The 144,179-nt window shown below is 38.5% G+C and overlaps 1 protein-coding gene across 1 annotated transcript; it reads right to left on the reverse strand.

Moving 5' to 3' along the window:
- Nucleotides 1-22,255: 22,255 nt before the first annotated feature.
- LOC307174970 (uncharacterized protein) lies at nucleotides 22,256-106,307 on the reverse strand. The gene is made up of 5 exons (XM_079899646.1): nucleotides 105,218-106,307; nucleotides 65,632-65,743; nucleotides 27,209-27,406; nucleotides 24,815-24,976; nucleotides 22,256-22,663 (listed from the first exon to the last, which is right to left on the reverse strand). The coding sequence occupies exons 3-5, from the start codon at nucleotides 27,365-27,367 to the stop codon at nucleotides 22,649-22,651; spliced, it is 336 nt and encodes a 111-aa protein (XP_079755772.1). The 5' UTR covers nucleotides 27,368-27,406; nucleotides 65,632-65,743; nucleotides 105,218-106,307; the 3' UTR covers nucleotides 22,256-22,648.
- Nucleotides 106,308-144,179: the final 37,872 nt, after the last annotated feature.

Raw genomic sequence — 144,179 nt, forward strand, 5'->3', positions numbered from 1 at the left:
CCTTGTTTTTAAGCTTTATGAAATATTTTTAGTCTCTACAACTTGCTTTTTCACCAATAATTACGCTTGGGAGGTAAATTCATGTTTTTCTATTTCATTCATTTCCACTACTTTTCAGTATCCTTTTTATGATCATACAACAAATTGTTTTTTCTATTCTTATGTTAGTGAAAACTAGAAATAACCCTAATTCCAGTATTACTACAATGAACATCTGTATACATCTGATGTCTGATAAGCAGTTTGCTCTAGGTCATGTCTAGGAGGGGAAATGCTGTGTCTTAGCCTGTATAGATCTTCAGTTTTAAGTTTTTCCAGAGGGCTCTCCAAAATGGTTTTACAATTTATACCCTTATGAATCCTTTTATAAAACTGCAGTCTTCCAACACTAACTTAGCCATTTAGGCACTGATATTTATATGATACTGTTTGCTGTCAATTTTGTTGAAGGAACTGTTCTGAAAATTCCTAATTCACTCTGGTGTCTGTTCAAGATCAAGGATTCAAGATCACCATCTTTCAATGGATCCCCAACTCTTATTTCATAGCTCAGAGCCACCAGAGTTCCATGTCCAAAACTTAGGAGTTACTTCTTCCTGACCCTCAACTATTTTGAACACTCTCATTTTAAACACAGCTTCTATTATAATTGAAAGTTTGGTTTAATGACAAATAAAGGGCTACATTTATCTAAATGTGATCTGTTTTAACAGGACGGATTACACTCTGATTCATATGCTCTAGTCTCCCTATGTCCTGACAAGTTTAATAACCTGTTTCATGGTGATGTGAAATAATAGATCCACAGAGCAATAATATGGCTGCTAAGATTCTAAGGTCTCGATAACTATCTATAGGCTTCTGCTAACGCCTCAAATTTATTATATAATGCCTCAGCACAATTTAACAAAACAATGAAGTATTCAGATCTTATCTCCAAAAAAAGTCCATGTTAAGTCATTTAAATAAGGATTCATGATCTAGAATGGCCCATTCTGGTTTAACACTGAGGTTACTACTGTTATTTTTCTACTAACAGTTACTTTTCACCTCCGATTTTCTTTGGAAACCGGTAACCCCTACTATTATGATCATGAAGCAGGATAGAAAGAAACATACTTTTATTTGACCTTTTGTTCAATAAGGATTTGAGATGGCTACTAGAGTTCTGTAGTATGTTTTTTCTTTCCTTTAAGCACAAGATATAGAAAACTACAAGTATACAACTTGATGAATTTCCCACCCAAGTGAATACACCTATGTAATTGCCGTTCAGATGAAGTGAACTTTACCAAACTCTAGAAGCGTTCTTGAGCCCTCTTCCAAACATCCCTACAAAGATAACTACTACCGCTTAAGAGATAACTTTATAGATCAAATACTTGTCTAAACAGAAGTAGTTTCTTATGAAATCAAGTGAGAAATGGTTTAACATAGGAGCATAAAAGACAGAATAAGAATTAAGCACCAAATTAGACCTCCTGATGCCTTTCTAGTGTCTGTTCTATTACATTATACAGCCACTCAGCTCACTTTCACTTCCATTTAAAAGAAGTGAGAAAATTCAGTAATATCTGAATGATGTTATATTATCTTTGCATTATAGAAAATGATATTCTCCACTCTGGTTGGGAGACTTCTACCCCAAGCAACTCTCCACTACTAAAGCTTTTTGCCCTTTGGACACTTACGTTTCAAGATCCTATACACTCCGGCCAGTGGCGAGCCCATGCTCCCACAGAAAGATTTGAAACAAGCATCCCATCTTTTCAGACCCTTGTCTCTGCCCTGGAGATGCAGCTGTGGCCAGGGCACCTGAGAATCTGCAGACTGCCACCACTAGCTGTATCCTCTGGGGCCTCTGGTTAGTTGTACTATAGTATATTTCACTGCAGAAAATGTCACATTTAGTCACTTGGAGCCCATTCACCTGGTGACATTGTTTACTCCCAACCCCTTTCCTGAGCATCCTTTTATTTCTCTTGTCTGAGAACAGTACTCCTATTAGTCTATTGTAGAGCAGCCCTCCTGACTCAATACCATAGCATGATGTCATTGTTCAAAATTAAGTATTTTTGTGCTAAATAGCAGTCTCTTGCATCTTCCTGTACATAGAAAAGCACTAAATTCTTCAACTCGAGATGTCTGGTTTTCCTTAATGAACAGTAATCTTTTGATGTTCTGATTACCTGGTCTTTGTTGCAAAAGCTGCTATATATCTTGGCTCCCCACCCTTCCCTCTTCAGAGCAATTTCTCAGTTATCTGAGTTGCTGTGTCCCAGGCTTAAGTCCTCAGTTTTGTCAACTGAATAAAACATAACTCTCAACTTTTAGGTTGTGCATTTTTTAATCAGTTGACAACACTTACCATGTGACTAAGCAATTCTACTCCCAGATTATTACTTAAGAGGAATGAAAGTATGTCCATATAGAGACTTATATATGAACTTCAGCATTACATATTGTAGTCCCAAAGTGATGACCAAAATGCCAAATTCTACTCAATAAAAAATGAACAATAGATATAATCAACATGGATAAATCTAAAAAATAAGTATGTTGAGTTAAAGAAGCCTAACCAAAAAGACATTGCATTTTAGGTAAAATTCCATAAAATGTATATTAATCCATTATGACAAAAAAAATTAGTTGTTTCCTGGGAAATAGGAAGAGGGAGTAGAGAGGGTCAAGACTGAGGAACTACAAATGGGTACAAATCAACTTTTGAAATAATAGCTGTGTGCATTATAATAACTGTGATGGTTTCATAGGTACATGCATGTCAAAGTTAAATTTTACATGTAATTATGTACCATGTGTGTCATAGCTCAGTTGTTAGCAGTTTATCATAAAGTAAATAAGAATATTGCTAGAAAGGAAATTTCCTCTTAAAAATTGCAGTGCTCTCATAAACATTTCCAATATTCTTTTAGCTCTCTGGCTTTCAAGTCTTGGTAAGTGTCACTGTATTAACCATGCCTTCCGTTTTCTCTGTTTTCATGCTTTGACATCTGGGGTTTTGCTGACCCAGGAGGAACTGCTCCTCCCAGAGGCAGCAAAATTCCTGGAGATGGTAAACAACTTACCCAGTGAGAGTGCTTTTCAAATGCAAACAAACTCTTCCAGAGCCCACACCCCCAGCTACCTGCTTTATAAGGCTCTCACACTGAGCCACTATCCACCTGCCCTGATCACCCCAGGGCCAGGTATCAGACAACTAGGGACAGCTCCTCTGCCCCAGAGCTCTCTGAAGCTATGCAGATTTGTCATTTCTAAACCTGTTTACCCTGTTTCACCATTCTTTCCCAAAGAAACTACAAGGAAGGCTCTTGTCCACAGGCACCTCCCCTTCTCTCCCCCCAGGTCATGGCCTGTTCCCTCCTCTTTGCAACTGTGAATAGCAAGCAGTCTTTACAGTGGCAGTCACCTCCTGGTCTGTGGGTCTTACCATACTCATGTAGTAAAATCTACCAAAGACAATCATCTTAATTTTGTAGTCTCCCGTTTGTGACAGAAATATTTATACCTGTTTTCAGTATGGATAACTTGCCTGGTTAATGGTATCTCATGAATTAAATTTAAAAATGGCATATTAACTAAGTTTCTAATTAACTAATGTCATCAAATGATACTTGGTAGTAAAAGCAATGTATTTATGCAATGTTAAGTTTTTTTGAAACAGGTCCCCAAAATCTACAGTATAGTAATTATCCTATCAAAGACTGCATAGATTTTTCTCTCGGAGCCATTTATAGCCCTTGATTTGGGTTTCACAGGCTGTCATCCAGAGTGTAAGATTCGTGCCTCCTCTAACTACAGCAAGGCAGTCAGTTTTATAGAAAACATTTATGAGAACCACTTTTCAGGAGATTAGTGAATTAAATGCACAATTATTGGAATAGCTTAAATGCTTGGGGGGGGCGCACACAAAGGAATCAACTTTCTGGAGCGCTGCAGTGTGGTCAGCTGTTTTAGAACATATATCTTCTCACTAATTAAAAAGTCACCAGTAGTTAAAGTGTGTTCCTTCCAAAATAATTTTGTCCCTATTTGGAGCTCAAAGGAACTATTCTGAATATGTGGAATTTGACCTTTTCTGTACCAATTTCCAGGGTTTGCATTTTCATGAATTAAATATAGAGCACACATTATTCAACCTTAATAGCTCTTTAAATGTCTGAGTGGCCTCCTCTCAACCACAGGTATTTCATACATAAATGATTAGACACACATGGTGATCTAGTGCTTAGGACCAGGGCGTAAAATCCTCACTGACTTCTCTTCCTGTTTCTATTATTTGTGTTTCTATAGGGTGATTTGGCTGGTCTACATTTTCTCTAGTTCCTCAGATGTTCACTTCTGGTCAATATTGCCTATTTGATGGAATTCGGGAGCACACAGAATTTGTTTTGTGCTAGACCCTGGGGGAATATGCAAAGAGCATATGACCTATCCCAGGTCTCAGAGTGCTTAGACTAACACTAGAGAATTAAACTTGTGTTAGAGAACAAAATACAACTTTATAATTATATGCTATTTTGAATATAGTTACATGTGTTAGTGAATCCTTTGGTAAAAGCGTAAGAACAGGGCAGTGTTCGGAATCAGGGTTCCTGCATCTGAAATCTGATTTTACCACCAACAAGCTATGTGGCCATGGGCAGCCTGACTACTATTTCCCTGTCAAATTTGGTTTTGCTAGCAACTGCATAAGCTTTGTGAAGATGAAATGCAATAATCTATATAAAATGCTCAACATAGAACCTGGTCAAGTATCTAAGTCTTACTCAAAAACAGGAGCTCCACACACAGAGTCTCCCTTTTTCAATGACAACCCTATCAGGAAAGGACGTCCTTCTGTATGAAATGAGGTTGGCCAATAGAAGCAGAAGCCAGATATCTGGGAGAAGACTCAAAGTTGTCATCATGGTCAAAGAGTGTTGACTTCCATGGGATAGGGAAAAAAAAGAACCAAAATATCAAAAAATTTATGTCTTTGTAAAACTTGGAGGTAGGGTAGCTTATCAGAATAGGAAGGTAAAACTAAGACCATGAACCATATTCATGGACCTCGATACTGGACCTCGATATTGGAATATCAAGGGACAAGCTTACCTGGAGATGGCAGCATAGTATAGGGGTTAACAGTCCCTAACTTTAGGGAGTCATGCTAAATTAAATGAGTTTAAGACATTATTTTGTTTCAGGGAAGTAAAAGCTACATTGTATGTATTGTTTAGATTAATAGCAACAGGGTCAATTCTAGGCCTAACATTCTAAGAAAGAAACTAAAGTGTATATATAAAATGTTAGTGAAAGTTATAGAAACCTGATCACATGAGAAACAACTGAGAAACCTAGAGACACTATGCAGACCATTTACAGGGAACAAATGAGGCCTAGCCTCAAGTATAATACTTGCATGAAATAGATGCTTAATTATAAAATTTAAATAGTAATATTAACAGCTGCTAACACATATATAGTATTTACTATGTGCCAGGCTCCCTAACAGATGCTTTCTATATTTTAAGTAAATGTTTTTAAGCTAGAACATACATCTTCAGCATGGGTACACAACAATAACTATAGAAGTGTAGCATTATTTGCAAGAGGAGTTCAGAGGAAAGAAGGCTAAAGAGGTGCAGATGTTGGCCCACAGATATGTGCTTAATCTGAACAGACAGATGGAGGGCTTGGAGCTATATTCCTAAATTACTTGTCAGTAACATTGCCACCACCACCACCGGCATCATCGCCATCCTCACCACCACTGTTAATATTTTCTGAGCACCTATTTTGTGCTGGACACATTTAATACACACCACAACTCTGGTTAGAAAAATTATCCTTCCCTCTATATGAATGTCATAAATGAGGCTCAGACTGTATACGTAGTTTTCCTAAATTCACAAAAGTAAGTAGAAAATCAGGATTTGAATCCATATTGGCTGACTTAAAATTCTACCTATTTCCCCTATACTTTACATGATTTTTAAAGCAAGTATAAAGATGGAACTACCACCACAGGATTTGCTATCCCACTTGTAATTGTCCTTTTCTTTAGAGACACCAGGAGTTACTAGAAATAAACAAGATTAGTATACACGAATTTAAGTAAAAGACATTTGTTATAAGGACTCAACTCTCCAATAAGAGAATACTGTCTCTCCATCTATGTCACCAGGATCTCAGGTCTGTTATTCATAGCTGCAGCAAAATGGTGAAGCCAGAGCTGCTCTGCTTTCACTTAGGCTATAGAAAGCTGCAGAGAAATGTTATCCCCAGTCTAACAACAAGCACAAGCTCAAGGGTCAAGAAAATCATACATATAAGGGGCATAAGAGAGCTGAATTCACAAGGCAACATAATAAAGTGATATCCAGAGGGTAATTGGCACTCCAACTCCCCACCCAGAAAAGAAATGTAAGGTGCAAATCGCATCACCTTTGGCAGCAAAGCAGGGCTAAATTATAGCCAACATATATAAGTGGGTAAAAATAAGATATACAAATTAATAAACGGAAACCTCAATAGAGTTGGGAGACCAGAAGGGAAAGTACACACACCTTGTGAGGGTAGCAGAGCCCAATGGGAAGAAGAAAGACTTCCTTTCTGGTAAGTACTCATCCAGTGAAAGGCCATGGACACTGTTTACTCGACCCCTCCCAACGTCCTTTTCCTCTCTGTAAATGGGTTCTCCTTTCCTTGCCCTGACCGACTAGCCATAATTGCAAACCACAGATTACAGGTCTCTACTGATCCCAAATAAACCAATCTTTGCTAGAGAAATAGCTGGCAGTCTGTTTCAGGTCAACACCAACTTCCAAATTCTTCTCCTTTTCTAGTTGGCTTTCCCCAAACAATTATGAACATAGACCATAAACTAGCATTTGTTTTCTTTTCAGTTATTTAATGGTTTATGCCACATTTCAAAATGGGTTCTAGTCTGAGGGCAAAAAAACCAAAACCAAAACCAAACAAACAGTCTTCTTTTACATCCTATTTTTAACAATGTTCAGACTAGATACTCTAAACTGTTGGGGAATACCTTCAAGAACACTGATCATTGAATATTTGGTTTTTCCCCTAAGACAGATACGGACTCCAGAGTTAAATGGACACAGGTTTACATGGTTTCTGCCATTTACTGTGTCCTTATATCAAGATTTAATGAGCAAATTCATTGTTCATTACATAGTTTTAAGGTTAAAATTAAACATCATGGGTCTAACTCAGCACAAGGGTATAACACACCAACTATTTTCAAACAGTTCAGTGACTGCAAAAGCAGGCATTCAACTTCTCCCTTTCATTCTTTTCCTTTGCAGACTTTCAATTATTCATAGCATATCCCACCCCCACACCCTCGTCCCACCTCACTGAGCCAGGCAAAGCCTCAGATTCCTCTCACAGATTCATGCAAAGACTACCAACTAATAGGAGCTGGCAAGTGGCTTTTAACATCTTTGAGTCTAATTAGAATAACAGTGAAGCAAAGAGTATAGTGGGCTGAAAAGCATGAAAATATGGAGTACATGTTGGAAACAGGTTAAACAGGTCAGGAATGGCTTCTCAAATGAGTTGATATGACAGGAGACACAGGATTATGTCAAAGTTCAATGAAATGAAAATTCTGTTTACAGAAGTGAAGTGTACATGGGTAATAAAGAGATAAAGAGTCAAGGAAGCCAGATAATACCTTTTCAAACTGGAATAAAGTTCAAATTACTTGGCACAGAGGATTTTCAGCAGGGGGATGGGTCAAATGCGTTCTCAGAAAAATGTTTAATGTGTAGAATTAATTGGCTGGGAGGTAAACTTGACAGAGTAAGATCAGTTCAGAACTACTGTAAAAACATAGTTAAGAGGTAAATGATGGCTTCCACAGTGGGAATCAGAACTAAGGTAATCATTAGTTCTGGGGATTAGTTCTGGGGATGTCAAGTAGGTAATGTTTAGAAATACTAAAACGTATTTCTAAATACTAAGAAGTATTTCTAAATATTTTGTTATCTATATTCCCAGCTACTTCTCACCCCGCCATGAGATTCTTGAAACAAACCAGGCTTATCTTTTTCATCTATAAATATTTAAGCATTATCTCTAAAAGAAATTTTTTCAAACATAACCATTATCACACCTTAAAATATTGACAATTTCTTAATATCATTTATATCCAGTCAGCATTCAGTCTTCTATATTGTCTTTTTTAAACAGTTGTTTCTTCATAGTTTAACTAGGAGCCAAACAAGGTTATATGTGGTTAAAATGTCTCAAGTCTTGCTGACAGGTTACTTCTCCTAGTTAAGATACTAAGAAGAGAGTAGAGGTGGTCCAGGGGATGAGGTCATCTAGAAGTTGTGCCCTTCAGTTGATCTAAGCTGGACCCAGGCAATTGGAGGCTCATCATCCTCTCCCTGTCCCTGGAATGTACATTCTGCCTACACTATGCCATACTAGCAGCCATTTCAGTAACACAGCTTTGAGAGAATAAGGTGCTGTCAAGAGCACCTGCACTAAGTATGTGGGTGAACCCAATTAAGGCCTCTGTATGAGCTTTTAAGATTCTGGTGGGCGGGTGAAGAGATCTACTCATCTTGTGGCCACCCAGGGCAAGCCACGTAAATTCCTTTGTTTAAACCTTCCACCTAACAATCTTCCGTAGCCTGCCACTTTCTCTGGTACGGCAGATTTCAGATGGAAAACACCCAAGGCTGTATCTTATTAGCTTTGGATAATAGGGGGAGGGAAGTGTCGATGAAAATAATCAATGAACAATCCATAATGGAACTAGAAAAGAATTTTATTTGAGCCAAACTGAGACTATAGCCTGGGAGACAGATTCAAGAAGCACTTGAATTGTGTTCCGCAGGACTACGAAATGGGGGAGGCTTATACACCACAAAGGTAAAGTTCGTTATAGGAGTTGTTTATCAATTATAATTGGAGCTGGCAAGAACTGAGCGTGCTTGTTAAGCAAGTGTTGGCTGTGGTCTGAAATGGTTGCATAGTTATAAGGTTAACTTGAGACCATAAGGTTATGGCAGCTGCTAGCAGACTTTGAGAATGGCTGGTCATGCCCTCAAGTCTGATACAATTCAGAAAATTCGAGTTTTTAGAGATGCAGGAATGTGTCTGATATCACATTCACAATGGCCATCCAGCTCCATTTTGAATGCCTGAACCACACATTACTCCATTTTGATTTTTAAACGCATTCTTTTGATTGTTAAAGCAGATGTACAGAGTTTGTTTGATGGGCCATAAGACAGGCAATTCTAGTTAAAGTTCAAGCCAAATCAGACATAAGCCAGAATGACTTCCCCATACCTCAATATGTGAACATTTCTTCCATCAGAACAATGTTTGGATTTATGGATCTTACCAGGTTAGAGGATAATGTCTTTTGTTGAGATAGAAATCACTGGAGAAGTGGAAACTTTGTTAGAATAGAAACAAATGCTGTTGATGTTTTCTGAACATGCCTGTGTGATTTTCTGGTGAATAAGCACCATAGTTGGGTTAGTGTCACCAGTGTGTAGCTCACAAGGTAGACAGCAGTTTTTAGTTTTGTAATCCTCCAGTCATGGCTTATGATTAAAATGAGTGTTTATGAATTTGCTCATGGTAAGTGTCTAAAGGGAGAAAAGTTGAAGATGCAATAAACATATTTTTAGGGGTATTAGAGAAAGTCTTGCTTGAAATATTTTAAGACTATGGACCCATGATATTCAGCCATATAAACAGAATGCTGTAAGAGGAAGAGAAATAATTGATTTTTATTAATGAGGTCTGACAAGGATTATTAAGAGGTTAGAAGCTGTACCCTAAAAACAGTTAGGGAACTGATATATGGATACAGGGGAAGCCATCCAGGCCTATGTGGAAGCACTTGTGCAAATGCAGAGAAAAAAAAGAATAGAATGTGTTTTATGGTTCCCCCAAGCAGTTAACAAAAATAGGAATTTGATGTAATGATTAAAAATGTGTTTACATCTCAAATAGGAATCTCCTCAGTATATTATAGTCACCATCTGCCACCATATGCAAGAATGCCTCTTGATTCTTATTGACTGAGTTCATTCACCTACAAGATTGAAGGCCTGCTGCTGTAAAGGCCATTCTGTGTTGCCTCCCATCAACTTAAACCCAAACTTGTCAAACGTGCCCTAGAGAATAGCAGTGAGTTGTTACAAATAATTTTTATACCATTAATTTGTCTAAAACTTGATGATAGTATCTCAAGGATTATATTAGGAGGGAAGTGTTACTATTTTAACCATCACTTAAATATAATTAAGAATATCCTTCTAATTCTACACTTCCTAATTCATCCTATGACATCAGCATTAAACAAAACCAGATAAAGATATAGCAGGAAAGGGAAACTGTAGACCAAGACAATGATCAGGACAAAGGAGGTTATGTAGACCCACTTTAGTTTTTTTTTAAATTCAAGATTTCATCTGACCAATTCCTGAATATAATGAATCATTATAGTCAAGTTGCACAAAAATGTTTTATGAAAATACTTTGTCCTTCTTTAACGCAGTTCTTCTAGACACAAAAGTTATAGGTGAGAGTAGAGGATGACTGAAGAAAATGTAATAATATGATTGCTCAATGGAGCACACTGATTTTGTATCAGTGGAGAAAAATTAAACCTTGGCACCTGGGCGGTGCATGTAACTGGGGTGGGGGAAGGGCATTAATGTTTTTTTGTTTTGTTTTTTAGAAATGGTCTGGGGAGCTTTTCCTCTTTCTTCAAGGAATACACCCCATGCTGCTGCGTGTCTAAGCTTTGTGAGTATTTTGAATTAAAACTGCTGGAAAAAAAAAAAAAGAATATCCTAATTCTAAATTCCTAAAATTTCTCAGCAGGGATTCTTACAGTGTTATACTTTCCTAAGTTGTTACAGAAATAGAGAGCACTCATTCAGTAATAGATCTTTTTGAAATCATGATTAGTGATCAATTGCTTCTATAAATAACTGAGTCTCTCCTCCTGATTAGAGGGCCTTTTTCTTCCTCTTCTGTTACTAATATGAATACCATATCATATGCATTCAGACCAGGCTGTCAGTCAAGGTTTGGGATTCTCTAAAATAAAAGTTGCCAAATAACTCTCAGGGGGCCAAATCTGGTTCAGAGGAGAGGTTCGCATGTCCACAGAGGTAGACTTCTTAGTATTTAACTTTAAAAAAAAAGAAAAAAGAGAGTGACCAATATTTAAAGATTAGGAGATTCAAATAAGAATTTCTGGCTGCTTGTTAAAAAAAAGATCCAGAAATACCGAGCCTATGTTTCCCATATTAGTCAGTCAGCTGCAGCTAATAAGAGGCCTACTACTGTAATATGGAAGGACAAATCTGACTCCATATTAGATCTGTTCCTTTTTACTTTCAACTCTGTGCTTTATTGCCTGTGCTTAGTCATGCTGGCTCTGCATCTTTTGTAAAATAATGTTGCCTATAGCCAGAAATATACAGGACAGCCTATTCTCAGGGCTCTAACCTTTAAGAGTACATTCATATAGAGATAAAAAGGTGCACAATAGAGAACATTTGGCTTGTTGGAGGTTTACAGGAACATCATGACCTGACCTATGTGGACAGCTGCAAGAATAAAGGATTTCCACACCAAGTTTGCAACAGCTAACCACAGCCCTCCTTCACCCTACCTTTAAAAGTGCTTTGCTGAAACCCTTCAAGGAATTCAGAGTTTTCTGGGCATGAGACACCCATGTCCTTGCATGGCCCTGCATAAACTTTCTCTGCTCCAAATCTGATGTTTCGGTTTGTTTGGCCTGTTTGTTGGGCACTTAAACTTGCGTTCCATAACACCACCCCTTCTTAAGGTTCAGTACAAAATGGAGACCAAACTTAAATTCTGAGCAGATGAGACCATTTAAGCCATGTAAGCAAATCTAGTTCTAGTTTATGTCATGAACATAAGTGCAATTTAGGCTATTTCTTGTGAATGCCTCTGATAATCATGAAAGACATCTAATTAATCTTTCTAAAATGGTATAAGATAAATCATTTTTAACCATTCCTCTGCTGTCTAGAAACCCCAATTGTAATTACCAATCACTGTAAACGTTAAAGGACTTTCTCATTTTCACCTAAGCCATCGTGTAACATTATGCCTCTGAGCTTCATATCAGTTTGAAATTTGAAGACTTCCAGTTCAAACTGTTCTATGTGTAAACTATAAGTAAATGCTATTTTAACAATCTGGTTTTAACTTTTACTATTTCTGGATTTGACACCCTTTAGAGTGCACTTTCCAGTTTTCACAATTGCTACTACTCCTAATTACTTCTCAACTTTGAACCCAAGAGATGGTTTTCCTTTTATATAGCTGTTACACTTAAATTCAAGTACATGCATACCCGGGAGATATTGTGGGTTTGGTTCCAGACAACTTCAATGAAGCAGGTATTGCAACAAAGTGAATAGCGTGAATTTTTGGTTTCCCACTGCTTAAAAAATTTGTTTACATTATACTGTAGTTAACTAAGTGTACAACACCATTATGTCTAAAACAATGTATTTACCTACATTAAAAAATACGATATTGATAAAAAATGCCAAAATATTAACAAAGACCAATGATCACAGATCACCTAATTGTGAGATATGACAATACTCACAAAAACACATGACACAGACACCAAGTGAACGAATGCTGTTGGAAAAATGGCACCAACAGACTTGCTTGATGCAGGGTTGCCACAAACCTTTAATTTGTAAGAAACACCGTATCTTTAAAGTGTGGTAAAATGAGGTATGTCTGTAGTTTTAAAAGCAAAGGAAAATATTTGATTCATGTCTCTAGCAGAAGTGTGACCACTAAGTTAGACCGAGAGAATAAGATGTTTATAATGATGAATAACCAAGACACCAACTTTTCCATAGCAGTTAAGACTATGCCTATGTGTTGAAATGTGCAAACCAAATGCGAGTATGTTGGGGAACAGGGAGGAGGGAAGCAATCCCGGTTTACAAGTTTACTCTATCAGTAAGGGTCGAAGAAAAAAACGCATGCCATTTAGGCACAAGTGTTATTATTTAGGTACTGAAGAACTGAAAAGATAGGAAGAACACTAATGCGTCATGACAAGATCTGAGATCCAACAGAAAACAGCTACCAAAACCACCTACTGACCCAAAGGTTGAGAAACAATAGGAAGAGACTGGCATTAATTAAACCTAGAAATTCAGATTCCTGCAGAAAAGAACTTCAGATCTGTGAGAAGAAGGGGTGGTGGTGTTGTCTTCTCTATCTGTGAGAAGAAGGGGTGGTGGTGTTGTCTTCTCTAAGATGAAGTGCCCCATTTGGCTAGGACCTAGAACTCTGAAGAGGTACTGGCGGGAGGGTGCTGGAGTCTGAGGGAGGCAATGAAGGTAGTTTTGCAACCATTGGGAAAGCTCTGTGGAATCAACTGCTGACACTGGGATCTGCTACCAAAAGGGTGAAGAAATTTTGCTGGGGTGTTGCTAACAGGATAGAAGTTGAAAAAGACAAGAAGCAAAAGGATAATAAGAGGCAAACAGAGAAAACCCTTTTTACTTTCTTCAGCTTTCCAGTCCTTCATTACTGTGTCCTATCAGAATTTAACAGGAAGCAGCTGGCAAACCAGAAATGCAGGATAAGTCCCAGCTCCAGCTGGAAGACAATACTCTAATTGGCAGTTGCCTAAGTAGTTATCACTAACTGGTGTTTTGATCTACAAAGTTCTTGCAAATATGTACGTCATTTAGTGTTTTTGATCTTCACATAGCAGCCATGACAACATCAATTTTCCACATGAAGGAACTGGGTTAGGGCATATGACATTGACATATCCAACATCATATGGGTTGAAGAGTCAGCATTAGAACCTAGGAACTTTGCCTACCCTTCAGTTCTAGTAATCACAAGATGAAAATCCAACAGGCAACTGGACTCAAAGCTAATTGATCCCGTGAATCTCACTCCCCTGCAACAATAGAAAGCTGGATGTTTGGAATGCCCTAAAGCACAGATGGTAGCCATTTGCTGACTTTTTAAATTAAAAAAAAAAATCTCAGCTGAAGATACGGGATATCCATGAGCGATTGATTAATGTTCACTGAAACATCTGTATGCCTTTCAAAAATGCCTGAAGAATACAATTCAGTTTAGCACCTCAAAATATCTCTAGGAGAGGCACCACCCTTCCCCATTAAGGGTATAGATTCTAGTTGGTTTAAAATATTTTTGTCACCCTGCCACTACCCTACAGGGTAAATTACTGTGACTTCAGTAAAAAAATAATAATAATAAAATAAAAACACATTTCTCCTTCAACTGATGGTATTCCTTTTTGCCATCTGCCAAAAAACAAACAATAGTTTAAAAGATACATATGTTTCCGATAACTACAAGGTTAATGGCAACCAGGAGCATTTTTCAGTTGTGCACTCTAGAGCTTAAACAATTCTAACTGGCAGCCTGTTTTCCACGGAACACTAGTTATGTAGGTCCCCTGACAATTTTTTTTTGGGGGGGTGCATTTTTATAATTAAGTTTAGCAAGCATTTACTTTAACTGCAGGACTTACCAGTATCTTTACTATTTTAATGTGCACTATGGAGTTTCACTTATTCTCCAAATTTTTGTGCCAAAATACAAGCAAAGACTTTTGAAGAACATCTGCAGAGATTTATGCTAATGGTCCAGGAAACAGATTTGGAGAAACGCTTATTTAAGGAAATAACACCCCTGGTCCTATCTCCAATACCCTTGTCTAACCCTTACTGAAGATTTGCTTGGGAAGAAAAATTCCACTTATTTTCAAGTTTTCTTTCTTTTTCTTAATTCCCCTTTTACACACACACACTTAGGTTGCTTTTACTGTTCAGTACACAACTGTAGTTTTCCTACAAAAAACAAACAAAAACGCCCACACAAAATTATAGACCGAAAATACGCCAGAGACCTCCTCAAAAACTAGTATTTTTCAGCAGGGTTGTTTCAGGGTAAAGGTAATTTCAAACTTCCACAACAGACTCTCTCAGCTCTTCAAATATTCATCTCTCTCTTTTCTTCCTACAAGCCCAGTCCATTTCTTCCACTTTCTAAAGACATGCTTGTCATTTGTGACATGAATGTACAGAGGAAACCTATCAAAACTGGTATTTTCATCCCTTGATTTGCAGCCTTCCTTGGCCTAGGCATCCCTCAGAGGCAGAAGACATTTCGGGGTGACTATGGGCTTTGCTTTCTGGATGGCAAAGAAGATGGAAACAGAAAAGGAGACATAGAATTCGCCAAGATAACTACATCTTTTCATTCCAAGCTGCTTTCTCCTATCACAGGGTATTACAGCTAGAAAGGTCACCCAACTCTTACCTTGATACAGTGAAGGAATGGGGCGGTGAGGCGACTTATCCAAAACCCACCAGTCAGTGACTAAAGCAAAAGTAAAACTGAGCTCTCCAACACGCTCTCCCCTGGTCAGTGCTATTTATTCAATGAAGAACCTCCTTCAGGTGAGCTGGGTTTGGCTAGGATGATTTGAACAGGGCTTAAATCAATGCTCTCCGAGACTAGTTAATCATAAAATTCACCTGGATTTCTCTTAGGTCTATAGATTTCCAGGTCCCATCCCAAACTTTGTAATATCTAAATCATGGAGTCTATACTTCTCTAATCTAAATGCTGCCCCAATGAGTCTGAGATCATAAATGTTGGATAACTCTGGAAAAGACCATGGAGTTTGAGAATTATAAGATATAGCTTCATTTGTCCTAGACTTGCCTTTATTCTGTAAGTAAGTCAGTATAAGAGATGGACCTTCCTAGGTGGAGTTAAGGGTATGGTTGCTACTTTAACATGCCTAACTAGACCTTGCTATGTGACCTATGGTAAGTTGGTCATTTTTTTTCAAGTCATATCCATTATGAAAGCTGGTTCACAGTAACCTGTCTCTGGGTTCCTATCAAAGCCCAATTAATTATTAGGAGAAAAGATCTTTAACCTTCCAATAAAAAGTATCAAAAATTTAATGCCTCTCTCTTTCTTTTTTTAAACAGCATTTTAAATTCCAAATATGCTGAGATGAAAGAGCAACTTCTATGTAATTAAAAACAAGCAAACAAACAAAAATGTAAACAAAACAAACAAAAAGCCTGATCTACACATAGGCCCCCAAATTGGAAGCTCCATTTGAAACATTTGTTTGGAGAAGAAACAGGTGCTATGCATTCTAAAAGCATATATCACCCTAAGTAGAATCATCTCTCCTATTTCTTTCTCTGTCTCTCTCTTTAAAGTTGGGCCATCTTACCTGTTTTTTATGAGAATAAAAGGACAAATGGTATTTCTATTACAGATAAGAAATATATATTTTTAGGCATACTCTGGGACATTTACCAGCTGGCCAATTATGATTAGAAATGAACTGCCATGGAAAATGAAATTCCACTGAGGTCCCTTAAGTATATGCATGTTTCAAAAGATGCTAGTGTTTATACTGATGGAAAATGGTTTTCAGATCCTGCAGACCAAAAGATCCAATTTAAACAGAAGAACAAACCAATAGCTGAAATCTGACTTCTGTCATAAGTCTCTTGTGATTTTTTTTCTCTTTCATTGTAGGTCTGTAGAATCTAAACTGTGTTAGGAATTCTTCATTTAGCAATAATTCACTTTCCTGGAACTTGAGGTGAGAACAGCTTTCCTTCTGGCATTTTGCATGTCAATATTGTTAGCAGCCGTCATTATTATCAAGAACAAAACACCCTTACTGTGTACCTGCTTTACGTGAGAGGATTACAGAATCAACCAAACACTAAGAAATAGTATAAAGTGGTGGTAAGAATATGGGTTCTGACACGAGACGTCCTGGAACCAAAGTCTGATTCCATCATTTTATCAAGTGTGTACACCTGGGCAAGTTACTTAACCTTTCTATGCCTTAGTTTAGTCATTTGAAAAATGACAGAGGATGTGGTATCTCCAACTTGGAAATTTTTTCAAGTGTCCGATCATATACTGCAGTGGTCCCCAATCTTTTTGGCGCCAGGGACCGGTTTCGTGGAAGATAATTTTTCCACGGGAGTGGGGGATTGGGGTGGGGGGAGGGGGATGGTTCAGGACGTAATGTGAGCAATGGGGAGCAGCAGATGTATCATCGCTCGCTAGATTGCCGCTCACCTCCTGTTGTGTGGCCTGGTTGCTAAAGGGCCGCGGACCTCTACCGGTCTGCGGCCTGGGGGTTGGGGACCCCTAATACACTGTATGAGGAATACTCAGCAAACTATATGTTTGAGTAGTGGGCATCCAATAAGTGGAAACTATTGATAATGAAGAAAATAGAAACATAATTCTTGAGTAAATTATTAGTAATTCCAGGGAATATAATATTCTAATTTAACCAAATCACTTAACAAGTATTTATTGAGCTTTTTACTATGTGCCAAGCATTGGGCTATAAGGTAAAGAGGATATAAAAATGAAGATGCACTTTCTTGTCTCAGAGAGAACCTAATATATGTAAGGCGTACATATCTCAATGAGGCCACAAAGCTGTCTGGGTGAACAATTGCAAACAAGCAGTCAGACAGTAGATGATTTAACTCAAAGGAGGAAGGGAGAATTCATGGACGAGGAAACACTAAAGTTTGACCTTAGAGGAGGTATAATTTGGCCAGGAAGAGAATGAGGGAAATGATATTCTAGATCCAGGAAACAGATCGAACAAGAGTATGGCATTTAGAACAGGCAGGTGTACTTAAGCAACAATGAGCAGATCCTTTTGAATGTAGCAGATTCCTCTTATTCTGAAAAACAAAGGGAAACAAAATTAGCATCCTGGCTTCATGTACATTGAGAGGCAAGCTTGAGCATACTGTAGACAGGAATTGCCTAGTAAAGGAAATGTCCAGTGTAGGGTTTCAGGGAGCTCCCCAGTGCCAAAATTGTCCTAGGGAAGTCTTAACCTTGAGTGGGAGATGGGTGGGTGTCCTCTGATGTCTTTCTGATGTTCATATTTGTGGCACTTGCCATGGAAGGCAAGGACAAGCCACCAGAATAGGAATAACAAGATGAAAGAGGTGATTTCTGGCCTCTGCCCTGCCAGATATTCAAAGTGTAACCATGGGCAAGTCCCTCTCCCTCCCTTAGACCCCTACAGCCTTCACAGCATCTCTCTCACAGACTGGCTGTGAGGATTCAATGAGCTAAGTCCTAGGACAAGTGCCTTGTGACTTGTCAGGGGCTGTGTCAATGAAAGAGTAAGGAAAATAAGATAAATTTGGTAATACCCACTGAGAATCAATTTTGAGAAAAAGGCAGAACAAAAATCCAACACTCAGCACCGCTTGTCTCTTCTTTCCCTCCTAGCCCCAAACCTGTCAACACCTCTAATCTCCCTCTCAGTTTATGCTGTACACTGTGCTAAGTGCCTTCTAATCGTTATTTCTGTTAGCCAGCACAGCTGCCCTGTGAATTGGACGTTATTGGTATCTCAGTTTACAGATCAGAAAACTGATGCCCAAGGCCATCTAGTCCACAGTGGACCAAGCCATGCCTAGAAACCAACCCAGGTTTCTCTGCTGCCAAAACCTGTGTCATAAACTATTTTTGCACTGAGCCTCCAAGTTTACACCACAAGGACCCTGAAGCCATCTGTTCCTTAGGACCTGGGCTTCAGGGTGACCAGGGCTGCCCACTGCTGCCCTCTTCCCCCGCGTTACCCTCTTGGACTCCAAGTGCCTCCAGTTTGCCTTTTTGGTTGTCAATATGTTCATATAAAAATACTAGACTAGAGCAACTCCCTGCCATTGAGAGAACAGAAGCACTTATTAAATGGGCCTTTGGTTAGATGGCCACTCCTGATGCAGTGGAAGGAGCCATCCTGAAACGTCCCACAGAGAAACTTCTGACTCTTGACTCAGCCACCAACTTTCCATGTTCCCTCAGGCAAATAGTTTAACTGCTTTGAGCCTCAGCTTCTTCATCTGTAAAAGAGAACACTGCCTGCCATTCCTACTTGCCCGAGTTCCTTTAAGGATAAAATTAGATGATGCATATGGAACAGATTTATGAGCTCTAAAGCACTACCATGCTAGGGCTTCCCTGGTGGTGCAGTGGTTGAGAGTCCGTCTGACGATGCAGGGGACACGGGTTCATGCCCCAGTCCGGGAAGATCCCACATGCCGCGGAGTGGCTGGGCCCGTGAGCCATGGCTGCTGGGCCTGCGCATCCGGAGCCTGTGCTCCGCAACGGGAGAGGCCACAACAGTGAGAGGCCCGCGTACCGCAAAAACAAAAACAAAAACAGTAAAGCACTACCATGCTAATCATTGTTGTTCAACAGTGGTTATGGTGTGATGGAATTGTATAGATAAACTGAACTTGAATTCAAGTCCAAGGATGAGACTTAAAACTCTGGGATATTGTTCAGGTGAATTCTAGTCTCTGAACCTCAGTTTTGTAATCTGATAACAAGGGTTATAAAACCTACTTTTTACTGTGGGGCTGTAAAGAGAAAAACAGGAAAATTGCTCAAAACTGAACTCTACACATCCTTTTAATATATGCCATAATTGATTACTGTTAGCAGTTAATATACACTAATTTTTCTCTAATTATTTAAAAAATCTAAAACACATGAGTTGGGTTTATTATGACTTGTCAAATGGACTCAAGGTCTATTTTTTGGGAGGCTGTTAAAACACAAATAACCTATCTTAAGGGGTGAGGGGAGGGCTGGAGATGACACAGCAGCCTAAGGTGTAAAACCTCCTTTTAAGGATGGAGGGTTAACAAGACTTAAAGAATGGACACTATTAATGACACAGTCTGCTCTGGGCAAGTGTTAGGCCACCTCCTGATATTTCTCTTGGCAGGGATTTCTAGGTGTGCTTGCATCAGTCCTGGCCTTTTCACCCTTGGAAGAGCAGCTACAGCAGCCTTTTGCTATGAGGGGCCCTGGTAACCAAGTTCTTGGAGTGACATCAAGACTTTCTTGCAATCTGCGTTGTCCGCTCCTTTGATATTTTCCTGGGCCTGAGCTTGCTCAGGGTTGGGACCTGGAGGCCCCTACCCTGCATGGAATGAAGTGAAGGTGGCCCTTCACATGCCTGCGGTGCCCAGTACCTCCAGACGCCTGACTCCAGAAAAATGATGAGGAAAGTTGTGTGTTCTGAAAGGGAAGAAGTAGCCTAAGAGAAAGCAGGTGGTCCCACTTAAGAAAGCAATGGTTTCCAGGTCTTACATGGATTTGGGGGTCGGCCCCATCATTGTCTAGATTTGTATCTTTAGGACCTTATATGATCTCTCTGGGTTTCAGTTTCCTCATCTGGTCAAAGAGGAATATAATGGATAAAGAATTTAACCTACCAATGAACTCATTTTGAGTATTCAAAAACAGTTGCTTTTACTATTGTTTCTTTCCCTTTACAGATCATAGACGTATGCGGGGACTTTAAAGCAAGCTTCTGCTGCTTTGTGTCTGAAGAGTTTTCTTTAGCACTGATCTCAGGCAAGAGGATTTACTAGAAGCTGTGGGGAATACAAAGATGTTTACCTTGTGGCTGTGTCTTTAAGTAGCTTCCAAGTCAGCTGGTAAGATGGAGCATACGCAGAGAATGAGATCTAATAGAAGGAGATACACATGGGCGCCTAACAAGTGGCCCAGCTGGCAAATGCTGCAGGAACTGGGAGGTGGGAAAGTCACTTACTATGGGATGGAATGGTTGGAAAAAGTTTTTTGCAGAAATTAATTCTTTTAGTCAGTGAGTCAAGTAGCTGCTATCATTGAATGTCCATATGGTTCCATCAACTGTGCTCAGAGTTGGGTTTGAGTTGAGTCTTGAAGGTTAAGTAGGAATCTAACTATTATACGTTGTCTTCATTTCCTCGGCTGCAATTACTTTTGACTTTTATTCATCTCTCTCCATTCCCCAGCCCTTCCTACTACCTCTAAGCAATGTCCATTTATCACTATGTTCTGCAGGAATTTCAAATTTAATATACTCCAAGCTGAGAATATGATCTTTCTTTCTTACAGGGCCTGACCTAGAATTTCTATTTCATTTCCCATCCCTGTACATCCAATGTCCCGAGTTATGAACCTTAAAGTCAGTTCTAATTCCTTTTTCATTCTATGTTTTGCAAACAACTGCTCAGACAATGGAGATATCAAAACTCTAAGGCAAGTAAGATGTCTTCTGAATTTTGTCTCCTATCCTTATTGCCACATCCATTTTCTTAATTCAGGCATCATTCATTTGGGGAGACAGTAGTACGTAGCGACTAATTCTTCAGACGTGAAGTCAGACTAAGTGTGAATCCCAGAAACACTATTTGCTGGCTGTTTGGCCTTAAGTAATTACTTGATATCTTTCTGCTTTAGTGTTTTTCTCTGAAAAATGGCAAGCAATTGTCGTTAGCTTAGGAAGTCGTGGTGATACATATGAATTTAAAATAGGAAAAGCACTTGTAACAGTACCCAGCCCTCAGTAATTGTTCAGAAAGTCCTATAGCTGCCTTGTTACTTCTATCCTAAACTCTTCCACATGATTGCCCTGCACCATATGGTCTTCAGAACTGTTTTCTTAAAAGGTAAATCTGATCATATGATTCTGAGTTTGACAATATCTCTCCTGATTCACACTCAAGTGCAAATGAGGTGACCAAATCTCACACTCCTGGCTTTTCAAGATCTGGACCCAACCACCCTTCTCCTTCAAAATACCCCTCCATCTTCACCTCACTTAAGCCAAAATGAACAGTGAATCTCTTCCTCTCCTACTAATGTGTCAGATACTTTCTCAGCCCTTTCAAAGAACTCCTCCCTGGTTCTTCCTCCTTTTTCACCCAAAGTCCTTTATATACTTCTGTTACGACCACAATTTGTATGTGTCCTAGTACTGTGGCTGGTATATATTAAGTGCTCAATAAATATTTACTAGGTAAGTAGATGAATGAATGAATGAATGAATATATTTAATAACTGAGTAGTTTCTAGAAGAATCCCATGATAGTAGATATTTCCCATTATTATAGAGTACATAAAAGTCCAATGTCTTAAATAAGCTTGTGGATTATTTTCATACTCAGGAGAAAAAAAAACAAAATAATTAGTGACTTGTTTTTACGTACTTATATTTTATTTTCTGGAGAACAGAAATAAGTATAAGTTCATCTTTCCTGGAACTTGAGCAAGTTGGTTTCCATAACATGTTGTCACCACATCTCATTATAAGTAAGGGAAGCTCATATCCTGGCTTCCCAGGAGAGTCCCAATTTATGCTTGTTATTCTGTATTAATTTTAAAAAGCACCTTCATTCCCTTTCAAAATATTCTGATTTGGGTGATAAATTACAGTGTCACCCTAACTGTAAAGAAGGTTTACTTTTAAGATTATAGGCATATTAAAGGTTTGTGTAGAAGGGGGTCCAAAGGTAATTAACCCTGTCTACAGACAATATCCCAAGAGCATGCTAGCATAATTTACATCATACACAATATACAGCTTATCTTTCAAAAATGTTTATTGGGTGTCTTCTGTGAACTTCTGTGTTTTATACTTTCTAGATGATGGTCTGCTTATTTCCTGCCCCATATGTATTCTCTTTCTTCTTCCTGCAGCTCGACCCATGACCACTTTCTACAGACACAGGTTCTGCAAGATTTAAGGAGCACAAGTTAAAAATTCAGAACAACTCTTCACCATTTAAGTGATAAAAATTCAAATCACATTGACTATGGTGAGCTGAATAATGTGACCCCCCTCTAGCCCCCAAGGATATCCATCTCCTATTTCCCAGAAGGTATGAACATGTTACCTTATATGGCAAAAGTGACTTTGCAGATATGATTAAGTTAAGGATGAAGAGATTATTCTGGATTATCTGTGTGGCCTAACATAACCACAAGTTCCGTATAAGAGGGAGTGAGGATGGTCAGATTCAAAGAGGTATAAGGATGGAAGCAGAGGTCAGAGAAGAGAGAGATGCTACGCTGTTTATTTTCAGCATGAAAGAAGGGGCAGTGAGCCAGGGAATGTAAGCAGCCTACTAAAGCAAGACCAAACCAGGAAACCAATTCTTCCTTAGAGCTTCCTGAAGGAAGCAGCCCTGCCAACTCTTAGACTTTAGCCCAATGAACCTGGTTTCAGACTTCTGACCTCTAGAGCTATATGAGAATAAATTTGTGGGTTTTAAGCCACTAAGTTCTTGATAATTTGTTATAGCAATCATGGAAAACCAATATACTGACTAATTGGAAAAGGGGAGGTTATATGCTAGTATAAGTCAAAATTTCATGGACACCTTGCTTCAAATACGGCTGGATTCAGGTGTTCAAATAATGCCAGCAAAAAGCTTTCTCTGCATCTCATTTATGCTTTCCTGGCTGGCATTTCCCGCCTAGAAGCCTAGAACCTCCACAATGATACTCTTATAACTGTAAACCTTATAAAATATAATCTTTATTTCCTTGTAACATAGACAAAAACCTAATAATAAAAATTGGCCTAATTTGGGTTAGGGGTCCATTTATCACTGTGGAGGAGAGGAATTTGTTGTGGTAGTTGTGATTCCTGGGTCATATGCTCACCTCTGAATTTGGAGGGAGATGGGGGTCAACCCAATGAAACCACATGAACTAAAGACAGAGGTTTCCCAGGAATACTGGGGTGGTGCTATTAGGGGAATGGAGTTTGATAATACTGGGAAGACAAAAATACACACAAGGCATGGCTATTAGCCTGTGAGCAGCCTTGTGTTTGACTAGTAGACTAATTGTTCTAACACTGGGAAATGTCCATGTCTTATTACAGTAAAATGTACTTCTCTCTAACACAACAGTGTGAGACAGGTGTTCCTGGTTGGGTAGGTTTTGTTTGTATGGGGGAACATCCTGGAAAATTCTGACAACTAGCAAGTGTGTGCACACTCTTACAAAAAATATCATTTGTTTATGAACCTTTAGGTAACAATAACTCACTCTGAACAGGTACTCTGAAATTCCTTTGTGTACTATTCTTGTTACTATACAATCACACACTTGTACATGGCTTAGCTCCCTGCTTTCAGGTGATTAATCAGAAATAGGGTGTTTCCAGCCAGAGAAGACATCACAACCTCCAACTATGGGGAACTGAAGGATCAAGAAAAAGTAAATGAAAAACAAGTGATAACTGAGAGAAAATGGGGAAATGCAAGAAATAGAAGAGAGACTGTAAAGAAGGCCTTTATAAAAGTATGTATTTTCACCAATAGCCATTGATTTATTCACAGGCTTTTATTGAGCATCTAGTATTTCCTGCATATGTGTTTTACTAGGGATACCATGCAGGATTTTTCTGTGAAAAAATTAAAGACAGTAACCACTGAGTGACAAAGGGTAGGTACAGATTCTCAAAGGCTGAAACTTTCTAGAAGGAGAAGTCTGTTCCAAACTAGAAAACTCAGAGAAAGTTTCCTGGGGAAATGAAATCTAACTTGGGCTTCAAAGGCTAGGAAGAACCTGATAAACATAGATAAGGGCTGGAGACTTATTAAAAAAGGAAAAAGATAAAAATAGAAATAAAAGGAGATCTAAATCACAGAACCTATAGTGTATGAGCTTGGAATGATTGAGAGGACAAAGAGTGGTAAAGAGAATGAAAAAGAAACATAAAAGCAGATGTGACAGTAAAAAAAAAAAAAGAAGAAAACAGTAACTTGATAAAGAATGAGGAGAAAAATATGGGGGGTGGGAGAGAAGAGTGAGAGAGAGAAAACAACAAACACAATTTTAGATGTTCACAAGTTGCTGCATTTGAACCCACCATGTTGGTGTCAGAAAGGCTGGTACTACCAAAGAGTTGAACCCTTGTCACTCTTCTCTTCTTCCGGTTTTCCAGATGGCTTGTGGGCAGAGAGTTCCAAGCTGACTTGGTTCTGATGTCTTGAATCACAGTTCCAAGTATAACAGAAGATATTTTGTAAGCCTAAACAAACAAACAAGTGAAATGAGAGAATTGAAACAGTAATATGTAAATTCATTCAGTGATGAGTGGGAGAGTTTCTATATTATATTAAATTTCCTTTTAAATATTCTACTCTTTTTTAAATGGTAAAACTCCTGATAGTTAAATATACACTATGATGGTGTAATTTCCTTCCAGTCCAAAATTAAATAAATAGGAGAGGGTTTGTTTCAATCTGTTTTGCATACTGGTTACTAATGCATTTAACAAATTAGTTATTGAGACTCATTTGTGATCTCAACTGTCAACATTTACATGTTGAAGAAAAACAAGACAAAACTGAAGATGTATCTATTATACATATCTTTCATAATACCCAAAAACTTTAACATGGCCTTGTTGGTAGTTTTGCACCGTGACAATTTAGCTAAAATGGAAGTATGTTTCCTAGAATTCTCTCCCTCTAGGCTCTGTGTTAGGATTATTCACAAAAGAAACTTGAGTAAGATTTAGAAGGCAGATGTGAAAGTAACAGTGATACTTGCACTTGGAAAGTTGGTGTGGAATCAGGTGCTGTTGCAGTTTGTGTATATTGTTGCTGATCTTCTGGCTCTGTGAAGAAGAAAAGACTGGCAAATGGTATAAAGAACGTGGGATTATAGCCATATAGGTGGATTATAGCCATATCGGAATTCCTTTATTTCTTTATATACTATTTCATTTAAACAATTTGTATTGAGTACCTACTCAGTGAAAGATACTGTGTAAGGTTCTAGTGAGGAGAAGGGGGAGAGCACTAAGATGTCCTTAATAGTCACAAGGCTTTGCAAGAGAAGGAAAAAAAAATATATGGCCCTGGGATAAAATAACGTGAGGTCTGAGTCTTACGGGATATACAGACCACGAAGTACAACATTTGTTCATTGGTCTCTTCCTGCAATTAATTTCAATTAAGAACTTCTCACATGCCCTGTTGCTGTGATGGCACCAAAGCTGACAATCTGGGGAAGACAGGACTGTTGCTTTCAAATTGTAGAGACCTTATGAAGTGATCAAGCAAAGCTTTTCTCTAAGCAAAGCTTCTTGAAAAGGTAGTATCTGGATTGAGGTAGGATTTTAATAGGCAAATGGGGAGGGGAGAGTACCCAAGAGCTGAAGATGGAGATCCAGGAGAGGGCAGTGTCTGGTACAACCTGAATTCAGAAGATTTAGGAGAAGGTGGCAAGGAAAGGAGGTTGAGGTAACACAGACATGGGGGCCAGTCTTTGTCTTTAAAGATTTAGAGAGTGAGTTCATTTGAGGTCAGTCTATGTGTTTGATAATGAGATTTGAGAGTCTTAGATCTTCCCTGTGGTTTGATCCATTAATGGCTTACAGTAAGGTCTCCACCTCCATGAACCCAGACAGGAGAGTGGAAACAGTTCCAGGTTGACTTTAGAACCTGGAAGCCAGAATGTCTTCTCCCAGAACAGGAGGGTTTTCTCTGGGAGACAGTTGTTCCGAATGTCACATTGATTCCATTGATTCCAGGCCATACTGACAGGGGAACAGACAGAAAGAACAATTTCTGCAATAAGCACAAGGCTTTACTATTTCCCACAAAGGATGAGGAAAAATGTCCTGCTGCAGCTCCTTCCCAAAGAATACGATTCTGTCAATTTTGCCAGCTTATAGATGAGCACATGCCCCTGTCAGAGAAGGCTGTCCCTGAAAGAGTTTAAAATTCTCCCATCCAATCGCATTTTAATCCCTAAAGCTAGTTAATTTGGCTAATTGACTCTTCGTGGTGAAATACACAAAATCTAAAATTTAATTTTCACATGTGAATTCCTGATAATAATCACTAATCTCGGGGGAAAAAAAACTCAAGTAAAAACAGTGTTGTCATAAAGAGAGAAGCTTCAAAAACAAGTTTTTCTTCAAATAGTTGTATTGAATATTTAGTATGAATTTGTTGAAAGAAAATCTAAACATGAAAATCAATGAGAAAATGAACATAAAAACCAATCATACTCCCTCCACCTAAAAAGAACTTCTGTAGACATTTTGGATAAATAAACACAGTATCACCTATCTACATACATATTTCCCATTAAAAATACTCTTGTGCTCTGCTGTAATGCTTTTAACTTTGTTTTAAAAGCAGATTAAAATGGACATTTTCATATTAATGATTATACTGCTGTAACATCATATGTTTAAAATAAGTAAATTTTAAAATAAACTGTTTGGATGCACACGTTCATAATTTACCCCTTTGAAAGCTGTGGCAGGAGGGATGGCAACAGGGCCCCATTCATTTTGATGTATTTCTTCAAATCTTTCTGGGCCAGCAGAATCAAGATGTCTTCCCTCAGGTATAAAAGCCCCATTTGAATGACACAATCTCTGATGCGCAATGGCTTCCATCATGTTTAGGAAAAGACAGCCTAAAACACACACATGAATAAACTAACAAACAAAAAGAAAGAAAGTTCAAGTAGCTTCAAAGAGCATCCTCCTGGGGCAACGTGGGGGCCCTGAACTCCCCTATTATCACTCGACTGTATTTGAACTGCCCAAGAATTTTCTCTCTATCTGGAGCCATCAGAGGAAAAACTACAGCTCTAAAAGGCTGACTTGCAGGGAGGTGACTAGAGGGAAACTTTCCAGGGCTACACATTAACTTCACACAGAATAGTTCATGATTAAAAATAACCTTTGTTTGTATGGGAGTTCTTCTTTTGTAGCAGGTACCATACTGGGCTACAGATTTTGATGTCATTTGGGTCTTTCTTTATATGAGGGTAAAAAGTGCATTCCTGCAAGGTTGGGGGTGATTTAGATTTTTAAAAATTGAATTATACTTAAAATGAGATTTGAGAGTCTTAGATTTCTTTAAGATCTTAGATCTTAAAATTATACTACCATAGCTCAATCTTTAAAGAAACCCTGCAGTGTATCCCTTGGAAACTCAAAGAATCCTTGATTCTGTGAATAACCATGGTTCTCAAAACTTTACTGCATTGTTTGTGTCAGTTCAGATTTTCATACTGAAGAAGGGGAGTCCATGGTTTTATCTCTGGTCAGTTTTTGTTCATTAATGTTTATGAGATTCTTGATTTTAAAAGGCGAGTCTTTGTTTCTGTTTGTAGCCACTATGATTATTTCCTGAAATGTGATTATTTTCAGTTGGCATCATTGTTAATACCATGCTAAATATTTCCTATATTCATATTGTAGATTATATCTGGGAAAATAGAGTGAAAATGGAGCCAATTAGCACACATATTTATCATGGTTTGAGAGCAACACAGAAGCACTGTTATTATCATATCAACAAAGATACCCTGTTCCCAACTGTGAGAGGAAGAGAAGATGCTCATACCAAGGAAATGCATCACAGACACTAGTGGAGGATTAAGAACTAACCATGCAAAGCCAGTTACTAAATTTACTGACTTTTACATTATTTGCTTCTGGTGGAAAAAAATAGACAAAAGATTAGCAGAAAAGGATGACAAAAAAGACACAACTTTTATAAAGTTTTCATTTATAAATTGTTTAACAAATAGTTGGCATCTAGATTTATTTATGGAACAAACTTCAAAACAGAGAAAACCATTGTAGATTTTTTCTTGTTATTATTTTAGAATTGTGCTGCCATAAATATACAAATTTCCACTGAAATTGGTCACATTTCCACCAGCCCATTATGAAGAACGCAAAGTATCCTTAACAGCGTGAGGGTTCAAGAAATATGCCTAGGATACTGTGGCCACCATCTGTCATTGCAGGCTGAACAAAAAAGAAAATACTTTATACCATAGATTATAATATCATATTAGCAAAAAAATATGTGAAACAGGGCTTCCCTGGTGGCGCAGTGGTTGAGAGTCCGCCTGCCGATGCAGGGGACACGGGTTCGTGCCCCGGTCCGGGAAGATCCCACATGTCGCGGAGCGGCCAGGCCTGTGAGCCATTGCCGCTGAGCCTGCGCGTCCGGAGCCTGTGCTCCGCAACGGGAGAGGCCACAACAGTGAGAGGCCCGCGTACCGCAAAAAAAAGAAAAGTGAAACAGTACATTCTTTGGTATAAATACACATAATAAATTCACCCCCACCCCCACCCCAAGCTACGTTAAGAAGAGAAATCAGATTTTAGCTGGCAGTTGGCTGCAGATGTGCCCGAGATCACGTGTCCTTCCTCCCCTCCTGCATTGTTTCATCATCCTGCCAGAGCAGGATGATACCTCATAGCAAGGGCCTTTCTTCTAATCACTGTGGGCTTCAGGCAGTCACGAAGCAGCACCTGCATCTAGAAAGACCGTGAGGCATCTTCCTAGCATATGTGAAATCCATTTATGCTATGTACATTCCTTTAACAAACATACAGCAGTTACAAATATACATTCAATGTTAGGAATATTCAATTATTCCTGATTCTGTTACATAAACTCTGTGAGTTTAGGGACCCTGTGCTTTGTTCACCTTTGTGAATTCTGTCAACCAGGCTGGCAACTGTGAAGGTAGGTGCTGGCAATCAGCAGCTGCTTTAAATTAAGAGAGAACATTTATTTACTCTGGAAGCCCACAACAAAGATGGGGAAGCAGAGCAGAGGGTCCACTCCAGGTCCTCAGGCAGGACAACTGACTGAACATTTCAGCCTAGGGGCCTGGCAGAGCTGACCTTGGGAAGAAAACAATGCCCAGCTTTTGGGGCCATGGGCTGCCTAGAGCCTAAGATTACTGCACAACTTGAGGATGGTTTGATTTAAGGCTAATTCCATTTCAAATGTTTGATTCCATTCCTGACAGGTTCTTATGGCAACTCCTTGAGGTCCTGGGCTGTATATTTGATGTTCCTTACTGATGCATCAATGCCCAATACATGGATGGACCCCAAGTACAGAGGCTGGTAGACTGATGGGGACTTGAAAAGCTTTTATTACAGAAGGACTATCCAGGGTAATACAATTTCTGCTTCACTCTTAGCCTCAACCAGATGTGTCCAGTTAAATGAATTGGAGGTCCTGGAAGCTGCTCAGGGCAGCTGAATTTTACCAGGAATTTTTTTCTAAGTTGAATGGCTGGGACAAGGAGGTAGGGCAGAAAAATAATTTTATATCTGCTTACATGGTAAATCATCCTATGTGTATCACATATAAGTATTCTGAGCAAGTTGCCCAGTGACATTAAAGAGACATTCCCACATCGTGTTATGAAAAAGAGAAAAGCACATAGGAAAAAAGTGAAAAGCAAAGGGCTTCTCCCTCTGGGACATGCAAATAATGAGAATGTAAAGGAGGGAACCTCACATTCAACCTGCACATGCCTACCCACAATATTCTCACTAAGTGAAGAGTATCAGAGAAAGAAAATGGGCAAAATACATGAAAAAAGTCTCATCAAAACATCTATTAATAGCCAATAAGCACGTGAAAAGACGCTCAACATCATAACTCATTAGAAAAATGCAGTTTAAATCACAACAAGATATTATTTCATACCTACTGGAATAGTTAAAATAAAAAGTGACATGTTTGAGAGGATGTGGAGAAACTGAAACCCTCTGGTAAGAATGTAAAGAGCACAGTTACTTTGGTAGCTTCTTAAACAGTCAACTATAAACTTATCATATTAACCAGCAATGTCCCTCCTAGATGTCATTCCCAGAGAAAGAAAAACTTATGTTCACACAAAAACTTCTGTACAAATTTTCATAGCAGCATTATTCCAAATAGCCTAAAAGTGGAAACAACTCAGACGACCATCAATTGATGAATGAATAAACAAAGTGTGATATATCTATAAGGCAGAACACTATTCAGCAAGAATAAGGACAAAGGATTGATAACAAGCTACAACAGATCAAAAAGCAGAATGCTGGCTGAATGAAGCCAGGTGTAAAAGACCGCTTATGGTGATGATTGCATTTATATGACATGTCCTGAAAAGGAATATCTACGGAGACAAAATGTACACAGTGTTTGCCTGGGGCTAGCTGTGGCAATGGGAAGTGAATGCAAATGTGGACTAAGGATCTTTTTGGGGAGATGGAAATGTTCTAAAATTGGATTGTGGTAAAAGCTGCATAACTGTAAATTTTCTGAAAATCTTTGAATTGTACATTTAAAATTGGAGTATTTTATGGTATGCAAACTATACTTTAAAAAGCGTAAGATTAAAGAAAATAGCTGTCTTGTAATCCAAAAGTTTGTAAAACAAGAAATGAATTATTTCTCTATCTACACAAAACCAAAACTGAGCCAAAAATTATATGTTCTAAATGTAGTTAAATGTATAATAATACACACAAACTACACATTCATATAACTACACAGATATTTAAAATTACAAATTTTTGCAATATTTTTGATGGGTTTTGCTTTGAAAAGTTTAGAGCAATGTATCAAAATAAATTTAATATGAAAAAAGTGACTACTATTCTTCTCCATGCAATTCCATCATAATCATTGTTATCAGATTTAATAATAATTGTATGTACTAACCTAACAAACACATTCAGCGACACTTGTGGATACAACCAAACCATTCATCTGACATCCTCATCAAGGATATCTCTTCAAAGATTAGGAATGTATTACTTCCTGAGGCAACACATTTCATGGCACTCTGAATCCCAGAAAAACATAATCAAGTTTCTAACAAATATATTTACTTGCGTAATCTAGAGCAATGTTGTCCCATAGAACTTTCTGTGATGATATGTTTTATAATCTGTGGTCCAACGTAGTGATCACCCACTAGCAACTTATTGCTATTAAGAACCTGAAAAGTGGCTAGTGAGAATGAGGTCCTAAGATTTAATTTTACTTAATTCTAATGAATTTAAATTTAAATAACCATGTATGGCTAATGGCTACCCTATTGACAGCACAGGGCTAGAGGCTCATCCAATTTAACTGAATAAGGAAAACTGAAGTCATAATCTTTCTTCAAAACTCTACTTCTCCTCTTGTTGTATTCCCCATCTCAATGAAAGTTACAATCATTCATCCATTCCAGAAATCTTGGCGTCATTCCAGGGTTATTCTCTGCTTGCCATCTGTTATCCAACCCTAGAAATTCTACCTTCACAATGACTCGTTATTCTTGCTTGGCCTCTGTATTTCACTGCTTCTTTTTCATGCCTCTATATTTCTTACCTCATCCTGTATCAGTCTGCTTTGTCTCCCTGTCACTTAGTTCACTAGCCTACAACCTCTGTCTCTGCATGACTGCCACAGTAAGCTTTCTACAAGCCATGTCTGAAAATGCCTCTCTACTCTTGAAATCTTGCAGTGTCCTCCATTGTATTCTAGATATAATGTAGATTTTATTTGAGATGCTTAGTGACCTGGCCCCTTCCTGCACTTGTTATTACTCAGCTTTGCTCCCTCACATCATTTGCACAGTTTGTCCCCTGATATCATATTAGAGACTTTCTTCTATGTTATTACAGGGAAGGCAGGACCCACAGACAAGAACAGATGCTCCAGACCCAGACTGCCTGGGTTAAAATGTTGGGTCCACCACTTAGCTTCTCTCAGGTGACGCTTCCTTACCTGTCCAAGTGGGATAATAAAAGCAACCACCTCTTAGAGTTAATGACATAATACTCATAAAGCATAAACATCGTGTTTGAGACTAAGCATTCCACAAATGTTTGCTATTGTTATTAATATTCCTGACTTGTCCAACTTACAGATCCCTACTTATATGTCAAGATTCAGATACCACATTGTCAAAGTTATCATTTGTAATGGCCTTCGTCCTCCCAATCAATTCTTCACCCTAAGCTATAATTCTATAATTAAATTGGCATGCAGTTTTCTGGCTCTTAATGTATAGAAGATAATTATTATTTTTTATATTTATCTCCTCTATGAAGCCTGTAAACATCGGACAGTAAGAACTATGGCTCATTCAGGTATGACTCACTTGTACCAGCATCAAATCTACTATACACATTCAGTGAATATTCTAACTTCCCGTGTGAGGTTAGAAAAAGAGTGCAGTTTTTCAGGGATGAGTATGGGTCTCCCCAAATGTGGAGGCTGCTATGATATTGAAATTTCTAGGATTGATGGAGGTTAATTATGCAATAAGCTTCCAGATCAGCTGTTGAAATGTATAATCGACTAGTACTGCTTTGATTACAATGGAGAACCTGTAACTCAAGCATTCCACATGGGCCTTGGATCAAAAAACTGGGATGCAGCCAGGCTCGGGTCAGACTAGGGACAGCTGATTTTATTCCAGGCTGTTCATTTAATTCTAAACCAAGTCTTCATCAGAATCCTACTGGGGATAAAAGTGCTAACTATGAATTTCCTCTGATATATCTTGCCCCTAAGAAGTCAACACATGGGCAAATATGAGAGGCTACCCTCATTAAAGTCAAGATGGAAATATGATCGCCTCACTTTTGTTGAAGCTGTTATCTTGTCTACCTGTTCATAGTGGCTCTAAACTCAGCCCCTCACCAGTTTTTCAAACTTTCTCTTCTACCATGATTATTCTGCCATAGTTAAGGATACTATATTGAAACCTATGATGGTTAGTTTTCTTTGTTAACATGTCTAAGCTATAGTTCCCAGTTATTTCATCAAACACTAACCTAGGTGTTGCTATGAAGGTATTTTATAGATGTGATTAACATCTTCAATCATTAATATTAAGTAAAGGAGATTACTCTCGATAGCGTGGGGCCTCTGATCCCAACTGAAAGACCTTAACAGCAAAGAAATATTTCCTAGAAGAAATTCTGCATCAAGATGGCAACATAGTTTCTTTCTGCTTCCTGAGCCTGCTGTCTTGTCCTATAGATTTCAGACCTGCCAGGCCCCGAAATCTTGTGAGACAATTTCTTCAAAATCCCCCCCCTCTCCACTGATAGATAGATGATAGATAGATAGCTATAGATAGAGCTATATATCACATAGATATATATTTATAGATAGAAGACACCTATGTGTATGTATTATATATCCCACTGTTTGTTTCTCTGGATTAACTTGCTCATGAATAAGGAAAAGTACCAAGGGGATGAATCTTTAAAGTATGATTAGCTTCCAATCTGTCTAGGAGGATTTATCAATGCTTCAAGGCTCATTTTCAGAAAACTTGCTTTTGCATCCCAACAACCTTACATCCAACCTTTCTGATGATTCGAGATCACCTGGCAAAAACTTTCTGAAGGCACAAGAACTTGAAAGACCCAGTATGTGTGCATGAGTGTTTGTGGTTTTGGCTCTAAAATCTTAGCTCTACCTCACTTCCCATCTTATTCATCCTCTTCAAACCGTTTCCTGAACTACCCTGTTTCCATCTTAATTTCTGAGGACATGGGTGATATATAATACTTAACTCTTGCAAAAATGCATCTAATCCTTTCTACTTCTGTAAACGGATACTTTTACTACGGTTTGTGTAACAGTATATCACTAGCAGCAGCATATTTTTGATGGCCGTTTACGTTAAACACAATGAAATACCCAAGTGAGAAATCAAAATGGCTTTACTCTATTCTTCATGTACATACTAATCAAATAGCTTATTGCAGGTGGGTAACAATACACCATTTTATTATAAATAAGAAATGCTTTTAGAAAAGAAAAAGCTGTTAAAAACAAACAATACATTCTTATTACCTCGCAGTTTTACATCTAGGTTTATGTTTGATGACATTTTGTATAATGATTTATTATATTGCACTCATGTTTATATCCTTGAAGCAATTTTATAGAAATTGAGAATCAATATGATTTAGGGAAAATGTGAATGCGAATTTAACTTTCTGTTTAAATAACAGCAATGCCATGCAGAGATAAGTATCCAAAACACATAGCATGATAGGTTTTCCTCATTTATGTTCTAAGAAGACTAACAATTTTATGAAACATGGCTTTTTTTGCTACACATTTTTATATAACTACAGCATATAAAATACTTAGGTTCATTCCTTCTCTGTTCCTGTAGCTCCACTGTTGGATGAGTCCTGAGATGCTTTCTTATGCTTATATTTAATGTCCCTCTCCAATTTGTGGACAAATATGGTTAAAAGACTCATTCTTTTTTCAAAGAAAAAGATGTGGGAACCAAAAGAACACCTAATGTGTCAATAATTAAGTTGTTATATCTCATCTACTAATGCACAGGCTGCTACTCTGACTGTCCTCTGATTTTAAAACTGTGATTGTATGAAGAATGGATCTAGGAACTGCAGCATCCAAGGTAAGATACTGGGAATGATCTGGTAATGGCTTTGGCTCTGAACACAGTGTTAAGCTTCTTTCTAATAGGAAATTGGATACTGAAAATCCAAATTATGCAACAGACTCATGATGAATTAAATCACTGCTTTTGATGAATTGTGATTAAGTGTCTACCTAAATAAGAGTATGAGAGAAGCAAATAACCATTAAGTATGTGTGTGGGGGGAGGGGGAGGTTAATAACATATGGGTCTTATATACTACAGGGCTGACAGAAGCAAAGTAACAAACTCGGCTTAAAATTTCAACATGTTACATTAAAAAAAAAAGGACTTAATGATTCTGGCAAGATGGAGTATTCTCATCACTTCCAGGTCAATTCTCTTACAACCAGAAAGCTCTGAGAATAGCACAACAACCATGGAAAGATTCAAAAAGGTGAAAATAAGAAGGCATACTGGGTTCTCTGGGTTTCCTAATTGCCTCCCAGATATTAGGACAGGACACTTCACAAGTCTTCAATCCAGAACTGCCAACAGGCACAAACAACAAAATCTTTAAGAAAAGCCTTCTCATATCGAAAAAGACAGACAAATGGAGAGGCATACTGTGTTCATGAATTGGAAGACTCGACATAGTAAACATATCAATTCTCCTCAAAATTGATCTCTAGGCTCAATGTGATTCCTATAAAAATCCCAGCATGTTTTAGTGGATAAGGACAAGCTAATGCTAAAGTTATATGGAAAGGCAGAGGTCTAAGGATAGTTAAAACAATCTTGGATAGTTAAAACAATCTTTAAAAAAAAAGAATAAAGTGGGAGAAATTACTCTACCCAATATTAAAGTCTGCTAGACAGCTACAATAAGCAGGAGAGTGTCATAATAGCAGAGGTATAGACACACAGATCAATAGAATGGAATAGAGAAGCCACATATAGACCCACGCACATAGGCCCAAGTGGATTTTGATAAAAGTCCAAAAGCAATTCAATAGAAGAAGGATAGTCTCTTCAACAGGTGGTAATGGAGCAACTGGATATCAATAGACTAAAAATAAAAACGTGACTTAAAGCTCAGACCTTGTACAAGCATAACTCAAAATAGATCCCAGATTTAAATGAAATCTATAACACTTTTAGAAATCAACATGGGAGAAATTGTGCAGGATCTAGACTAAGGAAGGCATTCTTAAAATTGACATCAAAAGCACAATCAATAAAAGGAAAAAGTAATACATTATACCTCATCAAAATAAAATCACTCAAATCTCTCAAACAGAAAAATTCTAATTAATTTATATAGGTACTCTGTCTTCCGAGAGGTTGTTTATAACTCCCTAGTCCTTAAGTGACTTCCTTTGGTGGGGAGGTTAACTTCACAGGAGAGGAAAACTAATAAACATCACCTCAGTCAGATGATCAAGGTTCATAACAACTGTGACAAGTCATGTTAATAGCATTTACTCTTGACATGATGTCATGAAAATGGTACATTATGTCTATGGTCTTCCTCCCCCAAACACACAAATCCAACTTAAAACTGAGAAAAACAACAGACAAATCCCAATTGAGAGACATTCTTCAAAATTCCTGGCTAGTACCCCTCAAAACTGTCAAGGCCACCAAAAAACAAGGAATGGCTGAGAAACTGTCAAAGCCAAGGAGATCCTAAGGAGATATGAGTGCTGAATATAATGTATCCAGAATGGGATTCTGGAACAGAAGAAAGGATATAAGGTAAATAGTAAGGACATATGAATAAAGTTTAAACTTTAGTTAATAGTAATGTATAAATATTAGTTCATTAATTGTAACAAACACACTATAGTAAAGCAAGGTGTTAATATTCAGAGAAAACTAGGTGCAGAGAAAATGTACTTTCTTCACAATTTTTTCCTAAATCCAAAACTGTTCTATAATAAACAGTTATTAAATAAAAAAAATAAAATGTTTTAATCTGTAAAAAAATGTTCACAGATATACTACTCACTGCAAATCACACTTAATGTTTAATTGTGCTGGTTTCAGTACTACATAAATGAATTTACAGATTCAGCTATGTTTACTTGCATTCCACATCCTAAATACTACATTCATGTAAGTTTCAGAATTAACCTCTTCCTCAACCAATTAGCTGCCAGATTCTACTAATGATTAGCTATTTAATCAGTTTCTTCTATTTTCCTAACATATGCCTGGCCCAAATACAGCTTCTGAAGCATGCGTCACTGTTAGCTTTTTCCTACTCCATTTTAATTGTCCCCTAAATTATTCTCCTATTTCCTTCCTTCCCTTTCACTTCAGAGTATAGTTATTAACAGAAATCTATCCAATCTCTCTAGAGAGCCTATACACTTTGGGTCATAAAAAGGGTATCAACACAGACAAATACCTAGTTAAGGAGGAAAGTACTATAGCATGTCATAGGGGCTGTGTGACTTTTAACACTTTTGTATCTGGGAGAACCAAAGCCACTGAGTAAGCAGAATTGTACAATACAAGTGCCTCATTGTTTTCTGCAGAAAGTCATTATCTCTAAAGTTAATAGTATGGTATTAAGTCTAATGAGTATATTTACAGCATTTTTATGCATATCGAATAAATATATGCTGAAGTAAATAATAATTCCCTCTTGCCTCTGCTGTTGATAATTCTGGATATATATTCTATGCTTCACTAGCCCATACTGATGGCATCTGCAAGCATCTTCACTTAGTAAAAGAGCCAGGAGCAAAGACAGCTAGATGTCGGTTTACTGTTAATGAAGAAAGTGTCAAAGCTGGACTGACCTTTACTTATCCAGATCCCATTTTAATTTAGAAAAATTCACTCGGCTTGGAATGGAAAAAAAGAGAAAACGTTATTTTCTTATTTCCCTTTCCTATCCTAGGGGAAGGAATAAAGAAGTAAACAGCTGCCTGTTAATTATAAAGTGCCACTCTGCCTTACTTTGATGTGGAGACATGGGAAATTGAAATTTACAGCACTGAGGGCACTGCTCCCTTCTCTGGATTTGGTCATCCTGATTGTGTTTGCATTATTGGGTCGCTTTACGTGTTCATCACATTTCTGCCCAACACGCTCATTTTGAGAAAGTTCTGTATTGCATTGAAGACAGGGCTGCATTACACATGGGCAGGCAGCCCAGGACATTAATTGGATGAATATCATTACATTTTGAAAATAAATTTTTCTCAGATTTTCTTTTGCCTCCTCACCCTTGTCCCTTTGTCCCTGACTTTTGAATTAATTTTACTCATAAACTCACAGAAGCCAGCTGAGATCACAGGGCCAAGTTGGGAACCTGGCAATCTCAAATGTTCCCTTTGAGTGTTCTGCTCACAAACCTGTCAAAGATATTGTTATTTTCCCGGGGGTGCACGTTTTACCCATTCTCCAAGAGCACCCCATGTTTTCTAGGCAAAAAAAGATACTGTATGCAGTATGTGCAGCGATCGAGAGGCTTTGAAGTCAAAATCGTCTAAAATAAAATTTCTGCTACATCACACACCAGCTAAATAATCTTTCAAAGCCTCCCTTTTCTCATCTGTAAATTCCAACATACTGCAGAAAGATGGGATAAAGGTAAGATAATATAATTAATATAAAGAGAAATATCACAATAACTAGACCAGATGGAATATTTTAAAGGGAATCTCTGGGTTAGAATAGGCTTTAAGAAGAACCTACTTACTACATTATTCCAATGGGCACTCAGACTTGAAATGGGGACATCTGGATGGACTGCAAAAAGCTAAGAAGCTTTAACCTCTAGTTTCTCATTACCTATTCCTCACTCACTATGTCTAATGCTAAAAGCCCTTTTGGAATATCCCTAACTTTGATCATCATTTACATATCCCTACTTAGAGAAACTCACCACTTCTTAGAGGAGCAGCCTTGTCCATTTTGAACTGGTTCCTTCATTTTAATTCACAATCAGCACACTTAAGTCAAAATTATCTTATAAGGTTGTCCTGCCTACTGACAATCACTCCCCTTTACCTCTGGGATAAAAATTCAACAACATCCAACCAAAATCAAAGTCTTCCTCATCTGGCATAACCATGCTGGCCACTCTTATTTCCCTCTACATCCCAAGATGAAGACTCTGAAGCAGCCAAACCGATCCCTCCCGGTCCATCTTTCAAGATTCTGAATCAGTAGAGATATTTTCCAGGTTTACAGATTCTTATCTCATTTCCCTATCCATCTAAATCACTTGTTTAAAAGATTCCACTGAAATGTCATGTCTTTTGAGAGCATGTCCGTTAGAAACACAGCCTATGCTTATCTCTATACACCTAGTTTCTACAACTCATTTGACTCAATATATTGTTAGATATCTTTCTGAATGTATATTATTATTAGGAGGGTAAGAAGGTCTTCACGGTAAAACTTCTGCTTTATTTGTGTTTGATCTATTGTCAAATTAAAAAAAAACTAAACGCATTGAACTAGAACAATGACAGAATTGAATACAGTGTAAGTTCCATGAGTAATTAAGACAGTCAGTGTTTATTAATGATTTGGCTGTGAGATATCACAGTTAGACTCTCAGGTTTAAGCACTGGGGCATTTTAGTTTCAATCCAAGAATCTCTTGACAGAGCAAATATTTCTGAGCCTTAGCTTCCTATTATCCATAAAATGCAAATAAGGTCACTTCTTCCTAGTTACGGGAGAAATCGAGCAAGTAAAATAACTGAAGCTAAACTGCATAGGACCTTCTTGAATGACATCCTGTTTGAGCCCAGAAACCTTGAGGCAGTTACAGAGTGTATTCTCTTGAGATATTCCATACTGTATCCGAGGCTTTGAGAAGCCTCTAATCTTGACAAACACTTATTAAGGCCTGGAGACCCTGGAGAAGATCTCTATCAGGAAGCCAATTAGCTTAGGTCCGCCCTTGACTCTGTCTGCTCAGTAGTTGCTCTAAGACTACTTCCTTATTCCCTTTTCATTTTTATAACCTGTAATTAGTTACTGCGTCATATAATTTCCATGACCACAGGAAGCATTTAACTGCAGCATCAGGGCACCTGGGAGAAAGATACATTCTAGGGAGATTATATGTTGAGTGATTAGAGCACCTCAGGCAGAATATCCCAATTGTCTGAGATACGTCCCTAATTTGAAGATCAAAGAAAGACTCTCTGTTTTCATGTCATAACAAATACCCTCCATTACGGCTGTGTCATCCAGCTGAGAATAGCATGGGCTCCTGAAAGAAGGGTCATTATCACATCTGGTTTCTAAGGTTGTAACCAGATGCTGGATTTGGTTCTACAAGAAATATGATCATTTTCCCTTCACCAAACAACAGAAGAAGGCAGTTCAGAATCTCATTTCAAATTATGACAGAATTGTACTTTAGTAAAATAGTGAAAGCTGGTTTAGTTTGACATCTAAGTTGCATCATCCGTCTCTCCCTCCCTCCCTCTCTCCCCCACTTCCTTTCTCTCCCTCTTTCTCTCTCTCTCTTTCTCTCTGTCACACTCACACACACACACACACACACACACACACACACATTGCTATCTCATAATCCCCCACCTGCTTTCAACTTTTCCATATATTTGGAAATTTCAATAACTAAGTTACTTTTCACAGGGGTATATTCCTTGCTATTCATCCTTTCACTTTTATTGAATCCTTACTATTTGCTTAGCACTCAGCCAGGAGTTTTGAAAGATATTTAGATCAAACCACAAAAGGCTGTTGCCCTTAAGGAATATTCTATTCAAGTTAGCAGGAGGAAGGTAAAGCCAATAACTGTAGCTCACTCCTCTGTAAGGGGCATGGCAGTTTATGTGCATTATTTTGTTTAATATCTACCATAAAGTATCATTACTCCCATTTTTAAAGTAAGGGAACTAATATTTGAAGAGGTTCAATGAATACTTAAAGTTCACAGATGTATCAAAGTTAGAGCTCTGATTTGAACTCAGGACTGCTTGTCTCCAAAATCCCTGTTCATTTTACCACAGCATTGTTTATAATAATTATAATACAATATTTTTAAAGGATATAGCTCAGTTAAGAGAGGAATTATCAAAGCGGAAATTATGCAGATGTTGTCTTTGTTTGAAACTGTATCTGTTCCAAGTATGAAACCTAGAATAAAAAATTAATAGAAATTTGTTGAAAAAATATGACAGAGGAAGAAATGCTTTGTGGCCAGGACATATATCAACTGAAATCATGCATTCCAGGAGTCCCAGGTAAGGCTGGCCCTGAAGAGTTCCTCCTCTCAAACACATAGAGTTTCTCTCCTTAAGGAAACTTCTTCATGTACAGACATTTTTGTGTATTAAAAAAAAACACACATTTGTGAAACACACAAATCATAATTGTGGGTCAGGCACAGATAGGAAGAAATTACCTACCCATATCTCTGTACAGGATGTCACCGCAAAGGGTTTTAACAAGGGAAAAGATATAGAATAGAAGTGGTGGAGGGCATTTTACACACATACAAGAGGGCATTCTAAGCAAAATTTATGTAAGTAAGAACGCATGTCTTTCTTTACTTACTAAGAATGTGGATCCATCTGCCTGGTAGTAGATTCTATTCAACACCATCACTCTTTATAATTCTATTCCATTCTAGTTCCTTAAATTGGCATATTATTCAAAGATTCTAGCTCTCCTTCCTTAGAAGTTAGAGCTCCCATTATCTGCATTACTTATTTGCAGTTGCCATCACAACTCTCTTTTGCAGATAAGAGATGTGGATTTAAAAATAAATTCAAGCAAATTATGTGAAGCCCTGCAACCTCACAAATCATGAGGCCCTTGCTCTGTATTTGTGGCTCCAGCCATTTTTAATTTTGTTCTACCTCCAAAACCTTGAATCTCTTCTATGAGTTCACAATATATTTCACATGCTCTTTCCTTTCTATGGTGTGCTCTATCTGCATTATTTTTCTAGCTAACTCAGACCCTCACTCCTGGAAAGCTTCTGTGGTTCCCTGAATCTGGGTTGGTTTAGATCCTCCTCTTTTGGCCCCTATAGCATCCCCTCTGAGTGTGTGTGTGTGTGTGTGTGTGTGTGTGTGTGTGTGTGTGTGTGTGTGTGTGTGTGTGTGTGTGTGTTTTATACCTATTTCTGTGTCATATTCCTTCTTGAATAAAATTCTATCATATGGTGGCCCCTGCCTAATCATCTCTGAAGAAATATAATTTATTTCTTGTTGTTTCAAATAAGATATTCTTGAAATTTGTCATTGTTCAAGCTTGGGAATATGTCTAACACTAGAACCATAACTGGAATCTAATCCACCTGAACCATTTGGGCAAAAAGGAGAAAGGTGTATGGGTAGGGAAATGTTTTCTAAAGGGACATTTATTTTCTGCTATCAAGGAAAGATGAGAGGCAAACAATAGAGGGGATAAAATAAGTTGATTGTCTGTCGCTTTGAAAAAATAAGAAATTTGACAACACTTCTACTATACCCTAAGATGGACATCGACATCCTTCACCAAAGAATTGGACACCCCTCCTGTACAGGGAAGTTCCATTTTTGTTTTGTGTCTTCGTTTTAAAAAGCAAAGAGATTTTCCTGAAATGATAAGAGAAAAAAATAAATCCCATATTTCTTTTTGAGGGATGGCCAGTGCCAGGAAAGAATTAGTCTTTACTGACCTAGTAAAGATTACATTTTATATATCTCACTGGTTTGTATGATTCATTATGTATCTCATTTCTCTTTTGACAGTTTTTTATAAGCTAGATGCTTTGTGCACTTTTAATCATTTAATGAACACTATAACCCTAGGTTGTCAGGTCTCAGTTTCACAGATGAATAAACAGTTTCAGCAATACTGTGAAATACACCCAGAGTCACTTAGTTGGCTAGAAGTGGCCACAGGATTTGAACCTGAGTCTGTGGAAGCCCAAAGTCTTGCTTCCTTGACTATAGCATGGTGCTTGCTTCCCTTGTCCTTTTCATCATTTACAGTTGCCGTTATAACTAGATATTTTTGGTGCTTTCCATTTGGTACATCAGCCTTATGCTCTTTCCTGCCACTTTTTCGTTATACGACATTTTCTTTCTAGAAATGTGGTACAGAAATGATTAGATTTCTGCCAATAGAGCCTTCTTCCCAGAATGCTCACTGTCTCTTAGATGAAACAGCAGAATAATTACAGGAACTAATAAGAGTAGTTCCTGCCTTTCCAAAGAGTATATCTGTGAAAAACAGTGGGAACAGTCAGACTTTACCCTGTTAAGAATAATAATGTCTGAATTTGAAGGATTATTGATGTGGTCCGTTGCTTACTTGTACGAGTTACGGACCCCATGTATGGAGTTTTCTAGGAAAAGGACTGAGGATGAGCATAGTGTGATTTTTGACCTCACTCATCAAAAACAGAAATGGTACTTTAAAGTTCTAATGAAAATAAATCAACCTAAACTAGTTTTTAAAGAGATAGTATGTGAGGGAGTGGAAACACAGCTGACAGAAGAGCTTCCTCCTTCTCTCTGGTAACGTTTTAATTTTCATTACTGGTTTTGGCTCTTAACATAAAGCATACAAAGCTAGCAAAAGAGAAATGAGGTACATGATGAATTATAAAAACCAGTGAGATTTTAAAGTATTTACTTGAATTATAAAAACCAGTGAGATTTTAAAGTATTTACTTGAATTATAAAAACCAGTGAGATTTTAAAATATTTACTTGCATCAAATCTGTGTTTGATATTAAAACAAAGACATAACTATAGCATTCCACTACTTCCCTATCTCCCCTATGTGGGTACTTCACCACACTCTTATTGAAAGATTCCATTATAGAGAACAAACATGGACCTCCAATGAGTTGCCCACTTGTTCTGTTCTCCAAAATGTAATTTAAATGTAGTCACGAAAGACAATTGAGGCTACAGTTGTTTCTTACTGTGTGCATAAATTCCGTTTTGTTTGCCATTGACGCCGCCAGTTACTGTTTAGGAATATTCAGTTACCCAATAGAATCATTGTGGAGATGGAATGAGACAGTGCATGTAAACTGCCTAGCCAGAATTTGAATGAGTTGGTACAGAGGCTGGGAGGAAAGATCAATTTATGAGTTGCTGACTGTCCCTACCCGACTATCCTGCATCTTTATCTCAATTAGTGCTATCACCTAACAGCAGAGTAGTTAAATAAGCTTTGTAACCATGAGAAATTATTTCACTTCCCTAAGCCAGTTTCCTCATTTATAAAAGCACCTAGTTCACTCACAATGCTGTTCTCAAGTTGAAAAAAGAGAATACATACAAAGAACTTAGAACAGTGTCTGACACACAGCAATGATTAGGTAAATGTTAAGGACTGTTAAAAAGATTGAGGATTTGCAAAGGTGTCTGAATGGATTTCCTAAAGGATGGCTAGGGCCAACGTCTCTCTTCGACCTCATGTCCATAGCAGTCATCACTATTTAATCCTAGCACACTTTCTGAGCCCAGGCCAGATCTTAGAATCCCTTTCAATACATATGATAATTGAATTAGAGCACATGAGAGGTAACCTATTTGACACTACTTTCATGGAAAGTCAGTCTGATGCCATTACTCTGAATCACAGCTGAGAGGGAGTTGAATTGGAGAAGGGGGATGGAGTAAAGGTGGACAGAAAAATAATTTTAAAATGACTATTATTCCTTTGAACATCCTCTAAGTCCTTCCCCTATCATGAATATAGATATATTCAGAGTCATAATATGGCTCTCTCAAAATGGCAGAAAATCTCATTTGTGCAACTGGGGAGAGAACAGAGAATAATTCAAAGAATTCCAAATGATGCTTTTATTTAATGTGGCTAAATTTGCCCTTTCTTAAACATTTGCCCCTTAGACTCTACTGACCACCCTTTTATCCTACATAATAGTCCTTCATTAGATGAAGTCATCTCTCCCACGTCTTCTCTTCATTGGACTCTTGGTCCAAATCTCCCAGACTGAAGTCTTTCTGGAGATCAAGTCTGCATACGTTTTAATAAGTCAGTAGCTCCCTTCAAACCTGTTCTACATTTGTGAGGATACTTGAGGGAAGAGTTGCCCCTTGAAAGGGACACTAGTATTGTTCTTCCAATCTCCTCCCCACTTGAGTAATTTCTGTAAAAGTTCTGGGACAGGAAACTTACATGGGCATTCTGGGGTTAATCCCAGCAAAGTTACAATAAAGTTGTTACTAGGAAGCTTATTTATGCTTTTATAAGTCCTGAGGCTCTTATTTCATTACTGCCTACTCAGAGCACAGAATCCATCTGGAATGATAAAGGATCATTCTAATTATAAACCCAAATTTATCTCCCTTCCACTCATTACATCAACCTTTATTAGAGTAAGATATGACCATCAGAAACCACAGCTTACCTTCATTTAACATGTGATGCCAAGCAAATCACTGTAGCTTTATGTGTAGAATAAAGGTTTATGTGTAGAAAAAAGAATGGAAACTGTGCCATTCAGTGGACACATAGCACAGACATCATGATACTCCCTTAATAAAATAATTTGCAGTTTACCTATAAATCATTGCTCAGTTCTTATTCCCTCTCTCTCTCTGTCTCACTGTCTTTCTCTCTGTCTCATAGAAATAAGACAAAAGGGAAGAAAGAGAAAAGAGAAAGACTGACTGATGAATGGACAGAGGAGATGAGGGGATGCAGATAAGGGAAGTGATGTCTATTTTGAAAGCAGCAGTTTGTGGATTGACTAATAAAGTAAATCATATTGCAGGTAGTAAGTTAAATAAATGATGCTTGGTTATTGAAAAATGCATTTCTTCCCAATATCTACCAAACTTTAATATCTTTAAAAAAATAAAGTGAACCAATACTGATCTCGGGTGCTAAATAATAAATACTCACCTTCTCCTGTATTATCTTTCACCTAGAGATCCAAAGTTTGCTTGGCTAGGCTAGAATTTTGCAGGGTCTCATTAATGGAGATAAATCAAAATACTTACTGAGTGGGTTCTTAAAGTCAAATGAGTTTCTTCTCTGTAAATGTGAACAAATTAGGGATATCCCTTCTCAATAATTTCCCCAACTCTTCTGCTGGAGAGTCCCTGCCCTTCAATCAATTCTTGTTCCTTCCATTCTTTTGTACTTTGTCAGCCAATCTTAATTTTGTTACTAGTAACAAAATACGATCTAAGTCTTCTTTTATTTTTAAAATTAAAAATAAATAAATAAAAGGAAATCTAAAGGATGTTTCTGGAAGCAGGTATTCAAAACCATACTTGGATCTCTCTGCCTGTTTATGACCCTTGCTCCTCTGGTGGTAGCAAGCTAACGCCCGAGAGCTTCAGCTAACGCCTCAATGATCCTTACCATCTATGATCCCATATAAGAAAAGTCCATTTCAATCTCCAGACAGGACGCTACAGTTTTTCCACAATAACTGACATAGTTCCAATCCATCCTCCTAACATTAGTATGTACTTTATAACTCTAATTGGAAAAGTTACCATGGGGTTGGCTGCTTTCCCCACATTAATGTTTTCCTCATGCTTTTGTTTTTCCTGTAAACCAGCCTATCCCCTAATGAGTGTCCTCTGACAGATCTCTGTATCTGTTTAACCTCATAAAACAATCGGCATCATGCAACTTTTTGCTTAATAATAGAATTAAGTTCCTGACATTTTATGTGAGTTTGTTCCTCTGCTTCTCCTTTGTTTCTCAGCCAGACTGTAAATCCGTGCACTACCACAACTCCACTCAGCTTGTTCATACAGTGCATACTGTTTACAATAACTGGACGCTTAAGGATCATAAATATTTTGTATTTAGTGCCTAGTTTATTCACTTGGAGCAATAATTAAGGTAATATCTACAAAGGCTTATCTAGAGTAAGTATGCAATTATATGTACATATATATTAACAACATTCCTAAGGGCAGAGCTCATATCTGTTGCCTCTTTTTCTTATCATCCTAAGGATTATAATGCCAGAGGTGGCATACAGCAAGCATCTAATAGGTGCATATCACTGTCCAATTGTCACACTGAGCTTTTTCTCTTGCTACTTTCCTCATGGTTACACATCAGGTAGAGTGACTGCCAACATAAATATATCCTTTCAGAACTGAATTTCTTTCTTTAAACTGAGAGACATTTGAATATTTTATTATTTATTTTAGAATGTATAACCCAAGGTCATAGAGAAAAGTTTGGAAGCACACTGTATAAACATATGCTAGTTGAAGACCACATGAAAAGTCCCTCCAACATTTCTTCTGAAATCTGTGTGTTAGCAAAAACTAGGGGTTTGGGAAGGAGAAAGGGAGTGACCAGGATTTCAGGATGCCAAGGAAATTGCATGTTTTTATTATATGCTTTTATGAGTCTTTGAAATTTTGGCTGCCCTGAAAAAATCCAAGGATTAAATTTAATGAAAATCATTTTCGAGAATAGAAACAGAGGAGAGATCCAATAGCGTCTTTAAAAAATAAAGATTTAAAATATTCAAGGAAAACATTTTAAGGTGAAACCATGGAAGTGGGAACCTTTACACTGACAATTCTCTGAGTCTATTTTCATTGGGTGGAGGTTATCATGATGGTACATATTGAGAATGGGGATCTGAGGATGAAAATCCATTCTCCCTGAAAGGTTAATTATATTGTAAAAAGCACCCAAAATTGCCCAGCATTTTATTACTCCCATCATGCCCCATAGGAGCAAATGTAGCACAAGGATATAAATCATGGCCTTGGAAATAGACAAACTTGAGTTCAGGACTTGAGTCTAGTACTTTCTAACTGATTATGGGCAAATTCTTTTTGTGTTTCTCATCTCTAAAATTGAGATAATAATAGTACTCCTTATATCAAAATAATCGAAGATTAAACTGATTAAACAAGATAATATATGTAAAGCATTTGGCAAAGCATAAGGTACACAGTAAGCCCCTAGTAAATGCTGGCAATGTCAATGATATCAGATTTCACACATAAAGTATGGCCTTAAGACATTTTTTTAAGGGAAATGCAAATTTCACAAATGGTTCTTCAGACCTGGAAATCTTTAGAATGGAATAAAATGCTCAGGAATCTATGAACAAGTTTTTGGAAAAAGTATATAGTGGGGAAAGGCTTAAAAGGTCAGAGTAAAAGGACCTTGAACTTACCTCCCGTCATAAGCGCACCAAAATCACAACTAATTGCTGAACAAATATTGATACAGAGAAAAAAAACTGGAGCCACAAAAAGATACCACAAAAGATATTCTACATCCAAAGACATATAGTAGAAACTCACTGAGACAGTAGGAGGGGTGCACTCGCAATGTAATCAAATCCCATACCCCCCGGGTGGGCGACCCATGAATTGCAGAACAATTATATAACAGAAGTTCTCCCACAGGAGTGAGCATTCTGAGCCCCGTGTCAGGATAGCCAATCTGGAGGTCCGGCATCAGGAGGAGGAGTCCCCAGAGCATTTGGCTTTGAAAGCCAGTGGGGCTTGAGTGCAAGGAGCTCCACAGGATGGGGGAAACAGAGACTCCACTCTTGGAGGACACACAAAAGGTCTTGTGCACACTGCGACCAAAGCAAAGCAGTGACTTCTTAGAAGCCTGAGCCAGACCTACCTGCTTGTCTTGGAGGGGCTCCTGGAGAGGTGAGGGGGCAGTTGTGACTCACTGTGTGGACAAGGACACTGGTGGCAGAGGTACTGGGGAGTAGTCGCTGATGTGAGCTCTCTTAGAGGCTGCCATTTTGGCACAAAGACTTGGCCCCACCCAACAGCCTGTAGGCTCCAGTGCTGGGACACCTCAGGTCAAATAACCAACAGGGTGGGAACATGGGCCCACTTTGGCTGCCTAAAGACTTCCTGAACCCACAGCCACCTCTAGACACACCCCTTGACATGGTCCTGCCCACCAGAGGGCCAAGATCTAGCCCCAGCCACCAGTGGGCAGGCACTGGCCTCTCCCACCAGGAAGCCTGCCCAAACCTCTAGACCACCCTCAAACACCAAGCGGCAGACCCCAGAAGCAAGAAAAATACAATCCAGCAGCTTGTGGAACCGAGGCTGCAAGCACAGTTCAGAACCTACTCTGGGATCCGTTGGTCACTGGCCCTTGGGTGATGAGAGGGGAGTGTACTGCTGGGACACACAGGACATCCTCCACAGAAGGCCACTTCTACAAAGTCGAGAAAAATAAATAACCTTCCACAAACATAAAAATACAAATAGAAATTTAGACAAAAAGAGACAGCAGAGCAATATATTCCAGACAAAGGAATAAGATAAAACCCCAGAAGAACAATTAAGTGATGTGGAGATTGGCAATCTACCAGAGACAAATCTATGGTAGATTAAAGATATTAATAAGACAGAATAATTAAATACAAAACGGGCATTTCACCTTCCCAGAGCACAGATTTGAAAATCTTCATCTCTGGGGAATGATGAAAAAATAAAACACATGCCACATACCGTTACAGCACTAAGTGGAGAATCGAATACCTGATATTTGATCAAAGGTATCTGGAATGTGAAAATAATGTTTACCTCAGGCACTCTGCTCTTCTCTGGACACACCTGCCTCTTTCTAGAACACATCTGGCACGACCCTACCTTTGATCTGTTCTATTTCCTTTTGCTCCCCCTCCAAGCAGGCATGACTTGCCCTCTTCACCTCCTTCAGCTCTTTGTTCAAATAGCTTTTTCTGACAGCCCTATTGCATCTGACCCTCATCTCTATTCCCTGTCATCCTGCACTGCTTGATTTTTCTCCAGGTAAGTTTTTCACTAATGTACTGTTCTTTTACTTATTTATATTGTATATTTTTGTCTCCCTATGCCCAGAATGTAAACACTGTGGAATGCTGGAATTTTGTCTATTCTCTTCACAAGTTTTGAGTACCTACTATATCCTAGCCTTCTGTTGTGTGCCATGTTCCTAGCCTGCCTGGAAGTTTCAGTCTCCTAGCCTATATAGGCCTTTTCACAGCCCAGAAGGGAATTCTAAAAGAATAAATGTGAACTTAGCAACTTCTTTGGCTTGTGATGGCCAGGAGAGTTAGCATAATTCTACCAAAGAGGTCATATTCAGGCTTTACAGCAGAAGTTTTACCTTTCTTCTCCCTGACTAATTATGGAATTTAGATATAAAAAGTCAGAAATTAAAATATAGTCATATCATTAAAAGTCCATTATTATAGAATTATCATTTTTTCTAGAAGTATTTGCGTAGAGATGATGCATTTTACTTGGTATGGTACTTAAGGACAATCTTACTGGGAGATAGGAAGAGAAAACCCCACAAGATCAGATGTTAAAGTCTCTTAGGAATCTATCTTCTTGCTGTAGCTATGATGCAATGAGGAACCCCCGTCAACTGTCTATGGCTTGGACAAAGTTGACCGTCCACCACATACCATTACTGCTTTGGATGTTAGATGTGCTTTATATTTGAAATTACACTCTTGACTCATGGTTAATAAGCCATTCATTTCCAAGACTTTTCCTATAGGGCAAATCCTTCTGTACTGAGCCAAATGTGCTGTCTTCCCGCATTTCCCTTCATGGAACAGTCACCCTACGTTAAAAATGACTGGTGAGGATTTGATCTGCAGCCTTAGGCCAGGGGACAGTATAAAGTTAACTGAGCCCCACAGCAATTGAAGCCCTCACTGTTGACTCAGCATTACATCACCTTCAATCTCTAATAGCATATTTGAGACAGAATAGTACAGTTCTGAAGGCATGAGTTAATGGAGAAGTGCCTGTTTCAGATAAGGGTTTTTGAGAGTATCCCCTGCACAGCTGGTGAGCAGCAGGCTGGAACCTGAGTGCTCACTTTACCTGAGATCCAAACTAGAATGGTGGTAGAAGTTCCTGAATAGGCCTGTTTCCAAGACTGGATATCCTGCCACTTAGATAAAAACTGAGACTCTCCTATACATATTAAACTACCCATTCCTTCTCTCTTGCCTAAGTAAATCCAGCCTCACTCATTACTTTTTTGCTGTTAGTTCCATGATAAACTGGGCAACCAGAAAGTCACTGCCTGTCCCTCTGTTTATTATAAAGACTCCCTAGTACATGACACAATACATCGGCAAGATTCTGATGACCTCGATAGGTCTCTCTCACTGATTGAATGCACACACAGTGTTAACAAATATTGAAGAATATGTCAAACAGCATTAACAAATATTGAGGTAGCCAGCAGTGTCCCGAGAGTGATGAGTCTGGGTTAAAATGGAAAAAGCCCACAGAGAGCACTCAGGGGAGATACCAGCGAACCTTAAAGAAACCCTTCAAACACATTAGAGCTCTGAGGCAAACATCAAAATTAATGAAGTGTTTGTAAAGAGATGTGTATTTGCCAGGAGAGCAGGGTAAATGAGGTGTGGGCCAAGCAGGAAGTCTCTGCATGTGGTTTTGAGGCAAAGGGCTGGGTAGGAGGAAAGCACGATCTCCCAATCTTCAATTCTGGCAAAGTTTCTGACAAGTAAAGTCAAGAAGATTAAAGCATAGATTGAACACTTGTTCTTGTCTGCCTGGCATTCATTCCTTCCGCGTTTTCTTTTTTTAAAACGCATCCGCCACTTGCAAATCATGTTGTTGACATAGGAAGGTTTGCCCCATCCTCAGCTCCAGAGATTGGCATGTGATTCAAGAATGGCCCATCAAAACATCACAGCTGATTGGCTGAAGTGTAGACATGTGACCCAAGTCCAGACAACCTGAGTCAATGAAACTTATTTCATAAACCTTTATCAGAACCACTGAGAAACAGCATTTATTTTGCTGGCTTGAAACTAATAGGGTGAAAATCTTGAGCTGCAGGGACCACCATAAAAGGGGAATGAGCTTTATAATAATGCCAAAACAATGTAAAAAAGAAAGATGGAGGGAAGTGAATTTAATTAAGACATAACTTGAGCCTTTGAATCCAGCCTTGTCATAAACCTTTTAATCTGATGAGCCAATACATGTATTTTAGCTTAAACCAGTTTGCAGTAGCTTTCTGTCTTTTTCACCTGAGTCCATACTTCTAACAAGTATTTATAAACTTCTTTCCCATCGATATCTGAACCCTATGCATTTCCTATGCATCCTTGTTTACATTTCCTGAAAATGAGAGGCTTCTGAACCTAAAAAGGATGCATTTCCTTCTATATCCTTACTTGCGAAGTGTGCAGAATCTGTTTTAAAAGTACACGGTGTCCCTTATACTATGAGGTTAGAAAACTATCGTTTTCCTCTAAGCTGCCTGAAATTGTTTACTTTCTTTGCCAGGATATCCACACTCTACCTTCTTATCATCTTCTTCCAGAATCTCTAAGTGCCTCTGACCACTAACAGCCTCCTCTAAGGATTAAGTTTCCTGTCCCCATATTATGACGCCTCAAATTAATGAATTAAATATTTGAGCTTCTTCTACTTTTTCTCAACAACTGAGACTTGCCTCTTCCTCCAAAACAAACCTGATAATCTGCAGTCTGGAAGCTGACCTCTGCTAAATTCAAGTTTCTTAATCTCCAACTTCTGTACTCACAGAAGGCACTACTGTCCCTCCATATCATGAATAAGAACTGGTCTCAGTGGAACAAATAACTCACCATTCCTAACAGACAAGACCTGGTAAGAGTTTTATGTAATAGCAATGGATGCTAAACAGGTGCTTGTTTATATTTCCTGAAAATGAGAGGCTTATCCCCTGAAAGAGAACTCAGTTTTCATAAACACAATGTTAAATAAATATAAATTTAAAGATTTTAAATTAGTATGTTTCCTGTAATAGGAATGCACCATCCTCTGTATCCCCCTGAGAGAAAGACTTACAGCACAGCTACAGGGGATGTGCTCAGCAAACAGCCTCCAGCTTTTCAACTCCTTCAGCATCTACTACAGCTGTAGAGAGTTACTTGAAATGAAGAAACTCCCTTCTCAGGGAAGTGCTAGGCATTTTGATCCAACATGGGACAACTCCAATGAATAATATTTGTTCAAAAGATTCTTGCCAAGTCAACTGAGATTTAAGAAACTACATTACAGTTTAATTTATCACTTTTCTCAATTCTGCTTTCTCTCTCTTCCATTCACAGGTATCACTCCCTTAAAAATATCTTACACCCAAAGTCCATCTCAGCATCTGCTTCTGGAAAATACAACCTTCAATAGTTGCTACCTTCAATAATTGCTACTTCAATTCATTGCTTGAGAAAACAGGCAATACAATGGAACTTCATGGTAGGTTAATCACCAGTCTGGCAACCAAGATAACATCACTAGTAGCAGGTGGAAGACAGATGGCTCCTACAACAAAGTAGAACCTTAATTGTTAAAAGTTCTACCAGTAGACTGAGTTCATATCTGCAGCACCAAGTAGTAATCCCAACCAGTTTTTTTCATCTGCAGTAACAAGCTGAGGGCTCTCTCTGACCAAGGAACTTGGCAGGGTAAAGTTCTACCTAATTCAGATACTCAAAGGAGTTGTTTTGTCCACACCCAGGCAAAGAGCTGAACCATCCACCACCCCACTCACTGTGAACAGTGTTTTCTGGCCCCATCTGACCAGAAGAGCTGGTGACAAAACCTGGAAGTAGTGCAGCCCAGTGGAGCTTGAGCCAAGAGGGAGGCAAGCAGAGCGAATCAGTCCCAGAGTAAAATCTGTACCAGTTGTGGCCCATCCCATGTTACACACAGGCAGGAGGATTAATTCACGGCCAAGGCTGAGGGTAGCTACTGGCCCCTCCAATTCAGAGAGTCTGTTAGGGAAATTGAGAGTATCTTGGAGTGGCCCCTCACTCCTCCCACCTTGGCAAGGGAGCTGAAACACAGCCCCACCTACCAAAAGAGTCTTTTGGTTTCATCTGACGAGAAGGGCTGGCAACAACTGGAAGCTGTACGATCCAGCAGTGCTTGAACCAGGATGAGGACATGCAGAGCCAATAGTTTGCAGAGAAAATGTGGTAACTCTGTTCTGTCAAGGAACTTGGGTAAAGGTCAGCTTGAGTTAAGACAACAAAGAGCTTTACAGGCTTTATAGCTGCTTCTCCAGCTATTCATAGCCTTGCCATCACTGAATACAGCCTTCAGCCTAACAGGGAATGTAACCATAGCACACTGGATGCTGCATAGCCCATTCAACAACTCCACATACAGTGGCATTTTAAAAGAGAGCACAGCCCATGGCTTCCCTGTCTGCCTCACTAGACCAGGGAATTCAATGCATGCTTTAGCCTGATTCACGTCCCTAAACAATGAGCTGTACAGCCCCTGGGTCCTGTTCTGCTGCCCTACCAGCACAAGGAAGCTAATTTATAGTCCCATATACTACTGAATATAGTACCCCAGTCCCAAGCAGCTTGTAAGCCTGACCAGAGAATTCAGGCAAATGCAGAGCCTATTCTACAGTCTCACTTGGGTAGGGAACCAAGCCAGCAGTCCTATCCAAAAGTTTATAGCCAGTAACATACCCCCATCCCCACTCTCAGAGTTCAAATAGTTGTCCCAACCCAAAACAGACCATAATAGTGGGCCCCATCTACCCAATGACATTACCTGTAGCAATACTCAGGAACCCAAAGTGAGATGACTGGTGAAGACCTGTCTTTGTCAAAGAAAACCTGGAAGAGGAGCCTGATTACTCAAATGAGCAGAAAACAATGTAAGGAATCAAGGATCCCCCAAAATCAGGAAAATATGACAACACCAAAGGACAATAATACAGCTCCGAGAACTGACCCCAAAGAAACGGAGTTCTATACACTGTCAGACAAATTCAGAATATTCAGCTTAAGAAAGTTTAGTGAACTATAAGAAGACAACTAAGTGAAATTAGGAAAGCAAAGCATGAACAAAATGAAAAGTCTGACAAAGAAATACCAACCATCAAAATGGTAACAATTGGGTAATTGGAAATTACCCAGTCAAAGTAGGAAAAAGAAAAGAAAGAGTGAAGAAAGCCGACGGAAATTATGAGACACAATGAAAAGAAACAATATTTGAATTACAGGAATTCCAGAAAAAGGAGAGAAAAAGAAAGATACAGAAAGTATATTTAAAGTAATAATGGCTGAAAACTTCCCAAACCTGGGGAGATAAATAGACATCTGGATCCTCTAGGCCTAAAATAAAAGATCCCCAAATGGCTAAACCTTAATAAGACTATACTAAGACACATTACCATTAAATTCTCAAAATTCAAAGCATTTTAAGAGCAGCAAGAGAATAAAGAGAAGATATGTGAAACAGAACCCCCATAAGACTATCAGCAGATTTCTCAACAGAAACTTTGCATGTGGTGAGAGAATGGGATGGCATATTTGAAATATTGAAAGAAAATAACTGTCAACCAAGAATTCTATGCCTGGCAAAGCTGTCCTTCAGTACAAAGAAGTAATAAAGACTTTCCTAAATGAACAAAAGCTGAGGGAGTTCATTACCACCAAATCTGCCTTATAAGAAATGCTGAAGGGAGTTCTTTGAGTGTAAGTAAAAGAAAGCTAATTAACATCATAAAATCAAAAAGTGTAAATCTCACTGGTAATGGTAAATATATATTTATAGTTAGATTCTGCAATATGGTAATAGTGGTACATATTTTATTTACAATTATAATTTAAAAGATAAAAATAAAACAGTGAAAATAACCATAATTACAATAAACTGTTATTAATTACACAATATAAGAAAAAAAAGTAAATTGTAACAGCAATAGCCTAAAATGTGAGGGGAAGGAGAGGTAAAAGTGTGAAGTTTACAAATACTACCTAAGTGAAGTTGTTATCAGTTTAAAAGAGGGTATTATAAGTTTAAGATATCTTAGGTAAGCCTCGTAGTAACCATATGGGAAATTCCTGTGGTAATTACATAAAAGAACATGATAAAAAAAGTCAAACCTTACTGATATCAACAAATATCAAAACACAAAAAAAGACAGCAGGGTAAGAAACAAGAAACACTGGATCTGCAAAACAACCAGAAAACAATTAAGAAAATGGCAACAGTAAGTCCTGACCTATCAATAATTACTTTAAATGTAAATGGATTAAATTTTCCAATTAAAAGACATAGAATGCTTGAATGAATTAAAAAAACAAGATCCAACAACAATGCTGCCTTTAAGAGACTCACTTTAGCCCTAAATACACACATAGATTGAGAGTGAAGGGTTGAAAAAAAAACATGTTAAGCAAATGGTAACCAAAACAAAATAGGGGTAGCTATACTTATATCAGACAAAAGAGACTTTAAACTAAAAATGGTAAAAAGAGACAAAGAAGGGCATTATATAATGATAAAGGGATCAATACATCAAGAAAATATAATGATTGTAAATATTTATGAACCCAACATTGCAGCACCTAAGTATAAAAAGCAAAAACAAACACAGCTAAAAGGAAAAATAAAGAGTAATATGAATCTAATACCCGACTTTCAACAATGGATAGATTATCCAGACAGCGAATCAATAAGAAACCAGCAGATTTGAACAAAACTATAGGCCAAATGGACATAATAGACATATCTAGAACATTCTATCCAATAGCAGCAGAATTCTTCTCAAGTGAACATGGAACATAATAAACTGAGATAGAGTAGCAGGCAATTGAAATCCAGAGGGACTCTCTGGTTGCCTATGAAGATTTTATCTCCTATAGTGGGTGGACAAAGAAAGAAAAGGACCAAGATTGGGGCTAAACATCAATGACATGAAAAACTCAACCAAGGCAGTTTTCCTATGCCATACTCTGGGCCTTTGTTAAGAAACTATGGGTCTCTGACACATAGGAAGGGGAAACATGGGTAGATGATTCCAAAGAATTTGTTCCTTTGAACACTTTTGAGTCTGTAGAAATGGCATAACCATTCCTTTTAAAAACTATCATTCTCCCTATTCTGGAAGAAAATGCAGATATCTCTCTCCCAAAAGACAATCTGTGCTCCATTCATCATCCACTCCTATCTCCACTCCTTGGCCACTAGGTCTAGAACTAAAGTAATACAATCGGGACAACAGTCAGGGTCAGGATGAAGTTCAGGATTAGGGTCAAGTCACTGCTCCAAGTACCAATGCTCTGGTACCATTGCACCAGCATCTTTTTACTCACAGGGAGTCCTGGGAGACCCATGTTCCCTCTGTAACCAGGTTGCCCTAGAGAACTCTACAAAAGTAGTTAGGCATGTTGAAACTAAGTCACAGCATACCCCAGCTGGGGACATGCAGAACCTGATAATGGAGTTGCAAGTTTGATTGGGCAAGTATTGTCATGAACCAAAGGGACTGAATTAGGTGTTTAAGACATACAAATGCCTAGGACTCAAAAAATTCAAGATATTTCAGAGAGCAGAATAATAAATGGGAGCCTATACTAGGTCAAGACACAGTTGTTCTCAAGTACTTTTTATATAATAGGCACATATATATATATATTTCAGTCAAAATATGAAGTGTCTACTGTTCTCAACTGACTATGAAAGTCCAACGACAATGTTAAGTTTCTTGAGGCACAAAATTAAATCCTGAATGCCACGTGACTGATATATGAGAGTCACTAAACTTAGGGACAAATCTAGCTTCTGTCCAGCATCCAAATTGCAACTAGTCGATGTGGTGCCTGGTGAATAAGGACTCCCCTAATTATTCATGGGTTTTTTTTAAAAGCAACTGATTCCAGAATGACAGTCATAGCTACAGAATGAGCTCTGGTCATTGCTGATGTACAGAGAGCAGGGTTGCAGCAAGAATGTCAACACCAGTCCATTCACCATATTTCCCTAAGACATTGTTTTGAGCCGGATTCTGAGGCCAGGCCTTGCCTCAGTGCCAAAGATTAATGTTGGATAAAGAGAGTGTAGTTTCTGCACAGGAGTCCTGCAGTCATTGTCATTAGCAAAGGGTGAGACGGATATTATATTTGCTTGGGTACCACCATAAGGAAAATATAAAGCAAAGGCTTTCATTCATGTCATTAATTCAGCAATGCGATCATAGAGGAAGGATGACAAGGGAGTTAAAGAGAGAAAGTCAACATAAAGAGGCATCACTGAGTTGCCTACTGCCATGGAATACTTATGTTTGATCCTAGGAAACATTATACGAAGACATCAGAAATACATCTCAGAAATTTTCACCTGAAGAATGAAAAGGGAAAGCATTTGACAAATTTCTTTCATGACCATTGGACAGAGGTGATCCAGTTGTTGTGTGGGACATGAAATGAGGCTCTCATAGTTTTTACCCACACCAAGCAAGTTCAAGATTATAAGGAACAGTATCACTGCAGTTAGTTGTATAAAATGTGGGGCTAGGAGGATATGAAATTGTATGGAAAGAGTGATACAGATTTTTAACCACCTTTTTAGGGTTAACCTTCATTATAGCCAGTGTTGGCTCTTTCTTCAAAACTCCTTCAAATCTCACCATATAAAGGAATGATGTACAACTAATGTGAATTTCTCAGGAATTACATTCCTTAGATCCACAGTCTAATAATTCAGTTCAAATTCAAATTTGATCTCTGAGCACAGTATACCATGCCTTTCAAACTTGAGACATGGCTACAATGCAGGAAACAATATCAATGACATAAAATTAACAATGCAGCATGCTAATAAATTAGGATAAAACAACACTCCCTATAAAATGGATATTACATGATATATACTTATTCTTTTCTGGAAAAATATGATTCCCACAAGATTTTGAGGAATTGTACAATAATAATAAAGCAGACACGTAATAAATGTTGACATATGGAGGTAGTCCACAATGGGTAATAAATTTGTACCTTTGTTATCCATACATTTTCAATGAAATTGCAAAGTTTTAGAACTTTTTTTTTTTTAACATCTTTATTGGGGTATAATTGCTTTACAATGGTGTGTTAGTTTCTGTTTTATAACAAAGTGAATCAGTTATACATATATATATATGTTCCCATATCTCTTCCGTCTTGTGTCTCCCTCCCTCCCACCCTCCCTATCCCACCCCTCCAAGCGGTCACAAAGCACTGAGCTGATCTCCCTGTGCTATGCGGCTGCTTCCCACTAGCTATCTACCTTACGTTTGGTAGTGTATATATGTCCATGCCTCTCTCTCCCTTTGTCACAGCTCACCCTTCCCCCTCCCCATATCCTCAAGTCCATTCTCTAGTAGGTCTGTGTCTTTATTCCTGTCCTACCCCTAGGTTCTTCATGACATTTTTTTTCTTAAATTCCATATATATGTGTTAGCATATGGTATTTGTCTTTCTCTTTCTGACTTACTTCACTCTGTATGACAGACTCTAGGTCTATCCACCTCATTACAAGTAGCTCAATTCCGTTTCTTTTTATGGCTGAGTAATATTCCATTGTATATATGTGCCAAATCTTCTTTATCCATTCATCGAAAGATGGGCACTTAGGTTGTTTCCATCTCCAGGCTATTGTAAATACAGCTGCAATGAACATTTTGGTACATGACTCTTTTTGAATTATGGTTTTATCAGGGTATATGCCCAGTAGTGGGATTGCTGCATCATATGGTAGTTCTATTTGTAGTTTTTTAAGGAACCTCCATACTGTTCTAGAACTTTTTAATTTAAGATAGAATAGTTTTATTTCTTTCAGCAATAGTGGAGTAATTTTCTTATCTATTATTAGAATGTTTTAATACTTTCATTAATCCATGCATCATAAAGCAGGAAAGGATTTTTATACCTACACTAATCAGTCATTTTTCTTGTTCCATAAAGCAAAACAGCTGTTTTCTGCTGAATCCAAAGATGGAATTAAGACCAATGTGTAAATGAGCCATTGCAGTTACATGGCAGGATTTAAAGATAGAGTTGCTACTGTTATCATCTCTTCTATGGCATGATTAAGATTGTTACTACAAGTAGGAGAATGCATATGGACATGTTAGAGACCTTGACTTTGCAGAAGGATAAAGAAACCTGATATTGGGAGCACAGTCAGTAGGGCACACTGATTTCCTCATTAAGCACATGAGGAACCTAAGGAGTTGTTCATTTTGCCTCTTGCTCCTTAATTCTCAGGCAAAAATTATCATTTGCTGAGCAGCTGGACCACGTTTGAAATACACAGATCAAGATCAAGAAAATTTTAGACTCTGTTAGGTGTAAACCAGTATGCTTTATCTGTTTCCCTGCAAAGAACACTTGGATGCTTACACAAAAAGTGCCATAGAAAGGGAAGAGGCACTTAAAATGCTATAGTATCAATAAATAAATTTACAAATTCCTAAGTGAAGTGGGCTTCTGTGGAACATCCTCACCTGAGGTTGTTTTCTGAGAATACTATAGTATATAAGGGATAGTGTATAATAGAATAAAGGACGCTGATGGCTGGAAAATCGGCCAGAATTTAAAACAATGACATTCAGAAGACTAAACTGTGTTATGAAATGGAATGTTTGAACATGTTCCGGCCTCAACTAAGACTTTTGGGAAAGTAAGGTCTCAGTTGCTCTAAGGAATGATGTGAAGGACCCAGGGTTAAAGACATAGGAAAGTGAAACAGGGAGAGAAAAATCAAAGGAAGTTAGGTTATGACATGGATGGAAGATATAGGATACAAATGCCACCACTCCAATTTCCCACACATGGCAGAAGTCAAATATCAATTTATCATAAAAGACTTTTACCTTCTGAATGCTAATAAAGTCACAAAATTTGTGTCAAGAAAACTCTCCATGCAAACACAACCAAAATTTCAAGGACAATCTATTTTTCATCTCTGATGATTTACGTCCATAATCAGTGTTATCTCAGATATTCTAAATACAAAGTACACTAAGAAATTCGGGCATTTTGAATGGATAGTAAAGGATTGTTGCATAAACCACCTAGAATTGTTCGTATGCTCCATTTTTAGAATACTTCTTTTCTAACCCCTCATTTATCACTTTGTCATGTAAGTACTACCTTGAGAATTTATCCCTTTCTCTAGTAAAAGTATTTAGCTAAACTCTGTTTTATAGTTTATAAAAAGACTTTCACATGAATTACTACTTCTGATGATTATAACCATGCTATAAGGGAAAAATTCTAGCATAATTTCTTCCCCACACTAGGGAGTAAAACATGGGGATGAACAAAGTTAAGAAACACATCAGATTATTATTTTTAGAAACAAGAATAACTAAGATGAAAAGTTGGAATTTCAATCAGAGTAGTTCTTTTTATTAATTTTACATATTGGAAAACACATCTCAGAGTAATGTTTAAAATAAGTTAGCTAATACAAGGACTTTGAGAACTATGAGAACAAATTATTTATAAAGTGTCTTCCCAAAATGTCACCTGCAGTTACTGTGGTTAAGTCGAGAAAGGGTTTATCTAGCTTTCTTGAGGGTTTCAATCTGCTCTTTAAAGTTTAAACTATTAGTTCTCTCCCAACATTAATACTATACCCAAATTCTAAGAATAGAGTAACCACAAAACTACACAATGATATACATAGAAAGGAGATTCATTCCTGAACCTGCAGGCGTTTGTTTTTGCACTTAAACAAAACTAATTGATTTTTTTAAAAGCTGTCTTAAATACAATGACTACAAATGCTATTATACACCAGGAAATTATCAGGCTTTACTAAATATTCAGGAACAATGTTCAGCTTAACAATATTTTCATGCATCATTAAAATGTGTCACTGGTGGTCACACTGTAAGCAAATAATCTTAGAAAAGGGTTATGGTCAAAATCAATAAATTGCCCTCTGTCCTGCAAGTCACAGTTTCTTCCAGAAACAATGAGCCCAGAATTCTTAGCATAATAAATCAGCTTAAAATATGTTCTTTAAAAGAAGAAACATATTCCAGAAGGGAAAAATTCAATAAAACATCCTCTTGGACGTTGCCAGGGGTGGGGGTTGAAGGTGGGCACAATAGGTGAAGAGAGTCAACAGTTACAAATTTCCAAGAGGGCAGACAGCAGAAGCAAGAAGAACTACAATCCTGCAGCCTGTGGAATGAAAACTACATTCACAGAAAGACAGACAAGATGAAAAGGCAGAGGACTATGTACCAGATGAAGGAACAAGAAAAAGCCCCAGAAAAACAACTAAATGAAGTGGAGATAGGCAACCATCCAGAAGAAGAATTCAGAATAATGATAAGGAAGATGATCCAGGATATCAGAAAAAGAATGGAGGAAAAGATTGGGAACATGCAAGAAATGTTTAACAAAGACCTAGAAGAATTAATGAACAAGCATCTAGAAAAATTAAAAAACAGACAGAGATGAACAATACAAAAACTGAAATGAAAAACATACTAGAAGGAATGCAAAGCAGAATAACTGAGGCCGAAGAATGGAAAAGTGACCTGGAAGATAGAATGCTGGAATTCACTGCCATGGAACAGAATAAAGAAAGAAGAATGAAAAGAAATGAAGACAGCCTAAGAGACCTCTGGGACAACATCAAACACCTCTGACACCAACATTTGCATTATAGGGGTCCGAGAAGAGAGAGAGAAAGGATCTGAGAAGATATTTGAGGAGAATATAGTCAAAAAATTCCACAACATGGGAAAGGAAATAGCCACCCAAGTCCAGAAAGTGCAGACAGTCCCAGGAAGGGTAAATCCAAGGAGAAACATGCCAAGACACAGTAATCAAATTGACAAAAATTAAAGACAAAGAAAAATTATTAAACACAAGGGAAAAAGGACAAATAAAATACAAGGGAACTCCCATAAGGTTAACAGCTGATTGATCAGCAGAAACTGCAAGCCAGAAGGGAGTGGCACAATATACTTAAAGTGATGAAAGGGAAGAACCTACAACCAAGATTACTCTACCTGGAAAGGATCTCATTCAGATTCGAGGGAGAAATCAAAAACTTTACACACAAGCGAAAGCTAAAAGAATTCAGCACCACCAAACCAGCTTTAAAACAAATGCTAGAGGGACTACTTTAAGTGGGAAACACAAGAGAAGAAAAGGATATACAAAAACAAACCCAAAACAACTAAGAAAATGGTAATAGGAACATACATATCGATAATTATCTTAAATGTAAATGGATTAAAACCCCAATCAAAACATACAGACTGGCTGAATGGATACAAAAACAAGACCCGGGCTTCCCTGGTGGAGCAGTGGTTGAGAGTCTGCCTGCCGGTGCAGGGGACATGGGTTTGTGCCCTGGTCTGGGAGGATCCCACATGCCGTGGAGTGGCTGGGCCCGTGAGCCACGGCCGCTGAGCCTATGTGTCCAGAGCCTGTGCTCTGCAATGGGAGAGGCCACAACAGTGAGAGGCCTGCGTACCACAAAAAAAAAAACCAAAAAAAAAAACAATAAGACCCGTATATATGCTGTCTATAAGAGATACACTTCAGGGACGCATACAGACTGAAAGTGAGGGAATGGAAAAAGGTATTCCATGTAAATAGAAATCAAAAGAAAGCTGGATAGCCATACTCGTATCAGATAAAATAGACTTTAAAATAAAGAATGTTACAAGAGACAAGGAAGGACACTACATAATGATAAAGGGATCATTTAGAGAGAGCAGAGAGAAGGGAGTCTACCAGATAAACGGATATACCAAATAATTGCAAATAATGAGATGCAGAATTAATTGTGTTTGAACATGGAATCATGGAAACAACCAACTTGAGAGCAAAAGAGACTCAAATTCTTTCACATGAGAGATGTTGTAAGTGAGAGATAGCATAGGCTTTGACAAGTAAATGTCATTTTTTTCAGAGGAGTTGAGTTTATTAACAAAAATTTCCAAATTATCCTGGAAGGATGGCAACAAGGAAAGAGAAAAACTGTGTCCCTAGCCATCGCCAAGCAGTCGCATCAGCCTAAGTCTAAGGTGTTCAAAACTTCTGAGGTAAATGTGATTGACTCTTGTCCTTAATAAAATACTGTGTGTGTATGTATTTATTTAAGAGTTTTGAAAATTAATTTCTTTTATTAAAAAAATCCTTCCATTTTCCCCAAATACCGATAAAGAGATTCCTCTTTTCTTTGCTCTCCACTTTTTCTCATGGATTGACTTGTGCCTTATTTCCTCATATAAAAGACACAACAAAGTATATTAATCATGCAATCTCCCACAGTATAATCAACCCCTACTCCTTAAAGGCTGATAAACGTAGGAGCATCTTTACAAGATGTGACTTACAGAATCACGAAGATTTCCCAAAGAAAAGTAGAGCTTTGGGAGTAGGAATCTGATTAAACTATCCAGTCCTCTCCATACATTCCTTATCTTTGTTTAAATTAGCAAAGTAAGTGGGCTCCTTCCACAGTCAGTAAGAAAGCTTTGGATTGACTATTGTGTTGAGTTCTCTTAATATTAAACACAATTGCTGGCATTTTCATCCTGGTCGTTCATTTTATGTGGCCCCAATCTTTTTAATGTCTTATTACTTGTTCTTGAGAGCGGCTAGGATCTTATAGATGAATGTACACTCGTACATAATTTTCATTTTTTTAAGGTTTAGTCGGTCCTTCAAGGGTAATTATCCTTTCTTCTAATATATTCTCATGCTCAATCACGATCAGAAGACACAAAAATATGCTAATTTCATTTGGATTGTAATCTAAACTTGCGTGTAAGTGTACTGCAGAGACAAAAGCTAAGGCTCTCAGGACTAAACAATGATTACTTGGAAGGAGCTCAAGATGCTAAAACACAGTTCTAAGAGGAATTTCAAAAATAAATAAATATGCAAGAGCATGCAGCAGGATAGTTACTCTGATAAAATAAGAATTGGAATGAGTGCCCTAAATTGGAGACTTCAAGGACCCACACAATGGACAAGGCAGTGCACTTCCCCCAGAGCAGAAGTTAAAAGCTCTTCCTCAACTTGGCTCTTAGGGCTCATTTCCTGGAATTGCTGTTTATCTTTTGCCACACATATTCCTTTTCCTCTGACTGGGTTAGATGCCCCTCATGAACAGGTTTTCCATGCATCTTCAGTTTCTAGGCTTCATGATGCCACGAATGCCATTGAAACTCAATAAAGCTTTGCTGTTATGCAAATGGAATAGATTATAGCTTCTGCAATTTATGTTGACTCATATTTTTTTGATTATTTGAGAATTATTAAAAAATAGGAAAAGATGTTGAATTTCTAAAATATTTTACATATTTCATAGAAAAATATTAAAGCTTAAATGAGAAGTTAAACTTATCTGCACTACAAACAATGTAAGTAAACAAATCGTATTCTGAGGCAAGGTAATTTCATTGTTCAGCCGGGCTGCTGACTACAGAAGTCAGCCTAGGATTCCCCCGCTTTCTGCCACAGATATTAACAATTTTGCAAAAAGGAAGTAGTTTAATAATGTAACAGATCTGAGCTGAATGTTTTCTTCTGTTATTTTGCTAGCTAGGCAGTACCACTGTCTTACTTTAGAATCAAGCTTAACCTTATTTTCTATTATGTAATTACTGTTGTTCCAAAACAAGATAAATTTATTTTCTGTAAGCCACTGAGCAGTTGCCATTAAAATAAGATTGATTCTGAATCTCTCTAAAGCAAACTTACCTTGTATTTTATTTTTCATCAGGTAATGAAACCACAGTGTCTCAGTAAAATTCAATGTAAGATATCTTTTTCCACATGGAGTGTTTTAGATACTTAAAAATCTCAAGTCATTCTGAAAAATAAGAGTTAGAAGAATCCTTTTTTTGTACAATATTATTTTAAAATAATATTCTAGCAGGAACATAAGGAAAGGGAAGAATTACTCTATTTTCAAATAAATCCTCTATGAGGAAATAGACAACAATGAATCTTCTTGATGGTTTCTGGTTATTTTTACTCAAAACAATCAAAAGTGGAACATGCTCTTAAGATAGTTTCAGTAGTTTGCTAAAAACTAGTATTTACTGATAACTAAAATGTAAGATTTATTTGTTTTACTTGTGCTTACAAAATGAAACATCCTTAGAAACCAAATTTTGAAATAAAATCTCCAGAAATAGACATTTTGCTGGTGTACAATAACTTTAAATCCTAGTAAATATTCCACTGGCTAAAGAACAGTAGCATAATTTACATTATTGTCATTCATTCAAGCTTTTACCAATCATTCACTAAACACCTACTATATGATAAGAGAAATTACAGGTTCTATTTAGTTCTACATTTATGTTCAGTTTTACAGTTTGCTTTTACAATTGTCCTTTCTAAACCAAAGAAAAATTTTCTTGTTCCCAAGACTTGTGGATGGTACCTTAATCAATTCCTTTAAGATTAAAGAGTTTGTACTGTTTAAGATGATTCCTTTGGGTACAATATATTTGATGCACGATTCAGAATTATTTAAAAATTTAAAATATGACCCATGTCAATATAACACTGTTGATTATAGTTATTAATTAAATGAGAATTATTTAACCAAATATTAATAGAAACAATATTCTGGGTTTTTCTGTATTAGATTTCTCTAGTTTGTTTTTTCTGAATACATCTCCATTCAGGTTACTGAACATTTATCTAACATCATATTTGGCTTTAAAATATAGAAGTCACACAACCTGAGTCAAAATTGTCCTTTCAAGAGCCAAATGACATATTCCAACAGTTGACTGGAGAAGAATTTTAAAACTTAGAGGTCTGCTCTCATTAATACACTTATTAGAAATTCATCTTTCCTATATTTTAGCCTCCATTATCGTTACTCTGAACACTGCTGAAATCTCCCTCTTACAGTGTTTCTGTACATGTGTGATTATGCGTGCATGTGTCATGTGTGTGCATATATACATGTGACAGTGTGTGCATGCACACGTGTGTGCACATACTGTGTGTGTATGTGAGTGTGTGTTGAGCAGCATACAGCCTTAGGTGCTAGAGGAGATCATAAAAAGGATATATCAGAAACATGGATCTGAGAGGTAAATTCTAGGAAAATATGTTCTTCCAGGAAACAATAGTTTGCCAATATTAGCAAATATAACTGGGATATCACTTGTGAATACCTGGGGCTGTACATAAAATGATTTGGATGAAGACATTGTGTAATAATTTTATTAAAGCATCAAAACGTAGTGTTAAAATCATGGTTAGGACCAATTCAAAGAGGGAAAGAGTCTACTGTATTCCAGACCATCATTGAGAACCACAATTGTATTCTACAGGAGATGAGCAAAAAGATATATAAACCAAAATTATGTCCACAATTTAAATATGTATGGTTAATGTCACTCTCATTATGTTCTCTAGACCCTTGTGTGCTGGTTCTGATACCTGGAAGACAAAGTATGTTTCCCTAAGCTTAGCCATGTCTAAATTACTCATATTCTATCTGGACAACAATCCATATCTTAGGCACAGTGTCTTGCTTGACTGAAATGTCAGGTGGAGACAGAGCATGAGTGTGGCTGGCTTTGGCCCTGAAATGCTATATGGTCATGAGATATGTTTTTGTTTCCTACCTGTGGGACACTGGAGTTTCATATCCATCCTCTCACAGTGCTCAAGATTGCCTGCCTTTCTTTCTTTGTCTCTTTCTTTCTTTCTTTCTATTTCTTTCTTTCTTTCTTTCTTTCTTTCTTTCTTTCTTTCTTTCCTTTTCTTCTTTCTTTCTTTCTTCATTTCTTTTTCTTTCCTTCCTTCCTTCCTGCCTTTCTTTTCTTTCTCTCCTTCTTTCCTTCTCTCCTTCTACCCTTCCCTCCTTTCTTTTTCTTCCTTTCTCTGTCTATATTTATTCATGTTTATATTTTACCATGATTTTTTACACCATTATAGATCAACCAAAACCTGAATTTATGTTTCATCCTAAACTAAAATGTGGTAAGTCAGACACAGGGGTTGAGAGTCCTGTGCAGGGAATATATGGGGCTTCAGTGTTATATCTAGATCCATTTATCTCTAATTAGAGAATTATACAAATAAAGTAGCTTAATATTAGTGCATAAATTTTCTCATATAATAAGGGGAAGAAAGTTCCAAATTGGTTAAACAGGCAGTTCAGTTACATCAACTGAAACCCAGATGCTTTCCTTTTTCCATTTACCATCTTCAACATATTGGCCTTTACACCCAGGCTTGGTCCCTTCAGCTCACACAATATGTTCACTACTCCAGCCATTATGTTCTCACACAAATATGTCCAAATGCAGGAGGGAGAATATTTCCTTGCACTAGCTTTCTCAGAAGTCCCTCTGTAGTCTTCCTATCAGGCCCACTGGATTAGGTTGCATGCTTATAATCCTAACTTCAAAAGAGGTTGGGAGAATGAGAAAACTATCTGTCAAGTGCAGCTTTTATATGGGAATTGGTCTCTATTATAAAAAGGAGAGGTTATAAACCAGCAGTATCTGCCATAATTAAGAGAGAGAGAGAAGCAGACTGGGAAAATGCCTCAGACTAAATATTATATTCTGTGGTTATTAACCCTTGTGATTCTTTGGGGGGATAGTGGACACATGCCTGAAGTAAAGAAGGGAACTAGGGAGGTCTTTGGAGATTTTCAGCCTAGCTCGAAAATGAGCAGTTTAAATATAATTTTTATAAGAAAGAGAAAAACTCATTTCACTATTTTATAACCCCTTTTAATTCTAGGACTCTCCGTTCCCCATAAGGGCTTGACTTGTATAATTGGAGTATATGAACTGAGAGATGCCTCTCAGAAGGTTCCTTACTTCTGCTTTAAGTTTTCAACACCATGTGACCTTCAGCCCATGAGTTCTCTGGGGTCCAGACTGTATTAGACTTAGTGACTTAGGTTCCTCTTCTCTGTCCAGAATTATTAGATCAGATAAATGTCCAGAACTCTAGAGAACTTTCAAATCAACAGAAAGAAATGCAAGAGTATAAGACAAAGAGAATGAGAAAATAAAGGTTGTTACTAGATGGTTAATTTTAATAGATTAAAGAAAACATCAAAGATAAAGTGCAGCAGTATTTAACTCTGAAGGCAGGAGCATTAAACACCTACTTCTTTCATGGGGATCCTAGAATAATCTTCTAGTTTTATCTAATAAATGCTAATAGTCATTATTGTCCATTTCCCTTCATTTCTCCATTTAAATATATATGTAATGTCCATTATAGCCTGATTATCAACTTATTCTGGGGATTGGGGGATCATTCAGGGTGGTTTTCTCCATGTTCTACCAGGGATGAATGGTCAGGAGTGATGCTGGCTGGTGAAATTTATGTGGCCTGTATGAGGCTTTGTACCAATATGCTGTCAGCTGTGTCAATATGCCTTCCCTATCATGTCATTAAGGACCATATGTAGGTCAATTTGAACTGACAGTCATCTTCTTGCATATTTAACTGAAGTAAGCCAGAGAACCTTTCTATCTAGACTTTAGTAATGGTTGGCAAGAGACTGGGGAGACATGAATCTTCTTTGACCCCAAAGTTCCAGTTCTAAGAATAATTCTAGACAAACATACAAAAAAGATGCATAAAGATGTTCATTGCAGTATTGTTCATAAAAAAGAATACAAGCTAGACATGCATCAAAAATAAATTATGATATAGATACAGGGGGATATAGTACCAGTATTTAAAAACAAAAAGGTAACATACTTCCATTTAGTCATATAGAGAAGATATTCATGGTAACTTTTTTGAGTCCTTAACATGTGCAGATATTGTGGTGGGCTTTATAAAGTATGCAATATTATTATGCTCATTTGCAGCAACATGGATGGATGTAGAAATGATCATACCAAGTGAAGTAAGTCAGAAAAATACAAATATCATATGATATCACTTATATGTGGAATCTAAAATATGATACAAATGAACTTACTTACAAAATATTAACAGACTCACAGACATAGAAAACAAACTTATGGTTACCAAAGAGGAAAGGAGGGAGAGGGATAATTTAGGGACATGGCATTAACAGATACACACCACTATTTATAAAATAAACAAGAAGGATTTACAGTATAGCAAGGAAATATATTCTATTTCTGTGAAAAATTTCATTGGGAATTTTGATAGGTATTTCATTGAATCTATTGATGGTTTTGGGTAGTATAGACATTTTAACAATATTAATTCTGCTGATCCATGGTTATGATTAAGTGTTACATATTTCTGGGTTTAAATTACTACATTTTTGGGAAATCCCTGGTGGTCCAGTGGTTAGGACTCCATGCTTCCACTACAGGTGGCACGGGATCTATCCCTGGCCGGGGAACTAAGATCCCGCATGCCACGTGGCACGGCCAAAAAACACATTACTACAATTTTATTTAAAATGTTTGCATTTGTGCTTATAAAGGATATTGTCATACAGTTTTATTTGTTATGTCTTTTCTTTCTTTTTTTTGTTTCAGGTTAATGTTGGCTTCATAAAGTGAGTTTGGAAATTTTTTTTCATCTCCCATTTTCTGGAAGAGTTTATGTATACCTGGTATCACTTTTTCCTTAAATGTTTAATAGAATTACCCAATAATTTCATTTATGCCTACAGTTTTCTCTGTGGAGATATTTTTAACTATTAATTTAATCATTTTAAAAAACATACAACAATTTGAATTATGTATTCTTAAGTAGGTGTTAGTAGTTTGTGTCGTTCGAGGAACGTTTTCCTATTTTATGTAAGTTTTTAAAGTTATTGGCATCAATTCATTTATATCATTATTTTAATATATGGTGAGCCTAATGTTATCAGCTCTTTCATCCTTGAAATTGATAATTTTTCTTCCTTTTTTATTATCAATATGTTTAAATGTTTGTCAATTTTATTTAGTTTTGAAGAAGACATTATTGTCTTTCTTCTACTTTTATTTCCCCTCCTTTTTCTACCTTTATCTTTATAATTTTATGCCTTGTGATTAGTTTGGGTTTAATTTACTTTTAATTTTCTAGTGTCTTATTGTGGAAGTTTAGATCATTGTTTTGTGCACATTCTTCTTTTCCAGTATAAACAATTAAAGATACAGATTTCCCTATAAAGCACTGCTTTAGCTGTATCACAAAATGTTGACATATTTTGTCTCTATTCTCATTCAAGTCAACTTATTTTCTAATTTGCCTTGTGATTTCTTCTTTGACTCTTTCTCTTTAGCAGTGTGTTGTTTAATTCCCAAATAGTTGGGGGTTTTTCAAATATTTTTGTTGTTTTTTATTTTATTTTATAATTATATTGTGGTGAGAGAAGTTACTTTGTGTAATTTCAATTCAATCCTTTTAAATTAGTTGAAAAAATGTTATGATCCAGAATATGGACTATCCAGGTAAATGTTCCAGGTACACTTAAACAGAACATGTATTTATGCTCTTTTTGGATGAAATATTTGATGTCAGTTTTGACTGGTTGGTTATTAGGGCTGTTCAAGTTTTCTATCTTAATCTTATCAATCTTATCAAGTTTTCTATCTAATCTTAATCTTATCAATACATTTACCATTATTTAGAAAGTATGAAATTCATTAACTGTAATTGTGGATTTGTATATTTTTACTTTAATTCTACTGGTTTTGGGTTATGTAATTTAAAGGATTGTTATTAAGTACCACACAATTAGGCCTCCTTGTATGTTTGTGTGGTGTGTTTATCCCCTCCTCATTGCCAACAGACTCCTGGGAAGCTTTTGACTTGGATCCCAGGTGAGAACAAAACTCCACCACTTATCAGCATCGCCACAAAAGACAAATTCTTAACTCCTCTTGGCCTCAGTTTGGCCATCTGAAAAAGTAGAATCATGTGTTTTATCTCAAATTGTCATTCTAGGACCTTAATTTAATAAGAAAAATTATGTAAAGTATTGAATACCTAACATAGTTTCTTTCCTCTGGCTCCTATCTAACTCCCCAGTCTCCTCTAATAAAGTACTGCCCCACCTGGCCACTAAGCTTAAAGCACAGTAAGATTCTCATGATTCTCATAGCACATAGTCAATTTTTCAATTCTGTGTATTTTGTACATACTGTTCTTTCTGCAACAAATGTTCAGCTATCTTTATTCATCTGGCAAGCTCCTACTAATCCTTCAAATCCTGGAGAATTGTAACATCTTTGGTAAAGCCTTAGTTAATTCTCCTGAGTGGGTAGGATAATTGCTACCTTTATCTGTAATCCACACATCATTTTTATGCCCATTAATTACACTTATGATTTAATATTAAAGTTTGTGTATTTACATGACTCCATCAGACTGCAAACATTTTGATGGCAGAAGAAACAGGGTTGGTTTGTTCCATCTTTGTATGTGCAGTAAGTAGAACTTATTAATTAGCTGTGGAGCTTAATGTACACGCATATTTCATAATTCAATCCCATGTATTTACTGGGCATCTGTATGAGCCAATCCTTGTTTTTGACATAAAGATGGAAATAAAATTATAAAACCCATTAAAGAAAAGTGGAAACATTTAAACTCAGAATCTCTAAATTATTGCTGGTTGTGTAATATTGGACCCCAGTCTATTCATCTTTCATATGGAATTATTCAGACATCCTTGCACACAGCATTTTTTTAAAAAACACACATGAAATTGTGGCTATAAAAGTCAATTTTTATAGTTGTTTTTAAGACATGTTTCTTTGACTTTATGGAATTCCTAAGACTTACATTGAATATAATTGGGATTAATAATCCATATATACCCAGAAAAATGCCATGATTTCCATAACATGATAGTAATATAAGATACTATAAGGTGTGTCCAAAAATGGAGCCATTAGTTTTGGGTTTTTTTTAAATAAATAAGACAGAAATGACAACTGTGAGTTGAGGCATTAGGGGAGTACACATAGAGGAGTCATGACTAGAGGAATAGGTAAGATTCAAACATATGGAGTGAAAACTAATTGTTTTTCTGGGGCTCCAGGTCCTCCAGCACAATGTGAATTTGCAATGCATCCAATATACAGTTTCAAAAAACGCCTGCTGGTTTAATTTATATGCAATGATGGGAAACAAAAGGCAGCTACAGGTGCAAAATAACAGCAGTTTCCTCTTGTAAGATGGTAGTTGACAAATGTCACTATTCAATCTGATAGGTAGCTAGAGAACGGCTTACATGAGAATGTGGAGATGCCAAGAGGAGGTGGATGAAGAAATGGATACTGGGGGGGCCACCAGAGTAGCCACAGGTTCCTAACTCTTCACATCAGCAACAAAGAGCCTTCCTTCCACCTATGCATTCACTTAAAGGCACTTTCTGACTCTTGATTATGTTGGTTTTACAGAGTGCAAGTCAGTGATTCTAGTCTCCCCTTTTCTCTCAGGAGCGCTCCTGCTCATTCTGAATAATGGTGGACTTGTTGAATAATTTAACTAGACATTTGCATGCACACTGCAAGCTAACACTGCCTTTACAGAATGGTCAGTGTTAAAGTGAGGTTTTTCACCACCAAACACAACAAAAATAGGGATCAGAAGCAAGCACCATGACCAAGAACTGAGTAAATTTGTTGTAGCTGGTCTTAATGAAAATTAAGATTTCTGCTAACTTTCCTTCCCCAGCCACTGAATCATAAACTGCATCCTCTCAAATCCCTGCAGTTCTCTGTCCTCCAATTACAGACTTGAAAGTTATCTTTCCATTTCTTTTTCACTGGTATGACACCCCAGTCCTTTGTGTAGATAACACACAATCTGTACACCTAACAAACATGTTCAGAAATCATTACATTTTGCTTTAATTCACAGTAATGTAATTTACTGCATAGGCATTGTACTTGGCAATCACGCACCCAGAGACCTTAACACAATGAATAAGTATGTCCTTTAAATAGACAACAATGTCCAGAAGAAAAACAGTTAAATAAAAATAAAAACCTACTTGGAAATAATTCTGATCACTTATCACAATTTCATGTGTTTATCTCCTTGACTCAGCCCAATGAAATTGGAAATTAACAAACTGTGTTCCTCAAAGAGCCAAGGATATTCAAAATAGATATTTGGAAAGAGCCCATTTCTTATACTAAGACACAGCTGACTGGTTCCAGCCTTTTTCTGCACAGAGCTGGCTGGGAGGGGCCCACTTTGTGCCGGTGCCTGATGGTCTTCAAGGATTAATAAAATATTGGCAAAGAATTGTCCAGAAGCACAGAAGTCTCATTGAGAATGTTCCCTTCCTCCTCTATCTTAGCCTTGAACTACTTGCTTTTTCCTTCTTTAAACCAACTCACTTTCATGGAAGGAAGATGGATTGTTATTTTCCAGACTTTTATGAATAGATGCCATATATTTAAGTCCATGATAGAAACAATAGTGAGCATATTCACTAGCATATTCACTATTCATTTTCTTTACTAAGCCTGTTACAGGCATTATTTCATTTTATGTCCAGCAATCCCCACATCTTCAGCATTATTTCCACACTCCTCAGTTTTCACACTTCACACACACACTGGCTAGTTTCTGCTAGATACCCTGCTCTTTCTTACCACACAGGCTTTGAACACACTATTTCCTAAAACTAGAATCCCCTCTCTTCTTCCCCTCTCCATCCCTTATCACTAATATATTCTCTTACAATCTTCATGTCTTTGTTAAAATATCATCGTCTCATGGAAAGTTACATTCACCTATTATACACATACATAGAAATTCAGGGACTCCTCTGCGGAGCTTTTATAACATTTTTAGTTACTTTCAATGTTGTCTTCCCCAATACAGTGTAAATGCTGTAAAGTTAACATCTACGTCTGTGTTGATCAGGTCACTTTCTGATCCTAAAACATTCTTCAAAAAGGTCTGTTTTACTAGTGTTAGTTATGTGTATCTTTGCAAGTGCTGTTTAAAACAGTTTTTTTAAAAATACTTCTTATAAGAAAAAAACAAACTAATAAAAGTTCTTAGAGAATAATTATATGTAGTCCACCTGAAATTCTAATTAAAAACTTAAGACCTAACAATCGTGTATGTTAGAATGTCCAATACCCTTAACAAAAATAATCAAATGCATATTTCTGTGAGTAATCTCCTTTTAAGTTCTATGTAAAATATTGCATTTCACTTTTTGTTTTGATTCTCAGGAATTTCACTTTATCTTTTTACCTTGTGAGAATACCTTCTCTAAGCTTTAATTTTCTGATCAATTGTTTTTTTACTCTCCATCATTATATTTCAGTTTTCTCCTCCTCCTTCTCTTCTTTCTTTCTCTTCCTCTTCTTTTTGTTTAAATCCTAAACTTCAGCTATGATTTGTGCAAATGGCCTTTTCTTTCTTGTCCTTGGTAGTGGTGTTATTTTGGCTGGTTTCTTGAATGTTTTGTCTCGGTAACTGGACATTTTTTAAATGGTCTTTTAAATATTTTGGAGTGCTCTTTAATGAATAATACTTATAAATAAGCTATAAATTCATAGAAAAATATACATATGCACACAAAGTATGCATACACACACAAAAAAGTAAATGTACTAAACAGATTGTCTTGAGAGATGATATTAGGTGTAATTCATGTTTATGTGAGACCCAGTGCCTACTGTAATGGCTTCTACATTGTAAGAGCTCAGCCACTGCTTGAAATTGGAAGTTATACCATCAGTTCGTTGCACTGGGATGTGAGATGCAGGGAGGTACAAAAAGGGCTGCTTAACTTACTGATTTCTCAGATGTGACTCATGTTCTTCTTCACAGTATAACTGCATATATGAATCAGTATAGAGTTACTAAAGTTTGTCAAAAACTCAAGACAGGTGGGCAGATTCTGAAAGTGGAGGTCTTTGGAATGCCTGGGTTTGGGTTCTAGCTCTGTCACTTACTAGCTGTGAGATCTTAGAGCAATTCACCTCTCTGGACTTAAATTTGCTCACCTGTAAAATGAATACAGTGCCAGTAATAGAATCAAAATGAATTCAGACTTTCATTCAATCAGCATTTATTGAGTGCCTACCACATGCAGGGTGCTATGCATGCATTAGCTGATGTAGTCTTCACATCAGCTCTGTGGTTTGGTGTCACCCATTTTACAGAGAAGAGAAACTGAGGCTCAGAGAGCTGAAGCAAGTTGTCCAAAGTCACACAGTTTAAAAAGGAATATGATTTCTCCTGCTCATTAAGTGTTCATTCAGAAACCACCATTTTAAAAGGCATCTGCATATTGTGCTCTTATAGCAGCAACTTCTGTATCCCTATTTCGGCGTTAATAAATTACACTACAATTACATGTAATAAAAATATGTAATACTACAACACATAGTATATGCCAAGAACCTTGTGAAGTCCCTTGTAGTATCTCATGTCATCTCACTCTCCTATGAGATAGATACAATTTTTATGCTCATAATTTGAAAGAGGAAACTAAGGCACAAAAAATTTAGGTGAGTTCCCTGAGGTCATATATCTAATCTCTGGAATAATTAGGATTTTAATCTCTATCTCTATCTGACTCAGATAGTTGAAGTCCTTAATAGTTGCTAAAGTTCAGTTTGCAAAGACTTTTTAAGGACAAAAATCATAGACAAAAGGAGATCCAAGTGGAAAATTACTCAAAGTGATAACAACTGAGGAATATAATAAACAGGTAGAACACCCACATGGTTGCAGGTTTTAATAGTACAGTCAAATAACCAAGGAATATGTTTTCCAAATTGCACTGCTATCTCTATAAGTCCCTGTCAACACAGGATACAAGTAGATCAGATGAGACCCCAGTAGTAGCAGTAGGAGAGAAATTTTAGGTGTTCAATAAGTCTGTGCTGCTTGACTGATTCATCCAAGCTTTCCTGCCCTACTCTAACAGGGAGTCTCTGAGAAAACAAAACCATCTAGCTGTTTACCTGCAAATAAAGACCCCCATTCTCCTAATGCAATGAATGAAGCTATAAAATATCAGGTTGGTGTGGATATTTCCCCTCAGCCTGTTAGACCCTGCTGGTGGTAGGGAGGATCAAAATTGGAGGTAATGACTTACCTAACTGGATGACAGTTTGCAACACTCACTTGTTGCTGGGAAACACACATGCAGATTTATAAATGTGTATGTATTCTTCAAAAAACTTGTGAGATGTAAAATCTTCTCAAGTATTAACAGCCCTGTGAACAATTAAAAAATGTTGCCCTTTTCTATGACTGCATTTTGCATTCTTCAGCTTTAACCACGAAGAGACTTTATTCTTCCATTACGGAAACATCCTCTTATTGGTGTTCCATTTGGGGTGTTTGTGTCACATGAGTGTGTGAGGATTTGGGTGTAAGAAATTTCCACTGCTGCTCTAACAAGAGGATATATGTATTTATTTATTACAACAATAAACACAGCTGTAAAATAGACCATAAAAAATAAATGACATGAAAATTGCTGTAACTAATGTGTCAGCTGTAATTGAGAAATAAATTAAAAGATCCATCTGCTTCCCACCATTGATTCTACTATCTTCTTCAGTACTTAGGATATTTAAAATGAAGTCAGCATTATTTATACTAATTATTCATTAACAAAAATGCCACATCGATATTGATTGACACTGAATGTAATTCTGCCAATCCTTAACATACTGTTGTTGCTCTTTCCAATATACTCAAATCTAATGAGCATATGAGCTCCCTGTCTCATTAATGTTGTGTTCCTCTTCAACTTATACCATTATCTGTGTCGGTGACTTACAGGCTTTTGTGTAATAAGTAGAACAGTAATCTAATCTATTACTATGGTTATGATTTCAGAGAGTAGAAATAAATAAGTAAATGAACAAATAGGTGTATTTCATGTGTGCTAAATCATACAATGTAAACTTTGTGCTAATCCGGTTTAATGGTGTGGGTCAAAAGAGCTAACAGTCGTTGGAATTATATCACACACTTCTCCTCATTATTAAGAATCCCACAATGAGATAGTATATATCAGCTAAGAGAAAACAGCCAGGATTTATTTTTTATCAATTAAAAAATTTAACCCTTTCCTTAATGCTAAAACCATTTTTTTCCTTAAGTGCCCAGGCATATTCATGTCTCAGCCCAGCAAATTATTTGCAACATTTTGGAGAGACAATAGGAAAGCAATGCTGCCTTTGTAAATGCTTTTTCTTCCAATGTTTTATTAATTTAATTATATAAAGCAATCATTTTTACTGTACTAGTAATAGAAAATATAGTTAAGAGAAATAAAATAGAAGTCATCCAGATATAACAACCCCTAAGAGCTTCTTGTATGTATACCCCAATTAATTATTGGTACATTTGTTGGCCAAAAAGTTCCTCTGGTTTTTAAGTAAAAATAAAAGACTCATTTTTCATTTTCACCAAGAACTTCACTGATCAACTTATTCACTGTTTTGTTCCCCTATCTTCTGACATTTTTAGGCAACTTCATAATTCTGTCTTCCCAAAACTTTTTATCTTTTTGACCAAAGAACTGTTCTAGGTGCCTTTTACAGTCTTGCAGGGAATTGAAATTTTTTCCATTAAGAGAATTTTGTAAAGACCGAAATAAATGGAAATCCGAAGGGGTAATGTCTGGTGAATACAGCGGATGAATCAGAACCTCCCAGCCAAGCTGTAACAGTTTTTCCATGGTCATCAAAGAAACATGTGGTCTTGCGTTATCCTGATAGAAGATTATGAATTTTCTGTTGACTAATTCCGGATGCTTTTGCTTTCAGTTGGTCTAATTGGGAGCATTACTTGTTGGAACTGATCGTTTGGTTTTCTGGAAGGAGCTCATAATAGAGGACTCCCTTCCAATCCCACCATATACACAACATCACCTTCCCTGGATGAACACCGACCTTTGTTGTGGTTGGTGGTGGTTCATTTCGCTTGCCTCACAATCGCTTCTGTTCCACGTTATCGTACAGTATTCATTTTCACTGTCCGTCACAATTTGTTTTAAAACAGAACGTTTTTCTTATGTTTAGGTAGAGAATCGCATGCGGAAATACGGTGAAGAAGGTTTTTTTCTCTTAGCGTATGTGAAACCCAAACATCAAAGCGATTCACATAACCAAGCTGGTGCAAATGATTTTCAACCTTTTGATTTGGATATTTTGAGTATATCGGCTATCTCTCGAGTGGTGTAACGTTGATTGTTCTTAATGTCTTGATTTGATCACTATCAACTTCAATTGGTCTACTCGATGATGGAGCATTGTCCTGCGAGAAATATCCAGCAGAAACGTCACAAACCACTTTTGACACGTTCAATCAATAATAGCACCTTCTCCATACACTGCACAAGTCTTTTTGTGTGTTTCAGTTGTGTTTTTACCTTTCTTGAAATAATAAAGCATAATATGCTGAAAATGTTGCTTTACTTCCATCTTCAATATTAAAATGGCTACACAAAAATTCACCAATTTCGTTAAGTTTTTTTTAAATGCACGCTGATATGACAGCTGTCACAATACAATCTAACAAAATGTTTCGAATGAAGTTGAAGACAACTAAGTGCTACTAGAACCATCTTATGGAAAATACTGAAGAAACTTTTTGGCCAACCCAATGTAACAAAACACTGCAAAACATGGTAAAACAATGACAACAATTATTTGCTCATAAGTCTGCACTTTGTGCAGGGCTGGTGGGTTCAGCTCCTCTTTGCTCATTGGCATAGGTTGGAGTGTTTTTTTTTTTTTTTTTTTCCGGCACGCGGGCCTCTCACTGTTGTGGCCTCTCCCGCTGTGGAGCACAGGCTCTGGACGCGCAGGCTCAGCGGCCACGGCTCACGGGCCCAGCCACTCCGCGGCATGTGGGATCCTCCCGGACCGGGGCACGAACCCGTATCCCCTCCATCGGCAGGCGGACTCTCAACCACTGCGCCACCAGGGAAGCCCGGTTGGAGTGTTTTGACTACTAGGACTGGAACCATCTGAAGACACCCTTGCTCACATATCTGATGCTGTTTCTGGGACCTCAGCTGGAGCTGTGGCTGAAGAAACTCCACATGTCCTTCCTATGTAGCTGTTTGGCTTCTTTGCAGCATAATAGCTGTGTTCCAGGGGCAAATATGTCAACCAGCTCAAGCAAAAGCTGTTTTGGCCTATTTTTTGGAAGTTTTTACATTTAAAAAAATTTAAACATGTAAAACAGTTGCAAATTTAGTACACCAGAGTTTCTGAATACCTTTAATTCAGAGTTTCTGAATACCTTTCATTCAGCTTCCCCTAATGTGAATAATTTATAAAATCATGGCACAATTATCAAAATTCAGAAATTAGCATTGTTACAATACTGTAACTAAACATTAGACTTTATTCAGACTACACAAGTTTTTCCACCAACGTCTTTTCTTTTCCAGAATCCAATCCAGTATACCACATTACCTTTATCTGTCCTGCCTCCTTAGTCTCTTACACTCTTTAACAGGCTTTTGGTCCTCCTTTGTATTTCATGGTGTTGATACTTTCGAAAAGTTCTGGTCTGTATATTTTAGAATGTCCTTCAAATTCGGTTTATCTACCTTCTCTCATGGTTGGATTGAAGTTATGCATTATTAGGAAGAATAATATAGAGGTGATGTGCCTTTCTCAGTACATAATATCAAGGAACTGATGATGTTGATATGTTTTTTAACATATACTGTATCTTGATTGCTTGGTTCAAGTGATGTTTGCCAGGTTTCTGTATTGTAAAGTTTTTATTCTTCCCTTTGTGATTAACAAATTCTTTGGGAAAGATACTCTGAGGCTATGGAAGTATACTATTTCTCCTTAAACTCTGCCCTCTAAATTTAGCACTTACTGGTGATCTTGCCTGTTATTTCTGTTATTTTACGTTTTACCCTTACAATTTAGCCTTGGGAGTCACAGTGTCAATTCAATTCTTGTTACAGCCCCTCTCTGATCATGAGATGAACTGTATTGGCTGGCCATCTTTAAAAATACAATCTGCTACAGGAACTTTCAGTATTTTTTCCTTCTGCATTTACAGTTTCTTTTTCATACACAAAAATGGAGTGGCATAGTGTTTTCTTATGTCTTCTTAATTAATAAAATAGAATGAGGATATTTTCATATCAGTGAATATAGATGGCCGTGATGATTTATTTTGGGTGGTAAAATATACACAATATAAAAGTTATCATTTTAAGTGTGTAATTCAGTGGCATTAAGTACATTCACAATGTTCATAGTCATTCATGAGCATCACCAGTATCCATTTTCAGAATTTTTCATCATCTAAAACAGAAACTTTGTACTCTTTAAACAATAACACCTCATTCCCTTCAGCCCCTAGTAACCACTCTAGAAACCACTATATATGCCACTGTCTATGAATTTGCAGATTCTAGATACTTCATATAAGCGGAATCATACAGTATTCGTCCTTTTGTGTCTGGCTTATTTAACTTGGCGTAATGTTTTCAAGTTTCATCAGTGTTGTAACATGCATCAGAATTTCACTCCTTTTTAAGGCTGAATGATATTCCATTTTAAGTACATACTATGTTTTGTTCATCCATGGATCCTCCTAAAGAAATTTAAGTTGTTTCCACCTTTGGGCTATTGCAAACAATGCTGCCATGAACACTGATGCACATGTATCTCTTCAAGTCTTTACTTTCAGTTCTCTTGGTTGTATATCCAGAAGTGTAACTGCTAGATCATATAGTAATTCTATGTGTAACTTTTTGAGAAATGACTAAACTGTTTACGACAGTGACTGTATCACTTTGCTTTCCCTCCACCAATAAACAAGTGTTCCAATTTCTTCATGTCTTTACCAACATGTGTAACTTTTCATTTTTCGGTAACAGTCATTCTAATGGGTGGGAAGTGGTATCTTATTGTAGTTATGATTTGCATTTCCCTAATGACAAGTGATGTTTTCATGCACTTATCGGCCACTTGTATGTCTTCTTTGGAGAAATGTCTATTCAAGTCCTTTGCTCATTTTTTAATTCAGTTGTTGTTGTGATGGCGTTTAATGGTCACGTAGCTATTAGTTATTTAACCAGGAGTATATTTCTGGATATATACTGTAACACATTAAAAATGAGGCTTCTGTGGCAGACCCAGGCTCCATTCTGCGCACACCCCAACTTGTGGCCTAGATCACACTCCAGTACTTTTGGGCTGTCTCTGCACAGCCAACTCCAGTCCTCTCCCTGGATCAGTCAAAGTTTCAGCACCCAGCCCTTGCACGCACCAGCAGATGCACATCTCTGGCTGGGGAGTGCAACAAGGTGGCCAGGACCATCTGTGCTGGTTTTGCCTGCTGCAGGAGGCTGCTGAACTCGTCTCTGAGCCCCTGAAGCTCCCTATCTCTCCCAGCTGATCTCCCAGCTGTGAAGGGGGTTCCCAGGGTGAGGGAATCTTTCTTTCTCTTTAACAGCTCCCTCCCAGGGGCACAGGTCCCATCCTGATTCCTTCTTTTTCTTTTGTCCTACCTGGTTACTTGGTGATCTTTCTTGCAGCTTTGGTTGTATGACATCTGCCGGTGTTCAGTGGGTATTCTGTGAGAATTACGTCACATGTAGATGTATTTTTGGTGTATTTGTGAAAGGAGGTGAGCTCCATGTCCTTCTATCCCATATCTTATCTCTGCTCCAGGTTACATGTATTTGAAAACACACCTCATTTTTCACACCTCTCATGTGCTTGTTGGCCATCTACATGTATGTCTTCTTTGGAAAAATGTCTATTCACATCCTCTGCCCATTTTTTAATCAGCATTTTTTTGCTGTTGAGTTGTAAGAGTCCTTTATATATCTGACATATTAATCCCTTATTAGATATATGATTTGCAAATATTTTGCAAATATGTGAATGGCTATAACTTGGAATAAAGAGTAAGACCTGAACTGCAAGCTCAAGTACTTAGTTTCTTCTGCTATAACAAATGTATCATCTGTATATCCTGAGATCAAGGGTAGAAGAGAGGGAACAGAAGAGAAATTTTCAAAAAGAGGCCAGATAAAGGAGCTAAAGGGGAGCTTAGCATGCTGCCTTGGGGAAAGCCAGAGAGAGGGACCCTGTAAGCAGAACTGCCCAAAAGTCCCTTCAGAGTATAGCAAGCCCAGGAAGGAGGAGCAGGGATTAGGTGGTGAGATTTCTTTTCTGGGGAAGTGTGCAATGCAATCCACACCCAGCACCCTCCAGCCCAAGTGCGTTATCTCCTTCTATATTGCTCATTAATGCTTTGAAAGTGTCTTCTTCTGGATCCAATTTGACACGTGAACCAAGCCAAGGAGAGGCTGTATCACAGATTTCAAGAGCAGCATAAAGTGTGAAGTACTGAATGATTGGACATGAAACTATGAGAAGTAGAAATAAAAAGAAAACTTCTCACTTGTGTTAATGTTAAGGCATTTGCTTCATGTTGCATTAGCCTCATTTTATAGATGGAACATAAAATTAACAATGTGTGTGTTTTGCGTTCGTTGTCAGTTCCAGAGCACACACCTCTTGCTTCCAAATCCAGCTCCTCACTTGGTCTGCTTACGTACAGCCCATTTCTTTCCCCAGGGAAGAGCATCTCTTACCTGGAGTAAGATGTGCACCCTAATATCCACCTGGAACTTGTGGGCTAAATCTTCAGAGCCCTGTGAACATCTAAGTTTGCAGAGTCCTGCCATGGTCTAAGTCACAAAGACTGAGCTTTCAGGCAGCAGTACACTGGTGCAGAGATGTCACAACCGCCTGCTTGACTGTCTTATATGCTCAAATCCACTATTGTCTCCTAGATCAGGGCAGTCCCTTCATAAGCAGCGAAATGACTTGGAAACATAAAGCATTGGTGATACGCTTCTCAGTGATGCCATACTTTTCAAATTTAATGATGGAAGAGGGGGAAGATGACTACATTTCCTTTGCTTTGCACGTTGATGATCCGAACTCATTTTTTATTTAAAGCTCTCTCTAGGGCATCAAATAATTTACATGAACACAATTAAATGATGAGTCATCCTGTCTTCTCTGCCTTAAAACAGTCTTGTTCTTGGCAGCTTGTAACTTAACCATGCAGTTTTCTGCCATATCTATTTGAGGCTGATAGAAGCAGGAATTATGCAAGGTTGTGATGGTAGCAACTCAAGGCTGAACAGGAATTGGAATCCAGTTGAAGCAAAGAATGTACCAGGTTTCAGGGGCCAGAGCAGACACAGAAACTTTGAGAAGTGGGTATGTCTGGATGAAATTTGTGAGTAATATCTTACTTGTATCTCATTTGCCAGTTATACTTTGGAGTTAGTCAGTTTTATTTTTATTTGTATATAAGGTTAAAAATTTGAATCACTTTTTATTTGCACAATTAATTTAAGTCTATTCTATATGCCAGAAGCCACAACAACAATTTTTTTCATACACGGCTCTCTAGATTATGTAAGTATCAGGCTTCTGTAAGACTTCATTTTCAATAATTCTAAAACCCAGCTGGATATTTTTGTACAACTAAAGGGATCTGCAAGATACCACCTTAATACTTTCAGAGATACCAGAAAAAGAATGATAGTCACATCCTTGATTCCTTGATGATGTCTTTGATCTTAACAGTAGTGCTCTGGATTCCTTTTTTTTTTTTGAAATTGCTTCAAAAATCACACATTTACTATTCTACACTTTCTGAATGTCAGGAGTCTGGGCATTGCTTAGCTGGATCCTTTGCTTCAGAGTGTCTCACAAGGTTGCAGTAAAACTGGTAGCCAAGTCTGGGGTCTCATCTAAAAGCTTGACCAAGGACAGATCTACTTTGAAACTCATTGGGTTGCTGGCAGAATTCAATACCTCAAGGGTTGTTAGACTAAGGGCCTTAGTTCCCACTGGCTGTTGGCTAGAGGCTTCCCAAAGTCTCTTGTCATGTGAACTTCTGCAGTATGGAAACTTGCTTCATCAAAGTGTAAAAGCCTAGTGGGCAATACAGAGATTCTGATAGCACAATAGAAGCCACAGTCTTATGTAGGCTAAATATGGAAGTGGCATCCCATCACCTTTGTCATGTTCTATTGGTTATAACAAGTCATTAGACTACATTTCGGGAAAGAAGATTATCCAAGAATGTGAATAGCAGGATGTAGGAATAATTGAGATGGAGCATTCTAGAGTCTATCTGCCACAACAACTATGCACTTACTATTTTAATTATGTGGTTCAGTTAATATCATAAAGTACTGATTTAAAGGTGAAAAGAGAATTATTGGCATAAAAAGTGCTGTGTACTTTACGAAGACATGCTAAACACACCTGCAAATTTTTTCACACGTCCAATTTCTTATTATACTTTAAAGAAATAGGAATTAGAACTATAGATGATCCATTATGTGATTTGTGCAACAAAAACTATATAGAAATTCCATCAGCCATACTAAAAAAGGTCATGTAAATGCATCAAAAACATGGGCAGCCCTAAATATTTTAAACAAATTAACTTTTGGTGTGGATATTAGAAAAAAATTATGGAACCCACATATTAAGTGTCAATTAGGAGAAATTACCTACCAAGATAAATGCTCCTCAGAGATTTAAAGGCATCTGTCAGTAAAATTGGATTAAAGGGCAACCTTACAAAATATAATGAGTCTAAATTAATATATATTATATATACCTATAAATGTGTAACATCATAAAAATCAGAACAAGTAGTTTCTATATTCAGAAATCCAAATAAGAAATTATTTGGATTTGTTTTTGGTCCTAAAGTCCATAGAATTTAAATGTTCATAGCTTTTAAATATCTAGAGACAGTTTCATTTTATAACATTGCAATTATCATATTTCTGGGCTCTCTATATTTAATTTCAATTCTGTTTGTAAACAGAATTGTTCCTGAGCTTATCTCTTCCTTGGTGAACCTTATCAAATTCAGCTAACAACAGCTTACCTTTTCAATATTCTGCCTTGAGACTCCCTCATACAGTGCTTTATGTTCACGAGGTACATTTTTGCTTTCACACTGTTACAAATATATTGATATTTTTCTAGCCTCCTGTTATAGTTTCCATACCATCTATTGTCCTTTCTCAGTGCTAATGCACTGCATTTTAAGTTTTCCTACAGCAGCACACAACTTTCAGTACTGATTTCTTTACTGGTTGATTATTATGACAATACTATTGCAGAACAGGCTACCCCCAAATTTAAAACAGCATTATTATTATGCTCATGGGACTGTAAGTTGGCTGTAGTTTAGCTGATCTAGACTGGCCTCAGTGTTAGGCCGCTGCTTCAGTTCATGTCTACTCTGGGTGTGACTGTTCAGAGACCTCAGCTGAAAGTACAAGAGCTACGTGGAACGTGGTCTTCTCATGGTGGATCGTCAGATCACCAGAGAAGAAGTCTACATGTGCAAACCTATTACAACCCTTTACCTGTGTCATAACTAAACCAAGTCACATGGTGAAGCCCAAACTCAGTTGGGAGAGGGATGTATATTCTGCCAACAAGGTGGCTGTGGCAATGGGGAGAAAGTGTGACTCTGTTACGTGGTAGTAATGAAAGAGAAACTAAACCATTAACCTACCATTGTATTAGACCCAACTGGGTCAATCAAAGTCCTTTCCTTGGGAATAGAGACTGGAAAACTTGCTTTTGTCAGTATCATCTATACAGCTAAGCACAACCCATTCCACAATAAGATTTTGGCAAAGACAGCCTAAAGAAAGAGAAGACTGAGGCTGCTTGTATTTGTCTCTGAAACACCTATATCTTTAAGACATATTACAATTTTTTAATCTTAAACTAGCTCAAGTGATACAGTATAACTTGAAACCAAATGTGCTCAACTAATATAGAAGGGCAGGGTACTCTTGAGGCCAAAGTCATGAATCAGTTCTCCTAGAGACAAGTTTTCCAGCCCCAAGCAATCAGAGTTCATTCTATGTGGTCTCTTTCGTTTCCTCTACTTGTAAAAGTCAATGGAGGGAGCCTCTGAGTGACCCGATTGTCATAGGGAACTGGTATCTTCTGCAGAATAGCAAGTGAAGACCCCCCAAGGGTGAATGAATTATACCACCACTCCATTATTAGAAAAACAACTCAGAGTGCACACTCTACAGGCAGCATGAGTGACTAGTTAAGCATTCTCTGAGTCTTTTCTTTCTGGGACCAGTTCTAGCATGCCAACTTCAGGATTATTGAATTTTTCTTATGTATGTGAAAAAAAGCAAGAATAAGCAACAGAATGAACAGGGAGCAAAAATAGTTTACTTAATAGATTTAAATGGGCTTTACAGGTAGCAATGATTTTATCTATAAAAACACTGCAGCTTGAGGTTGGGGCTGACTGAATCCTTTCATGATATACATCTTTACATGAAACTTTCTGCAGTCCTTCTTGTGCTATTGGGTTAGGAAGTCACTCACTGTGTAGTCATCACATTAAACCCAATAACTTAATGCAGTGTATAGAGCAAACCCTAAAGTTGTCCTACCGTAAGTGAGGGTGGTTCTCTTTGGTTTTGGATCAGGCAGAGCACATTGTACACTTTCCAAACACTCTAGCCCCTGTGCAAAATCCATGAAGTCAGTGCCAGCTTAAGGGTACTTACTAATGAACCCGCCGTGTGTGTGTATATGTGCATGTGATGGGGTTGATGAAGTCTGCTATCTACAGAATCCCAGGCGCCAAATTTTAGAATATGTCTTTTCTCTTGATATACACTTTACAGACTTTTATTCCTACAAGGGACACTTCACTATTTACAGAAAAATTCTTTTTCTAGGCTAAATGTCAGAAGACCAATCCTACTATATTTGCCCAAGCAATGGAGGCAGGGAGTTTCATATAATATCATAGATCCTACTGATTGTGTGATGATTAACTTTTCTCCTCACAAAGACAGATTGAATGAAATCGACAGTGCCACAAAAATAATGAAACAGAAGTGCCGTAGAGTATTCCCTACCACAAAAAAGTCAACATCTCATGGTTCTTATACAACATTTTTTCTAGTATTTTCAGAATCTCCTGATTTAACGTTGAAAACACAAGTGCTTTTTTTAGTTCATTCCATACTGAGTATAGGAATAGTGGCTTTAAAATTAGAAAGGTATAAGTTTAAATATAAGAGCACAACTTGCTAGACTTGTCACTTTATTCTGTCTAAGCCTTGGTTTTATAATCTGTTAAAGAGGAGATAATAAGGCCTCCTTCTTAGAATTTTTGAGGATAATAATAGGACACTATGGGAAATTTTTTTTAGCGTAGTGTCTGGCTCTAACAAATACTTCTTTCTGTGGTTACTACTCTATTTTATTTAATTTGCAAAGTAACATTGCATACGACTCTCCCATTGTTGAAAATTAACTTGTATAGGTAGAAATTAAGGACATTACCTAATGGCATTTATCTTTCATTCATTCATATACAAATATTCACTAGACTAGGGCACGTCTATTCCTCATCAGGCTTTGAGTTGTTGAGCCATGTGTTTATAGGATTTTAAGTTAGAAAAGGTGTTAGAAGTAGTTTATTTAGTCTAAACTTTCACTTTATAAATGAAGAAACAAAGATCTCAAAAGATACGGTGAATTGTTTTCAGGGGAATTAAGGTGGGTAGTGACAGCTATAAGTAGAATCTCTGTCAGACTGCTGCAGTAAAGATACTCAATCTGTTGATGCCTCCCTATGTCCATGCCCATATCCTGGGTAGTCTCCTGTCACTGTGGCTCCGGGTTTAGGTATGTGGCTTGCTTTGGGCAATTCGACAAAGAAATCTGGCATATGTAGAGGCTCAAAAAAGGATTGTGTATTGGAAATTGAAGTACATGGAGTGATCCCTACTAAAAAAAAAAATGAGACAGCATTTCACTGTCTTATCCATCGCTCCTTGATGGGTCTTGGGATCTTGCTACTTAGATATAAAGAGGTCCAGCTACTGGTAGATAAGAGACTCTGTGGGGAGAGACACCAGTCATCCCAGGTATTCCAGACATTCCAGTCATCCTAGCCAAGGTCTCATCCCCAAACAGCTAAGCCAGAACCCAAGAAGTAGGATAGCCTGCGGAGTCCAGCCCAAGCATGTAATGTCACAGCAATACACGAAGGTGTTTTTTAATGTCATTCTGTTCTGGGGAAGTTTGTTACAAAGCAAAATCTAACGGTTATAGAACTGATTTCAGTTTATCTTGTGTTCTGCCATCTAACCTAGGGGCTGAAATTGAAGATGTTATGATTTTCTCTGAATTGACTTCCTACTAATTATTTTGCACTCACTTAAGTGGATTAACGATCTGATTTATTTTGTTCACGTCTTCTTAGCTCCAGATTATGCACCTAAACTTTAAATTTCAAGTCTCATAGGCAAGAGGCAGGACAGGGGTGATTATGAGTTTATTTCAGACACTAGTACAAAGTAAACAAATCTATTGGTCCCACAACTTCTAAAATAACAATTGTTTTGAACAGCTCACCACAGGTTCCAATGTGAAAATGAAAATATCCTCTCAGAACTCTCATATAGCCTAGCATACAGGAACACCCAGCAGGAAACCAAAGGTATAACCTAGAAACAAGCCTAATTACGTAAACACTAGCGAACAAATCTAGACCACCTGCACTGTCAAGATATAGGGTTTCTTCAAAGCAGAGAGAATAAAAAAGAAAGACAATTCATCTATTGTAGTTCCATGAGAAACATGCTGTGACTGCTATGATATTCCACCAGAGTATCTGCATCACATAGCTAGATCTGAAAATATCTGTTCTGCTGGATGTCCAGCACTAGAACCAACACTTTATCAGGAACAGATTTCTAGACCTGCACTTGGGAATAATGATTGTGAATTGGATGTATAACAATGCTACTTTAAAACTTAAGACTCCTTTACAGGCACCATGTTTTGGGCCATGTACCATGCTGGCCAAGAGAATAATGGGAGGTGGACCATAGTCTCATTGACCCTGGTCTACCTGACCCTTCTGGATAGATGAGGCTGACTACACTCTAAAGATAATGATCTGAAAAATCTGAAAGAGAAATTAAGGAAACACTCCCATTTACCATGGCAACAAAAAGAATAAAATACCTAGGAATAAACCTACCTCAGGAGAAAAAAGACCTGTATACAGAAAACTATAAGACACTGATGAAAGAAACTAAAGATGATACAAACAGATGGAGAGATATACCATATTCTTGGATTGGAAGAATCAACATTGTGAAAATTACTATACTACCCAAAACAGATTCAATGCAATCCCTATCAAACTACCAATGGCATTTTTCACAGAACTAGAGCAAAAAATTTCACAATTTGTATGGAAACACAAAAGACCCCGAATAGCCAAAGCAATCTTGAGAAAGAAAAACAGAGCTGGAGGAATCAGGTTCCCTGACTTCAGACTATACTACAAAGCTACAGTAATCAAGACAGTATGGTACTGGCACAAAAACAGAAAGATAGATCAATGGAACAGGATAGAAAGCCCAGAGATGATAAACCCACACACATATGGTCACCTTATCTTTGATAAAGGAGGCAAGACGATACAATGGAGAAAAGAGTCTCTTCAATAAGTGGTGCTGGGAAAACTGGACAGCTACATGTAAAAGAATGAAATTAGAACACTCCCTAACACCATACACAAAAATAAACTCAAAATGGATTAAAGACCTAAATGTAAGGCCAGAAACTATCAAACTCTTAGAGGAAAACATAGGCAGAACACTCTATGACATAAATCACAGCAAGATCCTTTTTGACCCACCTCCTAGAGAAATGGAAATAAAAACAAAAATAAACAAATGGGACCTAATGAAACTTCAAAGCTTTTGCACAGCAAAGGAAACCATAAACAAGACCAAAAGACAACCCTCAGAATGGGAGAATATATTTGCAAATGAAGCAACTGACAAAGGATTAATCTCCAAAATATACAAGTAGCTCATGCAGCTCAATAACAAGAAAACAAACAACCCAATCCAAAAATGGGCAGAAGACCTAAACAGACATTTCTCCAAAGAAGATATACAGATTGCCAACCAACACATGAAAGGATGCTCAGCATCACTAATCATTAGAGAAATGCAAATCAAAACTACAATGAGGTATCACCTCACACCAGTCAGAATGGCCATCATCAAAAAATCTACAAACAATAAATGCCGGAGAGGGTGTGGAGAAAAGGGAACCCTCTTGCACTGTTTTTGGGAATGTAAATTGATACAGCCACTATGAAGAACAATATGGAAGTTCCTTAAAAAAGTAAAAATAGAACTACCATATGACCCAGCATACCCTGAGAAAACCATAATTCAAAAATAGTCATGTACCACAATGTTCACTGCAGCTCTATTTACAATAGCCAGGACTTGGAGGCAACCTAAGTGTCCATCGACAGATGAATGGATAAAGAAGATGTGGCACATATACACAATGGAATATTACTCAACCATAAAAGGAAACGAAACTTAGTTATTTGTAGTGAGGTGGATGGACCTAGAGACTGTCATACAGAGTAAAGTCAGAAAGAGACAAACAAATACTGTATGCTAACACATATATATGGAATATAAAAAAAAATGGTTCTGAAGAACCTAGGGGCAGGACAGGAATAAAGACACAGATGCAGAGAATGGACGTGAGGACACGGGGAGGGGCAAGGGTAAGCTGGGACAAAGTGAGAGTGGCATGGACATATATACACTATCAAATGTAAAATAGATAGCTAGTGGGAAGCAGCCGCATAGCACAGAGAGATCAGCTCGGTGCTTTGTGTCCGCAAGAGGGAGGAGATATGGGGATCTATAAATGAATAGCTGATTCACTTTGTTATACAGCAGAAACTAACACACCACTGTAAAGCAATTATACTCCAATAAAGATGCTAAAAATAAATTAATTAATTAATAAAATGATCACCTGAAGTATCAAAACTTCATTACCATCTGAGTAAAATGGACAGTGAATTCAAGGGGTATCCGGGTGAAGGGACTACTCTTTGTTGGAGGAATGATGGAAGTCTTCATGAATTGGTTCCGTTAGTCCGTTCTCACTGAAACTCCCTTGGTGAACCCTCCTATTTGCCCATTTGGTCTTGGCAATTCAGTTTGGGGTGTATGTGCTTTAGCTACTGCTGAGCTTCATATCTCAACTTTGGGCATTAGAAATGTTGCAACTGTAAGCTCCTGTTTTTAGATCTACCATTCTGAGTGTTCAAATATCTGCCCTAGAAGCTCTTCCTCAACTCAACCTTAGCATGATGATAATAGCTATGCTCCTACTTCCATACATGTTAAGCCCTATTGTCTTCCTCTTGAGGACCTTATCACTCTTCATTCATTCCCACTTCTCCAGATTTTAAGGTACATTTATCCTAATAATACCTCTAGTACAGTTATGTTTTCCTCCCCACACTAGCATTGCTTATTTTTACATACACCAGTGGAATTTCTATTGATCTTTTCCTTTTACTCATAACTTTGAATAAAACAGCTTCTGGATGATACACGATTTTTGTGTACCTATGAAATACCAGAGAATCTCTTTACTCTTGTAAAGCACTTGTCAACTTGAATTTAAATATCACAGTTATCTATCCACTACAAAGATAAAAGTATTCTGAGATCCTCTTAAATTTCCCAAGATATATGTTGTGACTGTTATCCTTAAATAGTATTGTAAGCATTATTTAATATTGCAGTGACTGCTGTGGGGGAAACATATATAAAATGAGGAAAACAGATTATAGATGGAAAGAATGTTGAGGAGAAGTTAAATGGTTATGTGGGCTTATTTTAGCTGTGTTGTGGGAAGCACGTGTATTTGCTTTTTAGAGCATGACTGTGATGACTCAAGCAGGCGGCAAACTAATTTACATTTGGGAAAGACTTTGTTTACTCATTTCAAAACCAGTGGTTATTAAAGGTCCTATTCAGCTATTCCCAGATGTGTCACACCTTGCTATAAATAGCCACTTTTTATTATAAGCTGTAATATGCATACTTATTCAACAAAAGAATGCAGGGCTCCACAATGCAACAGGCACTGAGCTGGCACTAATGGTTTAACAATGAACAAAAGAGACAAGGACTCTGGCTTCATGGAGCTTACATTTTAGTAAGGGACACATTCATATATTTTCTAGTGTGACTATATTTAATTACACCTGTTTTACAGGAAAAGGGCTGTGTCATATGGGAACTCACAGCAAAATAAGGGAACCCAATCTGATGGTGATTTTCCTGAGAATATGAAAATTAAGCAATGCTCCCAAAAGTAAGTAGAAGAGATAAGAGGATGAAGGAGGGCAGGGGAGTAGTCAGTAAAACCTGAGAGAACTGTAGCACGTGGGACCCCTGAAGCAGGAGGAGACATGGAACATTTGACAAAGTCCACACTGGGCCAGTGTGGCCAGAAGGCAGGTTAGAATTGTCAGAGGTGAGTCTGGAGAGACAGACAAGGGCCAGATCACGCAGTGTTCTCTTCATCAAATTAACAAATTTGAGTTTTAGCCCAAAAGCAATGTGGCCCATTAAATTTGAACTTTCTGGGGTCTAGAAACTTCAGTACATTATATATATATATATATATATACACACACATATATATATGTGTATATATATATATGTATATATATATAAAATATAGCAAGACTTAACTTTGAATTAAAGCATGCCTAAATTTGGCTTGCATGAATAATACTGTGAATTTCTCTCCTTTTTAGATGTCTTTCCCAAAGGTACCCTAAATTTTTATCTGATACTTTTATCTTTATACAATCCATCGAGAGAAAACGTTCTTGACCGCTGGAATAGGCAGGGAAAGAAAAAAAAAAAAAGAAAAAACAATGGCTCCATAGAGTTATCTTGTCTTCTGTATGTGTGCTCTTGTGTCACTACTTTCTCAAATGCACTGCTTTGAGGTTGAGGACTCAAAGTTCAAAGAAGATAATCATGGAAATGTGATGAGAGAGGTGGAGATAAGAGGGTCTCAGTGAGAATGTAACAGTCTTATTAAAGCCTGGAGGAGAGCTAAATCGTTTTCTCCACTCCCACCCCAAATGCTCCCACAGCTGATGTTTGCCATGTTATGCCTGTTAACCTGGATAGAAACGGGTTTTTAAATGGATTAAATATTAATTTGAGGTTAACAATATGAAAATTAAACACACCCCTAGATGTTCCTAAAGTCAGCATCTTGAGGATCATTTCAGCTAAGAGAGTGCCATCAATTAGGGATAGCATTTTCCATTGATTCCAGGGGTGGTGTCGCTTTCTAAGATTCACTTGGAGGAACGATTTTTCTCTCCAACCAGCCTTTTCTTTTGATGTAAGCTGACTCTGCCCACCTCCTTTCTTCCCTGGCAAATGTCCGATCAGTGCTGCTTCCCCCCACCCTATCCCACAATGCCCTCATCCTATCCACCTGACAAGTACTTTCTTTTCTTTTTATGACTCCCATTGATTTCTTTATGGAGGTGAAATTGTGCAGAAGAAATTTCCCCCAAAATTGAGCCCAGGTATATTATATCAAGAAGAACTTCCTAACATTCAGTTCTATTATATGCCAGAACAAGTTCCCAGGAGCAATTGTAAAAGGCCAATAATATGAGTTATTTAAAACTCAACTGGACAAAGTTATGGTGGATGTGCTGTCAGGAATTCCCTAGTTTTAGCCACAAGAGAATTCAAAAGACAAAGAGATCATAAAAGGATTTTTTCTCTTCAGCTCAGTTTTTCTCTAAGCTGAATTCTGTAATTTCTGTTGAAATCAATAACATTAATACACAAGAGTCTCTGCTTTTCTGATGTCAAATTTATCAAGAACTGGAAGGAAAGAAGGATGGGGATACTAAGGGAAATCATTCACTAGAAAGAAGTGACGTGATCTCATGAATGATTACCTGAATGCAGTGTTTGGGAACTCGTATCCTAATTCTAGTTCTCTTTCTGATGGTGTGATCAAAGAAAAATGTTGTGTGGAAACAGACAGTTAAGTCCTGCTAACATCTTCTAATAAACTCCTCTAATTATGTATCACTTCCTGCACTGTTCATGTATTTTGTCAACCAAAAAGTATAAATAACCTTAAATTAGTATCTGTTTTGCCATTAAAAGTTTAAGATGATTTTTCTCCGATATATTTACTAGTGCTAACTACTACTATTACTACTACTACTACTACTGTAAGACTTTGATTATGATTATGGTACATACCAGCCTTGAAGAACATTCCAGAAAACTTCCCTAACCCAAATGATATATAATATATACTCTGAACCTTTAATAAAAATCCCACTGTGGTTCAATTAATCAATAGTGTAATTAAGAGGAATTCTTCATTGGTGGAGCATTTTGACAGGCACCCTCTCATTTAACACTCTGGACAACCCTGTGTGGTGGGTATTATTACCAGTGTTATTGACAATGAATAAAACTAATGTTCAGAGAGAGGAATGGTTTGATCAGAGTGAGAGTTAAGTCCAAACTCAAACCCAGCTTGGATTCCAAAGCCCTTCTGCATATCTGCCCTTCTCAAACATTTTGGGGGCTTCATCATCTAAAAATATCCAGATGACAAACTGTATATGTTAATTACACTTTCTTTCTTCCACTTCCTCCTCTCTACATTCTGTTCCAGAACAACACACATAAATATATACAGTATTTTAATCAATGGCTCCGAGAAAGGAGGCTTATTTGCAAGTATTTTATTTTTCATTCACAGAGAAATAATCACGTAAATTCCTTTGAACGGTGTGCCTTTTGGTTGAAGTAATTAACCCGTCTCCTTATTACCCCAGAACTTAATCTATTCTGTCTGATCACTCTGCAGGACTCTCTGACCCCTACTTTTCTTAAACAATTCCATTCACCCACCAGGTCAGAGACCATCACATGTTTCACTGTGATTTGAGAAAAGAGTCTGTAAGTGAAGAAACAACTAATATTTTTGGTTAGTTTTAACAGGTAGAGATCGTAACATGTATTTTTACTAAGTGTGAGCAAGACACATTTGCATCTGGCTGGAATTCATTGCTTATGTCAGGGAATCATCAAAAACTTTCAATCCTGATCTTAAAAATGAGAAAGAGTAAATTAAATAAACTGGTGAAAAAAGAAATAATGCTTTGATTAATGAGAATACAGATGAAAAGAAAAAGTTACCTCAATAAAGATCAGAGTAAGAAGTTTTCTTCATTGTCAGGATGAACTAGTTCTACATACACAATAATGTAAATCAATGTCACAAATATTACATTTAATAAAAGAGGACAGGCATAGGGTACATACTGTACAGTTCTACAGATGATCTTCAAGAAGAAATGATTTAAGGTGATTGAAGTCAGAATAGAAGATACCCCTGGGGAAACACTGGCTGGGAAAGAGCCCAAGAGGGTTTTACAGAAGTAATCTATATCTTGTAGGTGTTTACACAGGTATATGCATATAATAATTTATTGAGTTTTATCCCTAAGATTTATGCACCTTGCTCAATATATTGTATAGTTCAAATATGAGTGAAGGGATAGATCATGAAAGGTCTTTTCATTTATGTGTAGGACTTTGTCCTATAGAAAATGGAAATCACCAATATGTATATTAATCAAGTAGTTGGTTAAATTTGCATTTTGAAGACTCCTTTTTGGATCTCTGGATGATCGCCTGGGAGAGTAGAGAAGATGGAGTCAGATACCTACTCCAGAGGCTATTTAAATAGGCCAAGTGAGAAGTGATGAGAGCAGAGAAATACAGAAAGGAAGAGATGACTATTAATAGTAACTAATTAATACTTGGCTTTGGAAAACAGTAAAAGAAAAGTTAAGGGCTATTTTCGAGGAATTTGCGATCATCTTAACTGAGATAATGCAAACGAGATGATCCAATAACTCATCACATTTAAAGATAAGCTAATTGTCTTCCTCCTATATTTCCTGTGAAATGTGCAAATATGAGTGTGATTCACCAAGGAGATGTCTTTGTTGGTAAGGTAAGCTTGTGAGTCATTAGCATAAACATATTTTAAGTCATTGTCATATTAAAGATTGTCCAGATGTATTACTTAGTTAGAGAAAGAGGATTAGGAATGAGAATTTGTAGAGAAAAAAAAAAGGATGAGCAAAGAAATAGAAAATGAGGAAGAAAAACAGAGGAAAAATTAGAAAAACAGAAGATCCAGATGGTGATAGAAGTCAAGGAAAAGGAGATTTGAAGATTAAATGGTCAGTGATATTTGGTATTAAATTTACATAGTTTGAGTAATATACAGACTTTACCTTTTCCACTGAATTTGGGTATTAGTGGTTATCAGTGATTCTTGCAAGTGAAGAGAAGCTAAATTGGTAATGTGCATAGTGATGGTGAAAACGTTTATCATGAACCATGGGGGTATATGGAGGTGAGACATAGAAATAGCAAAAATGACTTGAAATAACTTTGAAAATTTTTAAAAATTGAGATTTAAAACTAGATTCATGAGGTTTTCAATTAATGCTTCTTTTATAATATTAGATAGACTCGTGGAACTATACTTGAGTCTAAACTGTAGTTGAAAGAAAAAAATAAAAAGAGAAGATGGGGCTTCCCTGGTGGCACAGTGGTTGAGAGTCTGCCTGCCGATGCAGGGGACATGGGTTCGTGCCCTGGTCCGGGAAGATCCCACATGCCGCAGAGCGGCTGGGCCCGTGAGCCATGGCCACTGAGCCTGCGCGTCCGGAGCCTGTGCTCCGCAATGGGAGAGGCCACAACAGTGAGAGGCCCGCGGACTGCAAAAAAAAAAAGATAAGATGGAAGAGCATGGGATTCAATGCGTTGGTGGAATAATTAGTTTTGGACAGAAGTGTAGCTTTCTATGCCTTTGACATTGTAGACAGAGATAGATTGCAAACAGAGACAGAGGAGACAGCATGTTTTAAATTGTTCAAGAAGGAGGAGGTGAGGGTGTAAGTCTAAGATATAGAGAAAGTAGAGCAGGTTTAGAACAGACGCTGAGTAGAAGGTAAGAGAGATTACAAGAATGCTCTCCACCTTTTATCTTTCTCAGCATTTCAATACCTGGCTTGAAATACTGAGACATGGTAGTAGATAATCAATCACTCAAATTTAAAAAGTAATTGTAATATAATGAGAATAAAATGCTACAACCCTCTAAAAAAACATACTGTTCACTGACCTGAATTCCAAGTAACTGCAGAACTGGATGTTAACCAATCCCCCTCAGTCAATGGCAGCCCTACTTCAGTATCCCTGCTTCAGACAAGACATGACTAGGGTGAGGTGAGTGAGGCACTCAACTCAGGCACAAAATTTAAGGAGATACCAAATAACTCAGTAATCAGGATAAAGGCATGCCTCATTTTACTGTGCTTTGCTTTACTGCATGTTACCAATATTGTGTTTTTTTAAATAAATTGAAGGTTTAGGGCAACTCTGTCTCGAGTAATTCTATCAGTGCCGTATTTATCAACAGCATTTGCTCTCTTTGTGCCTCTGTGTCACATTTTGGTAATTCACACAATATTTCAAACTCAATACTATATTTTTATGGTGATCTGTGATCAGTGATCTTCGATGTTAGTATTGCAAAGAGATTACAGCTCCCTGAGGCTTAGATGATGGTTAGCAATTTTTAGCAATAAGGTATTTTTTAATTAAGGTATGTACGCTGGTTTTTAGACAATGCTCTTCCACACTGTATAGACTACAGTATAGTGTAAACATAACTTTTATATCCACTGGGAAGCCAGAAAATCTGTGTGACTCACTTTATTGTGATATTTGTTTTATCATGGAGATGTGGAACCAAACCAATACTATCTCGAAGCGTGCCTACATTACATAGCAATATCTTTAAATAATCAAAATTACTGCAAAAAAGTCATACTGAACAAAATACAATTTTAATGAAAGACAGGCTGCAGCCCTAGATCTCATGACCCTGTCTCACTCTCTTCACCCTCATTTCTACCCTGTTTATGAAAGTCAGCCAGTCTCTAAACCAGCCTTCCATCACTGTGCCTCTAAATGTCTGGCAATCCCTGAACCCATGCGTCCCCAAAATACTATATAAAGTTGGTTCCCTGCTTTGTTCTAAATGACTGAGTTCTGCAACCAAAGTTGTCCTTTGCTTAGCAAATAGAGCTTTGTTTCAGACATATTTGCTTATCTTTTTCCTCAGTCCAAGAAGAGTAGCAGGACATCTGTATTTTCTGTGTTGGACAAGGGTTCCTCCCAGTCTTGCTGTTAACATACTCTGGACTTGGCTAAAATTGTCCTGAGTATCTTTTTTGCCCCCATTAAGCATACTCTTGGATTTGTAATAAAAAAGATTCTTTTGGATACCTTTAATGGAGGAGGTTATTGCAAGGAGTCACAGAAATAAACTTGTGGTTGCTGTGGTCATGGCCTTTTAACTGTGAGGGATAACAGCAAGCCTAAAGCCCAGAGAAATAGTTTGGCTTCTTTCATGATGAAGCCAAAGCAGTGGTTACTTTCTTTTATTCTTTAATATTGAAGACATAAAAATTTAAAGGTAGGAATTTCTTTGACAGTTATCTCTCATAAAAGAAGAAGTTAACCTTTGAGAGCTTATAAATTATGTCTGATTATGACACAGTCAGTTTTTTTTTCTGATTATTTTTCTATTGAAGTATAGTTGATTTACAACGTTGAGTTAGTTTCAGGCGTACACCAAAGTGACTCAGATACACACACACACACACACACACACACAGACACACACACACACACAGACACACACACACATATATATATATAACTTTTTTTTTCGGATTCTTAGATTCTTTTCTCTTATAGGTTACTACAAAATGTTGTGTACAGTTCTAAATTAGGAGGTTTATTACTCTTTACTGATTTGCTTCATGAATAAGGGAAAAGGTAAACCAATAATCTGTCCGTCCAGTGTCCAATGCTAATAGTATTTGACTTCTGGTTCCACCACATCCTCTAAACTCCAGGCTTTGGCTGCATGACTCTTAGATCCCTGATATTCTTTCCCAGAGTCAAGTAATGGAATTCAGAAAATGCCACTCAAAACTGTTTGTCTCTATACTCTGTAACTGACTGGTTAATAGAAGAATTGTGGAATAGCCACAAGAGAACCAGGATTGTAATTAAGTCATCTTGAGGTCTCAGTTTCCTACTTGCTTTGTGACTTTGGGCAAAGCATGTCACCTCATGAATATCATTTTTCTCCTCTATAAAAGGAATAGTTTGATTAAAAGGTCTCAAGGATATCTTCAAGATAAAATATATCTGAATCTATGGTTGTATACATGTCAGTAAATTTAATTTTCCTCACAATAGTTTTGCTAATGGAAGCTTGGCACCTTAAATATGGCCGGGTCATTCTTGAGGATGTGCTGACTATTCCAGTATCACTACTACTGTGACATGACAGCTACTTAACAACCCTATTAATGTGTCATTGATTTATTTGTGTGTACACAGTCAGCAAATCTTAGACACCTGGGATCAAGGGAAGAGCATGGTACTTATGTCATGTAAGCTCTCTTTGCCTCAATTTCGATAACCATAAAATTAAGATAGTTATATCTACTCCTATGATTGTCATGAGGATGACATGATATAATATGTGTGAAGAATTGAGCACAGTGCCTGACTATACTGGTACCCATGACAGTCTAGGGGTTTTTTTTTTCTTCCTGCCTTAATAGTGAAGCTGGCCAGGTCTTATAAGATCAATAATTATCCAGTTCTCAAATAAAACACTTGTCAAAACTTAGGCTGAATGAGTATCTCTTCCTCCCGAGTTCTCTGCCTCAGGATTCAAAGATATAAAATCATTAGAAAACACTAATGACATTCCTCCCTCTACATGCATAGACAGTAAAATAAATTACTTTTAATGTTTTCCAGGAAAAACAACAAATTACATTTGAAAAGTATATGTTTAGGATGACAGAATCCAGATTTTTTGATGCAACGTTATAAATACTGTCATTTGACAGTTATTAGTTTACAGATTTTTATAATTATGTTTCTTTTATTTATATTTATATTTTATTTATATTTATATTTATATTTCTTAAATATCATCCAGTGATTCTCCATTATGTCAACATCCTAATACATATTGCATTGGGATACATATTCATATTCTTTATTATAAATACATACATACATTTACAGAAAACTGAAAGACATGTGTCAGTACCTTAGATGTTAAGTCTCTCAGTCACCATGTGTTATATAATCTTGAAAGTGACAAAACCCAGGCTGTGTGACTAACACTCCTGATATTACAGCCACCTGAGTCTCCTGTAAGAGCCCACATTAACCCTGGTTCATGATGAGAAAGCATTTCCCTGTAGCCCTTCTTGTTAGACATCCATATTCTTGACCCTGGGCATTAACCAATGAGTAGTTAATATTTAACAGGTCGGGGTGTCAAGTCTGGCAGAAGTATTTCCTCAAGGGCCCCATCACCACTTTCATATTTAATTTGAATTTCTTTGGGTCAAATGTTTAACTGCTCTTGACATTCTCCACAGCAGTTATATTCAATCTCAATCTGCATAATAGATTGCAGGGAGGGCAAGTCATTTTCTATCTCAATTTGGTCAAGCTAGCAAAAGTAGCCTGTTGCTTTGATAGCTACGGGCAAGTACCCCTACCCGTTTTGATTTTATACTATCATCAATAACATAAAGGAATTAGACTAATTCCTTTTTGCCATTACATCATCTTCTGATATTTTGTAACTCTAAGTTTATTTCAGTAACTATTAAGTACCAGGTTCCAAGGGTTTCTAATGGAAGTAAATGCCACTGGTCAAAGAAGTAATTAAGGTTCTCCTATTCAGTGAATATGTAGAGGTACTGCGGTCATGTTCAGTCAACCAGGGGAGAATGCGAAGGTGGAAGTAATTGTCCTGGTTTATGTATCTTCTTGCCCTGAAAGCACAAACTAGGAAGTACTTAGGCATGCCCGTGCTGTCCACACAAATAGATACTTCTGTTTCCTTACTGAAGGTATATAGGGCTGTCAACTTGAGTATGAATTAGGGGGAGCTAAAATCTCCTCCCAAACCAAAATATCTTCACCACTTACTGTCCATCTCTTTGATACAACAAATATTTAGTGAATAGCCATTTTGGCCAGACATTCTGCCTGGTGCTGAGCACTTGAGAGCAAATGAGATACAACTACTGTTCTCTAAGAGTTCCAAATCTGAGACAGCAACTATTCAGAAGGAAAATTGGCTCCTGGAAAAGTTAACACATTAAGTGTGGTATGTTGAAAAGGCCTGAGTTCAAATTAGCCCTTGTATCTGTATGAGTTGAGAACAATTACTTAACTCTCTGACCCTCGGTTTCCTTAACTGTACATATGGCAACTAATAATGTATTTCTTTCAAAGACCTTAGTGGGGAGCAGGGCAACGAGAGGAAAGAGCTTCAGAGAGTTATATGATTAGAGCAGCTGGGGGTAGGAGATTCCGGGACCCAGGCAAAGATATGGTTTAGGTATAAAACATTTAGCATTCAAGGCTGAACAGGGATTTATTTAGAGTGATTCAAAATATACTGAGTCATCAAAAGTGTGACTAAGGACAACCTAAGGTATCACTGAAGGGTTCTTGGTAGGCTCTTCAGAACTCATGTCAACTATAGAACTTCTGAGATACTAAGTGAGTTAAGCACGGATCTCAGTTACTCAGCCATAGCCTCAGGTCTTTATTCTTGATGTTTCATGTTGCTTTGATATGATATAGTACCTGGGAATGAGGCCAAGGCAACAGACTGGGAGTCAATATCTTCATTTAAAATTTTGCAGCAACATGGATGGGCCTAGAGTTTGTGATACTGAGTGAAGTAAGTCTGATAGAGAAAGGCAAATATCATATGATATTGCTTATATGTTGAATCTAAAAAAATGGTACAAATGAACTTATTTACAAAACACAAATAGAGTCACAAATGTAGAAAACAAACTTATGGTTACTGGGGGTAAAGGGGGTGGGAATACATTGGGAGATTGGGGTTGACGTATATACGCTACCATATATAAAACAGATAGCTAACAAAGACTGTATAGTACAAGGAACTCTACTCAATACTCTATAATCACCTATATGGGAAAAGAATCTAAAAAAGAGTGGCTTTATGTATATGTATAACTGATTTACTTTGCTGTACACCTGAAACTAACACAACATTGTAAATCAACTATACTCCAATAAAAATTTTAAAATAAAATAAAATTTTGTGAACCTTGGGATACAGTTGGGAGGAGAGAGAGGGAGAAGGGAACAGGTTAGTTGACTGTAAAGGCCACTGTTATTTCAAGAGAACATGGAAGTCTTAGGAATTCATTCTGGGGCTAATAATTACAACCTGGGAATCTCAGGGAGAGGGAAAGTTCTCAAAAAGTCCCCTGGAGGAAAAACAACACTTCACCATCTGATAACATGGCAGGGATGTAACTTCTTGAGAGAATATAAGACATGACTTTCCAGTTAACTTTGGACTCCTCACTCTGGCTGTTTAGCTGCTGCGCCATCTGGCCTTGGGAGCCCACACACCTCATGCCCACACAGAGGATAAAATGGAGATACAGGGAGGAAGAAAGGGGCAAGTTTGTTCAGCTTGAAATAGCTGGCATCTATTTTTATCATGTTAATTCTTGTTTTGAAGCCTGGCTGCCTTGGATGCTCCTTGACGTCCCTGCAGAGATAGCTGGGCTGAGGAAAGCCAGTGCTTGCTAACCAGTGAGCTTTACTGCAGGCTGTTCTTGAACACCTGGGGCCTTCCTGGTGACCAGAGAGCACCACAGTTTCCCCTCTAGAACATGGCTTTGCTCCAGGCACAGACAAAGCCAGCTTGGGGTGCTCTTGGTCAAGGGTGTTATGGGCCCTCTGGCCTTTTTAACCTGGTCCTGAGGGAAACAAGAGCAGATACACACCCCCCTCACCCTGGCGGAAAATTTACCTCCACCCAGGTCGTCCTTATACCCTCTTCTCATAGGAAAAGGCTGGTCAAGGCTGCTGGGTCAGCCTTGACCTCACACACACAGACAGAATCTGTGCTCAATCTGGCCCTGTCAAGGGAACTAGCGTCTCACCACTCTTCTTGTTCTGCTGTTTATGTCTCTAAAATAACAGGATGACTTGCTATCTCACACACACACACAGAGCTTAGTCGCATTGTGCAAAGTTGTAACAAAGAAAAAACATTCCATGACTTTAGAGCATTTCCATGAAGGTCAATTATTTAAGTTATTTTGACATTATTAACTATGCTAATAAAAGCTATTAAAAACTGCATTTGCAAGTGATCAGTGTAAAACCCTGTGCATGCTTGAGTAAAACTACTACTGAGGGTTAGGTGCCACCTAGTAATGGTTATGCAGGTATGGGTGGACCTACACTGTTACACTTTTAAATCCCCTTTTGTTTTGCTGCCCAAATCTAAATAAATACTTTTGTTAGTAGATAATTGTTCTTTTACTAAGAGATACTCATTACCTACAGAAATGTATTTTGGGAACTTATTTTACATAGCAACTTTTTATCCATTGAAACTAACCCTTATCAATAAATCACTATTGTTTAGATATTTTAAACAGTACTTTTTTGTAATTTATGTTTTAAGAATCATGCCCAATTTTATTATTTCACAAGAAGGAAGCAAAGGATAAAAGTAAATTTAACACTTCCTGGCTGTTGATTACTGGCAAGCTGCTGGCCACCTGCTCGACAATCTCTATGCAAATGATGCTCCTTATTCACCAGAGTACAGAATTTTAAAGACAGTTACAATGCGAACATGAACATGCCTATAAGCTGTTACACATAATAACAAAAGCTGGTTCTGTCAACTCCAGTCTCATCAGAAAATTCCATCAGAAATAGTTAAACTTTCCTTTGGTGGATCATGCCTTCTCCACTCTTGGCCCACATGTTTTGGTCAAAATGGACCTAACTCACAGCTTTAGGAATAGATATTGAATAGCATATAACTTGCTTCTTGAAGTGTGGCAGTGAACCACATCATGAGTACCACTTGGAAACCTATTACAAATGTAGTGATATACACACACACACATACAATGGAAAATTACTCAGCCACAAAAAAAGGGTGAAATGATGCCATTTGCAGTAACATGGATGGACCTAGAGATTATCATACTAAGTGAGGTAAACCAGACAGAGAAAGGCATATATCACATGATTTCACCTATATGTGGAATCTAAAAAATGATACAAATGAACTTATTCACAAAATAGAAATAGACTCACAGGCATAGAAAAGAAAAGAGAAAAGAAATGTAGTGTCTTGAACTGCGGCACATGGGGCCACAGCTCCAAAACAAAGGTCAGGCATTCCCAAAACAATGTGCTAACCTGACTCTGGCCGGTGGGCCCGGCCTGCCGCAGGCGTCCGGGGTCTTTCAGTGTGGTCACCGTGGCGTGTGTCTCCTGGGACCCCAGGAAGAGAGTCAGGGTAGTCTTGGAGAGAGGAGGGCACGGGCCAGCTCCGAAACTCCTTCAGACGAGGTTAGTACCGTAGCCAGTAGCATGAGCTGGCTGGGGGCAGAGGGGCATTGGCTAGCGGTCGGTGGAGGCCCCGCCCCTGACCCCGGGGGCCCCGCCCCTGACCCCAGCCTCTCCAGGGCCCAGAACCTTCAGCCGCGGCGCTGGGCTCCCGCGGGTCTGGCCCACCCTCACTCCTGGCTTTCCCTTGGCGCCCTCCCTGCTTGGAGTCGCAGCCTGCACTGTGGGGAGAGTCGTGCCCCGCCCTGGGCCCGGTGTCGTCCGTGCTGGTGCCCAGGTGGCCTGGACGCACCTCAAGTTGCCAAAGAAGCGCTCGGCACAGCGCGAGCCTCAGGCTGCAGGCGCTCTGCCGCCTCCCCGACGCAGCGCGCAGGCTCCAGGTGGCCTCCAGGGCGCAGCCAAGCGCACGGGGCCCGACTTGCGCGGAGCCTGAAGCCGCGGACACCTGCGGCCTGGCCCTCGGTGAACCCGCCAAGGCCCAGCCGGCACTGTTCTCAAGGAGTGAGTCACTGAGAACCGGCCTGAGCTGGTGGCTCCTTTCTTGGTCGGGCTCTTCCCCAGTCCTCAGCCTGAGGCCCCGGGCTCCTCCCGAAAGATGCTTCCTGACCCGGAGGAAGCTCCTGAAATTCCTCTGCCTGGCTTCTGTATATACTTAACTTATATTTAAAGCTTTCGTATGCTCTGGGCCCGTTGACTGCTCCTCCGGTTTGAGCACTTCTGTTCTGTACCGTCTCTGTGGTGGCGTTGAAGCGTTTTGGTCTATGACGACTTGGTATTTTTGTAACCGATCCCAACAAAGACTCTTACCACAGTTCTTGGTGGTCTTCTGCAAACTCCGAGCGCCTTTTGAAACCAAATGAACTGACGGTGAGCAGGCTTCAAGGAAGGCTACTCGTGAGACCACAAGCAGATGTGCTGGTAAAGTGCTGGAATGTAAATTCCTAAACGGTAAATATCACCCCGTGACTTTTATTTAAATTATTTAAATATTTTTCCTTGAAAAGAGTGGGAAGTGATGCCAGGATTATAAATGCATTTAAGTTAAACTGTGTAGCGTCCTCTGCACAGTACATTTGCTTTAGAAATGTGGTATAGTTCTGTTGCTGTTTTATATATACACATATAGTATTTTTATACCTCAACACTTATTCTTGATGGTATCTGTCAGATACTCGGAGGGATCAGAAATTGGAATTGTTTCAAAAGTCCTTTAATTAACCTGATGACCTCACCAGGGACTTACAAAATCTGTTTTTAATATCTAGAACACTACAATTTAAGCTCCAAAACGACTTACAGAAATGTAAACCCTCATTTATCAAAGGCTCTGGGCAGACCTGTCCTCCCACTGTGGGTGGTGCCCTAAGTCTGCAGCCCAGAGTGGCCAGCCTTCCCTTGGGGCAGGTGGGCAAGGCCGCTGGACAGATGGACAGAAGCCCAGGCCAGCCCGAAGTTTTATCCCTTGGAGCAGGACTGCTAAGCTCATGTGTACAAGCTTCCTTTGGCCCAGTGTCCAGTCAACCAGCCCTCCGTGCTCTGTCTGTGTGAGGTTTAAAAATAAAGCTTCCAATGTCCAAAAAAAGAAAGAAAAAGAAAAAAGAAAGAAAGAAAAGAAGGAAAGGAGGGAGGGAGGGAGTGGGAAAGGGAGGAAGGAAGAGGAAGGAAGGAATATAGTGTATTGGGCCCTGCGTCAGACCCACTGAATCAGAATCTGCCTTTTGAAATATTCCCCAGGTGAACTGTATATGAGTCATTATAGTCCAGGTCTAAAGCGGTGGTTATTCTGGATAAACACTGAAATCACTTAGGAACTTTAAAATATACTAATGCCTGATTCTCACTCACAGATGTACAGGCTTAATTAGTCTACAGCTGGCCCTCAGCATAAGTATTTTTTAAATCTCTGAAGGTGATTCTAATGTGCAGTGATTTTCCACCATTTGAGAGCTTACCTCCCTACCTAATTTGTTTCAGATGCAGTAATTCAATCTAATCCAACCTATGAGAGGCTAACCCTGGACATTTGTCTGGTTCTGAGGGAAAGATAAATTCTCTTTCAAACTGGAGGTGAAGCTAAAAACGTATGAAATTCAGAGCAGCTGTACACCTCCGAGGACAAAGATTATACCTGCCTACATGGAAGAAACAGAGCTGGGAAGAAAGATGGAATAGGGTGGGTCCTGGTGATATTTTTTAAGCCCCACTTTAAGTCATTCCTTTAGCCATTTAAGCTTTTACCTTTGTAAGCTTTTTTGACATAATCATTTGGTTGATTTTTCTATTTTGTACAACAGAAAGTAGCTTATTTGATAAACTCTGACCCAAGGAATCTCTTGGTCGACTCAATCTACACAGGAAAATACTGCATCAATCCATAATAACTATGTAATTTTAAAACTTTAAAGAAACATATTGGGTTCTGACTCAATACACTTACTTTATAATTGAGAAGACTAAGGACTACAATGGATTGGGGAAGAGTTCACTACAAGTGAGGATCAAGGCTGGTCAATAGGACCTGGCTACAGAGTAGAACCCAGTGCCTTTACAGGAAACTTGCGGTTTCCTGTTTGCAGTAGTCTCCACCTCATTGATATTTCCTTTTAAAATATTTGAGTTCTGATCTAAAAACCAGTAGCAACCTGGTAGATGAATAAACAGCAAAGGGAGTTCTTCGATCAAATAAATTTGGCAAGTGCTTTTTAATAACTTTTGCCTCCTCCGGGAGCACCTCAGTTCACTTAAATTTCTAATAAATGCTTGAGCAAAAACAACTGTTTAAATCTTTCTCCTCCCAAAAAATACCTATTGGGCTTCCCTGGTGGCGCAGTGGTTGAGAGTCCGCCTGCCGATGCAGGGGACATGGGTTCATGCCCCAGTCTGGGAAGATCCCACATGCTGCGGAGCGGCTGGGCCCGTGAGCCATGGCCGCTGAGCCTGCGCATCCGGAGGCTGTGCTCCGCAACAGGAGAGGCCACAGCAGTGAGAGGCCCAAGTACCAAAAAAAAAAAAAAAAAAAAAAAAATTTAACCTAAGCAAACTACTAAAAAATCCATGAAAGTTAAGATGTATAAATAAAATGTGGCATAGTCTCTCAACGGAAAACTATATAGTACTGAGGATGAACAATCTAGAACTGTATGCAAAAAGAGAGATGGATCTCATAGACATAATGTTGAGCGAAAGAAGCCAGATGTAATAGAAATGCTATAGCATTTCATTTATGTTAAGGAAAAAAATTACACAACTAATCTTTGCTGTTGTGAATAAAAGTATGTTTACCTTTCCAGGAGTAGTGACTGGGAAAAAAGAGAGCTTCTAGGGTGCTGGTAATGTTCTGTTAATTGGTCGGAATGCAGGTTACATGGGGTGTTCAGTTTTTTTAAAAATTTCAAGTTGGGTACTTGTGTATACTTTTGTGAACATACTTATATATATAAATATGTATCTATATCTATACATAGATATAAAATATCATTTATAAAGAAAAACATTGCCTAAGCAGTTACTTCATAGCCTTTAGTGAACAACTACCCCTGAAGACTAGAGACCTGCCTTCTGATTTCTCCCTCAATAATGGCTGAATAATTTGTCTTCAGTCTCTTGCCCCTTCTTTTTTTTTTTACCTCTTCAATCACTATTAAATTGTTAATTTAATTAACAAATTACTGAAGTATTTATTATGAATTATTCTTTATTATATCTTGCAGGTAGACATAACCCTTCCATTTTGATAACTTTATTATAAAGTCCTTAATTCTGAATCATAGCCACAGATAAAATTAAAATCTCTACCTTGCAAAAGGTAAAGTTTCCTAATTGTTTTCCTGATCATATTTAAGGAGTGTTCTAAGCCTGAGGACCTGGAATAAGTGACGCAGATCTCTTGTTTTTATTTGACTTCAGTTGACTCAGAATGCATGTAGTGTAGTTTTGAATTATACAATATATTGAAACCAAAAAACGTTTCTGTTCAACAAGGGAGGTTCTATCCATATAATTAAAAGTACTGGGTCAGCAGCAACCTATGAGTATGTGTTACACTTATATGTGATTCAAATTAGCTTTGGGGATACATTTCAACGTGGATTATGATAATGGAGTTTCAAAAATTAAAAAATTATCCATTGTAAAGTTAATGATGCATTTTCCCCATTCAGATTAAACTTTATTATTTGTATTAGATTGTTTCCTCAAAGAAAACTTGCTAACTGATTATTATGAATGCTGGAAAATTCTTTTTGTGACATAGATTGTCACATATGGTGACTGAGAGACGTATCTTGGGAGAGTCCTTCACAGTTGGACATGTGTCCTTGATGCTAATAAATTTAACTCATAATGAGACGGTCCCTGGCTTCCTTTCCTGAGGGTTAGAGGTAGCCTTCTGATTTAAAGACCTCACTAATTTTTGGTGGCATAACACAAGCGACCTCCCAAGGACTGTTGCCAATAGAGTCTCTCTTTCATGCTCCTAGCAGCTAAGCAGCTTTTACTCAATTTGAAAGGTCATTGTGGGGTAAACCTGGTAAATTGCCCTCAAGAAAATTAGAGATAGAACATGTTCTTGCCAAGTAATCTTGGAATTTCTCAATATATTTTAACCCTCAGCAACCCAGGCATTTTTCTTAAACACAAAACACAGTAGTATGCCCCTGATGAAACAGGTCTAAAAATTATAACCCTGATAAGGAAGAAAGCAACAATAACAACAAACAAAAGAATGGAAACAAATATGCTATCTGTAGGAATCTCAATCATGTATGATCAAGAAGCAAGTGAGCTAGCTGGTATGAACACAAACAGATATTACGACATTTATAACATGCTTTTAGACAAGGGAGAAAAATTTTACTGGATATTTAATACATATCTTGATTTGATTTGTTGAGAAGTGAGGTGTGGAACCAATGAATCCTATCAATCAACAAAGGATGCTAAAGTAATTTAAGGATTTACTAACAGTTCTCCTAGATTTAACATTCCCTAAATTTACTAATCAAAGGACAATTTTAGTTCAAAATATCATAGAGTAGAAGAAAAGCGAAATTGTGTTAAGTTTGGGTTAAAAGAGGGAGTGATCTTTAAAATTATTTTTACAGTTAGATTTTGAACATAAAAGAGGAAATAAACATCATTTACCTTTGTGCTTTTGCAACTGAAGTGCAATACCCATGAGGGCATGAAGTGGTATACTAGGGATTACTAGAAATCAAAGGCTAAAACTAATTCAGCTTTCAGGAAGATTTATCTTCACTTACAAGATTTTGTACAGAAAAATGTATTTAACATTAGAACAAACATGGGTAGATTTTGAGTTAAAATGAGGGATGTGCTTGAATTTTAAAAAGTAAAATTTGAGATATCATAGAAACACATTGATTGTTGTAGAATCCATAGGCTGTGCCTGGGTTTAGACTTTGAATTGCTTTTGGCATCAGGCTGAAGCACAGAGTGAGTTGCCAGCCTCGTCACCATTTTTTTAGATCAGAAGTAGGACCTAGAAAACCAAAATGCCTTGTCCAGACTTTGTAGCTGACAATAGCAGAACCTGACCTGGATCCCATTTCTATATCTCTAGGACTCTTCCCCTGCTGTGGCTTTAGGACGATGCTGAGCAGAACAGGAATAGAGGTAAGTGCCGGACCACACATCTGCCCCACTCTTGTATCTCGAGGTAGAAACACATTTTCTGGAATGTTCTTTCAGGATATTGATCTCTAGGTTAATGTTTCCCTGTCTCAGATTTTAAACTGTTTATTCACCCTCAAAGCACACTCCCTGTTGAATAGACCCAAGGTACACTTCTGTTTGAATATGTGACTGTTAACATTAATTCAACTATTTTTATTAAACAGATGTTTGTATGTTGCCCATTATACGTTAGGCTCTGTGCTAGGTTAGAGGAGTTTCACAGAGCTTATTATATTGTGTAGACTAGCAGGAGAGAAGAATGAGCATGAATATATTCAGCTAACATTATTTTACATTCCTCCTTCCCTATCCTAACCCCAGTAGGAGTTTTAATGGCCCAGCCATTCTGTTGCAGTGCCTTGTACCCTGCCTCAAGACTACCAAAGAAAGTAATGGCTTGTTTCTATGTTGTTCCCATGCTCACAAAATAGATCTGCAATAAATTTAGAATTGAAGCTGTGGAAGTGAGTTATATTTGCAAGCATGTGGCCATCAATGGCAAACCTTGGGAGTACAGTATTAGTGTTACCATCAAGATTCAAGTGCCATTTTGTTCCTTGTTTTCCCTTGCTCCCATGTATCCCCTTGGCCTTAGTAGTGTGTTCGTTCCTCTTGCCTCCCAGCTGTGTCCATGTGAGCACAGGATGGGTGTTAAGGCCACCAAAGCCTAGATAACCATTCCGACCAGCAGTAACAGAGGTGACCCACGGCTGTCCTAATCATAGTGATTTTTCTCCTTGGGCTCCTTCTGTGAGTCAAACCCAATCCGATGGTCTTTCTAATGCCTCATGTGATCCTATATGGTATTGAAGGAGCATGTACCTTGTTGAAATCAGTTATTCACCTAGATCCTCTGAAGGAGGGAATGGTCCTACATTTCTGAAGCAGACTTGACATGTAAAGAATAGGCTTGTGACAGAATGAGTGTTTGTAAGTATTTTTTTAAGTGTGGCTTTTGTTTCAAAGTATATCTTCATTTTGCCATGCCTTGCATTTCTCCATACTCTGTATCTTACTTGAAAACAACAAAAAATATAAATAAATAAATGTAAATAGCAGGGCTTCACCTTTCCCTTTTTGATTCAGCATATGTTGTTTGTTTTTATCTCCTGAGGAGCAGCTTGAGGTTATGCATTAGGGTTTTCACAACCTAGATTCTTGTTTTGTTTGATGATTTCTCACAAAGATTTTCTTTGTTTGGAGGATTATAACTTCTGACATACACATGATTTGTTAAAATTATTATTTGTATTTTCTTTATATATATATGTATATATATATATATTTTATTTTTTTTATTTGGTTGTGCTGGGTCTTAGTTGCAAAAGGCGGGCTCCTTAGTTGCAGCTCACCAGCTCCTTTAGTTGCAGCACGTGTGCTCCTTAGTTGTGGTTGGTGGGATCCTTAGTTGCAGCTCACAGGCTCCTTAGTTGTGGCATGTGAACTCTTAGTTGCGGCATGCATGTGGGATCTAGTTCCCTGACCAGAGATCGAACCCGTGTCCCCTGCTCGGAGGTCCTAACTGCTGTGCCACCAGGGAAGTCCCTATTTGTATTTTCATTATCCATTTATTTCACTGATCTAATATTCTGTGAGACGGACAGCATAGTCACCATTATCTCATGTTACTGAGGAAGATCATTATTCAACCATTTTATTAAATGTCTAGGAGTAAATGTATGATGGGTGATACGGATGGCATGAAATCAAAGTTGGGCAAGGCACAGTTTATGTTTTTAAGACACATATCTGATAGGGCCAGCAGGTATGTAGACAAAAAAATCACAAGAATGTGATTATTGAAATCTATTGCCACCATAACATTTTATATACCCAGTATAAATGTTAGAAGTTGTCATTATTGTTGAATATATTTTACAGTCAGCTCTAACTAAGAAGAGCCAGAAAAGATCTCATGAGGCATTGCTTGAGTGAAGACTTGAAGGAAAAGAAAGAATATACTATAAGTGGACCTTATGGAAAAGGGAAGAATGATTTTCCTGCAAAGGGAACAGCTTGTGCAAAGGCATGGGAGCATTAAATAGTTTTCATCAAAGTGTCTTTCATGGAACTTTATGGTAGGAGTAGTATGATTTGTCCAGGGTCATGCAACTCTTTAATGACATTGCTTAGGGTCAAGTTCACTGCTCTTTGCATAGTGGCTTTCTCCCTGTTTCTAAGTGTCTGGACTTTGCCTAATACATTGAGCTTCCTGAATGGAATGTTACCCTACAACTGTATTCTCAAGAAAATAATGTTTCATATTCTTGATTTCAAGCCACATATCCTTGGGTGACTCTCTAGTGACAAAATGAGACAATTGTGATCATAGTACTAACATTGTAAAAATAATCAAATGCAATTGATTGAAGTAAAAGTGCATCATTCTAGCCTGCATTTCTGCTATTGAACATTTTAGTTTAATGCCTTTTTTTGATAACCTAGGATCCATGAAGATGGCCTCTGAATATGGTTTAGTTTAGCAATTATTATTACCCCCATCCCTCAAATTCAAAAGGAAGGGAAACCAGCCCTCTTTTTGAAATCAGATCATATCCAAACTAAGCTAGGGCTAAAGAAATGAAGGCAGGTAATTTATAAGTATAGTAAAAATATTATCACTGTTGGGCCAAAATTGAACTATTGTAAAACAATGTGTAAATAACCTTTTCAGCAGCTTAGTCCTTTTCTCAATTTCCTGAAGCAAGGAAGATGGAACAGTCTCTTGTCTGTTGTTCATGGTTCAGTTCCAGCTCCTTTGGTAATTCACATAATTTTTATCCAGACAGCATCTGCTAGGCTTGTCAGTGACACTACAACAATTGTTTTGGAAGTGTATTTGAATATCTGATACTGTTTCTGTTTTTTATTTTTAAAGATTGTGTGCTTACTTGAAAAGGTTTGGGAAGTAGCTAATGGAGCATGGAGTGGTAGAACTAGAAATCTCCCAAGTCACTTATAGTGACAACACTGATTAGAGGCCAGGTTTCCTTCTATCCACAGTGAATGCAGTGAGCCTTCCTGGTTGTTGATCTTTTATTGTAATTGAGCAGTTATGTATACATCCTGCACAGAACCAAATTAGAGACAACACTCAGGCTTTGTGACAGTTCATACCAACAAATTGGGATCCAGTATCTCCCTCCTGGCTTCACACGCTCATGTACATGTGGAAAACAAACAGAAGTTTGTTCCCTAAACTGAAAGCCTGCTGGAGTGACTGAGCATGTGGAGCATACAAACATGAGTAAGAGATAGCCGTGTCCCCAAAGTGTTTTGTTTTAGGTCAAAAAGTGCTCTACTTAAAAAAAAAAAAAAAAAATGATGTTAAGTGCAAAATCTAGCAGCCATTCATATTTTCAGGTGAATCAGTTTAACCAGATTGAGTTATTCTCACTCAGCAGTTCAAAAACTTCACAGTGCATCTGAATCATCCTGAAGCCTTGTTAAACATGAATTGCAGGGATTTCCTCCCACCCTCAGCTCTATAAGGTGTTGCCTGACAATTTGCATCCCTAACAAAGTTTTCCAGTGATGCTGATGCTGCTAGTTCAGAATGCACTTTGAGAAGTGCTGACCTAACTGTTAGCTGGTTAAACTGATTTCCATGGGTTGTTGAATGACTAGTGGCTTTCGCCTTTCCTGAAGGCAGGAAGCGAATAGAAATGTCACTGCCCTGAATGAGGAATGGAGGAGTCATGGCTTGACAAGCAGCACAAGGTAGGGTAGGAACTAAATGTAGGCTGGGAGTTTGGAGTGGTGGAAAGCAATGTGAGACTGCTGGGAGGCTGTGTGAATGGATACAAATGTATGATAGAATCTAGAAATGTGCATGGGTGGCCCTCAAAGTCAAGCTCACCCACAGGGTGTTTTAACCTAGAGCCAGGCATGTAGTGATTTGGGTCAAGGAGGACAGTGGAGATCAGTGTCCATTGTTTCTCTATTGTCCTTCTTGCTTTGCTTGTTAAGTTTCATTGATTGGATAGCTGTGTGAGGTCCTGAATCTCCAAAGTTCTCCTTTGATGGAACTCAGGCTTCTGAAATGACAAGAAAGGTAACACAATGCCGCTTCCAGAGAAGTCCTCTGTGGTGCAGATTTGGGGTGATCACCTGGTTGGGGGAGTATTGTAATAACAATTTCATAGATGGGAGGATTCTTCCTCACCTCCCAGCTGCTTGCTCTAATCCTGGGATGTAGTTCATAAGCCTCTACCCTTCTATCTCAGCAACAATGAGGTCATCTCTGGATCCAAAATAATTTTGAGCTTTCTAATTAGAGAATTTCAAGGCAGGCAGGAAGAAAAGTACTTCCATTTCCCTCTGATATGGTCAAATTTTATTTCTATTGATGGTTTAGACTCCAGTATCCTCAGTCTCATCAGAAGCTAGAAATCTGAAAGTAAGGACTCTGAAGCCACCAGGATGATTTTAAATTCAAATAAACTTCTTAGACAAAAATGGGACATGTTGGTATAGGCATCAGGAGAAATGAAGACTGACAGTTTAATTTCTCTACATACTGTAAGCAAAATGATGTCAGCTCCATTGACTGGTAGGGTTGCCTGGTTGAGTGTAATGGACTGTGGTGGAGAAATATAATATTAAAACATATCTTTATAAGATTTTACGTGGAGAAATTGGGAGGGACACTTCTGGGTGAGTATTCCAGGTTTTGTTTGTTTTGTTTTTTCTTTTTGCCCTGATCCCTGTCTTTACAGCAGGCTGAAATGGGTTGATTTATTTACCACTGCCTAAAACCCTAAAATGACCCTTTCTGTTTATCAAAGTGGCCCTTGTGTCTTCTGTACATCACTACTCATACAGTCTTCCAAAAGTGACAGTTACATATAAAGGACTCATGCCTTCTCCATTTAGAGGCATCTCAATTTACAATCTATCAAACACTTGAGTTTGAGCTGCAAGAGATCTGACATTATTGAACTAGACCAAAGATACATGCCATGTCTAAGTTTTATTTTCAAGACAAAGATTGCAATCTTGGAATTAGTTTTATAGGCCAAATTTTCTTTAAACAGAGAGCAGGATCAGATCTGCAGACAGAACACTGGAGTCTGCCTGGTGAGAGAAGATGACAAAGTTAGGAAAGTCAGGCATTTTAAGCTTGTATTTAAGTAAGTTTGAGGATAATTAGAAGAACTTTATGCTGTGAATGAAGTCATCTGGGGGATGGGAGGCAGAATCATCTATAAAATAATTTTTTAAATTTCTGTTTTATTTTGGGATACCTACCTTAAAATTTATACAACTGCCCTTCAACCCAGGTACACTACACACTGTGATGATAATAACAAGTATAACAGGGATTAAGCTAAGGGCTTTACCTGTGTTAACTTTAATATTTGCATAGCAGATAATCTATCATAATGAATAAGTAATGACAGTGAGGAGAAATTAATTTCTTATACAAGGGGAAACACATGTTTATAACATTAACTATGACATTAGTGTTGTTGAAATGAATTTCTAAGCCCAAGATGGAGCTGCATGTGCCCAGGGTGCCATGTCAGCAAACTGAAACTTAGCTAAGTCTCACGTCCCTGTAAATGCTCCACACTGGGCCTCCTGCATGTTCCGTAGCCACTCAGTAATGCAATAGGCTCCTTCCTTCAGTTTCTCTAGCTCCTGCCCCCTCCCTCCCTCCCTCCCTCCCTCTCTCCTTCTCATTTTCTTCCTTGCTCTCTATCTGTCTCTTGGTTTAGACCGTTAGTCCCTTCACAGAATGATAGAATTTCCCTAATCCCTTCAAATGAAGAAGCTGAAAGAGTGAGAAAAAATAAACTTCCAAAGGGATGAATTTTATTTCAGGTTATACAAGTTAAATTAGATTTTAATGCTTATAGTATAAGGAAAATACTTGCAGTTTTGCCATCTGGAATGGCAGAGGTGTGAAACAATGAAAATAGACTGTGTTCGTAGGTGTGGGGGAAACGATGGTGTTTGGGAGGGGCTATTTTCTGCCTGAGCTAGAGTGAGAGAAATTATACAGGGTTGCCTCAACCCTTTATTCTGTAGCTGAATGCCATTTATTACTCACTGTGTCTCCCAGGCATGATGTGGCTGAAACCAGGACTCCATGGATGATTTCTGCAGCCACAAATCTGAACTTGAGGCTAGTTGAGTCAGGGACTTTTGGGAGGAGAAGGGATGCTTTTCCAAGGCTGACATCTCAGAAAATTGGAGCACTCTTTAGAAATATCTTTCTCGTAACATGGAACGTTTGCCTTTGTTTCTGGCTTGGACAGAAAAGGAGAGAACAATGGAGAGGAAGGAAAAGAGTTGCAACATGAAGAAATCATTTTCAATCCTGTGATAACCTGGCTGTCTTTGAAGTCTGAGTGTAAATTCTAGTTATCCCCTTTGTAATCTGAATCTACATATTTATCCCTGACAAATAGATGGCAATGTCCTGAGAAGTTCAGGGAGTTATTTCTTTTTGAACAGGTGAGCTAGTTCCTAATGGAAATCTTTTCTCATTTGCATTGGAGTGATGGTAGTCATGTTTGACTCTGACTCCCCACTACCTATTATGCTGTAATAAACAGTAAATGTTTATTAAGTTAGTAAATGAATGTACTGACTAGTTATTTAATGGTTTGTTAGTATCCTATTGCTGTGTAACCAATTACTGCAAACAGTGATTTAGACAACACCCATTTATTATCTTACAATTTCTATGGATTAGGAGTCCAGGTACGTGTTGGCTGGGTACTTTGCTCAGGGAATCACCAGCCTGAAATCAAGATGTTGGCCAGGGATTCAGTTCTCATCTGAGGCTCAGGATCCTTTTCCAAGGTCACAGATTGTTGGCAAAGTGCATTGCCTTGCAGCTCTATTACTAAGATCCTGTTTTCTTGCTAACTGTCAACCAGGGGTAGCTCTCAACTCCTGGAAGTTGACCTCAATCTCTTGCTTCAACAACCTTGCCTCCATAGGTAGTTCACAACAAGGCCACTTGCTTTCTTCCAGTCAGCAGGATTGCGTCTCTCTGACTTCTTAATTCCTCTCTAGTCTGCTAGGAGGAGGTAATATAATATAACATAATAATGGGAGTGACTATTCTATCTCCATATGCCGTATATAAAATAACCGAATCAAGGCAGTAACTGTCCATCATATTCACAGGTTCTGCCTCAGAAGGGAAGAGGCCTGTATAAAGGGTTGGGGAACTTGGGGCCATATGAGAATTCTGCTTACCACAGGTGGGAGATACCCATCCTCTTTTGTGATGAAAAATATGTATTTGATTTATGCATGAGTTTCATGCGGCTTGTTTAAGATATGGCCAGGTTTGAATCAGCCATTGTGGTTAGTCTACTTCTTACATTTTCAAAAAGTTCTCTTTGTCATTAGTATGGCAATAATTAGTAAAAATATTACTAGTAGCTTTACTAATTTAGTAAAAATTATCACCTTGCCCTATGGCACAGAAGACACAGGCCAAACTTACCCAAATTTGCACTGGTCGTTTGGTTTCTCAGATAGTTCTGTTCTTGGTCACAGGGAAGACATCTTCATACTGATCTTTTTGTTTGTTTGTTTTATTACCTGCTGAATTTTGGTAATCCTTTGGTAGAGAAATAAACTGTTCACATCACACACAGACACACACAAACACACACACAGCTTTGCCATCTGTGGTCTTCCCATGTGGCCCCAAACCTTTATCACTGTTCACTGGACATTGACTGATCATCGGAACCAAGATAAGATAGCAAGGTTCCCTTGGAAATAGAATTTAATAAGTATACTTTGTGGAGAGGTCCCCATGTAGTCATGTATGTACCAGCCAGCATGAGAAACACACACATAGATAAAAATAGTCCTTTCTACAGAGACAAGCATAAAATGCCTAATTTTATGGGGAGAACAACACCAGACTTCATTAGTAGTAAGATGTAACTTAACATTCTCAGAAATTTTTTCAGTGTAGATTTTTATCAAACCTAGGGAATTGTTGGTCTGTTACTGAAAGTAAGGGCCACTGGAAAAGTAGAAAGTAGCCTGGAAAGAGAATCTATACAGCATCATACCACTTGGTCCAGGCCTCCAAAGATATGATTTCTTGGAGGAGCTGAGGCCAGGCCATGTTCTTCCTCCAGTTTGTTCACCCTGACTTGGGAATTATTTGGAAACCTTCAAGGTCACCTCTTTATGTTTGTCCCTAGTGGCAATATAGTCTAACATTCCCAAGGTAGACACAATGATAATAATCAAAACTTCTGAGAGATGACATAAGACATAAAATAAAATGTACTTCTCTCTTCTAGAATAGAAGCTACAGAGGGAAAAATGCAATGAGAGAGATATTGTTTGTTGGACTAAAATAATTCAAAGTCATAGGTACAAGAGTCGAGGGAGACTCAGGTATATCAAAATTCTGGAGATCTAATGTCCAGATTTCCACATTGACTGAGGCATGTACTATATAAAAATATCCAGAGCTATATAAAAGTGTTAGTTAAGCCATTATAGGTATTCTGAACCTATTGGTCAATTTTCAAGAGAAAAAAATCATACCCTGAAAAATGGAATTTTACTACTGATACATAATACCTTAAATAACAATTTTTTGTACATGCAGTATCATTTATTATTTGTTTGCATTATGGATAGTTAATTTCATTTTATACTTTGAAGACATTTGCCTTAATTATTTGGGTAAATTTGAACAGACAGTCAAATAATAGGTGTTACCTAGAAACAAGAATTAAAAGTCATTTGACATAAGCTTGTAACTTGGTTAATGTGGAGATTTTTCAACACAGTAATGTTTGGTCACTTCACTGATAATAAAAATATTGTTGTTTGCATTTTGAACTTCTCTTGTTTAAAATGAAATAGATTTTTGATAATCTAGATTTGGTATCTCTGGTTTTTTGATGAATATCTGTGCTTGTGATATTTAGGAAAAAGCATCCAGTTAAGGATAAGAATAGGGTGAGAAGGAGGAAACAGATATGCCTAATAACCTTTAGAGCACTTTAAACTTTTCAAAGACATTCACATGTTAATGTTTTTGAGTACACACACTCTGTAGGAATATAGGGCAGTCATTTTGAGTATAAGACAAAGATGTTTAGAGAAAGTAACAACTTGCCAAAGATCATGTTACGAGTAAATGAACAGAAACAGGAATTCACATTTTATTCAGACATTACTACTCTTAGATAATTCTATAGAACTGCGTCCCATCAATATTAAAAATCACCTAGACCAGCCACTTATTACACAATTCTATGGAATGTGTAATATGTTCCATATAACACGACTAATGTGTGGCCGACTTAGAATTTCAAAAAAGGACTTAGACTGAAAGGCAGAAAATCTTCATTCATTACACTGAATTGCTATTGCAAAATTATTCCATATCATTACAGAAGGTTTTAAAAATTAAGCTCACAGGGCTTCCCTGGTGGCACAGTGGTTGAGGGTCCGCCTGCCGATGCAGGGGACACGGGTTTGTGCCCCGGTCTGGGAAGATCCCACATGCCTTGGAGCGGCTAGACCTGTGAGCCATGGCTGCTGAGCCTGCTTGTCTGGAGTCTGTGCTCTGCAACGGGAGAGGCCACAACAGTGAGAGGCCCGCGTACCGCCAAAAAAAAAAAAATTAAACTCACAACTGATGTTGCCTTGAAAATCTGGCATTCATCAGTGCACAGACTTGCTATTAGCTCAGCTTTGGCTCGTTAAACATCTTGAATTTGAAACAAATTGTTTAAGATGCAAACGTGTGAAATCAGTGTATTGATTAAACATGACTCATGACATAAAACAAAACTTTATCTCTCACTGTTCCTTTAAAATGTTTAAGATCAGATATTTCTCTGGCCCTGAGTGAAAATTCCCCAGGTCCATGACTTTTTTCTTTTTTTTCGGTACGCGGGCCTCTCACTGTTGAGGTCACTTGGGGCCCCTCCCGTTGCAGAGCACAGGCTCCGGACGCTCAGGTCCAGCGGCCATGGCTCACGGGCCCAGCCGCTCCGTGGCACGCGGGATCCTCCCGGACCAGGGCATGAACCCACATCCCCCGCATCGGCAGGCGGACTCCCAACCACTGCGCCACCAGGGAAGCCCAGGTCCATGACTTTTATGTTCACTTTTTGGTAAGGGAATCCTACTTTAAGTCACAAAGCAATCTCACATCAGAAATTAGGATGTCCAATCCAATTTTAATCAAAAGTTTGAACTTAATTTAACATTGAAATATGTCTCTGCCCCCAGTTATAGACTATGTCAACTCAAAACCCACAGTGAGAAAGGGACTTCTATTCTGTCACTGTCATGACCACTATTCAACTTATACAGATATACTCTGTTGGAATAGAATGGCCCCAAATCTACTACATCTGCCTTCAATTAACCTCATTCATCTTTGGATAAGTTCCTTGAAGTTAGATGGGTAGAACCCAGCTTAACCAAAGAAGGTTAGATACCTTCTTTGCTGACATGGCCTGTCACTATTCCTTAGAGAAACATTTGGAAGGATACCCATTTATCTTGCTGTGCTTCCTCAAGCTGATGATCCCAAATAACTTATAATGAACAATTTGGGTGTTCCAATTCATTCTTTTCATTTATACCTTTTAGAGTTGGCTTTTTGAATTCAATACATCGTGTTCTTTTTAACCTGGGCTAGTATGTCAGAGAACTGTATGGGTTGGTTGAGGATGGTCCATTTCAAGACCAATGTATGAAATGACAAGACTAAAAGTATGTTGAATGATTTCAAGACTATGTGATCTAATAATTTTAAGACTTTGCCATAAAAGGAATATTCTAGAAAATCTCATAAAGTTGAGTTTCCTGGATGTGTAAAGTTTTTCGATAAATTTAGAAAGTTTTCTGCCATAATTTCTTTGAATATTTCATTTGCTCCTCTCTCTGACTCCTCCTTCTAGTTCTCTTTTACATATATGTCCAGAGAGTTAGTTTCCCACATTTTTCTAAGGCTCTGTTCATTTTTCTTCATTCTTCTTTTTCTCTCTGTTCTTTGAATTGCATCATCTCCATAGGTCTATCTAAAGTTTTTTAATGCTTTCTTTTGTCAGTTCAAATCTACCATTGTGCCCTCTAGTGAATTTTTATTTTAATTATATGTACTTTCCAACTTCAAAATTCCCATTTGGGTCTTTTTTATAATTTCTCTCTTTTTTTATATTGACTATTTGATAAGATATTGTCATCACTCCATTTTTTAACTTTAATTACAGTTTCCTTTAATTCTTTGAGCATATTTATAATGACTACTTTTAAGTCTGTTAAATATGACATTTGATTGCTCCCACAGACAGTTTCCATAATCTGTTGTTTTTGTTGCTCTTTGTTTGTTTGTTTGTTTCTGGTGTATGGATCATACTTTTCTGTCTCTTTGCTTGTCTCTCTCTTTTTTTTTTTGGAATTGGACATTTTGGATAATATATTGTAGCAATTCTATGCACTACTCATAGAATTTCCAGCAATTCTATGCACTACTGCTTATTATTATTTCCTTGTTTGTTTAGTGATGGTCTGAATTATTTTAGTGTAAACTATCAGCCCACCTCACCCCTGCTCATAAACACACACATACACCACACACACACACACACACACACACACACACACACACACACACACACACACACACACACACGGTGTGAAGCTCTGATTTTGCTCCTCAGGGGACATAGACTTGGATATGACCACAGTCAGCCTAGGATGACAGTGATCATGGTAGATCTCTGGTTGGCTGTTTTCCTGATCACACACAGCTGTTAGCTCCATTAATTCTGGCCAATTGCTCTGTTGTTTTCAACAATGCCTTGGGTCATAAATTCCTTTACAGACTAATCCAATCAAATTGGGACTCCTTTGAAGGGACAGTTCCTGAGGTCAGGGTTTGATATTTGTCCCTCCCAAGAGAGATCTTCCCAGCTGGCACTGTCCTTATTTCTCTCCACTGAAATGAGGACAATCACAAACTCCCATGCAGCCTTTATCACCAATGAATCTATTGATCTTTTCCCAATTACCTTTCATCATAATTTGTACTGATTTTCAGAGTGCCCTTAGACTTGAACTTCTCCATACTTCATTGCAATTGAAATCAGTTCCTTAGGGGTTGGAGATAGGACTGGCGCTCTCTGTTCTCTGGCCTGCCTCTCCCTGTGAGCAAAATATCTGAACCACTGGTCTAGTTCTGGAGGTGGGGACAATGGTTGGCTTTTTTATGAGTGAAATTCCACCTTGAGTTGCTGAATGCTCAGTTGATACGGGGTGGGGAACACTAGCCCCAGATCTCCTCAGATCACCATCTTCACTGAGGAACTCCCACCTTAAGAACCCATTCTTTCTAGTATCTTCACAATTTTTTCTGTAAATCTACAACTGTACTAAAGTAGTTTAATTTTTAAATGTGCTGAAAAAAAATTGCCCAGCCTCAGTGAATTCCCATAAATGAATCTCTTGGACCACCTCTTTAAGTGATCTAAGGAAATGTATTTGGAAGATAGGGAAAAGTAATGTTTATATGGAGGAAAAAAAAACCCAAAGCATCTGTATCCTCACCAAGTTTCAGTCTGGATATCCATTCTTTTCTGCTAGGAGGATGACAAACATCTAGGGCTAGAATATTAAAAACACTATTTCAAAATCAACGTTAGTCCTTAGCCTTCAAAGTTGTTTATGCCCTCTTTCCTCTTTCCTTTGCTTTATCCAGCTCTGTATTTTTATAGGGACCTACTCGTATTTTGACATTTTAATCTGGTTTTCCACCTGTGGAATAATTTTCGCACTCTTATCATGGCTAGAAAGGAGTTAGGAAGGTTTGTAGAAAAGATATTAAACAAATGCTTCTGCAAATTCTGAAACCAGAATTTGTGAGAGAAGAGAGAAACAGCTATTCTGGTCTTTAACAAATAGCATTTGTGGTTTGGGAAGGGAAGAGGACCACAGGTTCCTTTCTCCCATATACAAACCACAACTGGTGGGCATGTTGCTTTATTAGTAGGGTACAGGTCAGTTTTCCAAGAATAAGTCCTTACTTATGGGTTTTAAAGACATTTTTGGAAGAATATTCCAGGCTTTTTTAATGAGTGAACTAAGCTACCCCTTAGGACGCTCTCTTGTTCATGAAACACTGAAATTTAATGGCTGAGATGGCTGCTTTGCTTGATTTTGCACCTGTTTTAGATTGTTCTAAGGAATAACTCAGAAGATTCTTCTAAAAACATATCTCACAAAAGAGCTTGTGTACAAGAACCTTCCATTAAACATGTTAGAAAAGGTTTAATTATTAATGAGTAAGAGTTACATTGTTATCTTCAAAGTGGCCCCATCACAGATCCAGACATTATATTTTTCAATGAAGTTACCATGGAAGAAACAAAATTTATATTTAGAAGAGGAACTTTTACATTTTGTTATAATAGCTGTTATCTTTCTGGCACTCATTTATTGAATGTTGAGTACCTACATGTGCATACAGGAGTATTACTAGTTTTGTGAAGACTGCAAAGGAATCTGAAGACATTTAACCCTTCTAGAAATAAACTGTCTACTTGAAAAGGTTTGGATTTTAAGAAGTACTTTGCAATTTTCAGTCATTTTTCCTCCCTAAAATCTCCGTTTGAACTTTATAATAGCAGCAGCAGGAGAGCTGGCTTGGTAGATATTATAGTCATACAATTGAAGAATTCTAGTCTCTCACAAGGTTGTAAAGGTCATTTAATCCAAACCTTTTATTATTTTATTTTATTTTTTTAACATCTTTATTGGAGTATAATTGCTTTACAATGGTGTGTTAGTTTCTGTTTTATAACAAAGTGAGTCTGGTATACATATACCTATATCCCCATATCTCTTCCCTCTTGCATCTCCCTCCCTCCCTCCCTCCCTGTCCCACCCCTCTAGGTGGGCACAAGGCACTGAACTGATCTCCCTGTGCTATGCGGCTGCTTCCCACTAGCTATCGGTTTTACATTTGGTGGTGTATATATGTCCATGCCACTGTTTCCCTTTGTCCCAGCTTCCCCTTCCCCCTCCCCACGTCCTCAAGTCCATTCTCTAGTAGGTCTGCGTCTTTATTCCCGTCCTGCACCTAGGTTCTTATCATACCAATTTTTTTTTTCATTTTAAAACAGTACCAGATGACAAAATGTTGCAAAAATGAAATTCTTCTATACCTTTTGTTTAGCTGCCACACATATAAACATCTTACATAACCTCAGTGGAATTTCAAAACTGGGAAATTAAATGTGATATGGTACTGTCAACTGATTTTTAGAACTTACTTAAATTTTTCCAATTGATCCACTAATGTCCTTTTCCTAGGCTAGGATCCAATCCAGGATCACACCTTCTGTTTCCTTTTTTTTAAAAAAAAAATAATAATAATAATTATTATCATTTTGGCTGCGTTGGGTCTTCGTTGCTGCGCACGGGTTTTCTCTAGTTGTGGCGAGCAGGGGCTACTCTCCTTTGCAGTGCGTGGGCTTCTCATTGATGTGGCTTCTCTTGTTGTGGAGCATGGGCTTTAGGCGCGCGGGCTTCAGTAGTTGTGGCATGTGGTCTCAGTAGTTGTGGCTCATGGGCTCTAGAGCGCAGGCTCAGTAGTTGTGGTGCATGGGCTTAGTTGCTCCACGGCATGTGGGAACTTCCCGGACCAGGGATCGAACCCGTGTCCCCTGCATTGGCAGGCAGATTCTTAACCACTGTGCCACCAGGGAAATCCCGCTGTTTTCTTGTTTCTTAAACCTTCTCTAATTAAGGACAGTTCCTCAGTTTCTTTGTCCTTCACGATGCTGGTATTTTTTAATTGTACTGGTTCCTTATTTTATAGAATGTTCTCATTCGTAACCTATTCATTTTCAAGCTTAAGCAACCAAATGTGGTTATTCCCTGAGATCTCACAGAAATTAGTGGCAGAGCACCTTGTACACAAATAAAAGACTGCTAATTTTATGGAGAGTTCATCCCAAGGTTTCAGAAAGCATGTCTTCCTGCCAGAAGGGTGACAGTTGATACAAGTAAATTGTATCAACAATTTGTATAATATATGTAAATTATATATATACTAGATTATTGATTTCCTATGGAGTCTTGGGTTTTATGCTAAGCCCTGGGACTATAATAGTGTGCAAAAACCAAAACGGTCTCAAGCCCACAGTTTTAGCTTCTTTTTGAGTCCCCCCAGGACTTTGTAGTGTTTTGGAGGACATGGAAGTGTATGCCTATGTAAACACAAAGAACATTCAGAACATGGCTAGCAGCAAAGTGCTCTTTCAAATGAGATTATGCAAAAAGACTGGTTTTAGACAGAATGAGTTTTATAGAAGGTGAAGCATGGCGACTGATGGAGAAACCCCTAAATACAAATACCATCACCATCATCGGAGAGATGGAGGGACTGGTAGGTAAGTAGGTGGTCGGTGGGTGGGTAGGTAGGTAGATAGATAGGAAGAAGAACTAATATATCTATGTTTATCTGTATTTATAGATATATCTAAGGCAGATCAATCTGTTGATCTATCACACACACACACAACCCCACCGCATGTCCTCTAGTACCCTCCTGGCGTCTCTCCCAGGCCAAGACACATTGGCTGTGCTCTGGGTTAGATCGAGGTGCCAATTCACAGAGACAAAGGGGCAAAAGTAGGACTCCCTCAATCCCTCTCTTCCCAAAGACACTGGTGAGAGTTCTGACAGTTGAGGAAATCTGGGCAACTTGCAAAGAGAACAGAAGGAAGAGAACAAAAGAAGAGCAAAGCGAGAGGCAGCGTGCGGGAGAGCGTGCGGGAGAGGGAGGGTCGGCAGTTCTTGCCGGGGGTCTCCGCCAGCAGCCGTGCCCTCTCGGAGTGCGTGCCCCGCCCCTTGTGGCCCCACGCGTGTGCTCCGTAGGCGGCCGCGCCCGGGTCTCCGAGACTCCAGCCCGCGTGGTGGCGCCTTGCTCCACGTCGGGGCCGCCACCTGCTCGTCAACGCCTCCGCCAGCCCCCACCGCGGCCCAACTTGACTGAAGTTGGGGTCCTGAGCGCCTGCCCACTACAGCCGGCCGGCGGAGAGCCCCGCCCCGCCATCCCAGGTCCGAGACCCCTTTCCGTTCTCGCGATGGGAAAAGTTGGCGCCAGGGGCGGCTCCTCAGCCGGGCTGAGCGCGCTCCTTGCGGGCGCGGGGCTCGCGATTCTTCAGGTACCAGGTACCTGTGGCGGCGGCTCCTGCTGGTTCCTGTGGTACCAGAGTCCCGACCCCGGGGATCCCCTCACCCGTCGCCGCGAGGACGGGCTCCTACCATCCCGTTCCCTTCCCGAGCGGGGCGCCATGAGCAGGAGCAGATGGAGCGGCAGTAGCCGCCCCTGGGGACTTCGGGCAGCCGGAGCGTAGGCTCCGGAGCGAGGAGAAGAGAAGCCGCAGACGTCAGGGATGGAGGCGCGGAGGCTGACAGCCAGCCTGGGAGCGGTGGCAGGGGCTCCACCACACAAAGGCTGCTCCCTTGTCCTGACCGCCCCAGCCGGTGAGTAGAGAAGTGCTGAGGGGGCGGGTCGAAGAGGTGAAGGGCGAGGGGTGGTGGGCTTTAAAGGGGGCTGGAGAAGCCGGTGTGAGGCTTCTGACTGGGGGAGTGTGCAAAATGGAGCCTCTGCCCACCTTCCTGAGGAACTGTATCACCTCAGAACGTGCCAGCGTCCCTCCCTCAGGGACTTCCATCTTCTGCTCCCAGCACCAACCCTGAGAGCGACTGCCAGGTTAGCACCTAAATCCTACTTCCAGTCACAATGGCCGGTGGAGTCGAAGACCAGGCAAAGAGTAGGATATTATTAAGTATTTGGAGTGCGGGGGTCATAGGGTTAGCTTTTAGGGCAGTCCGACATTCCCTGGAGTGATTTCCCCTTTACTTGCCACAAGCTTACTTATGTCTCTAGTTAAAGATGTATTTATAGGCTCGATGAAAGGGGATGAGAACTGACATGGGCAATCATTGCCGTTTAGTGCCATTCTTATCTCTTGGCATTTAGGGGTTGCAAGTTACGGAGAGAACCTGTATCACCTTCTGAAGGCCCCAGCGTGTGTGTGTGTGTGTGTGTGTGTGTGTGTGTGTGTGTGTATGTGTGTAGAGCCGGGGCTTTGTAATTTGTGCATTCTTGATTGTTCTCCAGTGTGATCCAGTCCTAGAAACATCAATACCCCAGTGATAACCCCTGATCTCCACCACTGCCTGACTTTCTGCAGTGAAGAGCGTGCACACACAAAAAATTGACCTTTTCTTATGAGGTGAAAGAGATTAATAGATTGCAGGAGGCTGACACTTAGGGACAGGGGGTATGTGATGGGCTTCTGCTGGACACAGAGAGGTCATTGAGGGTGAAAGTGGGTGATTTGGGGCCATGCCAGGAGAGGTTTTAGATTTGAGGTAATAAATGGGCACCTCTTCAATCTGTCAAAGCTGTCAACAGTGAACGGGGAAACTCTTATTGGCAGAAATAGTAAAACAATAGCTTTTCTGGTAATGATTAAAAAAGAGTGTTTAAAAAGTGTGTGAAAGTTCTCTAGGCTACCGTAAAGCAGGTATTGAGAAATTACGACCAACAATAGACAAAAAGTAAACACATATATAGATAAGTGGGGATTCAGTCAGGAAACTGAGCGTTTACTCTTTGGAATATGCACAGGTTATCCAGCCCAGCTACTTCTACCGTGCCTTCATTTATGAAGGGATCTCCAGAAACTGTCCCAGAGACATAGCATTGAGTTGTGCTCGTTGTTAGCTTTTGAAATAAATGTTTTGAACATTTTAGAATAAATATCTGCTCATTAGGAATTCTGTTGGTACATAGGTATAGATAGTATTGATGCAACTCATGATACCAGCACTCAGTACTGACAGCCCTATCCCAAGAGCAATCACCTGACCTAATGTCTGGCATTGAGGACACAGTTTCTGGTTCGTACGTTGTTCATATACAAGTTTACTAAAATAATTGCGGTAGATATTCTCTCCATCAAGCTCCTGGACACCTTTGCCCTCACTCCCTTCTTTAATAATCGCATCTTTAATATCATTATCACTAAAATTATTCATCCCATTTAAATTTGAATTTATAAAACTTTTGCACTTCTTCAGTTAGTTCCTTCAGAATTTCTGGCTTTAAAGGGAAGATTCAGACACATCAAAGGACTCTGAAAAAGAAACATGCTGCTATCTAAGCTGCAGAGTATCCCTTACCTAGTCCTGAAAGGTTCTGTATAGAATAAGACAGAGAAAAAATACATCTTTGTCAAACCAGATGCTTGTTCATTTAAGAAATGACTGAAATGTATTGACAGATTTTGTGTGTGTGTGTGTGTGTGTTACATGCATGCTCATATATATGTTTGTGCTTACAAGCCAAATAATGACAGTGTGGGTCAAATCATGGATGGGTGGCATGTAGTAGTCCAGTAAGGCTACTTATTGTAATAAATAATAGGAGTGGTGACTATTAATGTTTGAGCACCCAAAATTTGCTAATTAGTGAGCTTTCTTTCTTGTCTGAAGTCTTCCATTTCTTAATGCCAACCCCCAACACACACACTTTTTTAGTACGTATGTACATGTCCTCATAAACAGAGCTAATCAGTTTCATCTAGCCAAATTTATCTGTCTGAGCATGATGGAGAAAGTAACGTTTAAAGTTACTATTTTTGTCAGTTGGAGTATGGGGAATCAGAGGAAACAGATAGAGGTGACTTGAAATAGAAAGCAAGAATGGAGATTTGAATTCTAGTCCTATTTATCATGTACCATCAGCGAGTCGATATAATGATTTGAGTTTGAATTTCTTCATCTGTAAATTGGGGTCCATGCCAGTCGGGATTAGTTGACAGAATCACATATATTGATACAGATAAAAAGGGCATTGTTGGGCTTCCCTGGTGGCGCAGTGGTTGGGAGTCCGCCTGCCGATGCAGGGGACACGGGTTCGTGCCCCGGTCCGGGAAGATCCCACATGCCACGGAGCGGCTAGGCCTGTGAGCTATGGCCGCTGAGCCTGCGCGTCCGAAGCCTGTGCTCTGCAACGGGAGAGGGAGAGGCCACAACAGTGCAAGGCCCGTGTACTGCAAAAAAAAAAAAAAAAAAAAAGGCGTTGTTGTAAAGTCATATACACGTTTGTGTCACTGCCATTCCTAACACTTTTTTCTCTCCAGTCATTAAGAGGAACAGTTCATCAACCCTAAATCTGAAGACAAAGTCAGAAATTCATAATTTGCCACTTAGATTTCCTCCCCCAGAAAGAGATGGGATGCAGGCACCACACATCTTTTGGACCTGTCTGATCTTTAGCTAAAAGCCAAGGCTAAGAAAGACTAACGATTATAATAACACCTGAGTTAAAAATATTAATTTATGGTAATTATAGGCTACCCATATAACTTGTCAAGAATTCTGAGTGGCTTCTTTGCCTCCCTCTCTTTCCTTCCTGTCTCCTTCCTGCTTGGAGCAGCCATTGGTAGATGTAATTTTTGCTGTGCACATGATGAGATCTTTCCCTATTCTATGAGTGTGTGTTTGTGTGTTCAGAGGAATTCCCAAAATTTGAGAGCCATTATTTAAACCCAGGTACTGATATTTGCATCCTTGTCATACAGGACAGCCCTTCTTGATGGAAATGTGTACAAGATCTGGACCAAATGAGGGAATCCCATGGCATCAAGGATGCTGAGTGCAGATAATTTGTCAGGGGAAGAACATGCTGCTTCTGCACAACTTATTTTATACATGGTCTAATTTTATAGGATGATATTTACTGTCTTGTGTGTGTGTGTATTATTTTTTCTTCAACTGAGTTCCAAAATGGTAACCAGCATTAGTTCATTAATCCCTATGAAATTCTTATTAGGTAGGTAGTAAGCATTAATATCTCTTTCTCACATTTTTACGCTGCATATGATTGAAATATTTTGTTTTCTCACCCCCGTCTCTTTCTTACTGGCAGTGTTTCTCAAAAACAGTCATCTGCAATATGCTATTTAACTTACATCATTATGATGGTATTAATGCTGCATGTATCAAATGCTGCATGACTGTCTGATTGTTGGACATTGCATGTCTTCTCCTTCTGATATTTTTAGACCTGAGATGTAACCACACAACCTTGGTAATTAAGCTAGGTCATTTTTTGTTTTGGGGGTTTTGGGAGTTTTTTTGGTAAAATACTTTATTGTCATCATTTATTTAATTGTCACAATAATCTTGTGAGGGACACATTCTCACACCCATTACACAGATCAGCAAACAGGTTAAGAAAGGGTAAGTAACTTGGCTAAGGTGTTAGGGAGGGTGAGGAACAGAGCATAATTTGGAACCTCCTTTGATCTAACTACAAAATCTATCCTTGCCTTACAGATTTTAATGTAGAACTTAGAAATCAGGACCTTTTAAGATTGTAAAATTATTTATCTTGAGTGGATTTCAGAGGAGGTTGAGAAGAGGTAAATCCTGGTTAGGAAAGCTCTACCTCCTTGTGAAAAAGGAATGTTTTTAACATGTGCCTGTCACATTTCATTCCTTAGTTCCAAAAGTGACTGCATTGTTCCCCCACTTCATCTTTAGAGAGTCTTAAAATGAACAATTGGGTGATATATTGAGCATAGGGTCACAGGCAGATTTTGAGATCTGGTCTTGTTTAATACATTTCTGAGTTAACAACAAAATCTGATTTTATTTTGACATTGGCTGTGAAAACTGGGTTTAGTGATCATTTGTGTAAGATCTTTTTTCTTTTTTAATAAATTTATTTTATTTATTTATTTTTGGCTGCATTGGGTCCCTGTTGCTATCCGTGGGCTTTTCTCTAGTTGCAGAGAGCAGGGGCTACTCTTCTTTGCCGTGCGCAGTCTTCTCATTGAGGTGGCTTCTCTTGTTGTGGAGCATGGGCTCTAGGTGTGCGGGCTTCAGTAGTTGTGGCATGCAGGCTCAGTAGTTGTGGCTCACAGACTCTAGAGTGCAGGCTCAGTAGTTGTGGCACATGGGCTTAGTTGCTTCACAGCATGTGGGATCTTCCTGGACCAGGGCTCGAACACGTGTTCCCTGCATTGGCAGGCGGATTCTTAACCGCTGTACCACCAGGGAAGCCCTCACCTGACCTTTTAAATTTTAATAGAATTGGCTTTCTTTAGCAAAACTTTAGCAAACTTATATTTTCCTTTTCTGATCAAGGCTCTGGTCCTGATCAAGAATGTAAATGCAGTGTGGCATGGAAGGCAATTTGCTACTGAGGAAAAGAAGCATAAGATGTGGAGGCAGATGGACTTAGGTTTGAATCAGATCTCCTTACTAGCTGTCTTTAATATAGGGAGACTGTCTGCTGTCTACTTTCTGATGACGCATAGATGGTTGTTTCTCTGACTGTCCATCCAGGTCTGACACAGTGTTTTAGTGTCTTCAACTTGAGAGGGTTGAACACTTTGTACTTATAAGTCAAGTTCTGGGGAAATAAAGGTGACACATTGATCTATGCCCTTGACTTGAGAGTGAGCAAATCTTATATTTCACATGATTAGGTGTGTCCCTATTGTTCATGTACATACGTATTTATAGAAATTCCTGAAATTTGAATGCCACTATTTAAATCAGGGTATTTGCAGTAAGATATAAAGGTGTAGTTGTTTGTTTTACATCATCTTTGTGTTGGCAAATGTGGACTCTCTAGCTACAAAATGCATAATTTAAGAATAGAAATTAACCCCTTTTTGAAATTGCTAGTACCATCTAGAAAAGATAATTAAATATTGACTCTGGGAATGATTCACATTTTTAGAGTTATGAAGAGAGTATAACTGGGCACAAAATACATGGAGTGTCTTCTTTATTTATGATGTTAATAATTGCTAACATTCAGGGAGTACAAACTGTGTGCCAGGGACAAGCCAACAACCTTATATAAATTATCTTATCGACTTTTAATTCTACAGATATTTGCTGAGCACCTAATTTGTTCCAGGCACTGATCGAAAGGTGTGTGTGAAGTGGTACAAAAAGTTACGAACATTCCTATGAGGCAGTAGAAGATCCTTGTCGTCTGATGGCAAAACTGCTGAAGAAGTAAAGGTGAGATGGGAACCTTCTGGCTGGGATGGTTGTGAAGGCTCATGGCAAGGGTGATGCTTGCATTGGACCATGAATAGTAGTGAGAACTTTAAAAGGGGAGTTTGGGGGCTTCCCTGGTGGCACAGTGGTTGAGAGTCGGCCAGCCGATGCAGGGGACACGGGTTCGTGCCCCGGTCTGGGAAGATCCCATATGCCGCGGAGCAGCTGGGCCCGTGAGCCATGGCCGCTGAGCCTGCGCGTCCGGAGCCTGTGTCCCGCAACGGGAGAGGCCACAGCAGTGAGAGGCCTGCGTACCGCAAAAAAATAAATAAATAAATAAAAATAAAAGGGGAGTTTTGAGATGACTCTTAAGTACATGGTAGGCAAAAGGACCGCAAGAGCAAGTGTGGAGAGGAAAGAGATTACAATTTCTTAATCTGTGACCTCAATTTTGAATGATTATAGATATATTGCATGCCCAATGAGAAACTGAAAATCTATGCCAAGAAAAAGATCTGTGCCATCCCTTAAAGATTTGATTGCCCTTATTTGCACATTTAAATCTCATCTTGGATGTTGTAGCTTTTTTTCTATTATGACTTCTTTCTCAAACACAGTTTTCAAAAAAAAAAAAAAATAGACTGTCATTTATTTAGTAAACTCTGTCAGAGACATCCTCAGCCAGGCTACCCAGACTGCCATGTTGCTTTATGTCTTTAAATTTATATGCAAATTCTGTGACCTGCCTTTTTGTGTATCTTAATTATTGTCCTATACCTCTAGAAAGTATGGAGACTACACCTTTGTCTCCAGAGGGGAAAATGGACAAAGAGCATCCCTGCAGTGGCCAAAGGTGATGGCCTGAAAGAAGTGTGAGGAGGAGCCAGACTCCTCAGAATATACTGGTTTCTGCAGAGGGGGGCGCTCTACTCAGATCAGATGGATGCAATAGTTGAAAACCTTGGCGAGAAACAGAGGTGAAATCCTGCTGTTCAAGGTTTACAGTGAAAGAACAGAGCTTATTTTAAAGTGTAGGTAGGGATAAAAGGACCTGAATGCTCTTACATGAACTTTTACATGTACATAAAAGGTCTCATATCTGTCTGCTGAGATCTGCTGAATGTTTTTATACTACTTAAATCAGTAATGTACCTTTGCAGTGTTCGAAATGACTCACTTTTGAAGAATTTGGTCATGTTACTTCAGTTTTATTTTTATCATAGTCCTAAGAGATTAGAAGGACAGATATGATTATTACCTACTTTTTGTGGGAGATGAGACAGGCACCACTGGATTACCTGTGTGATTTACACTTCAGTTGTTGGAGGAAGAGGGGCTAAACCTTAGGACACAGCATTCCACTGATCCCTGGACTTGCTCAGGCTTTTTCTGCCATTGGTTTGAGACAGAATTTATGTTTTGGCTGAAGCCTGCACTCCTGTCCATCAGGGACCTCGGTGGTTGGGGAGAAGCATGGCGATTGGGCACAGGAGAACCTATACAAATTACATGTGCTGAGCTTTAGAGTAAGTTGCTTGGTCCAGGTTGATTTGTGGGTCATTATTAGCCTTTAAAAAGGGCATATACCCTGAGAAAATCATAATTCAAAAAGAGTCATGTACCACAATGTTCATTGCAGCTCTATTTACAGTAGCCAGGACATGGAAGCAGCCTAAGTGTCCATCGACAGATGAATGGATAAAAAAGATGTGGCACGTATATACAATGGAATATTACTCAGCCATAAAAAGGAATGAAATTGAGCTATTTGTAGTGAGGTGGATGGACCTAGAGTCTGTCATACAGAGTGAAGTAAATGAGAAAGAGAAAAACAAATACCATATGCTAACACATATATATGGAATCTAAAAAAAAAAAATGGTTCTGAAGAACCTAGGGGCAGGACAGGAATAAAGACGCAGAAGTAGAGAATGGACTTGAGGACACGGGGAGGGGGAAGGGGAAGCTGGGATGAAGTAAGAGAGTAGCATTGACACATATACACTACCAGATGTAAAATAGATAGCTAGTGGGAAGCAGCCACAGGGCACAGGGAGATCAGCTCAGTGCTTTGTGATCACCTAGACCAGTGGGAAAAGGAGGGTGGAAGGGAGATGCAAGAGGGAGGAGATATGGGAACATATGTATATGTATAGCTGATTCACTTTGTTATATGGCAGAAATTAACACACCATTGTAAAGCAATTATACTCCAATAAAGATGTTAAAAAAAAAAGTGACCATGCACAGCATTGCCAAGATTTACTGCAAGCGAGGTGCCATTGCCTGTTGATACAAAGGTTATTTTAAGTGCCCACCATTGTAAATGAGTCATAAATGCCTTCTTTTGCACTTGTATCTAATTGAGACAGGGTGGGGGGGGGTGGAGGGGGTTTTACAGACAAAGCATAGAGGAGTTTGCTGAACACTGACAACTCTGCTCCACCCAGATGTGCTATCTACATGATAACAGAAGCTGACTTTTAACAATAATAAAAATCTCCCGTATCTTTTGAGCAATTCTCTGCAAGCACATTGCAGAATATCACTACGTTATTTACCTCACAACAACCTTGTGAAGTAGATATTATCTCTGTTCTAATACTGTGGAAACCCAAGGCCCAGAGGAATTAAGAAAGCTGCCCTAAATTACCTGACCAGTGACACATCCGGGATTTGAGTTATATTCTAACTTTGACACTAAAGTTCTTTCTACTGGATCACGCCGCCCCTGTGTATGGGTTTATTTTGGGGTTCCTTAGAGAAATTTTTAAGTCAGTTCAGAGTGATGGTAGGGAGAAGTCTTGGCATGAGAGGAAAAATCTTAAGTGTGCCCCTTTTCAAGTCACCCTGTTCTCAGGTCCCTGGCCCGTTTTATTCCTTTCCAGTTATCCCTGTGAATGACTCGCATAGTGTCACTAATGTGTATTGTCTCCAGCTTGTTATCCTGGAAGATTTGTGGAAGCTGCCACTTGCTTTCTCCCTGCTGGCTGCTGACCCTAGAGAGGCAGCATGGACACCATGGACACTTGCCTTAAGATAGGGCTACTGAGACATATTATCAGGTATTTGGCGAACAATATTGGGTTGGCCAAAAAGTTCGTTCAGGTTTTTCCCAGAGCCAAAGGTTTGAGGGTTCTGGTCACCTTCCCTAACTAGAATGACGGAGGATGTGGAACCCAAACTCATGGTCCATCTGATTCAGGGCTTGCGTATTTGGAAAGCAAAAGGTCTTTGGTTTAGTCCTTCACTTCCTACCACTCTCAATTAGAATTATGAAAAGGGCATTTGTCACCCGGACTTGGAAATTCTGTCTCTAATCTCCACCTGGCATGCCCTGTAATTTGCCCAGTGGGTCGAGGGATTTTGAACTGGGCTCTCTTACAACAAAACTACCTTCAGGTAAGATCCTGAGGCCCCTGCTTTTAAGTGACTATCCTTTACCCTTTGAATTGTCTTTGTAACATTCTTGGTAAACAATTGACCATATAATTGTGGGTCTATTTATGAATTTCCTATATTGTTAAAATTATCATTGTTTTTCTTAGGGAAAAACACACCATCTTGAGTCCTATTGCTTTACAGGAAATCTTAGTTTTATATAATAAATAAACAAACATATAAAGTTTTATTGGAACACAATCCCATTCATTCATTTTTACGTATCATCTGTTTTTGTGATACATGATGCAACAGCAGAGTTGAGTAGCTGTATTGGGTTGGCCAAAAAGTTCGTTCGGGATTTTCCGTATGGAAAACAGAGACCATATCTTCTATCTGACCCTTTACAAGAAAAGTTTGTTGACCACTGGTCTAGATCATGGGGAGGAGATTTTTAACCATTCCTTTCATATTTGTCTATGCTGTTTTAAAATTTTTTGCCATGTGTATGTATTCCTTTTGTGATAAAGCTATTAAAACATTTTAAATGATTGTGCTACATACTAAAATGTAGCCTTTGCCCTTGAGGTTGCATATACTGGTGGGAATAGACAGCTATACAAACAGAAAAATTGCAGTTTAGAGTGATAAGTGCCTAATAAGCATAATAAGAATTGTGAAAAGTACTATGAGGACAAAAATGGGTGGGGAGCCAACTAAATCCTCCTGGGAGAAGGAAGGAATGATTTTATAAGAAATTGGTATTTGAGCTGGCCTTTATTTATCCAGGATTAGGAATTTGCAAAGCAAGGGACGATTGGGAAGAGGAGAGGCTATCTATACCCAGTTTTCCCTCTTTTTTATGAGAATTAGGTCCACCTTAGTGGTTCTTAGGACATGTAACAATATGTGATCGATCATTCTTCCTTTAGACTCTCCTCCATCTCCATGCCATTTGGAACCCAGACTAACAGTCTTTAAATATCATGTTTGATTTCCTTTTTCCTTTTAAGCATCGTGTCTCTGAGTAGACCAAAGAATGAGCTCCCAAACAGATAAAGACTCGCCTTAAATCTTAAACATTTGCTCTCTTATCTCTTCACAGTAGAATGTCACTAGCATGGTGTGGCAGTTTCTGCTTGATATTTGTGATGTTGCTGCTTCTGCACAAGATGGAAATGGGTGATCCTGTCATCTTCTTGGGCCTGTGGCCTGAATCAGTGTGGCTGTTGGGGTGATCATGACAAGTCGGTTGTCATTTTCTATTAGTGCGATGTTGCTTCCCTAGGTGGTGTGACGGTATGTGATAGAGGGAATGACATCGCCGTATCCACAGTCACCTTGGTATATACGTGTAAATGTGAGGGATGGTGTACCTAAATTAGGTCAGTGCATAGCTCATGATTGTAACCTCAACAGCTTTCTCAAAGCTCCTCCCAGAGAAAAAAATTAACTCATAGAGGACTTTACATTTTTTTTCCACAAAGACTCCTGTCCATCTCTTCTTCCTACTATGGATATTTTAGTTTTTTAAAGGTAACTGTACATTAAAAATTATCATCACTGCACTGCTTGTAGGATTTTCACAAATGAACACACACACAAGTGTAGCCAGCACTCATGTCACTGCAGCGTTCCAGAGGCCCCGCTAATACCCTTCGTAGTCAGTTCCCTACCCTAGGATAACCTTTGATATGACTTCAAATAGCATAGGATGGTTTTAATTGCTTTTATACTTCATATACAGTTTATATAAGTGGAATTCAATTCTATGTCCTTTTTTATATCTGGCTTTTTTAAATTCAGCATTATGTTTTTTAATTTCTTCCAAATTGTATTTATTTGTGAATTACCTGAACTCTGTAATTTGAGATTTATACTCATATGTGTCTTTTTGATGAACATATAAAAAATAAAATGGGGGAGCCATTCAGAGTCCTCTACCCCCACCCTCCCACAGTAAACTATCAGTAAGTCCTCTCTACCAACAAGTGTCCTAGGGATACTATGAAGTGAGAGATTTGTTTATTTAATTTGTTATGAATTAATGAATGAGAAATGAAGCCTGCCCCTTCATTGCTGATTTTCTTCTCTCACGTCTTGCCTCCTCAGAGTTATCCTTCATTTAAGCATCTCAGGAGAGAACTTAAGATTGGAATGGGGTCTTGATATGGGAGACTGAGAGGGTATAAGAAATGGTGTATAAAGAGCATAGAGAATATGTGACTGTTTGTGATTTGACCAATGCCTCAGAGCACTGACTTTTTTTTTTTTTTTTTTTTTGCGGTACGCGGGCCTCTCACCATGTGGCCTCTCCCGTTGCGGAGCACAGGCTCCGGACGTGCAGGCTCAGCAGCCATGGCTCACGGGCCCAGCCACTCTGCGGCACGTGTGATCTTCCTGGACTGGGGCACGAACCCATGTCCCCTGCATCGGCAGGCAGACTCTCAACCACTGCGCCACCAGGGAAGCCCAGAGCACTGACTTTTAATGCTCCATTCCCTCTGGAAGTTATGAATGTGGCTAGTGGAAAAACGTAATTAAGAAACCAGCCTGACTATAGAAAACACAACTTTTGATTGAATTTGGTGGGTTTCTATTAATAGCAATATTCAACTAAAAGTATCAGGGCTATTTAGGTAATGGCAGGGACTTTCTTTCACTGATGGATTATCTGAGGAGGTATTATTTTCTATTTCAGAATGTATGGTGAGGTTGTTCCAAGAGTTGGCACCTCTGTATCCCCAGCGTCTCTGTCTGCTGAGCCCCTTGCCAATCTAGTATGTGTAGTTGGCTTCCAGCTCAAGTTCATTTCTTCTGAAAAACTGCTGTTTTAGACTCTTGGTGTTACAGACTTCATGTTGCTGACTTCAGAGCTTCACTGAAAACATCTCTGTGGAATTGCTAATTCATAAGGGCCGGCTGAGTTCATTCCTTCCATAGTGGCTGCTTGTGTGATACATATTTATCCTCTGTATAGATGTAGATATAGCTCTGTCTCTATCTCCAAAGACTCTTTTCGGAAAGGCTTGGCTCTACCAGTTTTACCTCATCTCTAGGTTTTGGGTTCCTCATGGTCTATGAGAAGGTAACATGGAGACCAAACCTTAGAGATGTCAACTCGCTTCCTTGAGAAGGCCAGTTACTTTTGTGGAAAGTGATCATAGACATCAGTAAAATTATATGAGGGAGACTAAAACACCTCATTATAGTAGAGTCAGGATTATCCTATTTATGAGCTCAACTTAATTAATTATTAAAGGCTAAGACATTTAGAGAAAATTTTAACAGCATTCTATTAAGGTCAAAGTGGCTAAGATTCAAGTTTAAATGGTTTTAGCGATTGTGTTGTTTCAAGAAGTCTCTTCCATTTGGGGAGGTAATCTAAGATGTGAAGTGGAGAGGCCTGGGCTAAGGGTCAAAAGACTTACGTCAGGTTCATCCTCTGCTATACACTGGCTCTGAGGTCTCAAATATGGCACTTACATTCCACAAATAAGGAGATAAAAATACCATTTCCCGAGTCAGCTTCCCATAAGCTATGAGAGCATCCGACCGTGTGAGGGCCTGACGCACTGTAGATGTCCAGTGAACTTTTGGTTCAATTATATATGCCCATCTTCTCAAAGAGAGTTTGTTCAAGAAGTTACTATGAGCCAGGAAGTTTCATGAGATGCTAATGGTCATGATTTGTGAGCGTTGGTCCAGGATATTCTTTTTAGATAGGGGGAAGATCATCAGTCTTCTGATCTAGAAGATTGGAGTTTTAGTTCTGATTTGTCCTTCATTTGTTGGAAATTTTGGGGCAAGTCACATAACCTTCCTTGAGTATTCAGTTTCCTCCCCTGGGCTATAAGAATAATATCTTGGACAGTTTACTGCAATTTCTCTGTGTATTTCCTTATCTGTAAAGTAAGCGCAGTGACAGTAGCCACCTCAGAAGATCTTCAAGAGACTAACATGATTCAACACCTGGAAATGCTCTAGCAGAGTGCCTGTTGCATGATGCGTGCTCAATAAACGTTAACTGGAATGATTTTCACTTCTTCCTAGAACTCACTTGAATGAAATCACCAATCATGGAAATTGGAATGCTGAGTATGCTGTTAATACAGTGTTAATGCCATGATAGTTATCTGAAGAAAAAAAAAAGGAAAAGAAAAAAAAGGAAAACCTTTCTACCTGTCTAATGCTCCCAGTTTTATTTTACTGGAATTTTCTCCTTCTCTTTCTCTCTCTCTCTCTCTGTCTCTTTTTTTTTCTCGCCATGATGTCCATTTGTGGTAGAGCGGCAACAACAGCAATAACAACTACAGTCGGGGGCCAAACTGCCAGAAACCAAGGATGAGAAAGTCTACCCCCCTCCTTGCCCAGTCCTCTTCTGTGCCTCGGGGTTTTCTCCGGCAGGAATGCTTCACTTATTTCCTCAAGAGCTGCAGAGCTGGGAGCACAGCAGTTTTCCTAGAACCAGAGGCAGTAGGCGTCTGCTCCCCTTGCAGCTCATGTTCTCACTCAGCAACCAAGCATGTCTTTATCCCAGCGGAAGTTCAGACGGCCTTTCCCTTCCTGTCTCAGCAGCTCCTGCCCCAGCCTCAGACCCAGTCATGACAAGTATGGCTGCTGCGTGGAGCATGTCTTCTGAGCCCCTCAGAAAATTCAGAGAGCCTCTCAGAGAATAAAGCTTTGGATTGGACTGTGGCTTCGGCCATGACTCTTCTTCCTAGCAAACTGTGGTGCTGGATGAAACGAGATGCAAACTGTAATCCAGTCACAAAGGCCAAAGGTTGAGGAAGAAATTGCCGTTTCTCCTTCCTGCTTGCAACTCAAGAGTCTGTCTCCCGAATCCTTGTTAGAGTTATTGGTATCCTGGCTTTATACATATACCCTGGTATTTGAGTGCATATACTGGTGCTCACAGCATTGGTTTGAAGTTAGTGGTTCTGTCACCGCTCTAGCTGTATGACTTGGACATTCAGTTAATCTCTGTGAGTCTCAGCCTTCTCACCGGTATGATGGGAGTAGTCATGTCTGTCCTGCTTACCTGGTCAAATAAAATCTCAACTTTGGAAGTTTGAAACCTTAGGGTCCCATACCTGGGTAGGAAGCTTGCCTGTTATTTAACACAGCTTTTGTCTGCTGCAGGTGACCATCCCCTCACCAGCCTCCTGCACAGATGATCCTCCAGCTTCAGACTGAGGTCTGACTGGTGGGGGAGCTGCCCTCCTCAGGAGCTCTGACTGTGAGAAAGTTGTGCCAGGCTGAAATATGAACCCTCCAATAACTTTTACCTGCTGGTTTCTGTTTCATCTCTGGATCCAACAGTACATTTAATCTCAAAGTCTTCTGTATATTGAAGACTACTGTAAAAAAATACAGTCAATTTTTTAAAACTGGGTATCAAGTCATTTTTTCAGTTCCTTTGCCTGCTCTGCCCTTGAGATTCTGATCTGGATTGACTACGTGGAACAGAACATGGTGCCCGGTGTTCCTGAACATTCTCAAGGGTCCTTGTGGCATCGGTTATAAAATTTTTCCTGATGATCCCTAGAAGAAAGTGTGATTATTACTAATGATAGGTGTCCCCACACATAGTGGGTCTACTCAAATCCTAGAGCCATAATTGTAAAAGCAGGTTTCTTAACATGTTTTAAATTATTTTAACTTGGAAATAATTTCCCTCTCTATTACCTTGGATTATTTTTTATTCTGAAAAATAATAAAGATTAATTAAATTTAATAAAAGACCTAGAAAAAATATCTAAAGAATAAAATGAAAGTTATTTGTAACCCATCTATTTGTAAAAAAAAATAAAATATTTTTATACCTTACACCTTGGTCATGTTTCCACATATATGATTGTATATTTATGTGTAATTGTTGAAATTATGTAACATGTGGTTATGTGGCTCTGCACTTTGTTTTGCTGTCTTATTGAACATTGTATTGTCTTTCCCCGTGTCATTATCAACTATTTATAAGTATCATCGTAATGGTTGCGTCATAATATTCTATTGAATGAATACGCTGTAATTTACTCAATGAACCCTCTGTTGTAATCCCTAATTTGTAGCCAATTTCCAGGAGCTTCAGGGCTATTCTTTGAGAAATGGAAATAAGGGAGAAGGCAACACCTCTGGATTCCCACAGCAGGATTTTATTTTCCAAGTGCTGGGGTAATCCCTCCACTCCTCTCTTCCTACGTAGGCAGAGTTAACAGGACATATAGATCAGATCCTGTCAGAGCTGGAAAGCTAAAAAAACAGGTTGATTTGTGCATATGTATTAGTGTGTTGTATCCTCACTTCACAAATTCAAGTTTAAAATGCTATACTGGTGATTTCGGTAATCAACAAGATGTTTGGATTTGTTTCATTTACTGATGCAAACGCGCCCACCAAGGGCTTGAACTGCCTCTTTCCTCTGATATCAAGGATTTTCCCTTGGTCAAGGAAATTGAAGAAATCCAAGTACAGTATCAGGGAATTGCTGTCCTTCAACGTCAGGAAGAAAACTTTTAATGCACTGGAACCCAGAGCTGGAAATCGAAGAAAAACAGATTTGTCTTCCATTAATATGATTTGGGACGATGTTAGAGCATAGCTCTGGCAGCAGGGAGGCTCCATTCTCATATAATCAGCTCAGTCATCTGGGGTCATTATTAAGGGGACAGTATCCCCACTCCTTTGTAAACTTGCAGAACCAATCACCAAGATAAGGGAATAGGAATCTCCATTGTCTACAAACTTCCCAAGTGAATTTTGTTAGGTAAATTTAAGAAATGGATTCTGACCCATACACAGAAAAAGGTTTCTAGGCCATCAACTTAGGCTGAAAGAGAATTGTCCTATCCCTACACCTGTATTTCCAACAAGTCGTAACACCTTAGATATTGAGTTTTACTTTGGATTTCATCTTTGGTGATTATCAAGATTACACAACTGGAAAATAGTAGCTGCATAAACCTATAGCAAGGGTGATGGAAGGGGTTTTTTCCAATTAAAATGTTATCATTTTTGAAAGAGGCATCCCACATCTCCCCAAAGGCCCTGCCACTAGTAGAAAACCAGCTGCATTCCTCCATTGGGGCCAATTCCACCCTTGTGGAATGGGTAAAAACTGTGTGTCTTCACCTCTGGGGACTGGCTGGCTTGAGGCAGTAGCATATGGTTGACTGTTGAAACAAATAAAAATAAAACCAAACAAATTTCTGGTTGTTTAGCCCCAGTAGAATTCTCAAAACCTAATACAAAAGGCTAAGCCCAGACAGCTTCACTCCATCCGTGCCTCGCCTCCAGGCCAGGGAAGCATTAACCTTATTGGGCCTGGTCGCTGGGGTGCTTCCAGCACTATTCAGATTTTTCTGATGTCACAGGTTTCTGTTTGTGCAAATGAGAAACTGCAAATTGTGTATCTCATGTGCTTATTAGGAAAGATGAAAAGTCAACTGACCAAGACGACCTCCTGGTGCCAGTAGTGAGGGCGCCCATATCTGATGGGCAGTTCCTCATGGTGCTGGGCTGTGGTGAAGAGGCATGAAAGTTCTATGTTATTCACTTTCCCGTGCTATGATTTCAACAGCCAGGGGAACCAGGTCTTAAAACCTCTAACTTGGGTCCTAACACAGACAAAGATAATAGATAGGAATTATCTTATGAAAAGCAGGGCAGGAAGAAG

This window comes from Stenella coeruleoalba (genome assembly GCF_951394435.1).
Source record: "Stenella coeruleoalba genome assembly, chromosome: 16".
Classification (NCBI taxonomy): Eukaryota; Metazoa; Chordata; class Mammalia; order Artiodactyla; family Delphinidae; genus Stenella; species Stenella coeruleoalba.

Excerpts from the sequence above, each read along its gene's own strand:
- LOC307174970 (XM_079899646.1), bottom strand. The coding sequence starts at position 27,367 with ATGATGGAAGCCATTGCGCATCAGAGATTGTGTCATTCAAATGGGGCT. Across the intron at positions 24,977-27,208 it reads CTGCCACAGCTTTCAAAGGG|GCTTACAAAATATCTTCTGT; the intron begins GTAAATTATGAA and ends TTGTTTGTTTAG.